At 49.1% G+C, this 142,375-nt stretch overlaps 1 protein-coding gene and 2 long non-coding RNA genes across 5 annotated transcripts; 1 reads left to right on the plus strand and 2 right to left on the minus strand.

Moving 5' to 3' along the window:
* Positions 1 to 9,879: 9,879 nt before the first annotated feature.
* On the minus strand, positions 9,880 to 44,489 carry Cdh5 (cadherin 5). 3 transcript variants are annotated; one of them, XM_020174554.2, is made up of 12 exons: positions 44,345 to 44,489; positions 35,023 to 35,245; positions 26,790 to 27,078; positions 25,521 to 25,637; positions 23,784 to 23,948; positions 22,606 to 22,793; positions 21,196 to 21,446; positions 17,621 to 17,763; positions 16,132 to 16,256; positions 15,686 to 15,794; positions 13,405 to 13,650; positions 9,880 to 12,105 (listed from the first exon to the last, which is right to left on the minus strand). In XM_020174554.2, the coding sequence occupies exons 2-12, from the start codon at positions 35,224 to 35,226 to the stop codon at positions 11,597 to 11,599; spliced, it is 2,346 nt and encodes a 781-aa protein (XP_020030143.1). In that variant the 5' UTR covers positions 35,227 to 35,245; positions 44,345 to 44,489; the 3' UTR covers positions 9,880 to 11,596. The 3 variants fall into 3 exon arrangements, with proteins under 3 accessions (XP_020030143.1, XP_073912006.1, XP_073912007.1); XM_074055905.1 differs by lacking the exon at positions 44,345 to 44,489 and adding an exon at positions 36,444 to 36,600; XM_074055906.1 differs by lacking the exon at positions 44,345 to 44,489 and adding an exon at positions 35,345 to 35,423.
* On the plus strand, positions 28,502 to 65,910 carry LOC141417395 (uncharacterized). Its single transcript, XR_012441934.1, has 4 exons — positions 28,502 to 28,669; positions 30,277 to 30,353; positions 64,822 to 64,973; positions 65,489 to 65,910. It is a non-coding gene; the product is annotated as an uncharacterized lncRNA (long non-coding RNA).
* A 1,670-nt stretch (positions 65,911 to 67,580) lies between these two features.
* Positions 67,581 to 70,624, minus strand: LOC141417202 (uncharacterized). Its single transcript, XR_012441790.1, has 3 exons — positions 70,555 to 70,624; positions 69,492 to 69,580; positions 67,581 to 67,625 (listed from the first exon to the last, which is right to left on the minus strand). It is a non-coding gene; the product is annotated as an uncharacterized lncRNA (long non-coding RNA).
* Between the last annotated feature and the right edge of the window lie 71,751 nt (positions 70,625 to 142,375).

Consider the following 142,375-nt stretch of genomic DNA (forward strand, 5'->3'; position numbering starts at 1 on the left):
TAAAGTCACATGACAAAACTGAGCACAGGGAATGAGCACGTCACAGCTACAGGCAGCACTATGGCCGACTCACAAGCAGGGTGGAGCGAAAAAAGTCATGTTTTATGACTCTGTTTATATGAAATTCTGAAGCAGGGAAGGCAGATCTAGGGGGTTGGAAGTCTGGTGTTTACGCAGGGGGCGATGTGGTGACTGGGTGGGGGCTTCAGGTGCACTCACAATGCTGTTTCCTGATATGGGTGCCTGGTACACAGCTGTATTTTCTTTGTGCAAATTCACTGAACAGCACATCCTGTGCATTTAATGCATGTGTGCTACACTTTAATAATAATAATAATAAATGAGGATGCTCCATCTATGTGCCGGTGCCTAGAGGAGTGAAGGTGAGAGAGCTGGGTTCCCAGCTTGAAGATGGAGACACGTGACTCCAGGCAGCGGGAAAGGAGATAAGGTATATTCAGTTCCGGGGAGAGCCTTCTTTATAGACTCAGTAACTCAAAGTGGCTGTTTTACAACAGTGTTCCCCTCAATGATGCTACTTAAAGTCACTGATGTCCTCCAGGGCTGGCTCAGGAGTGCTGGGTTTGGAGCCAGGAGATCTAAGTTCAAATCCCTTCTCTGCCACTCTCTGGCTGTGTGTTTTTGGACAAATCACTTTCCTTTCAGAACCATGGTTAGAAAAAGAGGTCTCATGCAGACACCACCTGGGACTTGGGTCTCTCCACAGCATCTCCATCCTGTGCCCCCCTCACCCTGCTTGAGTGGCCAGTGTGAAAGAGGCTTTTGCTTGCCTCTCCTTCCTGGCCTGGCCCTCTGTCACAGCTCCTGGTGACTCTTGGGAGCTCAGGAAAGTCTTCAGCCACCTGCAGACACAGAACGGGAATCTTAGAACCCAACATGGCAGTGGCGAATGTGGGGTGCTTTCTCCTTAATAGGTTACCAGGGGAACTATCCCAGTCTATCTGCATTAGCTTTTGGTTTTTGGTGGTCACATGAGAAATGTGCATACCTGTGGGGTACGGTGTAATATTCTAATTTCTATTCATTTTGAGCTGCTATGATGAACTTGAAATGCTACTAGAAGTCATTCCAACAATCATGTTGATGGTGTCACCTAAATACAGTATCATGCAAACAATTTACACTCCAGTAGGAGCAGCTGAGTTGCAGGTAGGGAGAGGCAGGGTGGGCAGTGGCCCTGGAGGCAAGAAACTTTCCTGTGCATCTGAGTGACCTTGTTCCTCTTCAATGTCATCCATGTGCTGCCCTAAAGCTGGCACAGACTGGCCTCAATGTAACCTTTCCATGACTCAGGCTCTTAAAGGAAGGCCACTACCCCATTCATGGTCCTGGGAGCGTCCTTCAGTCCAGCTTCGCTCTTGTGGACACCAGCTGATGGAGTCCACAGGGCCATGTGGGAGCAAGTCCAGGTCCTTTCTGATTGGAGTTCTGTCCACCTCTCTAGGTTCCCTCCCAGTCACTGTCCACCTTGACTCTGCAACCTGGCCACGTTGGACATCCAAATGCCCCCCTCCGCCCCACCCTTTTGGCCTCATTGTCCCCCAGGTTGAACGAACAGCTCTTTCCCCTGGGAGTCTGTAGCTTACTTCACTTTCTAGCTAGAAGGGACAATGATGAGTGACAGAAAGAGAGAAAGCACTAGGAGGAGGCAGTTTGAAGACATTTGAGATAAGGGCAGACAGGCCAGTTCCCTGCAGACCCTTGAGAGGCACCCCCCTCCACCCTTCATCCCAACACCATCGATGGCCTCTTGATGCTCCAACCTCAACTCCATGTGTGGAGAAGGTGTTTGTGGAGCCCTGGGCCTAACCCCAAGCTGAGGACATCAGTCCCTGCCCTTCAAAGGCAGGAGGGGGAAGTGAGCATATATACATACACATAATAAACTCTTACACGATTTCTGTCAATCTGAAAAGTCAAGTGAGTTGTGTTGTCATGACCTTGACTCCTTGGAGCATTGATCCGCTATTTAAGCTTTTTACTTATTTCTGATTCTTGATGATTGAAGTTTCTGGAAGTTTGCCCTTAGGGCGAGCTCTGACTAAGAGCTTCTTTTGCTTTCTTCCCCTTGTCTTCTTTACTTCCCTTGGGATTTTCCGGAGCAAGAGTCAGAGAAAAACACATTAGAAGGAGATGATTTGGGTTCTTTGACCTTCAGCATTGTCTCCCTGTTGTAGCCAGAACTCCTGGTCACATCTGCAGTCCAAATTAGCCATGCATACTGGTGACCTTGGATTCCTGCCCTGCCTTCTTTTTTTGCATGTCTTTCTCCCTGTTCTTCTTTCCCCTGGTTGTCACTTTTGGTACTAGATTGGGAGGTGGCACTATAGACCTGGCAGTCCAGGTACACACACTGCCCAAGTCATGCACTTTGAGATGCTTGCTGGCCCTGCTGGGGGAGTTGGGCTGTGGATCTGGGAAGTGGGCCTTGTGCTGTATCACCCCATGCACTCGCTGATGGGCCACATAGCTTGTAGGGTTAGGACAGGAGCAGTGGCTGTGAGAGGAGCCACCCATGGTGACAAAGGACCATTCCAGGCATTGTACATTACTAAACCATCACATTTAGAAAGTCATTGTTCAGCAGTACAACTGGGCTTTTCTCCTTCCTTCCTTCCTTCCTTCCTTCCTTCCTTCCTTCCTTCCTTCCTTCCTTCTGTCCTTCCTTCCCTTCTTCCTTCCCTCCTTCCCTCCCTCCCTCCCTCCCTTCCTTCCCTCCCTCCCTTCTTCCTTCTTTTCTTCCTTCCTTCCTTCTTCCTTCCTTCCTTTTGTACTGGGGTTTGAACTCAAGACCTCATGCTTGCTGGGTAGGCAAGTGCTCTACCACTTGAACCACTCCACCAGCCCACACCTGGGTTTTTCTGAGGGATGATGGAAAAACATGCCAGAACATATTCCCAGTAATTAATTAATTCACTTTTCCATTTATTTGAACAGAGTAAAACCCTTGTTGGTTTTTATTGTTGCTCTTATTAAATCACAGGGATGGGGACACAGGGATGAATTGGAAACAGGCCTTTTCCTCAAGGTGCCCATGTGACAAGGGCTCTGTTGGAGGGATGCAGGAAATTCTTGGGAACAGGAAGAGGGAGTGACTCAGTTGCAGGGTGATGTTAAAGGATTTAGAATGGAGGCCCACACTGGAGGGACTGCTGCTCCAGGCAGGGATTCCAAAGATGTCAGGAACAGAGTCAGGAGAGTTAGTTGGCACATTTCCAACAGATATTTTAGGATTGATGAGTGAATATGTGAGAGATTGTGCACTAATGAAGTGACCGATAAATTTGTCACTTGTAAAGTGAGACAGACCCTGATCAAATAAGCATTTTGTGGACGATTTTTAAAACTTTTGCTTTTAGTTTACATCTAATAATCCTCACTTTTTTAGAGTACAGTTCGGTGATTTTTGACGAATGCATAGGCCAGTGTGACCAAAACCACGTTTGAGACAGAGGACCGTTCCATCACCCCAAATGTCTCCCATGCAGCCTCTCTCTGTTAGTCAAATCCTCCCTCCTCCCCAGTCCCTGCAAATCCTCATCTGTCGTCTGTGGCACAGTTTTTGCCTTTCAGAAAAACTATGCATTTGAGATTCTCCTAAACTGTGTGTATTCATGTTTTCTTCCTTCTTCATTGCTCAATAGTATTTCATTGTGTGGCTGTACCAGGTTTGGCTCACCCATTTGTCTTTTCTGTTTGGGCTCTATAACAAAATACCATGCAGTGGGTGGCTTAGAAACAGCAAAAATTGTTCCCTACAGATGTGGGGCTGGGAAGTCTGGTTAAAGTTTCAGGTAGATTTGGGTCTGGTGTCTGGTGAGGGTCCATTTCCTCCTGGTTCATAGATGGCACCTTCTAGCTGCATCCTCACATGGTAGAAGGGAATCTTCTAAGTTCTCTTTTTACAAGGGCACAGATTTCAGTCACAAGGACTCTGCCTCCCCAAAGCTCTACATCCAAATAATCTGACATTGTTTTTGTCTTTGTGGTACTGGAGTATGAACTCGGGGACTCATTCTTGCTAGGCAGATGCTTTACGACTTCAGCCATGACCTGCCCCTTCACATTGGCTCTTACAGGTTTCAATATATGAATTTTTTGGGAAAAGAAATATTCAGACTATTGCACCCTTCCCCAGGTTTTATTTCTAGCTGATATAAACATGTGAATTCAGGCTAGCAGTGTGGCTCAAGCGGTAAGAGCACCTGCTTAGCCATGTGTGAGGCCCTGAGTTCAAACCCCAGTGCTGCCACAAAAATAAATAAATAAATAAAAATAAGCTGATGACTGGATGCTTCTATATTAAAAACAACAAAAAAAGACTTTCTTAAAAAAAAAATGTGAATTCAGGCTTATGTGTTATAGAAGCTCTTACTTATGCCGGGTGTGGTGGTGCATGCCTGTAATCCCAGGAGGCTGAAGCAGGAGGATTGTGAATTTGAAGCCAGTCTGGGCTACGTAGCAAGACCAGGGCTCACAGTTTCTCTTCTGGCTCTTGTTGCCTTCTTTCTTCAGCCTCAGCTTCCTCTCTACTTCCATCATCCCTCATTGTTCCTGCTCCTCATTTTTACCCTGGCTGCTTGTCACTGTGTAATTACAGCTGGTTTTACCACTGTTTTTGCTGTTGCCATGCTACTGTCACTGCCACCACCAGTGACAGTACTGCCCTGAGGCCCCTGTTACCACTGCTGGGGTTGCAGGAGCCTCTGCTGCCTATTGCTACCTGGGTGGTAGATGCCTCTGCTGCTACCTCTGCCTCTGTCTGTAGCACTAGCTACTGCCACCAGGCTGGTGGCAACTGCTGCTTTGCCACTGCTGCCACCTGTTCTCCTTTCTTCATGTTACCGGCTCTACTAATGATGAAGATAAGAAGTAGGAAAGAAAGAGCACTTGGAGACAAGCCATTTACTGGGCCTAATGTTGCAACACCAGGGGGCACCACAGGAGAGCATCTCCTAGCTGCTCACAAAGTGAGCCCAGCAGCCCGCTTGTGTAGCCGGAAAGGGGGTATGGCAAGGGTGTCTGCACCAATCATGATAGTCTTTCATGTAAATGAAGGACTGTATTACACCAACCATGGCACAGTCCCTCAGGTCACAAGTCATGGCACTCTCTTATGCAAATGAATGCCTGTGTTTGCACCAGTCATGGGTCTTCTGCTGGGCCACCAGGGGAAGTGCTCCCCCTCTGACCTGGGTGGAAATGGCTACAGGGTCATGTAGAGTTTACTGAGGAGTGTGATGGCAAAATGTGTGACTGAAGCTGTTGAAACAGCCATGGCTGGGACGGTGCCTTCAGGAGTTTTGGGAGCAAGCAGCTGTGGTTTTCGCTTCGCTTCTTCATGGTTCTGTGGAGTGTTCAAAACAGCCAGTGCTGGCATGGAGCAGCCTGACTGGCTGCTTGGCTGATAGTCCTTCACTCAAGGCAGCTGGGGCACCAGGGGAAGGTCTACCAGTGTCAATTAGGAAACCAAATCGCCCTGGTCACCAACATCTTAGCTTATTAAATAAACTTTAAAGGGTGCTCAGGATAAAGGACATTAACAGGAACTTCAAAACCCTTAACTCCCACCCTAGCACCCCACGGAGAGGTGAGCCTCACTCAGAGTTAGAAGAAAAGGAAAGTCCACATGAGTTGGGCAAATTAACCACAAAGAGAATTTTGACAAGGGAAGTGGCAAACAGTGGCTTTAAGGGAGAATACTTTTTTTTTTTTTGCCATCCTGGGGTTTGAACTCAGGGCTTTCTGCTTGTGAGGCAGGTGCTCTACCACTTGAGCCACTCCGCTAGCCTTAAAGGAGAATACTTGGAAAATCAGTGGGATGGTGAGGCGGCTTTGGAGAACTATTGAGCCTGGAATATTTGTACAAAATTTCTCTTTGTGTAAATCAAAGGGAAAACATAAGGAAGCTATCTTATGTTCATATGTACTTGTGCTGAGAAAATAGCAACACTTGAATCATCCCCAGAGTTCGGAAATGATTCTAGCAAAAAATATAAACTTTCTTAAATAAGATCTGAGAAATTGTACATAATTTTTGTTTTCATTTCCTTTCTCCCTTCCTTCTTTTCCTCCTTTTAATACTGAGGCATTATAATGTAACCCTGTTTTTATTTACAGATGAGGAAACCGTGGACCAGAGGGGTTAGGAAGCAGGTCTCTGCTTGACTGTCAGTGGGAAGTGCTGACTCACACCCAGGAGCTCTGACTTCTTGAGCTCACTCTCAGAACCAATAGCTCACTTGGCCTGGTAGAAAACCTCACCAAGAGGTTTTTCAGAATGTAGGCTCTTAGAGCTAAAACCAGGATGCCTTTGTCACCCTACACAGCTGTGCCCACCTGGGCCCTGACAGTGGGCTCTACTGTGTCTAGCTACCCATGACCTGTCCTAGCCCAAGTGCTTGCATTTTCCTTCCGGGTGTTGTCACTGAGTTCTAGGTGTCGTGTCTGCAAATGTGCTGTAGAATGTGGGCGTCACTATGTGACACCCCAGGCAGGGGCTTACTAATTCCTGCCCAGCGCCTGGTACCTGTATACGTTTTTCTCTTCTCAGCAATGACGTTTTCCATGAGTGCAGAGGTTGTGTTGTTTGTTTCCTTTAATGTGAAGATTCACTTCCTGCCCAGTGCCTCATCTGAAAACAACTTCCCCTTCTCAGTGCAGCTTCCTATGTAACATTATTGAGCACTCCCCAACAACCATTACTCAGGAACACCCTAAGTTAACTGCACCGCCTACAACTCTAGGCTATAAAAGGACATGGAAAAGTCCTGTGATGCCCTTGAATACTGTGGCACATACAGATTTCCCAGACATCACAGATGTCCTCTGGATGGTCCTTTGGATCAGCTATTTCTCAGATCCAAAGAGGACTGTGGAGTGTTTCTATGCGCTGAAGAGTTCCATGGGGATCACCTGCCTGGAAAACCAGCTTTCCCTCATCCCATAGATCTAGAAAGTTGCTGGAAACCCAGAACCAAGAACTCCAAAGTTTAAGATATTTAGGACCCACAGATGAGATGCAAAGAAATGTTTTCCAAAGTAGACAAACAATAAAGTTAACTAGTCCTCCAGTAACATTTTTTCTGGGGCTAAAGTAATGACTTCAAAAGCAATTTAGTAAAAAAAAAAAAAAACAACTGCCTGGAGTCATGACTTAAGTGGTGGAGTGCCTGCCTATCAAGTATACAGCCCTGACTTCAAACTCCAGTACCACCAAAACAAACAAAAAACTATTGCATCCATAGGGAATTCAGAACTTGTTTTTAAGTAAAAACTTTCATTGTTCAAAAATGATATTTAGGGACAAACTTCGCTTATCAGCTAAATTTTTCAATTATGAGAAACTGTTTACAAATGAACATTAAATAAACTTTTTCTGATTATAAAATCTTGGAAAACATGAATAAAGAATGAGCAAAAAACTTTTCATAATTCTGTAACTTGGCGGTGGCTGTCTGGTAGAAAATGTTGGGATCTCACTGCAAGTGATGTAAATAAAGTTCTTTTCGGCTTCGTCTTGAACTCAGCTTCAGATCACCAGGGCACAAAGTGAGAGTAATGGCTGCCCACAGTTGTTTTAAGGCTCTGACATAATTTACCTAACCAGTCTCTTATGGTTGAACATGTACATTATACCTAGTTTTTTACTTTATAAATAAGGCACATCTCTCCAACTACACCTTAGAAGATGGGCTGCTGGGTGGTCTGGGGTTTTGACTGTGAGGATCTCAGGCTTAAGGTGTCACCCAGAGGAAAGTAGGATTTATCAGCATTTTTTTTTGTAGTACTGGAGTTTGAACTCAGAACCACACCCCTCAGTTCTTTTTGCTTTATTTTTTGAATAGTTAGAATAGGGTCTTGTGTTTATGCCCGGACTACCTGCCACACAACCCTCATATTTAGGCTCTCCACATAGCTGAGATGACAGGCGTGTGCCTGGTTGAGATGGAATCTGGAGAACGTTTTGTCCAAGCTGGCCTGAAACCGTGATCCTCCAGATGTCTTCCTTCAGGTAAGATTACAAGCACGAGCTGGGGAGATTTATCATTAGGATTCTTGTCCAGGGAAGCTTTGGGAAGCTTCCCATAGAACGCAGGGACTGCAGTTCTGGCCAAGTCACCCCTCCAGGATTGGCCTGGGAAAGCAGGGCGGGACTGAACGCAGATCTAGGCGTGGACACTGAGGTTTGGCCCCTGGCGAGAAGGATAGTGGGTGCACTGCGACCCACACGAGCTCAAGCACCCGGCACCAGGAGCAATTGCTCTGATGAACTGCGATTTTTGGTGTCCACTGGGCTGCTGGAGACCGCAGGTACCCCAAACCTGGGAGGGACAGGGGAGCAAGTCCGTGCTTCTCTCTCTCGGATCGGAGCCTGGCGTGAAGGAGGAGCCCAGCTCAGTCCTAGGCAGGCTGTACCAAGGGACCCGGTGGCTGCTTCTTTGACACAACTTGTCAATTTCCAGGCACCCCAGAGCCAGGACGCAGAGATGCTGCAGGATGCTGGCTACCACCAATCATTTGTTGATACAGCGCGCCCTCTTGTGGGCATTTCTCTATCACCCGCGCGTGGAGCGCCATCTCCACATCTGTTCTATCTTCCTCCATGAGGATGCTGCTGATCTACATCCTCATGGGAGCCAGGAGGCAAGTTCTAGTCCCCAGCTCGGCCTCTAACTTGCTGTGTGGCTCTGGCCACATCACAGCCCACTCTGGAGGTGTGTGGGAGGAAGGGCTCAGAGGTGCTGCTCCTCTGACCATTTTGGTCAGGCTGGGAGTCCAGAGACCACTGGTACTACTGTGCCATCTGGAGGTGACTAGCAGTATGGGGGGCTGCTTGGAGAAGGAAGAAGGAAGTAGGGGACAGATCTCATGAACTCCAAGGGGTGGGGCAATGTGAATTAAGAGAATAGGCCCCCAGACAGGTGGAAAAACAGCTAGAAAACCAGTCTGATGGGGTGACATCAGTGGTAATGGCGGAGTATGGATCTCTTCCTCCATTAAAGCAATGAGGACACTTACAAGAATTGTCAGAATCAGTGTTTTCAGAATCCTGGAAATTAACTCAAAACTTAACAATAATTGGGAAGTGTCTAATAAAGAAAAAATGGCTACATTTTGGTAAGAACAGCAAGCTTCACGGCATTTTAACGTGCCCAGGTTCTAGTCCCTGCTCCCCAGGCCTGGGTGCCTCAACTTCCAAGAGCTCCACCACCACAGTGAACACTTCTCCAAAGCCCACTTCCCAGGTTACTGTCATTAATGGACTTGTCTGGTGGTTGCCTGAAAAAAACCCCGCTTTCAAGCCTGTGTTTATTTGACCTGAGTTGGACTCAATCAATGCAAACAGCACCTTCCTCCCCACCTCCAGACCATTTGTTGAAAACAATCATTGATCAAGGCTTAACATGGGTGGTTTCAGCTAGTGAGTGCAGCTGGGCAAAACTAGAAGCTGAGTAAACATTTTAAAAGGAAAAGTTGGGATGTGAACTGTTCATAGAGGGTTCTGCAAAGCTCTGTCATATTCCTAGGCATTTGGAAGCCCCCACACATGTAGGGCTGTACTTGTGCCCAGGAAAGACCCTGCTCTTTATTTGCTGATTGCAACTGGTGTGGCAACACCAAGTACCAGAGGCCTTGTCTGCTGTGTAGACTAGGAGCAGGAGGAGTGGGGAATGTACCGGGGTTGGGGGGCTCTGTGTGGAGAGGAGGCTGGAATGGGGTGTTCTTTGTTATTTTCTGTTACAATCTGTTTTCTTGGTGGTTCAAATATCCCCTTGCCCTGTAATGACAGTGGTGTTGGGCATACACGTGTGTATGCATGCATATGTGTTTTACCTGAGTGCTCAGCTCTAGAAATAGAAGAATTTCAAGATTTTTCTTTATTTAGGTATAAAAAATTACAGTACGTCTCATGCACCAGTGTGTCCAATATATAGTCATTATCTATATAGCAATTACTACAATGATAGGAAAGAGAAAGTACAGGAACTGTTTATCCAACTAAAAAACCCAAATTAAAATTGTTAACCTAAATAGAAATCTGCTTGTTATGCAAAAGCCCTTACTCTATGTTTTTGTGAGAGCCAGAAACTTGTAAGTATTATTAGTAAAAAAATCGTTATGAAAAACTAATTATTGGTTAAAACTATCAGTGTTATCTACAGTGTGAAGGGCGGCCTTGCCCAGCAGGGGAAGCATGGTCCATGATGAAGTGTGCACTGGAGAGTGTATCCCTCCCTGGCCATCCGGGTCCTCAGGAGGTGTCTCCCTCCTCTGCCTCCAGGTTGTCAAGGCCTGTTTGCAGTGGAAAGTTCCTTATGCAGCTCAGTGTAGGAGATGCACACAGGTACTTCAGGGCTGAGGCAGGGCAGTGGCTGTGCTTGATGGTTGGTTCCCTGAGAAGTGGCAACAATGAGGCGTGAAGGCAAATGGCTCTGTCGCACAGTCTTGTTTGGGTTTGGACATTGGCTCGACTTGCTGAGACCCACATTGTGGGCACCTCCAAGTCAAGAGATAAGTAGGCAGAGAGAAAATGAGACAGACAGAGAGAGAGAGACACGGTGTGTGTGTGTGTGGGGAGAGACAGAGAGAGAGAGAGAGAGAGAGAGAGAAGAGAGAGAGAATATGAGAATAAATAGCCAGGTGAGGCAGGGATGGGGAGGAGTCTTCTCCTGAAGCATCTGCCTCCCCACAGGTAAACCTGGGCAGGGGTCAATGAATGTCAAATCAGGGTCTCAACTCTTCCAGGCCCTCTCCAGAGAGGGCGGGTGTGGAGTGTGGAGGTGGTCCTTACCCTATGATCTGTCACCCTTGGTCTCCACTGTCCCTCCAGGATGAATTCACAGTTGCTTCAAGTTCAACAAGCCATTTTCCCTGAATTTGGCTGAATGGATGAATGCTCAGTATGGCACAGTCACTGCAGTGGCAGGCTAGCGGGGTCACCTGAGGACCCAAGGTCAGGAGCTCCATGTGGCCCCTTCCTCCCTCTTGACAGGCCTGGGGAGGGGCTGGAGAGTGGTTGGGCACTGGGAGTGGGGTGGGGTGTGAGGGAGTGACATCAGGGTTGGGACTCTTGTGAGCAGGTGGGATGGACAGTCTGTCTGGGGACTGGGTCGCAGAGTCTTGTCACACATCATGTGTCCAGTGCTTTGCTTCCAGGCAGACAGGCATCAGGACCTTGTAGCCTTCTCAGGAGGCTCAGCAATCTTGGGGGAGACCCTTCCAGCAGGGTGCTTTGCCTGGAAGCTTTGAGGAGCCAGGAAAGGTGTTTGGGTTAGATCCGTGGGTGGGGGACAGGTGACAAGGTAATATGACTGTCCAAGCACAGACAGAATGCTAGCTGTTAAGAAAAGTCATTTCCCAGCATTTAGGGGGTTGCCATCACTGAAATACGTCTCTGCCTACTTCAGAGATCTGGAGCTCACCATCCTGATGAGGATGGTGAGGTCTTTGGTACCCACAAGGAAGGGGTGCTGAGCTGGGGTGTCGTGCCACTCTTAGAAGCTTCGGTGCCTGGTGTCTGACTGTCCCTGGCTGTAGGGTTTCCATCCCCAGGCCCAAAGGCCTCTGACCCCTAGTACACAAGTTCCTCCCTGGGGTCGGAGCCATACAGCTCGGCCAGCATCTTGAACCTCGGTCCCCAATCGTTGAGGAAGTCATAATCCACGTCAGAGTCAGACGAATTGGTGCCCAGGGAGCTGAGTGACTCTGCGATGGACTCGGAGCCCTCATAGCCATAGATGTGCAGAGTGTCATAGGGAGGGCCACCGCCATCATGGTCTGCCTCATCCTTCTTCACTTCGATCATCGCGGCCATCTCTCCAGGCCCTCCGTGTGTCACCCGCGGTGGCTTCTGCACCTGGCTGTACACTGCGGGCCGGACGTCCAGCGTGGACCGCGGGGGCTTGGCGGCGCCCTGCCGCACGGAGTTGAGTACCGACACGTCGTAGCTGGTGGTGTCCATCTCGCCACCGCCCTCCTCGTCGTAGGTGACCAGCTGCTCGTGGATCTCGGGCACGCTCTTGCCGTGGGCGCGGGCCTGCTTCCGGAGCCGCCTCCGCAGGAAGATGAGCAGGGTGATCACTGCCAGCCAACGAGAGCCACGGTCACACGGGGCCCAGTGGCCACCCCTCCTCCCAGGCTCACCTGTCCCCGCCCCCCCCAACAGACACCACAGCGACTGGGCCAACACAGGCTTGGTTGGGTCCAGACAGCCCCTACCCCATGGGACAGTCATCCTCCCATCCCACCTCCTGGTCTTGACTGGCTGGGTAAATACTGGGGTGGGGGAAGGGAGGACCCACAGCTTCCGCAGATCCCCAGAGGCCAGGAGGCCATAGGTAGGGGCAGAGATGGGGAAAAGGGGTGGAGTTGGGACTTTGAGTGCAAAGATCTGACCATTACTTTGTGGAGTGTTGGATGATGCTAGTGGATAATAGTGGTGCTGAGATACTTGCTGCAGTAGCGGCAGCCACTCTTAAGCTCCTGCTGTATACACCTGTGGCACCATATTGGGCACAGGGTCATATTATCTTAAGGTGTGGGTGCCTCACACCTTGCCATTGTAGGGCTGGGCTGACCTCATCCTCCAAGGGCTTGCTCTGGAGGGCTGAGCCCTGTGCGTCTCTGGGCAGGTGAACTCAGGAGAATTTACACCCCTGGAAAGCCTCCCATGTCCCTGCTTCACCCCTCTGTTCCTTAGGAGGCGTCTAAAGAGCACCTCCACATAAACCACTTGCTCCCGAGTCCCTGTCCCAGGGTCTGCTTCCTGTGTGGCCTAAAATGCTCCAGAATCTCACGAGGCTCAGGCAAGGAAAAACAAATAAGTATCAAAGCTGGAGAAATTCTATAAAAGGAAAGAAAACCCTGGTGATCTAAGCTACGTTTAAAAAACTTTCCATTTAGAAATGGACCCTTTGTTTCTTTAAATTAAAAATAGATTTTTATGTAAATAAATGCCCCCAGACAGTGTCTGGCACAAGGTAAGTGCTCAAAATGAGTGAATGTCAAATAGAGTTTTGGTTTTGTCTTCTTTCTCAGTGCTGGGAGTGGAATCTGAAGCCTCATGCGTGCTAGGTGAGCGATGTTCTGCTGAGCTGCACCCCCGCCCCGGGTTATCTTGCAGTGGAGTTGGCTTGAAGAGTGGGGCAGGGGACTTGCACTCTGCCTTCTCCTCCCCTTGGGTCCCCTTACCCCGATTCTTACCCACCCAGGTTGGTGGAACTCGGCACCCCTGCAACCTGTACATGGAACCATGAAGTCCAGGGTGGTACATGGTCCAGAACGACCTTCTGGGATGGAGGCAAGGATGGGCCTGGATCCCTGGCCTCTTCTCCCATGAAACCCCCTTGGTGCTGCCTCCCCATCCCTGGAGGTACCGACCTGTGATGGTGAGGATGCAGAGGAAGATGGCTACCAGGGCTTGGATGCTGACGCCCACTTGGGCGGCTGCCTCCTCACAGAAGGTGAACTCGCCCTGCTCATTGCACTTGCATACAGCCACTGCCAGGGTGCTTGTGCCTGTCAGGCTGGGAATCCCATTGTCTGAGATGAGCACAGGCAGGTAGTGGAACTTGGCACGTTCCCGATCAAACTGCCCATACTTGACTGTGATGTTGGCTGTGTTATCTGGAGACATCAAGACCACAGAGTGAGGCTCTGCCAGGAGCATCTGACCTTTGCAGGATGGGGGAGGCTGCCACCTCCAGGGAGCCCTTCTTGATTGCACCAGCCTGTATGCTACCTGGCCTGCTTCTCTGCCCTTGCATCCCTTGTGTCATGTTTCAGCCACTTTAATATAGGTCTGTTTCTCCACAGAGGGGACAGTTTGGGCAGCTGCTTTAACCTAGCCTGGAAGAATGGCTCAGTCAGAATGTCAAATCCCTGTTCTCTGTTTCTGTGGGCAACCGATACACCTGTCTCATTTTCCCTCAATCCACGCCAATAACAGGGGCCCTTCTCTGTTGGTTCAAATAATTATTGTTTCAAGCTTCTGTAAGCAGTGGGGAAAAGTAACCTTTTGCAATGTCTTTTATCCTTAGGCTAACTTCTAGGGCTATTTTGTCTATTTCAGAAAATGCATTATTATGAAGGAGGTTTACAACAGCAAAAACTGCCTGTGTTCCTCAGGCATGGAGAGAATGACTGCATTTTGCCCGAGAAGCCTGCTGCTAGGAGCTTGCTTTTGTTTGTCCAAATACTGCCTTCCCCTTCCTGCTCCAACCAGCTGGATGGGAGGCCTAAGTAGGAGGAGTCAGATCCAAGACCAGCCTTGGGCAAAAATGTGAGACTCTATGTGAAAAACAGCTAAAGCAAAAAAGGACTTGGGGTGTGGCTCAAGTGATAGCGTACCTGCCCGGCAAGTGCAAGACCCTGGGTTCAAACTCCAGCACTGTCAAAAAAAAAAAAATCCACCTGGGAGCTTCTTAAACATCCTGGTTTTGACATGCAGGGCATTCACAGATAAGCAAATCTGGGACCAACAGGCTTGCCTCCTAATTGCACATGGGGTGTTTTTGGGGTGGCACTTAAATGCTTCACTCCATTGCAGATCCTCTGGCCCCACCAAGTTCTTTTTAGGTGGACAGTGAGAGTGGGGTGTCAGGTCTTTTTCGCCATTTTATTTGCTACTAAAAGGTAGCTGAGTGTTGAACTGTCTGTCATCGGCTGTCAGCACATCATAGGCACCTTCCTCACCCTCAGGAGCCAGGAGTGTCTGCCTCCTTGCATGATGGGTCTGTGGCTGATGCCCTGGGTTTGCTCACATTGAGACGCCCTGCTCCCTAAGTCTTCCCAAAGATGGCAATGGACTTTTTCAATGTAGGATTCTCACAGCATTCCCAATCTGGGGCCAGCAGAGACTTTCTCCCCCTGGTTGGGTGAAGGACTCTTCTATTCAGCCCAAAGGTGGGGGTGGGGGTGTGTCTGTTTTTCTGAGAAAGTTGTAGAGGCCATGGAAGCCTGCCTAGCTCTGGCTGGAATGAATCAACTCTGCATCCTCACTCTAGTAAGTGCATATTCATCAGAAGCGCTGATTGGCCCCTTCTGACCGCACAGGATTCTCTGAGCTTTGATTGGTGGAAAAGATGTATTGTGATTGACGGACCAGATCCTGTTCAGGCGCCACCTGGTGGTAAGTAGTCATCGTAGCAAAATTCATTCTACCTTTGGGGTTCACAATTTTACATTTCTAGCCTTGATTCTGTAGGTCTGACCTCAGATTCCACATCATAGAGCAATTTGCAATTTTATTGAGGCACACAGACCCCCGTGTGGCATTCTATTTTTTTTTTTTTGTGGTCCTGGGGTTTGAACTCGGCCTCATGCTCACGAGGCAGGCATGCTTCCACTTAAAGCACTCCACCAATGAGACCCCGGTGCTAGTTTGCACTGAGCAGACTGCCTGCACCCCCATATGTGTTTTGTTCTCCTCCTCCCTCCAGCATGTCCAGGGGGAGGCAGGCCATGTGGATTGGGCAGTTTGGTGAGTGACTCTGACCACTGCACAGATCAATTGTACAACATACATGGCAGGAGTTGCACACAACACCCTGTAACTTGAACATCCCTGTGGGGGCTTGCCCTCCCTCCATTTGTTGGTTTAGTTCCAGATTCGACCACACCCCGACCCTGCTAAGAGCCAGCTGACTGCTCTGATGCATACCTTGATTATCTGTCAGGGTGAAGTTGCTGTCTTCTGTTCCTAGGACAAACTTGAACTTGACATTTTGTGGTGATATGTCCTTGTCTGATGCAGAAATCTGTACAACCAGCTGGAATGTGGGAGATGGGGGATGGTTAGTGTGGTTTGGGGTGGTCTGAGGGTCAGGGTTTACACCTGACTATGGCATCTGCCCCCTCTCATCTAAATGGTCTCCACGAAGCACTTTTTGTACCACTGTCCTGTCCCCATCCCTGCCTAATCTACTCTTCGGATATTCTCTCTGAGTCTCCATTTCTCCATCTGTAAAATGGGGACAGTGTTACTTTTTCTCAGACCTGTTGTACCAGATTAAATTAAAGTCAGGGGAACTCCAGATGGGTGGGAAGGTCCGCCCTTCAGGCCTCCACCAGGGGGCGCTGCCCCCCCCCCCACTATACCAGACTCACCTTGCCCTGGCCGGCATTCTCACACACTTTGGGCTCATAGGGCTTGGCAAACTCTGGGGCGTTGTCATTCTCATCCAAAACTTCAATGTGGACCTGCACAATGGATTCTTTGCCTGTGGGGATCCCTGCAGGAGAGATGACTAGTTACCACAGCAGTTTCAAGTGATGCCAGGCCCTGAGGATGGGTGTTTGGATAGGTAGTCCTGGAGGGTTGCCCAGTTTTTGCAGGAAGAGGGCGCTATTGACCTCTGGAAGAGAGGCCAGGGATAGTGTGGATGAAAGGAGTGTGACGAAGGAGGGAGGTGACTTCATAATTTACTGAGGAGTTACTTCTAAGAATCAAAACGGCAGCCTGTGGCTCACGCCTGTAATCTTAGCTTCTTGAAGGCTGAGATTGTTTGTGGCTCAAGGCAAAAACCCAGTGACAGAGGGAAGCCTAAAATACTAGGATTGTGGTCCAGGTCTGCATGGGCAAAAAGTGAGGTCCCATCTCCAAAATAACCAGAGCCAAAAAGGCTGGCAGTGTGGCTCAAGTGGCAGAGCTCCTGCCTAGCAAGTGTGAAGCCCTGAGTTCAAACCTCAGTACTATCAAAAAAACCAAGAACGAAAAAGGCAAAGGTTTAAATTAAATTAACAAAATTAATAATTAAATCAAACAAATAAGTAGAATTGATTAAAATGATATAATTTAATAAATAATTATGTAATAATTTAAATAATTACATTACAATTAAGTAATTAATTGTAATTACAATTAAGTAATGTAATTATTTAAATGTCACCCCTTTTCCTGATCAGTGGAGGTGATTTTCTTATACAGGTCAAGGATCCAACAACCTTCTCCCCCACCCACCCCACATGTGCCCTTGCCTCTGTCAGAAGTTAGGCAATGTTTAGAGAACCTAGCAGTCTTGAGTTGAGTTGAAAGCTGCTGAACTCACACACTGAGTTCAGCCCACTAACTGGTGCTTGCCTCCCCTTTGCAGTGTCTTTGATGAGACTCATGTGGCACTCAGGACTTGCACATCCTTGGCCCGTCTCTGCTGACTGCACCAGAATCCCCAGGGAGGCATCAGAGGAGCTCTAGGCTTAGTAGGTCCTCGGGGGGTTCCCAGCACGGACACACCTGTACAGCCCTTTACCACAGTGCTCTCAAACTCTCATGTATGTGAGACTCAGATTTCATCCGGACTGTGGTCTGGGATTCTGCACTTTGTCTCAGGTGCTGTAGACACTGCTGGTCCAAGGACTGCTCTTGGGCAGGGAAGCTCAAACGGCCTCTCAGCCAGGGGTGCTGACAGGAGCTTATAATACCTCTAGTGACCCTAAATGATGTTTTATTTTGGTGGTCCTGAGGTTTGAACTCAGGTTCTCATGCTTGTCAGGCAGGCACTCCACACTTGAATCATGCATCCAGCCCTAAACCAGTTTTGAAAGAAGGCAGGAAAAGGTCCCTTGGTCCCAGGTCCCTAGCAGATGGGGTCCTTACCGTTAGAATCCAGTTCTTTGGCCTCCACGGTCAGGTTATACCAGGGGTAGGTTTCTCTGTCCAGTTCTTTCTCATTGGAAATGTCCCCTTGTTTGGTGATTCGGAAGAATTGGCCTTTGTCACTGGTCCTGCGGATGGAGTATCTGTCCAAGAGAGAGAGTTTCTTGACTTTCCTTGTTCTTTCCTGCATCTTTAGTATGACAGACAGGGCCCTTCAGAATCCTCTCCTGTATCATTCCTCATCCTCTTCTCTCACCACTCACTGTCCTCTACAACCCGTTACAGTGAACAACCAACACAGGGATTCAGAGAGATGATATGACCTGAGCCAGGTTCTATCAATTGCACTTTCACGCTGATCAGGTCACACCATAATCCACTATACCACAGCTGGGATTTTTTTTTTGTGTGTGTGTACTGAAAAGATAGGTGGCAAGAGCCAGAAAGAAATTAAAAAGAAGCTGGAAGAAATAAGAAGTAATTGAAAGAAAATCACATTTGTGAACGTTTTACAAGTTCTTCCAGAAATCAGGAAAAAAGTATAAAGAGATATCTATGTATATGTGCATATGTAACATATATATGAAAAAAGTTATTATTATGGAAGATTCCAGAACAAATAGAGCAGAAGAAATAATGTAATATACTAATATGTTGTATATTAATATATTGTAATATAATGTAATATATTACAATGTAATATAAGAAAACATTCCTGATTTGAAGAAAGACTTCAGTGTATAGATTAAAAAGTATCATTGATATAAGGCATAGTTTACCAAAGAGAGCTAGGCATATTTTGATGACCCTCTTGAATTTCAAGGCTATGTGAAGAAACTGAAAAAATGTCCAGACTTTTAGGAAAGAATTAATTCCTTATGAAGAAAGAGAAATTAGACTTGCCCTCAGATACTCCTACAAATGCTAGAACACGTGGCTAATATTTTGAAGGGAAGTGTCTATGATCTGAGGCTTAAATGAACATATCAAGGTATTTAAAATAAAAAGACCAAAAACTATAAATATAAATATGTAAGATCTTAGAAAGTATATCACTCATAAAGATGGGTCCTGAAAAAAATTAAACTTATTCTAACTAAGAAATGTCTCACTATAAAGTAAAAACCTGGTTTGAGAGGAATTGAAGCAAAGCTATTAATTTCTTTATCATATGTAGGAAAGCAATGGTGTGTGTGTGTGTGACATTAACTAGAAAATACAGGTCCAGGAAAATATTTAAAAGTTTACATATAGAAATAAATATCATTGGTAAAAGTAAAAATGGATATATGGATATGTTTGGTCCAAATATCTAAGACAGAAAAACAGCTTATAGTAAAGATAAGGGACCAACAGAAAAAGCCTGATATCACATTTGGGAACAGGAGATGACAAATAAGACATAAGAGAGGTGAGGACAAACGTGTGACATGAGATGAGGAATGTAAATAGTTGAGTACAAGTCTTCTCAGTGTAGGTTCAAAAGCGAAGCCAAGTGCATTGTTTTCAAGAGACAACTTAATGTGGAATGACCTAGAAAAGTTAAAGTAATGGCTGGAAAGTATACCAGGCAAATATGACCAACCCAGAAGGAGGGCTGATGAATTCCACACTGGGCAACATGGAACTGAAGGCCAAATGCTTTCTCAGAACAAGCCAGGCAATTTCATAGGGAATAAAAGCTGCAAGCTACAATGAAGGTAAAATAAGCACGAACCGAAGTTAACTGAATAGAAAATTAAAACACATAAAAGCTTTGACGTTTCAGGAATGAACGGCTACAAAAACATTTGAGTTACATCACAGAACAGCTAAAACAACCACCAAGTCCCCATCACTTGCAAGTGAAAAAAAAAAAAAAATCCAAGTCAATCTCTTAAATAAACCCTCGGATCACAGAAGAAAAAAAAATATATATTATAATATATACAATATATATTATAATATTTTATATTATATATGTATATATATTTTAATATGTATATTAAAATATATACATAAAATATAATATGTATATTAATATTTTAATATGTAATATTTTATATGTATATTTATATATATATATATAGGCATACCATATGGAATAGAATGGCAATGAGTCTGGTGTCCCAAAATTTATGAGATGTAACCAAAATGGAGGGACTTAGTTTGCCTTTAATAAGACGACTTGATAACATAGAAACATTGACTCTTCCAAACACAATTCTCATTAGAATTTAAATTTTTTTTTCAAAAAGTAAAAGAATTTTAAAGTTCATATGAGGAATGAGTGTTTCAGAATGGTTAAAATTATACAAAATAAATGAGGTAGAGATTTGTCTGATACATACATATGAAAATTCAGTAGAAATCTGCTACAGTAAGACAGAATGCCACAGGACATTCAGAACTAGACTCAGACATACAGGGAAAAATGTGGGATATTATAACATTTACTAGATTGTGTTGGCACCATTGGCTATCCTTGTGGAATAAAATAAGACTGGACTGAATTCACCCTTACTATCAAATGTTATGTGGCTTTAAGATGTATGAGGTAGAACTATTCCTTTCATCCCAGAGGGTGGAGGAGTGGGGTCCAGTTAAAATAGATGAGCAAGTGCTGCAGTTTGAAGGTGTCCCCCCTAAAAGTTCCTGGGTTGGAAACGGAATCTCCAAATCCATACGTTGATGGTAGTTGGCAGTGGGGCCGTTGCGAGATAATTAGAATTAGATGAAGTCATGAGGTGGGGCCCCTCTGATGGCATTAGTGGCTTTATAAGAGGAGAGAGAGACCTGAGCTGGCATGCTGGCCCTGTCTTGCTATGTGACACTGTCTGTCATGTTACGATGCAGCAAGAAGGCTCTCACTAGATGCTGACCAGGTGCAGGTGCCATGTTCTTGGATTTCACCATTGCTAAGAGCTAAATAGACTTCTGTGTTTAATAAATCACCCAGTCTGTGGTATGGATTTACAGTACCAGGAAACTGACTAAGGCAGTATTGATGAAATGGGCATGACATGATCTAACAGAGTTTACAAACAATCGAACACCACAAACAAACAACCACAAATCCAGCATAAGTATACCTATGGGTTGGTATGGTCAAGAAGAAAGTTGACAGAACTGCTTTGAGCCCCTAACACGAGCTATCTGGGAGTGGGAGTTATCAAAATTTTCCTCATAGACCTTTGTGTTGTTTCATTGCGTAAAACAAACACTTCTAACTTTTGTGGTTTTCAGAAGACAAATTTAGTAAAACGTTTTTGGTGAAGTGGACTTCAGCTATATCATCTGATTGGTTGCTTTCTTGACTATTTGGTCTCATTAGATAGTACTGGTGGGAGCCATGGTCCAAAGAATAGAAGATGGCCTGGACCACACAAGGTGTGGATGCTCAGGTTTGGACAAGATCCCAGCAGGTCAAGGGTATCAGTGGAAAGAGCTTAGGCATCTGATCTGCCTCTGCCTCTCCCCATGGAAGTGCTGTGAGAAGCCAGGGTCTCTGAGTTTTGTCCTAGACCAGCAGGCAGATGAATGTCAATGCTAGGAAAGCCACCATCATCACCATTCACACACATGCCACCCCTTACCCAATGTTGTGCCGGGTCTCGTCGGGGTCCCTGGCCTGCACCGAGCCAATCAGAGGTGGTTTCTTGTTCTCCTGGAGCCTGAAGTGGTAGAAGTCCTGCTGGAAGACAGGGGGCTCGTCCACATCTGTCACATTGATGATGACGCGGGCTTTGTTTTTCCCAGAGATGCCGCTCAGGTATCTGAGGTTGATGGTGGGGTCCGTGGCCTCGATAGTGAACATGTATTGCCGGATGAGCTCATAGTCCAGGGGCTGCAGGAAGGAAAAGTGTGGTGACAAGTGCTCTGAGCCACACATGTGCCATGCGATCTTCATAGCCACCTCACCAGGTGGCACAAGGATGACACCCTTCAACGCCATGGCCCAGACCAGTAATATTTCCAAGGTCACGAGGAGGTTATCTTTGGCTCATTTCATTTCACTAGCATCAGGGCACACCCCAACCCTGGGCTCTGTGCCTGGCAGTGACCTGGAGTGAGCCAGCACAGCCCCATTCTCAAGGGTGTCACCAACCAGTGGTTCTGTCCACAGGTCCATAAGGATGTGCCTTTTTTTTTGTCTTTGCTCAAGTTGTTTCTTCTGGGCTTTCCTGTTTAGCAAACTCCTATTCAACCCTCAAGGAGCCAGACAGAAGGTAATCCGTTGCTCTCAGAAGCCCCTGTGAGCAGAGGGGAGTGCTCCCTGTCTGGTGCAGCACTAAACACAGTGGCTGCATTTTTCATTTGTATGCCTGTCTTCCCCTCACTGAGAACTTTGTGGATTCTGGCAGATGTGTGTGTCTCCCCTTTGTGTCTCTGGTCACCTATATGAGGCTGGACCAGGGGACTCAGGCTCAGGATCCCCCATTTCCTGCATCGCCATTCTGGTGACATTTATACGGCCTGATAAGACCAGTCCTGCCTTTTCCAGATTCAGTCAGTCTGACTTCTCTGACTTCCCTGGCCACCTGAGACCACCTGAGCACTCCTTGTATCCATATATGCTAATGGCTTTCTACTGGCCAGGACACAGGGCAGGCCAGCAAGTGCCAGGGAGTCAATGCCCCAGGGTGACCTCCATCAGTACTGCAGCAACTGGTGCACAAATATGCCAGCTCCTCACCCCCAGCCACTGCAACTCTGAGACGTAGTCTACACTATCTGCCACCTGCCCCATGGGATGGGGCCCCACTTAATGAGCTCAGAACTAGCTTCCTTGTTTACATCTGTCACTGCTCCTGGGACTTTCTGGGATCACCTCTCAAATAAACAATTCATACCAATCCTTGCCTCAGACTCAGGCCCCCAGTCCCGTGCTCAGACTGAGCATTCTCCTTCAATGGCCTCTTGCTCAGGAGCAGCCTCTGGGAAGGTCCTGTGGATGCCGAGAGCCCCCACCACATGAGTGATGTTTTCAGCGCAGGCTTACACACCTTCATAGGTTTGATGATGCCTTTGTTGAGGGTGGGGTCCGTCTCAATGGTGAAGGTGTCCCTGTACTCTCCCTGCACAATGTTGTACTTGGTCATCCTGTTCTGAGGCTCATCTGGGTCCTCCACAAACAGAGCGCCCAATGGACTGCCCACACGGATGTCTTCAGGCACCGCAAATACATACTTGGCTAGTACAAACAGAACAATCCAAAGGGTGTTGAGTTAATGAGTAGACAAGGCAATTGTCCCTTTAGATTATCCTACTGTACGCATATTACAATCCCAGGGGTTGAACCCAGGGCTTTGCATATGCTAGGTAAACACTCCACCATTGAGCTGCATCCCTCGTCACTGTTTTTTTGAGACAGGATGGAGGCCCAGCCTGGCCTTGAACTCACAATCCTTTTGCTCAGCCTCCTGAGTGTTGGGAGTACTGATGTGTGTGACTACGTCCTGCTATCCATATTTAATACTGGGCATGACTAACTTGATAGCAATGGTTATGATATATCCCTGGAATTCTGGGTCCCCGGTCAAAGAGGCCTGATCTATCAGTTCATCCATCCATCCATCTGTCCATCGCTCTTTCCATCCAACAAGTGGTAACTGGGCACCTTTTTTACACAAGGCACTTTGCTTCGGCACCTATCAATTGGTAAGAGAGACACATCTTACCTTCAGGGAGGAATGAACAGAGCCACCTGACTTTCCAGCTCAGCCCCACTCAGAGCATAGGGATAGCTCCTGGCAAGCATTTTGGGGAGAATCAGTTTGTAGGTGGGGTCAGGGCCAAGCCCCAGCTGTACCCTGGCTCACAGGGAATTTCTAGCTTGGACCTGAGTCTCAGGGTCTGACTTTCCTGAGCCCATGACATTGGGGTGAAATTGTTCTTATTTCACAGTAAGGTTTGGGGTACAGTGGTGGCACCAACAGGAGCCTGACTTCCTCCTGACCTGTATGGAGACCTGTGACAGGGGCAGCTGGATGGCCTTGGGAGTGAGGTACAGAGGTGGAAGCAAGGTCCCTCCTGGACGTGAAATACTTCTTTGGACCTCAGGACCACCCTGGGGTGTGGGGAGGTATAGAGTGATTTGGTGCACCTCCCCACAAGCCTCCAAGTCACTGAGTCTGAATTATCCCAATCTCCATTTTTCCAGGGCCCTAGAGAAGGGGCTTACTCTGAGTGAAGAAGGGGAAGTTGTCATTGACGTCTTGCAGAGTGATCATCACAGTGGCTGTGCCTGATTCTCCCCGGAGGCCCTGGGCATCTCGTGCCTCCACCACAATCTCATAACTGGCCTGCTTCTCTCGGTCCAAGTTTTTGGTAGCTGTGAAAATGAATCCTGCAAAAGTGTTCCAGCAGGAACCACGTTACCTGAGGGGCTGTGAGAAAATGTGGATGTACCACCCCTACCTAGGAAGAGCTGAGGTGATTCCACTGTGCTGCCTGGGGTAAGAACCATGGGGCAACAGCCCACAACCTCCATGCCCTGCCATGCATGGGTAAAGCTGCCCTCCAGTGTGGTCCAATGTGGTCCTAGCCACTTGGAGCATCATGTAGAGGAAGATCAAGAGGCCACTCAGGCTGAGTGAAAGAGTGCTGTGATGGATTAGTGATGTCTGCCTTGGTATATCACAGAACACGGGTGGCGACTATACGAAAGACAGTGTGCCCAGCCTTCTTTCTTGCTTCCAAGACTCAGTCCTTACAGTTTTTATTCATTGCTTGTTTTGTGGTACTGGGGTTTGAACTCAGGGCTTCAAACTTTCTAGGCAGATACTTTATCACTTGAATCACTCCTTTTTGTTCTGGTTGTTTTGGAGATAGGGTCTCGCTTTTTGCCCAGCAGGCCTGGACCTTGATCCTCCTAGTTTAGGCTTCCCATCATCACTGGGAGGATAGGTGTGGACCACCACACACAGCTTTTTTTCCATTGAGATAATCTTGCAAAGTTTTTTGCCTGGGATGGCCTCAGTGATCCTCCTGAACACAGCCTCCCAAGTAGCTAGGATTACAGGTGTGAGCCACTGCCACGGTGCCTGGCTTGTTTTTTTTTTTAAATTAAAGTGTTAAATCAGACTAAATTTGGCCTGAGAAAGCCTCTGTACTTGCATACTTGAGTCCTTACATAATGAACTGCAACCTAGTATGTAAATGAGCTGAAAACTAGGCGTATGCACAGCCAATCACAGCAGCTGTGCTTCAGTCAATCGCAGGTGGCCGATTGTTCATTTCTATTCAAATAAGGCAAGTGGCTGAGCTGTAACCAATTTGTTTCTTGACCTCACTTCTATTTTTTGTTCCTGTCCATAAATGTTACCTAACCACGTGGCAGCCCCAGAGTTTCTCTGAACCTGTCACTGGTTCTGGGGCGCTCTGATTTGTGAATTGTTCTTTGCTCAATTAAATTCTGTTAAATGCAATTCGTCTAAAGTTTTTCTTTTAACGAGTCCCAAAAATGTGTGGCTATGTTCTCTTTATACATTCCAAATTCACAGCTACAGTAGAGAGGAATATGGGCAGTCCATTTTCTAGGTGAGGGAACGAAGGCTCATACAGGTTACTTGACTTGTTTAAGGTCTCTAGAGCGGTCAGTAGCCAGGCTGAGTTTGGAAACCAGATCTGTTTGAATCTTACAAAGAACACTGCCTCATGGTCACAGCTTGGGTAACAAATTCCAGGCTTTGTTATTAGACTTGAGTTCATGTCTTAGGCACCTGTCTGCTTCCAGTCCCCCAACCAGCCCCACCTTGCTTTATGTGCAGTATCCATCACTTCCATGGGACAGTGTGGGTCCATGATTGGTGACACCTGGTAGGCTGGGTTTCCCTCAGCATCTGCACCTGAAGTAATCCCTTCCCACTCCTATGACCCTTCAAGTCAGTGCCTGCCCGTGAGGGTTAGTCATACAGACCAGAATTATCGATGGCAAAATACTCATCTCCCTTTAGGACTTGGTACATGACGGAGGCGTGGTCAGCCACGGTGGGGTCATCTGCATCCACTGCAGTCACACGCAGGACTGAGGTCCCTGTGGAGAAAAATTCTGATGGCAGGTGGGGCTCTGCTGTCCCCACCTCACTGGGTTGTGTGGGGGAAGGCTGCTTTGTTTGCTGAGGTGGCTGGAGAGGGTGAAGTGGTAGCCATGGTGGGCCCAGCCAGGTCAACTGTGAAGGGCAAAGAGAGCAGGTGGTTTGTGCATTTGTGGGAGAAATGAGGAGGGGTGGATGATTGGGGCAAGGCATAGACACCTGAGAGAGCAATGGGCTGTTCCCCCTGTCTTGAATGGGTGTGGACAAGGGACTGAGAAGGGGATGGGAAGGTCCCCAAAGGGGTGGTGTCATATTCCTCATCTCCTGGGGTTCTAGAGTCCTCACAGGAAGGTCTGGCCTTAGGGCCCTGGCTGGGGTCTTTGGCAGAGGGGTGGAGAAGGATAATCTTCCTCGGTACCTTCTGGAAGCAGGATTGAAGAAGAAGTAGTAATCTCTTAAGCCTAGATCTAGGCTGGTGACTTCAGGGCTAGGCTATGACTCCACCTCCACTACATGGCCCCTAGAGATGACTCTTCTTGCCTTGCTGGCATGGCTTGTTATAATTCATAGGCAAGGGATATACTCTTGGTGTGCCAGTCCTGGGAGTTGGGGGAAGTGGATGGGGCTTGCTCCAGAGTAATGAGATATTGTTTCTGATGACCAGGTTTCAGTCCATGATTAGGATAAAAGCCCAGTTAATGATTAGGATCAGAGATCAGTACATAGTGAGGATCAGGGCTCAGTCTATAACCAAGATCAGGGCTTTGTTCATGAATAGGATAAAAGCTCAGTCAATGACTGGGATCAGGGATCAGTACATGATGAGGATCTGGGCTCAGTCTGTAAGTAGGGTCAGGGCCCAATCCACAGCCAGGATCAGGGCTCAGTTTATGACTTGGGTCAGAGTGCAGTCTGTGATCAGGATCAGGACTCAGTCTATGACTAGGGTGAGGGCTCAGTATGGGGCTAGGTCAGAGCTCAGGCTTTAAGGATCAGCTTTTTTCAAATCACATAAAGTGCCCCAGAAGCATTTCAAGCAGTGTCCTGAACTCACTGAATCCTGACCCCAGGCAGTGAGGTGGCTGACATGAGAGGTGATCCAGGCTGGAGATGAGGGAGGGAGGAAGGAGAGGGACAGATTGGGCACATACCTACTGGTGACATCTCAGGCACAGATGCATTGAACAATCGGCGAGTGAACACAGGCCAGTTGTCATTTACGTCATGCACTTTGATGGTGAAATTGGAAGGAGGCTCCAGGTTTTTTCTGGTGTCCTTGTCCACGATGAGGGCAGTGAGGTAATACTCAGAGACCTTCTCCCGGTCCAGCCTCTCAAAGGCATACACATCCCCTGTGTCTGCGTTGACCCGAAAGACCTTGCCGGCAGACTCTCCTTGGAGCACGTAGTTGGCATTCTTGCGGTTCACACTCGATTTGATCTGAGGTGGAAGAGGCAATGTGAACCGGGAATGGACAGTTGGCTTTGTGTGTGTGTGTGTGTGTGTGTGTGTGTGTGTGTGTGTGTGTATAGATGTCTGTGAGCAGGTATGTACACATGTGATGTGTGTGGTGCTGAACAGGGGTCCTAACTGTGGCAATGAGATTTTTTTTTCTGGTACTGGGTTAGAACTTGGGGCTTGCTTCTCAGGCAGGTGCTGTACCACTTGAGCAATGCCCCCAGCCCTCTTTTGCTTCAGTTATTTTTATCAAAGAGGGTTTCGCACTTTTTTGCCTGGGGCCATCTTCAGACAACAATCCTCCTACTTACTCCTGGAATTATAGGCATGAACCACCACACCCAGCTTGTTTGTTGAGATAGGGTCTTGCTAACTTTTGCCCAGCTGGCCTCGAGCCATGATCTTTCTAATCTCTGCCTCTTTAGCTGGGATGTCCAGCTAACATCCAGGTTTTTAACAAGATCCTCCAACCAAGGGTCACCAATGAGCTGTACTCCTCAGATCACTGCAGACATTTAGGGATGTGAGTTGTTTAGCCCAGTGGCTGAAATAGTGCTTGGAATACACAGCAGGTACTCAGAAGACATGTTTTTTGAGTGGAAGAATATCCTTGGTGCCAGTGGAAGCAAGAGGTATTTTCATGGCTTGGAAAGCGCTTAACCTCTCTGACTTGTCATTTCCTCTCGTGTGTCTTTTTCTTTTCTTTTCTTTTTTTTTTTTTTTTTTTGGTGGTACTGGGATTTGAACTCTCACTTGCCAGCAGGCGCTCTACTAAGCTCATTTCCTCCTCTGTAAAATGGAGCTAACACAGCTTATGAGGTTGAGTTGCTCTGATGAATGGAGCCACAAGTTTAAGAATGAGTCCTGGGTTGGTGGAGTGGCTTGAGTGGTAGAGCGCCTGCTTAGCAAGCATGAGGCCCTGAGTTCAAACCCCAACGCAGCAAAAAAAAAAAAAAAAAAAAAAAGAGTCCTAAGAAACCTTGGCCTCTTTTGCTGCTCCACACAAAAATGGGGCTCCCGCCCATGGTGTGCTGTGCACTGAACAAGGCTCTCAATAGGTGCTAATTTTTAGTAGGGATGGGTTAAGAGTGCTGAATATTCTGTTTAGAGAGTATTTAGGACCATAAGACAATAGTATTTTGTGCACAAAAATGGTATTCTTCTAGAAAGTTAGGATGTCCAAAAAATAGAATTTAATTAAAAACACTACAAGTTGGAGGCCTACAAGGTGCCAGGCTCCACGCTAGGGACACAGAGAGAGTCGAGACCCCATCTGGTTCTCAAGACTGAAATGTGAGGCCTCAGAGCTGATAACCCCAGGAGGTGGAGCCAGCGTGGTTCTGAAGAGGACTCATGAGGGAGCTGGAGGAGAACCAAGAGAGTGTGTTGTCTCGGTGGGGTGGGGTGGGGAGGAGAAGAGGGAGGCTCCAGAAGGTGTGGTCCAGTCCCATGATGTCTACAAAGTGTCCCCAGGGCTTAGCAGTAGTGCAGCCATTGGAGCCTTTGGGGAGAGCAATGATAGCTGGGTGGAGGGCTGAGGAGCCAGCTGGCAGAGTGCAGAGAAGCCTGGAAGGTGAGGGTTTGAAGACAGGGAAGGAAGGACCTTCCCCTTGGGTGGGCAGAGGGGAGGGAGGCAGGCCATAGTTGGTGATGGCAAACATCCTGAAGCAGGGCTGGGCTATGCAGGGGACAGAGGTCTACAAGGAGACCCAAGGCCCAGTGGCCAGGATGCACAATGAACAGCTGGATGGGGCAAGAAGCCATGCCCCAGCTCTGTAACCTGTGTTGTGTGGGGACAGTGGGGATTGAAGGAGATGGGACAGCCTGAGGTCTTGTGTGAGTTGCTCAGGTCAGGGGAAGATGGCTATCTTAACTGGGCTTTGGGAGTATGTGGTAAGACCACCAGGCAAGGATGGTGAGAGGGAGTGAGTCAGAGTGGATGTGTGTACTGGGGGAGTGCAGAAGGTTTCATGGGGACATAGGTTTCCTTCTCCCCAATTTTTCTTAAATAGACTTTAGTTTTTGGAACAGTTTTAGATTTACAGAAAAACTGAGAAGCTTGTACACAGCGTTCCTGTGTGCCTGCCTCTCTTTCCCCTAATGTCAACATCTTACATTGGTAAGTAGAAGTCGATCTATTATTATTAAGTCCATAGTTTATGAAGATTTCCTTGGTATTACCTAATACTTTTTTGGGGGGAGCAGTATAGTAGTTTGAGCTCAGGGTCTTGCATTTGCTAGGCAGGCACTCTACCACTTGAATTACACACCCAGCTCTTTGCTTTTTCATTATTTTTCAGATAGGGTCTCATGTCTTTGCCTGGGCTTGCCTCAGCCACGATCCTACTAATCTCTACCTCCCAAGTAGCTGGGATTATAGGCATGAGCCACTGTGCCCAACTCCTAAGGTCCGTTTTCTGTTCCAAGATCTCCCTTCAGGATACACATCACATTTAGTCATTGTGTTTGTTTGTGTGAGAGAGGATCTCACTATGTAGCTCAGGCTGGCCTCAAACTTGTGATCTCCCTGCCTCAGCCTCCTGAGTGTTGGAATTATAGGTATGTGCAACTCTGCCTGGCTCAGTTGTCATGTTTTTCAGCTTTTTTTGGCTGTGACTGTTTCTTAGAACTTCATTGTTTGACAATCTTGACAGTTTTGAGGAGTAGAACTGGTCCTTGGAGAATACCTTTCTATTGGGATTTAGCTGATGTTTTTCTTATGATTAGGGCTAGGGTTGTGGGCTTGGGGGACCCCTTCCTTTCTAACATCATTGAATTAGGACAGAACATTTCAATGTCAAAGTCACTCTGACCCGTACTTGTGGGTCTGAAGGCTGCTCAGGACTGGCTCCTGCTGTCCATCAGGTCTGTAACAAATAATCCAGGTTCTGACCTTGGTAAACAGGGACTTCCTTCCCTTGGTTTATGTCCTTGGAAGCTGGGAGCTGGGGGTAATCCTTAGAGCCCTGTGCTAGCCTTTCCCAGGCACCCTGGTTTCTTCTTAGGGTGGGGGCCACATGTGGATCCTCTGATGTGTGTGCTGTTGTCTGATGACGCAGGCCTGATGCTCTTCCTGCTGTTCCCAGCCTCTTGGATGAGTCCTTCAAAGGTGGCCCTGTCAGGGCTGGCACAACACAATTGGCTCCACTTTCCAGTCGCTCTCTCTGATTCACCCCACAGATTTTCCTTGGAACCAGCCACTCTCCTCAGAGCATGACTCATGGAACAAGAATCCATGGGGGAGAGACATAGGAAAGGTAGGTTGACGACATTTCCTTCCATGACACAGGGTCACATTTGTGTTGGGAGTCAGGAGCCCCAGGTTCTCCTAGAGCTCTTTCCTGGTCTCACAGGTGACCCTAGACACCCTTCCCTCTGATTGGCCAAGCTGGAGGATTTACATCCCCAGTCAGCTATTCTTGGGGGCCAGAATTGCCCCTGGTCACAGTCAGCTGGTTGGGGGCAGGGCAGTGAGTGGATATTTCCATCCACTTCCTTTGGCTGAGGAGGCAATTCTGGTGCCATGGCCAGAGGGGGCCTCCCATTGAGGTCATCTCTAGCCTGTTTCTCTATCACCAGATGCCTTCCATCACTGCCATTTTTGGAGTGTTTCTTTGATGTATGCTGCTCCCCTAGACCAGGGTGGACAAGCTGTTTCTGCGAAGGGCTGGAGACTAAATATTTTCAGCTTTGTGGGACATACGGTCTTTGTCATAACTATGCATCTCTGTCATCATTGCACGAATGCAGTCATGGACAATTTGCAAATGAATGGATGTGATTGTGTTCTAATAAAACTTTATTTATGAGTCTAGACAGGGAGCCAGATTTGGCCCGTAGGTGGCAGTTTGCAGATTCCTGCTCTAGACCTCTGACTCCATGAGGGTGGGGACCACATCTGTTCTTGACCACTGCTGTCTTTCTGGCACTCAGTCCAGTGCTTGGAGCTGTCCTTTCTTCTAGTGCATGTGTTCTGATCTTTCTTGTAGCTGACGTTTAGATTCTAAGAAGCTGACATGTGAGATTTTAATGTACTCAGAGACTTTCTTCCTTACAAGACTGAGTCCATTTACCTGTCATCTTGTGTGAAACTCCATCATGAGGGCTACTCTTTTGAATCAGAGTGGATGGTTTTGATGATTTGACATGGTGAGACAAAACACTCACTCAGCTCCAAGCTCTTACAGCTTGGATGCTCTTGGAAGATGGGCTTGGGATGGTCACATTTGAAAGTAGGCAAATATAGAGAGCCTGGGCATAGCTCTGGAGGGCAGGCTTGGCACGGGCATCTCAGGACAAGTGTCCTAGAATTTGGGGAACTGTGTGAGGTCACCAGGAGCCTGGAAGGGATAGTCTGAGTAAAAGTTGGTTTTTTTTTTTGCAACAGGGTCTCACTGTGTAGCCCAGGCTAGCCTTGAACTCAAGATCCTCCTGTCTTAGGCTCCTGAGTATAGGCATGAACTGCCATGCCTAGCTGAAAGTGGTTTTCCAGATCAACTAACCTATTCCACCTGATCCTGATGTGGCCCTTGTTAGTGATCTTATCCACAGAACGAGGGAAGGGATAAAATGAACCGTGGTGTTCACTCTTACCTCCACCATCATTACCTCCATCATCCCACCATCACTACCCCTTAACTCTACTTCATCACCACGGCCACCACCATCACTACACCATCACCTTAGAGGCCCTGTTAGCACCTCTCTATCACCACCACTATCATCACCATCATCGCTACCATCATCACCACCTGCTCCTATATCATCATCACTGCCATCCCTATCTCTTTAACCACAACCACTATCATCACTCTCTCTTCCCCCTCACTGTTACTGCCACGGCCACAATCATCATCACCATCTCTACCACCACTACCACTGCCATTGCAACCATTACCTCCCTGTTAGTCAGCTTTACATGGCTATAACAAAATACCTGAGATAATTAAGTTAATAGGCAGAAAGGTTTATTTTTGCTCATGGTTCCAGAGGTTTCAGTCCACTATCAATGTTTGGGCCTGCGGTGAGGCTGTAAGTGATGATGGAAGCATGCGGCAGAGGAAGTTCATTTCATGGCAGCTGGGAAGCAAAGAGAGAAAGGAGGGGCTAGAGACCCCAAATCCTCTTGAAGGGCATGTTCCCAATTACCTAACTTCTTCCAAGTAGGTCCACTTCTTAAAGGTTCCATTGCTTCCCAATAGCACCACAGACTGGTAACAAAGCCTTCAGCACATGGCTTTAGGGGACATTTAAGATCCAAATCAAACATTCTGCCTCTGGTCTCCAAAGTCTCATGCTATCTCACAATGTAAAATCATTTACTCCCTCTCCAAGAGCCCCCAGCATCTCAGTAGTTCCTGCATTGCTCAAAAGTCGATGTTCAATGTCTCTGAAACTCAAGGCAAACTCAGAGCTGTGAGTCTCCGTAAAAATAAAAATCAAGTCACATACTTCCTAGATGTAACATCCTGGAGCAGAGTTGTGGTGTGCACGGGGAAGGTGGGTTCATGAAAAGACCAGGGCACAGCAATTGTTCCTATTCCCAAAGAGAGGAATAAGGGATAGAAAGGAAAGTTTGGACCAAAGCAAGATGGAAACCCAGCAGGACAAACATTAAATCCTACAGCTCCAGGTCCAGCATCTGGGGCACAAAGTGACATGATGTGAGCTCCCTAGCATTGGGGCATCCCTGCCTTATGGCCTTGCTGCTTGCAGCCCACATGGCCTCTCTCTTGGGCTGGCTCTGTTTGCTGCCTACAGTTTTCCTTGGCAAACTTCATCACTCCTGGCATCTCTGACTTCTGGAGTCTCCTTTGCAGCTTCAGTTTCACAATCATAGCCTCACATCCCACCCAATCAGGGGCTGCCAGCAGGGACTCCAAGCCTGCCACACATGGCCTGTCCTTCCAGGTTTTCCTTTGAAATCTTGGTGGAAGCTTCCACAACCCCACAATACTTTCATTCTGCAATGCTGCAAAACCAACATCTTGTGGATGACATCAAGGTCTACCACTGGCTTGAGAATTAGCCAGGCCAGCATGGACTGTGGCTGCAGTGGTCTTTGAGTACCTGGATGACTGATCACAGGGAAATCAATCCCGAATCTTAGGGAAAAAAATTTAACTGTGGGAGCAGAGCCCCCTGGAATTTTCTTCTCGAACCAAAGTCTTTGAGCCTGTAATGGATGGGGTCTTGCTGATTCCTGAGATGCTCATTGTCCTAATGCAAAGTACTTGGCTTCTTTTTAACAGAAATAATATCTTTAGCAACTGCACTATTCTTGATCACAAGTTAATTGGCTCCTTTTCTGATCTGCCCTTTGTTCCCAATAATTACTGTAAATCTGGCTAAAGGCAGCCAAGAATATCCATGGGACAGCCTGAATACTGGTGGCCTTGACATTTCTCTGCCAGATAAACCAGTATTCCACCTTTAAATCCACCCTCTCTCAAAGTCTCAAGACAAATGTAAACAAATTCTTTGCCAGAATGTAATGACTTCTGGTTCAGTTCCCAATAGAGTCCTCATTTCCATCTGAAACCTCATTGGACAGCCTCTACTCTCCTCTTTCAGATCACATTCTGATCTTTTGAGTTCCTGCCAGAAGAAGCCCCACTTACAGCATTCTAAGCCCTCCAAGCTTTTCCACATTCTGCCTGCAAATGAATTCTGACCCACATTGTCAGATAAAGCCCAGCAATGACCCCACTTCTCCAAACCAATTTTATGTGTTAGTTTTCCAGCACAATGACAAAATATCCTTAGATAATCAACATATAAGAAAGAAGGATTTATTTTTGGCTTATTGTTTCAGAGGTTTTAGTTCATGGTTGCTTGGCTCCATGGCTTTGAACCTGTGGAAAGGCAGACATGATGGCAGGAAGTCTGTGGCAGAGCAAAGTTGTTCACCTAATGGTGGCCAAGAAGCAAAGACAGAGGAAGGGCCAAGGTCCCAATATCCCTTTCAAAGAGACACCCCCAATGATCTAACTTCCTTCCACTGGGCCTCACCTCCTAAAGGTTCTGCCACTCCCCATAGCACCACAGGTTGGCAACAAAGCCTTTAGTATATGGGAGACACTTCAGATCCAAACCATAATACTCTGTCACCTTACTCTTTACATGTCACTGCCACCATCACTATTAACCACCACCACCAAGGCCATCAGCATTACCTCCTTCAGCTTCCCCTTTCCCATCAGCACCACCCTCACCAATGGCCACCACCACCACCTCCATCTCCTTTCCTTCACTAATACCACCATGGTCACCATTACCATCACCACCACCACTCTGATCACCACTACCACCACCTCCCTCACCTTCCCCTTCATCATCACCATCACTGCCACCATCAACATCACCACCATCACCTACCTCACCTTCTCCTTTACTACCACCTCCACAACCACCACCTCCATCACCTGTCCTTCACTATTACCACCATGGTCACCATTACCATCCCCACCACCTCTTCCCTCACTCTCCCCTTCAATATAACCACCACCATTACCAACATCACCTCCGCCACCACATTCCTTCCTTCCCCTTCCCCTTCACTTCACTGCCACTCTCGCCGTTACCACCTCCATTACCATGGCCACCACCTTCTCCTGCTGTCATTAACATTGTCATCACCACCTCCTCTCTCATGGTCCCCTTTACGCTAGTCATCATTATGACTGTCACCAGTATCACCACCACTTTCTCCTTTTCTATCACCACTGCTGGCGCAGTCACCACCACCACCACCACCACCACCACCACCACCACCATGTCTGCCAAGTCCACCATCTCCACCTTTTCTGCTGTCACCATCGTGGTTCTCACCTCTCTGACCTCCCTGGTATCTACCCCATCTTTACCACCTGTGCCATCACTGTGGCCAGCTGTTGATGGTTTCCCTGACAGAAGCCTGAGCCTTACCTTGCCCACGTAGTGGGGCAGCGAGGTGTTTTTCTCTTCATCTATGTGCATTTGGTTCCAAATCCAGTCTCTCTTCTGGCGCCTGAGGGTGGGCAGTATGCTAAGGGGATCCAGCTGGGGAGGGTTTGGGTCCGCCACTGTTGTTGTCACCAGCAGGCCTAGGTAGGTGCCCAAAGCAGCGACCAGCATCATGAACCCCTGCATCCTCCCGGGAGGGACCGGTCTGGGAAAGAGGAGAGACATCAGGGCATGGAGACCACTGCTCCTGGCTTGAGCAGCTCCTGTGGAGGACTGAAATCCCTCTGTCTATCCCCTCCTTCACCTGTCACTCTGCTGATACTGGCAGAACCGGACTGTTCCTGACCTCGAGCTCCGGGTCTGGGAGGGGAAGGCAGACTGGAGATGATTGCCCGCATGAGGGCTGGGGTGGAGGCAGGCGGAGGGGGTGGGGGCCCGGGAGGCTGCAGAAAGGGCGCCTGGAGGAGAGGGCCATGCTGAAGCCAATGGCAGCTCCCAAAGCACCACAAGGTGACATTCAGGTCATTGCCACTTTCCACACAAAGAAGCCGAGGCATTGAGAGGTTCAGTCCACATGTCACAAGTGGGAGAGTGGAGCCCAGATGCCTGATCTCAGCCACTAACCTTTATCGAGAACTTCTGCCTCCCTGACTCTGTTCCAAGCAGTTTATCTATAAATATGTTATCTCATTTAATGTTCGATGAACTCTCAGGGTTGGTGTATTTGTAGCCCTCCTTTTACAAAGGAGCTGAGAAACAGAGAGGCTTAGTAACATTCCTGAGATCAACCAGACTGTAGGGAGCAGAGCCAGGACTTGAGTAAGTCTATCTGACCCAAAAGTTCTGTCCTGCTGCATTTTCTGGTTCCAGCAGCTTCTCTGAGGTGGGATTTAAAGACTCCTCTGAGAAAAGACATGGTTTTATCCCCCGTTCTCCCACCCTGGCCTGGCAGCTTTGCATCCAGGCTGCCTTCAGAAGGAAAATCCAAACATCTTCCCACAGGAGGCGGCCACCTTAGGTGCTACCACAAAAGCAGGAGTGGACAGGGTGGGGGTTGAGAGGCTGGGTTCACAGGACAGGCTTCATAATTTGTGTCCCCAGTGAAAAATGGAAATGTGGTTCTTTTATTCATTTTGAGATGGGAATTAAAGAACAGTAAGCCAAGCCTGAGGCCCTTGGAAAGCAGGCCTCGAACAGTTGCACAGGTTGCACACTTTTGAAGGCAACCTTGTAGGCTAAGAATGAAGGACACCCAGAGAGCAAGACCTGGCTTCATCCTGAATTGCAGGAATAGGGATTTCCCCACTGCCCCATGGTGGTGTAGACCATGTCTTTGGTTACTGCCATACCTTCTCAGCTCTGTCCCCATCTGTCCATCCACCCTGGCTCCCTGTGTCACTGACCTGCAACTCCTGGAATGAAGTAGGGGAAGAAAGTGGATAGATGGAGTAGGAACCAGCCTGCATGCCTGGATTCACAGGGGGGCAGAATGGTGGCCTCTTCCCCTGCTGTCCTCTGCCCCTCCCGAGGGAGGGCTGGACTCTGTACATCACAGGAAGTTTCTAAACTCCAGTAACATTTCCTCTGGTCCCCTGGCGTCAGGCTGGCCTCAGTGACGGCCCGGGGTGTCTGTGCTGTGCTGGCTGGCCTCTGGGCCTGCTGAAATTAGTATTTAGGGCTTCTTCCCTCTGGCTCTACCTCTGTCCCAGGAGGAAATGGACTCCCAGAGTCCAGAGTGGGATAGAACCTGCAATGCAGGTGCACGTGCCTGGGGGAGGTCCTGGCCACCAGGCCTCAGCTTCTTTGGCCATCAACAAGGGGGTCTGGAGGGAGGAGACCCTGGTCTCTTGGAGTGAGAGAAGGCAGACAACAAAGGCGAGGGAAGAAGGGAAAGGGGGGAGTCCTTGCCAGGAAGCTAGTCCTGACTCAGGAAGGCAGCAGGCGTGACCCCTGCCCTAGCCCTGCCACCAGTCCTGAATCATTTCCTTCTTTGCTCTGAGAGGAACTACAAGTCTTGGGCCTTTCTGTCTCCCTCAAGTGAGAATTGACTTGGAAAGGGAAAAGAAAAGCGAAATGAAGCATGGGAGAGAGTTTCTGGGAGTCTGGGCAGGACCTGGGGAGGGCCCACACTCTGAGCTGCTGAGTGCCTGCTGTATGCTGGCCTCCACAAGGTCCTGGGGCAGACAGACCTGCCCTTGTGCGGTGCACACTCTAGTGTGAAGAACAGGACCATAAGCAAATGGGAATTCCACTGGGGACACAGCTGTTAGAGGGGTGGCTGGCTGAGACTGGTAGACCAGGGAAGTCCTCTTAGAGAGATTTTTGGGTTTTTTCGATGCTGGAGACAGAACCCAAGCCTTCACTCATGCTAGGCAAGTTCTTGGCCCACGATACAGATACCCCTAGCCCGCCCGGGGAGATGGTTAAGCAAACATGTGAGTGCTAGTTCTAGGAATACCAGACAAAGAAAATTTCAGGCAGAAGGACCAGCAGGTGCAAAGGCCCAGTGGTATCTGAAGAACCAAAGAAGTCCCCTGGGTCAGATAGAAATGGGCAACAGAGACCGGGAGGCACAAGAAGAGGTGCAGGTCAGTGCGCTGCCCCCTCACCCAAATATACAGCCCTGTCTGCAACTCTTCACGATCCATACTCACTAGGTTCTGGAAATGTCCTTCTCTCTGTCCCTTCTTCCCTGGGGTACTAACAGCTTCTCACGATTGCTGGTGTCTGGGCACCTCCATAGTGGCTCCCCAGTTTCCTATGGGGACCCTTTCTGTTACAGTGAGCAGTAACATGGTTTTTTCTCTTTTGGGGCCTGTTTGGATTAGTGAAGGGATCCCAGGGCTGACAGCAGCCATCAGCTTAATAAGTAAGGACATCAGATGTCAATGAAGCAGATGCCACAGGCCACAGGCCACAGGCCATGTAGCTCAAAGGGATGTCAACCCCTTGATGAGCTTTGGTGGCTACACATACAAAGTGTTCTGGGAAGGTGCAGGAAAGCCTTGGGGTTCTATCTGGGACCCAGCAGTGGGATGCTATGAGCCCTACAAGGAAAGTCTCTGGCATCTTCAGGTTACTTTTGGGCTCCTGTTGTTGGACAGGACTGGCTCTTAGAGGGTCACCCACATCATCATGAAAGATCTGGACAGCCCACCAAGACTTTTCTTATTCTGACTCCTGGGCTTCTTCAATCTCAGAGGGGCCTGAGGGAACTTTACTTTTGAAAAGCCATGCTTATTTGTGTCTTTTGCCTTTTGTGTCAGAAACCTGGCCACCAAAAGGGTGCCTGCTTATGGAGAGGAAGTCAGGTGGCCAGGTTTGCCTTGGCCACAACCGGAAACAGAATTTCCCGAAGCTGCAGCCTGGGAGGCATGGCCAGAGCTACAGCTGGGATCAGACATCTTTCAGTTTTGCACAGGCAGAGTCACATTCATCTCATGGCTGTTTCCACCAGCTTTAGGGGTTGGTTCAGAATGTCGCTGGGTGTATTTGCGGCACCACAGCCACCCAGAGCATCTGAGGACTGGGGACATTTTTTTCCGTGCTGAGTGGTTCCTGGCTGAGCAGCTAGCTGGGAACTTGCTTAAGCACAGTGGCGAGTGAGGTGACTCGGTGGGGGGTGTAGAGCACACAGGGGTCTGCCTGGAATCCCTGTCACCCAGAATTCGTGACCATGCCCTTGTCTCTGCTTTGGGGCAGTTCCAAATGGGTGAAGAGGAGCCCTCTGTGCCCTTGGTCAGTCTCAGAAAGTCAAGAGGACCCCAAACTGAAGACAGTTGTGCAGCCCTACATCCCTGGTGAGCAGGGGTGGGGCTCTGGACAAGGAGCAGGAGAGCCTCGGCTGGGCTCAATGAGGCCTGGTAGGAGGATGGGACTCGGAGGTTCCTGGATCTGGGGAGGGTTCCTGGGGTCAGAGTCCAAACACCTGAGCCAGCATCTGGGGACTGAAGGATGGCTCTGAAGGCAGAGTCATGGCATTGAAAGAGGGCAGGTCAAAGCTCTGCAGCTCTCTGCTGCTTTCCAGTTACTGACTGGGTCACCAGGTTCTCTGGGAGCACAGCCCCAACCACGGGACCTTTGCTCTGGGAGCCCACACCTACAAGGCTGCTGTGTTCTCCCCCTTTTGTCTGCCCCTAGGTCATGTGTCACCATTTCTCTGAAGCCCTTTCTGGAGCACTGGGATTACACAGTCACTCAGCAAACATTCATGGGACTCTTACTTTGTACCAAATACTGAAGCACCTGGGTGGAGCAAACCCAGTTCCATCTACACAGGGAAACAGACACAAACCTCATGATGAAAACAACACAGTGTTACACTGGAACATGGGGATGGAGGGATTAGGACACTGAGTGAGCGTGAGGGGAGAACCTGGCGGGGGTGAGGCTGCAGTCCCAGGATGGAGTCCTGCCTTTCTCATTCACCTGCTGTAGGACATCAGTTAAAGATCCCTTTTGTCCCTTTCTCTTTGTGGACCACCTGTGTTTGGAGTTGGGCCTTGTAGGGACTGCGAGGTGGGCCCAGCCCTGCACTCTCTAGGTTACCCATCAGAAGGAGGGCTGGGCATAATTGCAAAGAGGTGGGAGGGGTGAGAGGGGCTGGAGCTTCTCTGGAAACCTGGGACCCCCTAGCTTTGTAGCTGAACAGATGTGGGAAGTCAGGGCCTAGCTGCAGCACCACAGTGAGTACCGGGCCAGTGCCCTGGCCTTCTCTAACCATGGGTATCTGACCAAAGCCCCATTCAAGCCTTATACTGCAGGGCCAGGTGTGCCCCCTGGGGGCTGTTGAACAGGTTGGAGGGCCTGGGGGAGGGGTAGAGGGAGGCTCTGGGTCACAGACACGCACACAGCACTTTCCATCCACCCAGACTTCCCCACATCCTCAAAGGAGCCCACAGAAGTCCAAGCCCCTATGTGCAGACACCTACCCACGCCAGCTCTGCAGAGGCCCCCTGAGCAGGGTGGTCCCTCTGCTCCGCCCAGCACATGGCCTTCAGCAGGGATGAGATCTGGCAGCTGAGTCCAGCCCCAGGGAGAGCCTCCGAGGGTGGACGGAATGCTCAGCCCCAGCCCAGCCCCCTGCAGGCTCTGGACTCCAGCCCGGAGGCCCTGGGTCAGGAATGAGGGGCAGGGCAGTGGGTGGAGACAGTCCAGAACGTGCAGGGGGTGAGCAGGAAGGCGCCCCGAGCTTGCTCCATGTGTGGCCCTGGGCAGTAACCCTCTACCCTACACCTTGAATCTCAGCTAGGACAGGGGTGAGATCCAAAGATCTCAAACTCCTCCAAGGACCCCCAAATTGTCTGTTTGAGCCCCAACGTTTACAGCTGGGCCTTGGCAGTTCCAGGCACTGGGAGGATAACACGCGAGACCCTGGGAGCCTCAGGGATGGGTAAGAACAGGCAGCTAGGAGTTGGCCCTTTGGAGTTTTTCTCCTGGTTTGTGGCTTAGTTCAACTCTGGACCTGCTCCTGGGGGTCCCAGACCTGCCCACTCCCTTTTGTCCACCGCCCAACAGCTGCTCCTCACTCCTGCAGGGTAAAGCTTGGCCCCGGAGGCAGCCTTCAAAGCCCAGCACAGTGTGCCCTGTCCACCTCTCTAGCTCTTCTCTCCTCACCTTCTGGAATGTACAGTGCTCTTCCTCCCAATAGCAGACTTTCTGAAAAGCAGTTCCCTGTGCCTGAAGCACCCTTTCTCGCTGTGTTCCCTGGGTGAATGTCTTAATTCTCTTCCAGCTCCAGGTCACCTGACTGCTCTCCCAGGACAGCCTCAGCCTCCTGGCCTGAGCATCTCAGCTCAGACAGGTTCTGGGTTCAAGTCTCCACTTCACTCCAGCATCCAGGTACATGGACTCTAGGCCCCAGATCTAGGCCCCACTGCTGCCTGTCAGCCTGGCTCAGTTTCCAGTTTTAGTCTTGCTCCTGGTTCCTTTCCCACGCATAGGATTTAAAAACCAATCTGTAATTTGCAGACAGCTGCTTGGGTCAGAGCAGGTATAATCATTGTTTTAACTCAAAGAAGCTCCTGCTTGTGCCCAAGTAGCTCCTTTGACAGCCATCATGTCACCAGACACACCACGATTAGGGTTTTAATCTTTTGGGGTGTGGGTGAGATTATCCTTCGTATGGGTCCCAGTGAAAACACACATACCTTTGATCAGGGGGCCTCTGCAGATAGGGTCAGCAATAAAGGACTCACAAACTGCCACTCAGCCCTCCCTGCATGCAGGGCAGACATCACTAATCAATCACAGTTCTCATTCCACTGAACTTGAATCTAGTCCCTGAATCTTTAATGCAGCCTTTGAGGTGGCGATGCCAATGGGCCAGACCTGAATACACACACACACACACACACACACACACATCTGGTGGGACTGGGGTTTGAACTCAGGGTTTTGCACTTGCAAAGCAAGTGCTCCACACCTCCAACCCCTAGTTTGCAAGTTGAAACCAGTTTGAGCTGGGTCTCTGGGCTCCAGGTCATCTAACCTACCCCCACTTCTATGGAGAAGTTCCAAGGTTTGGGCAGAGAACAAACCTTAGGAAGCCTGTCCTCTGGGCTCCCTTGCTTTGACTGGGACTGTGGGGACAGTGTGGGACACGCGATAGCCTCTCATGCCTTCCTATTTGAACCTGCCTGCTTACTCATAAACTGTGTGGCCTTGGGCCCATCCCTTGCCCTCTCTGAGCCTCAGCTTCCTCATCTGCAATAGAGACAGTAACAACTGCTTCCTTGGTCAGGAGGATTAGCTGAGTTACAAAGTCCAGCACACAGTAGGTGTATAATAAAAGTGCAGTGTCTTGACTCTCATGTACCCACTCCCTCCAGCCTAGTGGGTGTAGCTTCAGCTGTCCAACTTACATCTAACCTCATTTCCTGCTCTGCCTGGGGCCCACCTTCTATGCACACCCCTATTCCTCTCCAGAATGAAACCTCATTCACTGTCGCCCACCAATGGTCCCTCTTACTCCTGCCATTCTAGGAACCTGCCAGAATCTGCTGGTCCCTGAGTGAGTTCAGGGGCCACCCCCTCCCCTAGAGAGATGAGACTGAAGTGGAGGGTCTCCCAAGGCCTGCCAGCATCTGGGGTTCTATTCTTCCTTCAGGAAGCCATCTGTGATTTCTCCACACAATAGTAGCTTGGACCTGAGTCAGGACTGGCCTTTTGTGTCTCCCTGTCAGACGTGAGCTCCTGAGTACAGCACATGTCTCCCAGGAGATTCTTTCTCCAAGGACACTGGTCCTTGAGGTGGCTTCTGTGACTGGAACTGCCCAATTTTCTGCTTTCTGAGCCTCACTGTGGTAGAGGCTGTGTGGTCAGAAGGGCTGGCCTCTCTCATATCCTGTTTCCACCTTGCACTAGCTATGTACCCTTGGACTGGCTGCATGGTCTCTCTGGTCCTTAGTAGCTCCGTCTGTCAAATGGGGGTGCAGAGAGGTGATGGGGATAAAAGGGATGGGTCCAGGTGGACAAGGGGCCTGAGACTTTTCCTAGGACAGTGGCCACAGCATCCACTATGTGTCCCCAAGGCAGCCATGGAGCTGTGAGTCATCCAGCTTTAGGAGCAATTAAGTGTGGTCCTCTGGCTTCCTGCCCCCATGTCCGGCACTTGTTTCGAGGCACAATAGTCAGCTGAGACTGCAGAGAGGCAGCTTAACCCGTTCAAGGCCAGCAGACGCCTCTCCTTGCTCTCAGCACAGAAAGCTTGGGGCTAGGCTGCCCCTGGGCCCCTTGGGATCACTGTTGTTCTCTAGGCTGGGGCCCACAGATGGCTGGGTTAGGCCCATGACTTTCTCTGTCCACTTGAGAATGGGCAAAGGCCTTTAGGTCACTGGGCCTTCTGCCACTTGGCTTCCACTCCCTGCTCTAAGGAAATCTGCAACCCCTTCAGCCTCTCTGGTCCTCTGAGTTGCCCAGGTGACCCTCCTTCTTGGAACCCCCACATGCTGTTGGCATCCCGCCTGCCCATCACACACGTGAGTGGTGAGGAGCTAGCACAGTTCCTGGCATGGAGCAGGTGTGGGAGGGGCTCACTGTAGGAGTGGCTGGCTCTGTGGACATCCCCTCTCTGTGTTCCTCCCTCTCACCTGCTGGGTGACCTACCCCTCTCTCACAGGGTGGGATGGGGGTTGCGACTCTGCCTCATGGGTCAAAGCCCTCGTGACATTCACAGTCACTGGCTGCTCTGGGGTAGCCAGTGAACTCAGCCTCTGTTCCCCAGGGCCACATGTGCACATCACATATACTTGGATGTTATGGAGGAAGGATGGGATCCAGGTTCAAATCCCCACCCCCAACTCTTCTCCAGATCTCAGTTGTCTTTACTGAGACATGAAGAAAGAATTTATCTACATCCTGGGACTCTCAATAGTAAAATATAGAGCCTCATTGTTCCAGGACCTTCTACGTGCCTCATCAACGGCTCTCACAACAAATCACAAATAGAATCACTGTCTTCATCGTTCAGACAAACAAATGGAGCTCTGGACGCTTTGGGTGACTGCCCAAAGTCACAAGGCAGTGGGTGATAGAGCTTTGGTCTGTGCCTAGGGGCATGATCTCCAAGACAGGCTCTTGCCTTTGCAGCCTTCATTGGACTTCCCTGAACTGTGGGGACTCCAGGGCCCTGGGCTCTGGGTATCTGGGTGTTGGGAGAGAAAGGCTGTCTTGGCAACAGCTCCCATAGCACAAAGCCAACCTGGCCCCTGTGGACTTTGGGATAGGGAAGGGAGGGGATTTCATATCCTAGGCCCCAGGAGCCCCATGCCTACCCTGAAAGTGGGGGACACAGACAGAAAGGGACTGAGGCTCAGAGCTCCCCTGTCAGGGCGCCTCCCTGGATTCCAACCCTGTGCCTTGAGGAGTTGTGTGTAGGGGATGAGAGGGTGACATCAGACCTTGGCAAATTCTCCCCTAAAAGAAGAGGACACCCAGGAGAATCCAAGGCCTGGGAGTCAGCCCTCTGCCCTGGCACCCTGGCATAGGGGCTAGAATCCTGCCCTGTCTGAGCTTGGCACTGATGGAGGCCTGGGCCACCCTGAGTCGGAGAGTCCTCTTGTGGGAGAGCTGAGCCCTCCCCCACCCTCATCCCTGAGATGCCCATTTGTGCCCATGGCACTGCCACCAGGTGCATCTCTGCAGCCCTGCTCTGACTCCAGAAGACACCCAGGCTACTTGGGAATATCCTCTGTCCCCTGGGAGACTTACGACACCCATTCTCCAGATGAGGAGCCAAGACCCTCCTGACTTGGACACACAGCAAGGGGTTGGGGCAGGGAGGAGTGCGGGAGCCCTCACTCACCTTGCCCGTGGGTTGAGGTGTCTCTCTGCTCCGTCAAAGAGTCCGTCCAGGCCCGAGTGTGGTGTGGAGCAGCACTGACTGCCTCTCGGGGGGGAGCCACACCCAACCAGGGAGGGAGGCCTGGCCACCGCCCCTTCAGGTTTTCCAGCTGGCCCTGGCCCACTTCCCCCCGGGATGGTTTCCTGTTATTGTTCCTTTGTGAGGGCCAGGCTGCCTGCAGATAGGCAGGTTTCATGGTGGGCGGCCCAGAGGCCCAGCCAGGCTGTCCTCCTGGAGACCCAGCCTTGGACCTGCCTGGGACATTTAACTCAGAACCCAGTTCCAGGCCTCAGCTCTGGGGTTTTGAGCCCAGCCCCTGCTGGTGGTGGGGGCTCTGGGCCCAGGCCAGCACAATTAACTCTCCTTGGAACCCTGAAGGCAGGCGCCATCACCCCCATTTCACAGCACAGGAAGCTAAGGCTGTAGACTGGTGTCTAAGATGCTTATCCACCAGGAGTGGACCAGAGCCAGAAATCCCAGCCAGGCTGGGTCAGCCTGGCCCCAAAGCTGGATTCTCTGTGGTGACCCTGTTGTGTACATGGTGGGGCACATGACAGGGCTTCTGAGGCCTCAGGGGTGGGAGATGGAGCAGACAGCAGCTCTTGGTACTGGAGACCTAGGCCAGCTTCTCTGGGGCAGCATGGGTGTGCATTCCAGCTCCAAAGCACCCAGCCTGGTCAGTGGGGCCAATGGGTTTAAGAAGACCAGATGAGGTCAAATGTCCTGACTGCTTCTGATGTGACCATGAGCCTGTAGGTCACCCCACAGCCTCAGCTTCCTGCACTGTGAAATGGGGATAACTGTGGCTTGAGATAAACAAAAATCCAAAGGAGGCTTGGGATACAGTTAAGCAGGGTGAGTCAGAGCCATTCTAACCAAGAAACCAGGGGGAGGACAGGGCCAATGTTCGGCCATTGTGAGAGCCACAGTTTTCAAAACTACAGATGCCTAGGGCAGGCCTGGGAATCTGGCCTCTGACCAGCTGCCCTGTTTCTTCTATGGGTGAATGCTTGGGAAGTCCCAAACTTGTTCAGTGGGCAAACAGGGACTTTGGGAGGGAGGTCTTTGTAACCACCTGGGATGGGCCAGGAGGGGAAGGAAAGGTTTCTGTTTTGGGAAGGTGGACTTTGAGGTGCTTAGTAGACACTTTAACTGGAGAGGAAGGGTTGGCAAGAGGGTAGGGGCTGGATCCAAGCTGGGGATGAGGTTGGGGATCTGAAGTTTACCACCATGGGTTTGGATGAACCTCCCAGGAGGAGGGGACCTGTGAGGACTCCCTGGATCTTGGCCCCAGTAATAAAGAGGCTAAGAAAGCCAGATGGGGACCGCAGGGTGATCACTCAGGTCAGCCTGAGTAAGGGGCGGGTCAGACTCAGCTGCTAGATTTGGAAAATGAGGTCATAGGTTAAATAAGGAGAACACAGCTGGGCACCAGTGGCTCACGCCTGTAATCCTAGCTACTCAGGAGGCAGAGATCAGGAAGATCATGGTTCAAAGCCAGCCTGGGCAAAAAGTTCATAAGACTCTATCTTGAAAAAACGCATTGCAAAAGAGGTCTGGTGGAGTGGCTCACGATGTAGGCTCTGACTTCAAATCCCAGTACCACCAAAAAAAGAAGAACACAACAGGAGCTAGCAGAGGGGGAGAAGGAAGTGGGATCAGGGTGGCCATGGCACCTCTTGAGTCCTGCCTATGTGGGAGTAGAGGCATGGGAAGGCTTCCTAGGCTATGGTGTCACGTTTGTGTGCCCAGGGAGCGTCCAGTAGACTGAGGACATGCTGGAGCAAGAAGGGTGACCTGCTGATAGGAGCACTGTCCCTGGGTGGGCTCTGAGCCACATCTAGCACAATCAGTAGGGTCTGTAAAATAAACAAGCAATAGCTCAGTATTTCTTCTTGGTCAGGATCACCTCTGCCTACTGCCCACAGGGTGGGCTGGTTGCAGAGGACCCCTGCCTCTCCCTGTCCTCGTGGTGTGCGTGCTCACAGGAACATTCTGGTCCAGGCATCACTTCCTGCTGGGTCTCAGAGTTGGCACTGGCGCTAGATGGGAACAGGGTCTGCTCTGGCATTGCCTGCCAACTCTCTTTGTCCTCCTTGTCCCTGTGGAAGTTGACTCTGCCCTGAAAACAGCCCTTCCTGTCATCTATAAATAAGGGAATGACCGTCCAGCCAGGAAAGCACATGGGGATGGAGGTCACCATAGCAGAGATAGTACAGACCCTAGGAGGGGAGGCTACTGTCCCCCCACCGACCGCCTGAAGACTCTGACACTGCCCGGCCCCTGCTTCCACCTCTATGGAGGTACAGCAGGTAGTAGGAGGGCACAGAACAGGAAATGCCACTGAGAGTGAAGGAGGCAGCCCTGGGCGGGCAGGAAACTAGATGGTCTGCTAAGCCAGATTAGCAGCTGGGCAGGAGGAGGAAGCAACAGTGAGGACGTGGGGGGTGGGGTATCAGAATGAGGTAGGGGACGCCCAGATAGCCTCTGCCAGAAAGGCTGTGTGGAGAGTGGCAGGTTGGGGAGAAGGCAGACCTAGGTCCCCATCTTTCCTGGGTAACCTCTCTGAGCCTCCTCCCTCGCCTTGGAAATGGGTCTTTGGTTCAGACTTCGCAGGGCTATCCAGAGGGTCGGGGACAGTGGAAATAAATGACAGTACCAGGACTCATTGGGTGTGATTCTCAAAGTGTGGTCTTCAAGCCACCCGCCTTGGAATCACTTGTGTGATTGGAGGGATTGAAATTGCAGATTCCTGTCCCTTGCCCCAGGCCAACAGAGGCTGGTGGGGAAGCCAGGAGCTATGTGTTTGCAGTCCCTTGTTGATGTGTGTCTGCACTCAAGGTGGAGGAGCACAGCCTCCCTGTGTGCTGGCGAGGCAAGGAGCTCTCCACAGGTTCACTATTCAGCCCTCAGGACCACCCTGGGCAGCTGTTGTTAGCCCTGTTATGCAGATAGAGAAACCGAGGCAGGGAGTCCCACGTTCCCCCAGATCTCAGAGGAATGGAAGGCCTCTGTTTGCAAAGGGCAGCTCCTTATCCCTCCATTTGTCCCACTGCATACACCTGCACAGATAACAAGCACTATGTTGGATGGCCAGAAGCAGTTGTTATCAACAAAAGTTCTCTCTCCTTCCCCCAGTGTGGGGCATCCAATGGCAGGGCAGGAAAACCATTCTCTTGGCTTTTGGAAAGGTAGGGGCTGCGAAGTCACACTCTGCCTCTAGGATCTGCCACGCTGTTCCACCCCATGTCCCCATCTTTCCCTCTCCCCTGCTGGTGGAGCCCCCTTCAGTCTTCTCTCCTCCAATTGTACCTCCTCTGTGCCCCCCCTTACAGTCCTCCACCCACTCATCTCCCCATCTCTCTTCTCCCACCCAGACATGTCTCATTTGTGTGCTTGTGCTGGCATGGGGCACAGGGCGAGAGCTCCCTAAACGTGGACTTGGAACTGTGTGCTCCTTAGAACTTACAGCAGTGCACTGTGGGAAGATCTGCTGTCCTGGGGATCACAGGACATGGTATGTGTGGGGGGTCTCCTTCCTGCTGCTCCACCTCCCCACCTGTCTGCATGGCACCCACTCCATGCCCACCTGCTCTGCTCTGGGGCTACACAGTGAGGAACTGAGGACGCAGCCAGTGGCACAGGCAGCCAGGCTCTCCAAGTCCAGGAAAGGAGCAGCAAGAACAATGGCTGCCCCCAGCCTTGAGGGAGGCGGACGCCCGCCTGCTGAGCACTTTCCCAGATGTTTCTCACTTTTCCCTCAAACATCTTAGCAATACTGCCAGGGAAATAAATGGTGCTCTAAGAACTACAGAGTGGGGAAGGAAGGTCACAAGGGTTCAGCGTGGTGCCTTGTGGGGACCTGCTGGGGAGTGTGTGCCTCTTCCACTTATGCTCCAGCCGATCTTGAGATAGCCACCTAGCCTTTGCTGCCTCAGTTTTCCTTGGTGTCAAGTGGGAGTGACTTGTGCCTTCCTCATAGGTTGCTGGAAGGAGTATTTGAGAAGAGTCATGTATAATGCACAGAAAAGTCTCTGGTATTTAGTGGGTGATTAATAAATGGTTGTGCCAATGATGCAGTAGAGAAGTTAATGGTGGGGGTGCTTCCGAAGATGTGAGGACCCACGTGTATACTTGGGAGGGTTTGCGTGATGCCATGTGACTACGCAAGGACACATGTGAGTGTGTTAGGCCCCCCCCCAGGGTGTTATTGTGACAATTAACAGGTCGGGGTGCAGCAGGACCCTGGGAGGGCCAGGTCTCGGGCAGCATCCTCTTCCATGGCCTGGAGTCGTCTGTCCATGTTATGTCACTAACTAGGTCTCCAACACCCCATCTCCTGCAGAGGCCCAGAGAAAGTGAGATCTTGCCCAAAGTAGCCCAGCAAGCTGGGCAGGGTAGCTTGGGACCAAGGCCTTGCTTCCCTGTGTGGAGGACAGACCTTGCCTGCGGAAGCCAAATTTCCTGTCTGTAGGCCCTGCATTCCACACCCTCCCCCCAACAAGGTATCCTGGAGAACAATGGGTAGGAGACTTCACCATCTGTGGGGCTGGAAGAAGGGTTTGGCCACCATCTTGAGGGGGCAAACAGACAGAGAGCAGGCACCGGGTTCGGTGCTGTGGCTACAGGTACAGAACCAGACAGGCCTGGGATTGCCCAAAGGTGATCCACTGCCTCTGTGGCCCCTGCTTCAGTCATTTCCAGACCCCTCAGCACACAGGGCCCTCTGAGACCTCAGGCAGGTCTTTTGGGCAAAGTCCAACAAGGGAATGCGGCATGCGGCATGTGGGCTGTTCCCAGGAGGGAAGGAGGCTGCCAGGGAGAACCCAGGGCAGCTTGGACGGAACTGAGCTCTCCTGCTGGTGGGGGACTTGGGGGCCTCAGCCTCTGACCTTCCACGCCATTGAGACCAACAGGGAAGCAGAAGAGGCTGTGACCACCCCACAGAGATCCCCTCCCTGTTCCTGAGCTGACGCTGGGCATTCGCGGGGCATCTCTGAGCTGTGAACTCTTAGTCTATATACAGTTCTAGGGAGCGTGGTTCTCCAAGGCAAAGGGGCAGCAGGAGAGATGCAGACGGGAGCCAGAAGCCCTTGTTCTGATCTCAGCCTCAGTCTTGGCTACTACTTAGCCTCTTGGCCTCGGTTTTCTTCTTTGTGATACTACTGTGACTTGCCACACTCTGCTGGAGAGGATCTTACACAAAACCAATCTCTGTGTACTTGGTGAACTCTGAAAAAGCCCACCTCCTTGCCCCAGGTGCGCCTGGTGCACTTACTGTCAGACCCAGGGTGACCACAGGCCACACAGGAAGAGGGGCTGAACTTGATTGAAGCCCGGGGGTCCATGTGTGCACAGAGGTGAAGAGGCAGGAAAGGGGCAGGACAGGGCTGTGGCTGTCCATGGGGACTCAGTCTCTCTGGGGACAGCCAGGCCAGCTGGGGGGAAAACAGATGTGGAGGGTCTTTGGTCTTTGCAGACAAATCCTCACAGGGCTGGGCTGTTTCTATGCCCCTTCTGGCTCTGTGTCTGAGGCCCTGATCCCCATTGGGGTTCCCCTGTTTAAAGCTGAGGCACTGTCTCCAAGAATGGCCCTGGAACAGGGCGTTCCCAGCAAGCACCATGTCATATTGGGCCAAAGGGCCTTTGCACATGCCACCCCTCCCCCGCCCCGTCTGAAATATTCCATCCCCTAGTCTTCCAGTTTCCTTTAATTCAGTCCAATTATTATTCACGACAAACAGCTATAAAGAATATAGCTACTATTTTTTAATAACAGCTTTATTGAGCTGGAATTCAAATTCATAAAGTTTGACCTTTTATTACAATATGTAATTCAGCGGCTTCCTGTTATACTTACAAATCATGTATTGATCCTCGCTATCTAATTCCTGTCTATTTGCATCACCTCCAAAAGAAACCCAAGCCAGTTAGCAGTCACTTCTATTTCTCCCTCTCCTGGCCTCTGGTGACAATCTACTTTCTGTCACAATGGATTTTCCTGTTCTGGACATTTCACATAGTTGGAGTCACATCTAGGTGGCTTTATGTATCTGGCTTCTTTCACTTAGTATGTTTTTTCAAAGGTCTTCCATGTTGTAGCATAGATTAAAAAAAAAAATCCATTCTTCTTTATGGCTGAGTAATGTTCCACTGTATGGATCTACCACTTTCTGTCTTATCCATTTGTCAGTTGATGGACATTTGAGTTGTGTCTGTTTGTTCACGATTATGAATAGGGAACTGCTGTGAACATTTCTGCACAAGTTTTTTTGTGAACACATTTTTAATTCTCCTGAGAACATATACCTAGGAACGGAATTACTGATTCACATGGCAACTCTAGTTTTAATCTTTTGAGGATCTGTCAAACTGTTTGCAAAATAGCTGCAGGACTTTACACTTCTTCCGTGTCCACCTTGCTGTACATTTTTATCTTGTTTAACTGTGGTTTTGGTTTGCATTTCCCCAAAGACTAATGCTATTGGCACTTCTTGTGCTTATGGGCACATGTAGATCTTCTCTGGAAAGATGTCTATGCAAATCATTGGCCATTTTTAATTCTAATTAGATTATTTGGCTTTTTGTTGGGATTTTAAGTTTTTTTTTTTTTTTTTTGATGGTACTGGGGTTTGAACCTAGGCCTCATGCTTGCTAGGCAGGCGCTCTATCACTTGAGCCACTCTGCCAGTCCTTTTTGCTTTTAGTTTGTTTCAAATGGGGTTTCTTACTTTTGCCTGGGTTCACCTTCAGATGTCGTTCCTCCTACCTGTACTTCCCAAGTTGCTGGGATTACAGGTATGCACACCACACCCATCTCCGCTTTGAGTGTTAATGACATTCGATTTATCTATTTTTGCTTTTGGCATTATGGGGAAAAAGAAGTATTTTTCTTCCCATCTTAGGTTCATGACTGAGGCCCTTGTAAGAAAAGACAGATTAACAAAAGAAAAGTGTACCCGTTTACTTAATGTAAGTTTTACATGGTGACAGAAATGAAGACCCAAAGAAATAGGGAGACCTGAGTGTTTTTATGTTTGGGTTTGGTGGAGGACAGCTGAGGAGATGTGACCTGATGGAAATAAGCAGAGGGAATTTAGCCAGGCCTGTGCATTCAGATTCCTCTGTGTCCCCGAGTCCTTGGAGAGATGGATGGTCCTTTACTCTGCCTGGGGGCAGCAGCGGGGGGTGGGGACACTTCTTGGGCGAGGGTTTCTTGCCTTCTTCAGAGGTGACAGGGAAGAAGGTCAGAGAGTGATCTTCTGCTTCTGCTGATTTCACAAATGCCAGGATGCATGTTTTGGGGTAGTGGGTTCTGAACCCCATCAGTATTGGACCTAAGAAACCATCACCTAGTCCAAGGCCCAGGCCTGGGTCTCTTCTCTGCCTGGCAGCAGTGAGTCACAGGGGGACTCCAGGTGGCTGGAGTGTGAAGTGGGGGTGTCTTGTGGAACTGTGCCTAGGCCATGTTGGGGCATTGGAGAATTGACTGTTGGAAAAAGCCACATGGTGTCCTTGGGGGAAAAAGCCACATGGTGTCCTTTGGGCCAAGCCTGTGCTTTGTGGTGGATGCACATGAGTCACCTTCCCAGCACCAAGTGTGGCAGGACCAGCACTGCCAGCACTTTCTGGGGCACACCCAGAGCTGCTGCGTGAGAGGCTTCGGGGTCCTGGTCTGTGCTACTGAAGGGTGCCCAGACTTCTCTGCCTCTCAGGCTTGGCAAGAGTCTCACGCTGGGCTCTTGAATTGTCTGTGCCACCCCTAAGTACCCAGAGAAGAGGCGAATCTAGAGATTCTGGCTTTGTGGCCTGGGTGGGGCTGCACGTCACCATTTTTTAAAGCTCCCTGGAGGTCCAGATGTGCACCCTGGGCTCGGGTCGCTGCCCAGAAGAGGTAGGGGCCATTGTCAGCCCTGCTGTGGAGGGCTGGGAGATGAAAGGGTGTGCTCAGGTGATAGAGCAGGTGGACAGAGAGGGTGGACTCCGAGTGTTTGCCTTTACACCTCCCCTACCTCCCATCGTGCTTTTTCTTGTTTGGCCATACTGGGGTTTGAACGCAGCCTCATGCTTACCAGGCATGTGCTGTGCCTCCTGAACCACACCCCCTGTACCTTTTGCTTTTGTTATTTTTTGAATGGGGTCTCATGTTTAAGCCCAAGCCAGCCTGGACCTCGATCCTCCTATTTAGGCTTCCTGTGTACCTCGGATGTCGGGCTCATGACAGCTTTTATTGGTTGAGATGGAGTCTCGAGAACTATTTACCCCTGCTGGCCTCCAACCATGATCCTCTCGATTTCAACCTCCTGAGTAGCTGGGATTTTGGATGAGCCACCGAACCTGACCCATTCATACTTTTTGATTTGGAACTCTGTTTCCCCCCAAGCACTTTGGTGAAGAAAATGGTTCTTGATGTTACCATCTAGAGAACTGATGACAATCTTTAGAGCTGGAGTGGACATGAAAATGTTCCAGGTAGAGAGCATAGGGACAGAGCAAATGCCACCAGTCACATTGCTTAGACCTATCTGGGAGGCCATGGTCTATTTTACAAAAGGTTTCCTTTGAGAAAGAGAATGAGATGATGGCGGACTTCATGTTCAAGGGTAGGTGATGAACGCTTGCTCCTGGGTCCCAGGCAGAGGCAGCCAGGGGAGGCAGAGAGGGATTGGAAATGACTGACAATCACCCAGGCAGCACAGCTCAGCCCACCCTCAGGGGCTGCCAGACCTTTGGACTATGATTCATTTGACTAACAGCCCCAGGGAGGGCTCAGTCAGCCATGGTCCAAGCAGGCCCGATCTTGAAGAGGCTGGTGGAGGCTGGTGGGCAGGGAGGAGGCACAGCTCCCAGCAGGGGAGCAGGGGAGATGGGGAGGTAACTGTGGGAAGGGCTGCCTCTTGGAGCTGGTGCCCAGGGCCCCACAGGAGCCCACTGAGAGGGATTGCAATTGCTGTCCACCCTGCTGGCTCTGATGGGGCTTCGAAAGGGCCCGGGAAGGATCTCAGGACTGGCGTGCTCCAGGGCAGAACGTGGGAAGAAGGAAGGCCATGCAAGGAAGGAGGGAGAGGCTGAGGTGCTCCCAGGGTGGAATTCTGTTATAAGAATAACTCCGAGTGGGAAGAACAGATTGAAGGACTTGTGCCACTGGAGGGTAAGCCCTAGCCCAGAAGCTCTCTGGCTCTCTGTTAATACTGCTTTAGCCTCTGATCCTAGGTCCCTTTTATCCCAAACACATGTGGCATCTTATGGGAGACAAAAGTTGCAAGGATCACAGTGTGGAGAACATTGATCCAGAGGGAGGTCTTTAGTGGTAAGCCACCCACAGAGCTCTGTCCCATCTGGACCAGTGCTCCAGCAATGACTTAGAAAAAGACACCCATTGCTACCCATACAATAGACAACTATGCAAACCCGGACGGGGTGGGGAAGGGGGTGGGCAACAGGATCTTTAGGTTTTGACAGGGTGAAGAAATGATTCAAAATATTAATATATTGCATTACAAGTACGAGTTGAGGCCCTCAACTTGGGTTAAAATTCAAGAGCAGCTGCCCAAAGACAAGGTAGATGCATTTGGGAGAAATGGGAAATGCTGTTCAATGGTTGGTACAATGATAATGAAATAATAATGATAGCTGACATGAATGATCTTATTTGACCTTACAACCTGTATGGAGGCAGGCATTAATATTAAGCCCCATTCAACAGATGAGGAATCGAGACTCTTAAAGACTGAACAACTTGCCTAAGGACACAGAGCTAGGGGTGACAGAGCATTGGTTGGGACAAGACATCCCTCAGGGCCAGCTGGCTATGTCCTGACTGGAGCACTGTGTTAATTCCTGTCAGAGTTCAGGGTAACAGAACAATGGAGTATAATATGACCATCAAAAGGAAGTTACTAGATTGGCTCACATGATTACAGTCTGCCCAACAATGGCAGTCTATATGTTGGAGAGCCAGAAAACCCAGAAGCTGCTCAGTCCAAGAAGCTGGAAGCCTGTGACAAGAGGGCCAATGATGCAACTCCAGTTGGAGACCAAAGGCCAGGAAGCTCCTGAGGGAAGTCCATGCTGAAAGGCTTGAGAAGCTGGAGTCTGACGTCCACAGGCAATGGCGGCAGCAGTGCCCACTGGCTCAGGAAAAATGGAGCTTGAACATGTTGGCTGGCTTCCTCCTTCTTCCACCTTTGCTTCCTCCCAGCCCCAGTCTATTGGATGGTGCCATCCATAGTCAGGGTGGGTCTTTCCCCCTCAGTGGCTGTCCCATATGTCAATCATCTTTAGTAACGCCCTCACTGATAGACCCAGAAGTGTGCTTTACTAGTCACCTAGGTGTCTCTTGATTCTGTCAGATTGACAATGAAGATGACCCATCACACTTGGCAAGTGTGGGATGCAGGAGGAACTAGCTTCAGGGAAGTGTACCCTAAAGTAGAACGGGAGGCCCTGGAGGCAGTGAAGGAAGCATGTTCCCTGTCCTTGGGGGGCCATGGTGTAATGAGGATCCTGGGATCACAAACTGAGCAGAAAGATAATATTGAGGTCCGTCCTTCCCTGAAATTCCGTAATTCTGCTACAGAGGCTTATTAAAGTCAAGTTCATGACATAAGAGGACCATAATTGTTACACACGGGGAGAATGCACTGTTTCTAATTCTTTGAGCTTTCTGTTATGACAAAGATGTGCACCGTGTTTATTCCTGAGTTCTAGGACCTGGGGCACGTTGCATATGACCATTTAGGGTTTGCACTCAGCTGATTTATTAAGACGTTTACAGTTATTGTACATTTGTGTTTATGACACAGAGTGAGTCCTACTTATCCTGAGCTGGGTACTCCGTCACTGTTCAGGAAGCCAGGATCAAAGTCACATTGTTCCTGTAGGCACATGTGTCCTGATTCATGTTGAGTCATTTTGTGACGACTCAGCAAATTTACCTGGGGGGGAAAATCCTCTAGAATCACTAGATTTAGGGAAATGCTGTCAATTTACAGACAGACAAACGTGAGTGAGCTATGAGGCTTGGGTGGATCTGTAAAGTTTTCTGTGCCTCAGATTCCCCGTTAGGAAGGAGGGGGTGGGATGGAGGAGTCATACCCTTTCTGGCATTGCTGTGGCACTGGGGATGGGTCGGGTGGCTTTGTCCTGTGCCTTGTCCCACATCTGGGAGGTACTCAGTGACCATATTCCTGCTCTCTGTTCTTCCTCGGTGTGGATGGTGCTAACTTGGGGAGCCCTAGCCTTGAAGGGACTCTTGGTTGCTGAGATCAGCCTAGCAGAGCAAGGGGAGGACAGCCCCTCTGCAGTCTGTGTCAGTCCATCATCCACTTGGATGAGCATTTCAGGTCCCAAGCTGTGTGATCACGGGCAGGCGTATTAAGTTCTCTGTGCCTTGGTTTTCTCACCTGGGAAACACAAAGTACTTCCAGTAGGCATTGTGTAGGGTGCGGGACAGTGCTGTTTACAGTTAGGCCAGTTCATGGCAGCACTGGCTATCACACCAGGAGGGCTGAAGAAGTAGCTGACACCAAGTGCCTGAACTGAGCAGACAACATCCAAATGCAGATACAACTACTTTGGGAGTGCGCTAATGAGCTTTTGGGTCCCTCCTGAAGTCCTGGATCCTGCCCCTTCCTTGTCACAGTGCTGCCAGCCCTGTTGCACAGTCCCAGGAAGACTCAGTGTCATTGACCCTGGAGCCCCTCCCTGATTCCCAGGGTCCTTGACTTCTACTGGACAACCACCCCTCCCTGCCACCACTGCTGGCTCCTCTGGGCTCTCACACATGGCACATGGACTTGGTGGAGTGTCCAGCCAGCTCTGAAGCCTGGGTACCATTCTGTCTGAAGAGGGGGGGCACCACTGCATTCATGATACCATGATATCACCTTAATTGTAGTTAATAGAAACCTCGTATAAATGACACTTACTGCATCTGCTTCCTGGTAGGCAATGAGGAACACATGTAATCTGAACAGTCGTGCCTGTCTCTGACATGATTTCTGTCTGGTCATCAGTGTGAGAGAGAAAGGAATCTGCTTATTACGATCAGCACAGTGGTGTAGACACATCTGTCAGGCTCGGAGTCCTGGAGCCTCGGGCTCCCCGAAACCCCGAACCTTCAGCTCCTGCAAGTGCTGTCCTTCTACATGAGCGCTGGGGTCGACTGCTGCCCAGCACCAAATCCAGCCCATCCTAGGAGCCATGCTGATTTGCTCAAATGGCTTTGGTGCCCCCAGTGTGACCTTCCCCAAGATCCTGACCACAGCCGGCACCCCCTCCTGACTTCAGAGTCAGGCAAGGTGGAGCCAGAGCTGAGGCCAGCACCTTGACTCCCATCTGCCCTGACCATGTGGCCTGGAGGGACTTGTTTTTCTGCCCTGAGCCTCAGTTTCCTCAGCTCTGTTGTGGGAACACTCACGCCCAGAGCCGACTTGTCTACTGGACATGGCAGGCCCAGTGACTGGGGCCGGGATACTTTTAGGGACTATGATTGGCCTCCCAGGAGGTATTTCGTTTTATGGGGGAGTGGCCACAACAGTCACCAAGCAGTAGGGATGCTGTTTTTGGCACGGTTGGTCATGGGTTTCCATCTGTAGAGGTCTGCAGAGCACCTCCTAGAGGCAGGGCCCACATTGGGGGTCTGGGGTGCTCAACTGTCTTGTGGCCACCTGGGTTGTGTGTCTCCCTTCAGAGCACTGAGGTTCTGGTCTGAGGGGCTGTCCTTTCCTGGGCTTTGCACTCCACTGTGGGACGCTCTGGCCTCCTGTGTGGATCTCAATGACCCAAGAGGTCTGGGGAGACCCAGCCTGGTTTGCTGTGGACCTAGCAGAGGACTTCCTCCTGGACCCCTGATCCTGGATCCATGGCCAAGTGTCCCACAATAGCACTTTCTGAGCTTGGACTTGGGGGACGATTTGCAGCTCTCCAGTACCCCTTCCTACCTTAGAGGAGCAGCGTCTTTGAGTCCTCAAAATCACCCGGGAGGCCAGTCTCAACATCAAGTTCCATGAGGCTGCCTGAAGGTCTCCTTCCTGCTTGCCAGGACATTCTTGACTCCTGAGAGTGAGAGAAGGGTGGGTGGCAATTAGAAAAGTTGGACAGATGTGGTGGTTCACACCTGTAATCCCAGGGATGGGTAGAAGGATTGAGAATTCCAGGCCAGCTGGGCAAAAGCATGAGACCGTATCTGAAAAACAAAAGTGAAAGGACTAGGAGCGTGGCTCAAGTGGTAGAATGCTTGCTTAGCAAGTGAGAGGCCCTGGGTTCAAACCCTTGGGCTGCCAAAAAAAAAAAAAAAAGGAAATAAAATAAAGAATATGGAAACATCACAGAACCCTGGTCCTACCCAGCCCGCTGAGTCCGAGCCTCCCAGGAGGGTGGGCAGCTGCTGCCCACAGCTGCTTAACAAAGGCCCAGATGATACCCACCCTCATTCCGGGGGAGCCTGCCACATGGGTCACCTGCTTATCTCTGACCACAAGGGGAGGGAGGAAGTGGGGTGAACATGGGACCTGGGGTATGTTCTGTGTGCTGGATTCTAGGCTGGCCAGGGCCCCTCTGTGCCCACATGGTCATCATTCTAAGTCCATTTTAGAGCTGGGAAGTTAAGAGGCTCAGCAGGCAGCATGAGAACTTGAGCTATGGAACTGAGGCAGAGCTGCATAGAGTGCAAAGTCTTGGGGCCACCAGAGCCTAGGCAGAATGTGGGGCCTCAAGCAGGTGGCAGAGGCTTCATTTCTCTTCCCTGTGGCTCAGGTGCATGTGTGACTTTGAGCCCATGGTTTGGTTTCCTTTGTCTAGACCATGTCTGTGTATTATGAAGCAATTAGGCTGAGTGATGAGATTTTCTGCCTCAGAGCCTTTGCGTGTGCTGCTTGGAATCCTCTTCTGCTTCCTGCTCCAATGTGCCTTCCTTCTCTGACCATCCAGCCAGACCTTGGCCTGACCATCAGCCCCTGGTTTGGCTGCAGAGTTCTTGCTACCACTTGTAATTCCTCTGTGTCTGTTTGCTTCCCATCAGCCACCTGGACCATCTACGAGGTCAGGGGCCTGGGCATCACCTTAGAGACTGTGGGTGCCCCGTGTGCAGCCCTGTGCTCAGCCATGGAGAGTTGAATGAACAAGTCCACAGATGAAGGAATGAGTCACTGGGTGTGGCCCATGCCGATTGGCAAGATGGTTGGGCCAGCCTGGCCGGAGGGGGGACATGGGCTGGGCTTTCCAGGGGCCCATGTTCCTTCACTGGCCAAAGGCCCTGGGCCAGCACATGCTGGGGGTGGGGGTGGGGGAGGTTGATGGGTGCAGTGGTCTCCTGATCAGCCCAGAGGAAGAGCTGGAGTGGCAAAAGGGTAGGTGGGAAACTAGCCTCATTCTGAGGGTCCCCCCAGGGATAAGCTCAGGCTACCTCCAGCAGCATTTACCCCATGGCACAGGTAAGGAACCTGAACTCAAAGAGGGTGGGGGTTTGCTTGGGGCCACACAGCGAGTTATTCAGAGCTCTTCCCATCCTGGATGACTCCAAATACTGTCCCTTTGGCCTGCTTTTGGTACTTCTCTTTTCCCTAGGGGACAAAGCAAGACCTAGGACTGATAATGTATTCCCAGGGGGCATGGAAAAGCTATCTGAGTTCCCCCTGCCCCATTCCACTCCCTACTTCCTGGGGAGATGGTGGCTGGTTTGGGCCTAGGTAAAAAGTGTCCTGCAATCGGGCCACCAGGGAGTGACAATGAGGAGAGTCACCATGGGAGCTATCCTCCTTTCTCCCTGGTATGTTTGGGCTCGAGAGAGGAGAGCAGGGATGAGCTCCATGAGCCAACCTCTAGGGGGTCAAGTCAGCAGCTGAGCACCAGGCCAGATCTGTCTTACTCATCCCCAGGGCCCCTGCCACACAGGCATCCACAACCTGACATTGAGCCCTCTGTACAGAGAAGGCTGGACTTGGTGCCCTGCTCTACCCAGGACCAAGAGGTGGCAGGAAATGCTTGTCACAAAGTGATGACATGTCAGGCACTGGACCAGTCACAGTCACAGCTTCAGTCTTTTCCACCTCAGCCTCTTACTGTGCCCCTCACATAGTGGGGCCTCAACCGGCATGGATTGAATGGGTGTTGATGACAATGACTTACAAGTTCACCTTCTTGGAGCTGCTTAGGAAACTCAAGGGGTCCTAATGTCCCTGCTTCCTTCCTTTCTATATCCCTAGCGACTGGCCAGAGACTGAAATTCTATCACATGTCCTTACTGCTGTCACAGCAGAGTGTCTTCAACAACAAGGACTTACTGCCTTTTAAATCTGAGGTCCCAACACGGCTCTCAATGGGCTAACATTAAGATGTTGGCAGGGCGCACTCTTTCTGGAGGTTCTAAACTCCATGTTCTGTTTCTCTTCCTGTCTCAGCTTCTAGAGGCTGCCTGCATTCCCTCAGCTTGTGGCCCCGCTCATCTTTAAAGCCAGCAGCCAACACCACCAACAACAGGTGTTGGCGAGGATGTGGGGGAAAAAGGAACCCTCTTACACTGTTGGTGGGGATGTAAACTACTACAACCACTCTGGAAAAAAATTTGGAGGCTACTTAAAAAGCTAGACATTGATCTACCATTTGATCCAGCAATACCACTCTTGGGGATATACCCAAAAGACTGTGACACAGGTTACTCCAGAGGCACCTGCACACCCATGTTTATTGTGGCACTATTCACAATAGCCAAGTTATGGAAACAGCCAAGATGCCCCAGCACTGACGAATGGATTAAGAAAATGTGGTATCTATACACAATGGAATTTTATGCAGCCATGAAGAAGAACGAAATGTTATCATTAGCTGGTAAATGGATGGAATTGGAGAACATCATTCTGAACGAGGTTAGCCTGGCCCCAAAGACCAAAAATCGTATGTTCTCCCTCAAATGTGGACATTAGATCAAGGGCAAGCACAACAATGGGATTGGACTTTGATCACATGATAAAAGTGAGAGCACACAAGGGAGGGGTGAGGATAGGTAAGACACCTCAAAAATTAGCTAGCATTTGTTGCCCTTAATGCAGAGAAACTAAAGCAGATACCTTAAAAGCAACTGAGGCCAATAGGAAAAGGGGACCAGGAACAGAGAAAAGGTGAGATCAAAAAGAATTAACCTAGAAGGTAACACCCACGCACAGGAAATTAATGTGAGTCAACTCCCTGTATAGCTATCCTTATCTCAACCAGCAAAAACCCTTGTTCCTTCCTATTATTGCTTATACTCTCTCTACAACAAAATTAGAAATAAGGGCAAAATAGTTTCTGCTGGGTATCGAGGGAATGGGGAGGGAGAGGGAGGGAGTAGGATAGGTGGTAAGGGAGGGGTGGGGACAGGGGGGAGAAATGACCCAAGCCTTGTATGCACATATGAATAATAAAAAAAATAAATAAAAAATAAAAATACTAGAATAATAATAAAAAAAAAGCCAGCAGCCACATGCCTGCAACCTTGCTTCTACTGCCACATCTCCTTCTCTGACTGTAAGATGGAGACTTATGATTACACCGGCCCTGCCCCAATATTCTAGGATCATTTCCCCATCTTGAGGTCATCTTAGAAACCTTAATTACTTCTGCAATTTAAATTTCCCTTGCCATGTGGCAGGACATAGTCACAGGTTCTGCAGCCTAGGATATGGACATCTTTGGATCTTCTTCTCACACTCCATAAAAGCTTCATGTCTTTGATTTAAGTTTGGTCAGGGAGGTGGGCCAGCCTGAGCAGGTGGGGAGGGGGTGTTTTGAGAGACTGTGTAGGCTGAGACATCTCTGAGTGTTTCCTGTCCTCTTTTTAGTGGGCGGAGGAGGGCCGGGGGGGGGGGGGGGGAGGAGAGATGAGCTGTGGAAAGAAGGCCTCAGCTTCCCAGCACTGGTGCTGGTGGGACTGTATGCCAGGGATCATTGGAAGTCCAGGTCTGCTCCCTGGAGGAGGGGTTTAGATTCATTCATGCCTTCATGCCCCTCCCCCCAGCTAATTTTCACACTTGCATGACAGTGGCAGACTAGTCAGTCCTGATCTCTTTATCCTCATTCTCACTAAGACTTATGGCAGAGACCACAGTGGTGATCAGATAATCATGATTCAGCTTCTGCTCCCTGGGCAAACAGGAAGGCCATTTCTCCTAGCCTCCCTTGCAGATAGGTGGGGCCATGTATCGTGGCCCATGGGCTCTGAGCCACCTCTTGGACTGGCCATCAGTCCATTGTTTCCCTCTTCTGGGGTGGGAGTGGAGCCCTCGGTGGGAGTGGAAGGGGTTTCATAAGGTGAAAGGAGCTTGGATGGCTCCTGAAGGGGATTTACTTGGTGAGCCATCTGTACTGGTTTGGCAGAAATAAGCCTCTGAGATTTGGGAACTGGGTGTTATCACAGCTGACGTTACTTATCCTGACTAACACATGCTTCCAGAACCCTTCTGAAGTCTCACTGCCAGGCAGGGTTGGCATCAAAGCTGAAAAGCGTTTGTGTCCCTCCTCTCATATTTTAATCATGCTTCAATTCCAGTGGCCATCAGACTGTTCTTCTGAATTTCAGGCCTGTCTAGCTAACAGTCTATCAAATAGCTCCCCAATCAGACCTTCCGTTTCCTCCAAACTTGCTTCTTGGTTTTTGTTCTCAGATTTAAGGACATAGGGCAGCTGTGACATTCAACTTCTCCCTTTTCTTTTTATCTTAAGTATCTTTAGGAGATACCTCCTTCCTAAATAACCTACAAACCCAAGCCTCCATCTCCATTCACTGCCTCCCCTCCCCTGGCAAGGGCCTCCTTGTGACATGGGCCCCATTGAGGCCAAGCGTAGCTGCTCTCCAGTTCTACAGACTGCAGCCTGGTTGTCATGGTGATGTGTCCGCTATGCAAGTCTGGGCCCATCACTTGCAGACCTAACACCCTCCCAGCCAGGGGATGTTGTTCTTCACAGCCTTCAGGACCAAGGAGCCCCCGGGAGGCCAGCACCTGGGGATGGTGCACTAGGACTTGTGAGATGAGGGGTGCTCAGATTTCAGGGGACCATCCCTGCACAGAGTCCACCTATTCCCAGAAAGAATAAACTAAGCCAATTCTGGGTATCTGTTCCTGTTTCACTTCCTGTACCCAAGAACGAGAGGATGAAGAAGAAGAAGGAAGTCTAGGAGGAGGTTGAGACTAGAGGACTGATTTCACAGAGGGGTCAGCTGAGGCCCAGAGAAGGGAGTGACTATCCCCAGCCAGAAGCTTTGGACTGGACGTCAGGAAACCATGTTCCAATTCTGGCTGTGGCACCGACTGGCTGTGTGACCACAGGGAGCAAATCAGTGTCCAGTTGGTCTATGTCTTCACCTTTGTCAAATGGAGCAGCTGAGCTTCGTTACATCTCCCCTTGGCTCCGACAGTCTGAGGGGCTAGCCCTCACTTCTGAGCAGGCTTTTTCGGTGCTGTAGATGCCCAGGATTAAGTCACAGTCTCATCACGGGGCTGGATACTCTTCAGAGGGGTCTCATGTTCTCAGCTGTCTTCCTGGGCAGAAGGAGCGTCAGGAAGGATCAGGGGCATCCTGCCTTACCTGCCCCTCCTACTGTGTAGCCATAACCAGGCTCTTTGGTGAGGCTAGGAGAAAGTGGGGTGTAAAGTACATGTGAGACCCAGAACTCCCTCCTAGCTGGGAAGAGGTCCTGTCTGCTTTGAAATGTTTCCTACGACAACCGTTTGTGAGATGCCGGGAGGGAGGTTGTTTTGTTGCCCCTGGAAAGAGGACAGAGCAGGAGCCAGCGGGTAAGAAGAGCACTCTCTGCAGGACAAACCCTGCAGGTGCAACCCAGCCCCCACCTGCAGTAAAGCCTCCTACTCCTGGGTGTGACAAACTCACCTGATGGTCAATAGTACATTCTCTCTCTCTCTCTCTCTCTCTCTCTCTCTCTCTCTGTCTTTTGTTTGTTTGTTTTTTGTGGTACTGAGGCTTGAACTCAGGACCTAAACCTTGAGTCACTCCACCAGTCTTTACTTTTCCCAGGCTGGCCTCCAACTGGCAATCCTCCTGCCTTTGCCTCCTGAATAGCTAGGATTGCAGGCATGCACCACCATGCCTTAAAAAAGGTTACTGAAAAATAACACACACAGTAAAATTTCCTACATCCTACATACATAGCTCAATGAGCAAAACAAATTTCCACTCACCAGAAATTCCCTCATATCCCTTCCAAGTCCCACCAACTTCCTTTCCACCAGAGGCAAGCACTTGTCTGATCCTAACCACACAGGTTCCTCCTGCCACCTGCTGAACTTTATATAAGCCACACAACCACACAGGTTCCGCGTTCTCTTGTTTGCTGTCAAGTCTGTGAGATTCATTTGTCTTTGTTAGTAACTGGTTTTCAGATTGCAATATTCCCTTGTGTAGTGCAAACAGTGGCATATTTCACATTTTCTTTACCCATTTGCTCTTTCTTACTGGGGTTGTTTCCTGTTTGTGGCTAATAGAGAACTCCAGAGCATTTCCTTGGCCTGAGGTTTTCACAACCTTCTTGAAATTCTACTCTGCATCTGATGCTTCCCTCTGTGTGCCCATCCTGATGGTCTCTGCCTGTTCCTTCTCCCTGTGGGCACCTGTTTGCTGCGGTGTAGGGGGTTGGACTGGGCTTTGGACAATGCTGTGAGGTCTCGCACTTCACCTGGGAGGCCCAGAGGTGGCTCTGGCATCTGCCTTGCCTGGCCAGGATATTGGAGTGTGTCCCAATGTCTCTGTCACCCATGGGCCACCTTTTAGCACCTGGATGCCCTTGCCTGTCACATTCTCTCCACCCTGCCTTCCTTGGCTGTCAGCCAGTTGTGAGGCTGCTGAGTGCCTCTGGGCCTTCCTGGGTGCTTCTTTCTGGAGCTGGGAGATTTACCAGAGATAACACTGAAAGGCACCATCTTCAGAGACACAGTCTGCAGGAAGCCGAAGGGCCCTTCCCTGGCTGTCTTCCTGAAATGCTTTGAAATGCAAGGCACTCTTTGTCTCTGTTAACAAGCAGGTGTGTCTTTAGGGTGCTTATCCGTGCAGGTGTGTGAGTGTGTACTAGCCAGCATGGGCAGTGTGTGTGAATATGCACTGGACATGTGTGTTGCTGTCAATCACTTTCTCCTGAGCTATATTTTAGGTTTTTTAAAAACTTATTTTTTATTAGCATATAACATTTGGACAGGAGATGCATTGTGATATTTACATATGTGCTTACAATATATCTTAGTTAGATTTACCCCCTCCATCATTCTCCCTCTTCTTAGAATAATTTCAACAGGTTTCTTTCTTCTATTTTCATACATGAATACAAAATACATCCACCATATTCACCCTCATTCACCTTTCCTTACTATCATCCTCCTCCCACTGGTACCTACCCCGGGAAAAGACCTGTTTTACCCTCCTGTCCTTCTTTTTGTTTTTTTTTTTTTAAGTGTGTATTGATAGTCCAAGGGGAAAATTCAAATTCAAATCGCCCCGTGTGACTAATGGTTATCCAGCTGGATCTGCCACTAGAGGGCAGCACTGGAAGGCTTCAAGCAATGAAGAAGGAGCAGTCCAAGTTAGTGTAAAAACTGAAGTATTGGTGAGTCTTTGCTTCTCAAATGTATTTTCTTTTTCTTTGTGCCATGAATGCCAAGTCTGGGTGCTATTGGTTTCTTCACAGGGACACTGGATGGTAGCCATGGGCACTTCCTATATGCCTAAATGCACAGGGGCTTCCTAACCCCCCTGAGGATGTTTTGCTTTTGCTGGTTGGTGGGTTGATCTTCACAAAAGTTGGGCTCTCAGCTCTTTAGCCTCTTTTGTTTGGAAATCAAGCTCAGAAAATGGCACAGTTGTGTTCTGCCATCCAGGAGGGGAGCACATTGGAGCATCCTCAGGTTTGTTTTATTCACTCCTCGTTAGGGGATACTCTGAGGTCACTTAGGCACCTCCAGACTCTGTAGTGATTTGTGGGCCTTCTGTTCTTTTTCTCAGTTTCTGGGCCTCCCTCTCCTGCCTCTCAGTCTTCTGCCCCCACCCTCCCCAACTCCCACCTTCCTGAGGCCCCACTTTCTCCTGTGTTGAGCACCTGCTGCGGTTTTCTCGTTCCCTTAGGACGGCTGATTCTGAAGATGGAGGAACGGAGGTGAAGAAGCCCCCCAGCCTCCCTGGCTTCAGGACACAATGCGTCCTTCTAGCAGGTCACTGAAAGGGTGCCTGCCTGTCCCCTCTCTCCCAGAATTGCAGGAAATGATATCCCTGTCCTTGCTTAGTCATGGCGGGAATTCTGGAAGCTGATATCTCTCAAGATTGACCTCCACTATTAAAAAATTATTGTACACATATTTTTTTCCTGTTCATACACTCGTGCTGCCCATGTTCCCTTGGCACACTTCGACAAAATTGTTTAGACCAAAGCAAAACAAACTAGACAAAATGTTCTTTTGTTGCTTTGTTCACCTGGGGGCAGGGTTGGAGCTGGGCTGCAGGAAGGGGAATGAGGGCTAACTCCTTCCTCCATTTGTGTCCTCCTTTCTTTCCCCGTGGATTTGTTGAGAGCAACAGCAGACCTTGACCACTGCTGTGGGCAGCCATAGCCCTTCTAGGCCCCTAGGAGACCTCGAGCATTCAGGCAGGTTGCCCCTGCTCCTGCCCTCTCCCCCTCCTTAACTTCAGACATCAGTGTGTGCCTTGACTTTCCAGTGTCTCCTCCTTTGGACACTCTGTGGACACTGCTCCACAGAGGAGAGTTGCCATGCTCTGTCCAGCCCAGAGTTTAGAAACAATTCCCTTTATCTAGGCCTTTTGTGGGGAAACTGCAGCCCAGAGTGGCAGGGACTAGTGTGGCCCCATATCTGAGCTGCTCCCCTTGGCTTGCCCTTAGCTGTCTTTGGACCCACACCTGGCTCTTCTCATCCTGGGTCTGGGGACCTTCAGGCAGGCATTTCTGATGCAGTCCTCTGTGCTAAAGTGCCATCCTTGGGGACCAGGGCTAGCTCAGAGAGGTTGTGTGGAGTTGTCTGATGCTGCACAGCCTGGACCATATCAGTTTGGACTCCATGCTGGAGTTCCTGCCTCAGGAGGCATTTGTGTCCTCCTGCTCTCTCAGTGGCTCTGAGCACCCATTCCTTAGCTACTGGATGTTTCAGTGTGTCCACTGTCTCTTCTCTATGCACAGAAAACAGGAACAAGAATGCTGGCTTTTATTTCTTCTTGTTCTTGTTCTTCTTTTTCCTCTTCTTTCTTCTCCTCCTCCTCCTTCTTTGGTGGTGCTGGGGGTTAAACCCAGGGCCAAGTGTTTGCTAGGCAAGTGCTCTGCCATTTGAGCCCACCTCTTTTCTTTTGCTTTTAGTTTGTTTTTCAAAAGATAGGGTCTTGCATTTTTGCCTGACTAACCTTGGACTGCAATCCTCCTACCTGTGTCTCCCGAGGAGCTGGGATTACAGGCATGCACCTACAGGCCTGGTTCTGTTGTATGCTTTCTGTCTCTCTAAATAGCATAATCTAATTGAAAAATGTGAAGAGGAAAAACAGAAGTTTTTCCTTATAAGAAATGATTTTTTTTCAGTCTTATTTTTATGTGAGAAGGCAGGAGCTTGGAATTCATCAGCCCTCAGAAAAGAGAAGAAAAAGGCCCTGCTGTCTCCCAGGTCATGCTCAGACATGACCCTGGTGCAGGAACACAGTGCAGAGGTTCCATTAGCCCCTCCCCACAGACTGACGGACTGATTGACTCACTCAAATACTCATCGAATGTCCCTTGTGCCTGTACCAGGTAGCACAGGAAATGCAGTGAGGAGAAAAATAAAGTCACGGTCTCTGCTAGGACTTCATCTTTGTGAAAGTCAGACTTATCTTTGTCCATTCCATTTTGTATACTGTTGCCAGAGGGACTTCAAGCAACACAAATCCAGTGACCTCATCCTCTGCTAAAGCCCCTCAGGCCTCCTTGTCCACCTAGTGCAGGGGAGACAGAAAGGCATCCAGAGCCTGTGTGATCCTCTACTCTGCTCTCCTTACCTCTAGCCCTGCACTCCACCGCCCACCCCAAATGGCCCCCTCTCTTCATCCCTGGACTCTCCACGCTGAGGACTCTACAATAGTCTGCATTTTCCACCTGGAGTTCCCACACTGGCAAACTTACGCTGGCTGACTGTCCAACCCTGGACCATCTACCTGGAGAATCAAAGATGTCTTACCTGAGCTCAACCCAGTAGGAGTGCAATGAGTGTCGTGTGTCTAAAATTTCCTCCTAGGCACAAAAAGATAAAAGGAAGCAGGTGGAACTAATGCTGATAATGCTTGTTTAACTCAATTAATCAATTTTAATAAAAAAATATTATGCATCAACATGGCATCAATATAACAAATCTGAGGTAGTTTACCTTTTTTTACATTATGGCTGAAATTTGGTGTGTATTTTGTATTTACGGTACATCTCAATTTGGATGTTAATATTTCATTGGAAATACTTGATTACTATTTAGGTTTCATGAAATATAAATTGGATTAAAATGAGATAAAATATTTAGTTTCTTAGTTTCAGCAAACACTCTGCAAAGTTCTGCCATGTTCTACCCAGGATTGGCCATGGCAGTGAGCCCAGGATGTCCTACACATTCCAGCCCAGGACAGTCCAGCCTAGGCCTTCTCAACTGTGCACTGCTGACTTTTATGATGGATAGTTCTTTGTTGGGGTGGGGTAACTGGCCTGTGCTCTGAAGGGTATTTAACAGCATTCTTGACCTCTGTGTTAGAGGTCAATGTTAGAGGTTAATGAACCCCTAAGTTCTGACAATAAAAATTACCTCCAGACATTGACAAATATCCTCCTGGTCGGGGTGGTGGTGGAGAATAACCCCCCTTTAGAACACTTGGTCTTCAATGTCCAATTTAGGACTATCCACACTGGCTAATTCAATATGGTCTATACTGGGACTACTCAAGGTACCAAATGCAGGATAGTTTGGCTGTGTAGCTCAGGGTTGTCCATATTGGGCAATACGAGGTCTCTATGAGTCCGTATAGGACTCTTCACACTGCTAGTCTGGGTGATGTTCCCAGAAGTTATGAATTGGTTCCTCAAGAACCAAAACAGATCCACAGCATATACCCTGTTTCAGAATCTTGGAATTACTTGCCAACATTTTAAAATCCAGAGATTTCACATAAAAATGTGTTATTCTAGTTTACTTGAAAAACTCAGGTCTCTCTGAGACCCCATTCCTGTTCAACAGCTATCAGTTGGAATTGAGTACCAATTGTCCTCTCTAAGGAGAGGCCTGTGCTGTCTGCACTACCCGATCCTTTTGTACAGTAGTGATGCCCACTGAGCCATCCAGGCATTTGAGTCTGTAAAACCAGCTCTGCATTGACCCGTGCACTGGTCAGTACAAACTGGTGTGGGAGAAGGGTCTAGAGGAGGCCTATTCACTAGAATCACCCATTCAGCTTCCTTGATCCTTCAAGAGGAAACCCTGTGGCCAATGAATGATTGACGCATGTGGTATTGGGGCCTCCCTCCTTCATTCAGAGCCTCCTCGACTTCTGTAGGATTAGCTGAGTGGATGCCACATCGGGTCAGCTACTCCCTTCCACTCAACTCTGTCTTCCTCACTTCCTCAGTAAACTTTCTGCATGCCAATATTCCTTCCAGAGTCTGTTTCCAAGGAAGCCACTGTAAAATACCCATCTTCTTGGCAGCTCTTTGCTGAGATCTGGCATCTTTTCAGCATCAAGAAAAATCATCTTAGAACATCTGGGTCCCTTTAGGGCTGAAAATTCCATCCTACAATGGGCTTTCCAGCTGTGGCTCGTGGCTGAACGTCTGCTGTTTGCTGAGCAAGTCCCTGGATAGTTTGGATACTGTTGCGGCCACCTCAGATGTTGATACAAAACAAGGGAAGACAGTGAGAAGCACATTCCACTTCAATAATGAAACCAAATCCAAACGCAGAAGCCACAGCTGTCTCAGAGGAAACAGCTCCAGCTCCTTGGCTTCCTCCAAATGGGGGCCTTCTGTCTTTTCCAAACTGGTGTTTGTCTTCTGGCTTCACTTAGAAGTGTAAAACTCAGGTTGCTGTCTCCTACTTGACCAGCCCAAAATAGAAAGGCATACCTATATCAAGTGAGGCTGTCACTTTATCCCCCTTACCAATCACCCAAGTGATACTTCGTCTGCAGGAGCTCCTGCTGGCTTGCCACCATCTGCAGAAGGAAATTCAAATTCTTCAGTCTGGGATTCTGGGAAAGCCAGGGTCGTGTCTGTGATTCCCTTTGTAATCCAACTGTCTCTCACACACTCCAAGCTCCAACCCAGACCAATCCCCTAAACTTTTCTTGGACATCCCCTTGTCTGTTTGTGCCTCAGTGTCAATGCCTGTGCCATTTCCTCTGCTTGGAAATCCTCCGCCCTGGGTGTGATGGGAAAACTTCTACTGCCCTGTCAGGACCCACTTTGAACATCACTTCCTCTGGGATGTCTCCTCTCCCGACTCCAGACAATATTAATGTCTGCCTTCTCTGGGACTCCCCCACACCTGAAGCCCTTTCTTAACACGGTGCTAGTCTCCTGCCTTTGATGTCTGAAGGGAGGTGAAGGGAACAAGTCCTAGTTGACGTGTGACCAGAGTCAGTGTGTACATGGCCACTCCTTTCATCCCTTGGCTAGGGTTGCACCCATATCATGGTGGAAAGGGACACTGACTTGCTGTTAATGCTATGAGCTTGAATTTTTTTAATGGACAGCTCGCATCCTGCCCCAGCTAAAGCATCCAGCCTTCAGCTAAGAGCTGTTCCAGACATTTAGCTTCTTCTGCTCTAAATCCCACTCCTCTGCTTGTCCCAGGTGTTCTCGCTCTGGAACAACACTGAGTTCTGATGCTAGAAGACATCTGCAGATCTGCTATTAAAATAGAATTAGAAAAATTCAGGAAGAAAGAGTCACACTTCTGTCTTTCCAAGATTCACACTTCTGTCTTTCCATCAGTCTCTACCAGAGAGCTTGGGGGCTGGGAGGTGGAGAGAAGTCCCCAGATCTTTCTTCCTTCTTCCTTCTTGGGAGTTGGGTGAGGGTGCCCCTGGCCCATAGGCAAGTAGTCTGACCACATTTCCTCCATTCCATCCTAAGAGCTTCCCAGAAGCTTCTACCTCTGGTGAATTTGGAGCCAGATATCACTTACCTTCCACTACATCTTCTACCTTCATTTTGACAGGCACACACTGTTCTCAACACTTTCCATGTCACCCTGGTCACATACTGTTCCTGCTGGGGAAGCAGACTCTGAGTCAAAGATGAGAGAGCAGGATGTTTGTGAATGAGGGGAGGAGTCTTGGGACCAATGCCTCGGGAAGGATGGTGGTGGGAGAAGAAGGAAGAGGTGGGGGAAGAAAGAGGTGGGAAGCAGTGCTGGGCAGAGGGCACAGTTGAGCTGAGTGCAGGTGCACCAAAGATCCTTGGCAGCCCCAATGCTGGAGCCAGAATGGTCCCGAGAGTCACCCAAGTTGGGATAAGGTGGCCAGGACTAATGCCGATTAGTCATTGACAAGTACTTGGGTAAGGCAGTCTTCTAGGCTGAGACAATCCCCAAAGAGAGCTGACAGCTGGGGACTGTCTGCTGTCAGTGTGCCCAGCTGGGGGAGAAGGACTTTGTTTCTCAAGTGGGAGGCATGTCCCAACCTTTACTACCCACAGATCGTCTCATTTAATTCTCACAATACCCTAATGAAGCTGCTATTATTATTGTCTCTGTTGACAAATACAGAAACGGGGGGAGGGGGCTCAGACAAGTTAACATACTTTGTTCAAGGTCATGGGGCTAGTGCATGGCAGAGCTGGAATTCCAACCCAAGTGTAACAGTCCTGAAGTCTTTGCTCCAGTCACTTACTTGAGTTGTCCCAAGATATCCACAAGGCCATGACTTCCTGAAAAGAGGCCCTGATAGGGCTTCTTAATAGCTAGGTAGACTTAAATATCCTACTTCAATGGTTGGGAATGTAGCTCAGTGGTAGAATATTTGCCTAGCATAGGGGAGGCTCTGGGTTTGATCTCCAGCACCACTCTATCTGTCTGTCTATAATAAATATTATATATAGTAAGTATTATATATTTACATATGCAAGAACTTCAAACACTTTATTTATTTATTTATTTTTGATACTGGCAGTGCTGGGCTTTGAACTCAGGGCCTCACATTTGCTTGGCAGGCGCTCTACCACTTGAGTTACATCCTTAGCCCTTGTTGCTTTAGTTATTTTCCAAATAGAGTTTCATGTTTATGCCTGTATCAGCCTGGACTTCTATCCTCCCAATCTCCACCTCCCTGGCAGCTGGGATTCCAGGTGTGAGCCACTGCACCGGGCCTTCCAAATACTTTTAAATCAGACTTGATTAAAAGTAGAGAGTAGAGGCTTCAAGCGTCAGCAGCAAGTACCTTGAGAGAGTATGAACACTTTGAGAATGCAAAGCCCTGGATTAGCCATTAGCCTTTATTTAGATGGACGAGAAAAGTGCAGCAAATATTTACATACGTTACCATGAAATTCAAGTTAAATTTGTATTTATTCTGTATCTTGTCATCATAAAGTTGATTGTCTGTCCAAGTGTATTTCCTAAGGGGACAACAAACTTTCCCAAAATATTGAAAGGTTTATTTTAATAGTTCCAAGGACTGTGGACTTTTACATTTGAGACTGTGAATATTTGTTATAAGAAACTAAATTTATTAGAATGTTTGTAGAAAACTGTGTTTGCTCACTTAAAGTTGTAAACTCTGATTTTCATAAGAGGTTGACTTCACTGTGAAAATGAGCCCATAAGGACCTCGCTCTAATGAGCCCAGCCAACACAAAAGACTGTGCTGATTTTCAATTAGGGATACAAATGAAGCCATTCATCCTCGTAGGAAGATTATTTTGCAAGAGAAATAAATAAGTGACTCTAATGGAAAACTTTAAAACAACAGTGCAAAGTCTGGCTTTTTTGTGAACACCCCTGAGGTGTTCGGGGCGGTGATGAATTGACCCTTTATAACTGGGGTCTGTCTTTCTGTCCTCTGCTCAATCTTGAAGCATAAAGCCTAAGTTCAACCCCAGGGTCTTTGTTGGTTCTGTTATTGAAGCAGTTTGGTCTGTTATAAGTTGAATTGTTATCCCACCTCTTCACCTCCCAAAAAATCTACGCTGGAATCTTAACTCACAGTACTCCAAGATGTGATCCTTATTTGGAATTAGTCTTTTCCAGAAGCAACCAATTTAAGATGAGGTCATTAAGGTGAGTCTTAATCCAATATAACTCGTAGAAAGAGGGACAATTTGGACATAGACGGACAAGCACAGAGAGAAGATGGTGTGAAGAGACAAAAGAAGATGGCTATCTACGAGCCAAAGAGAGAGGCCTCCCAGTCCTCAGAAGGAGTCAGCTGGCCAACCATGGCTTCAGACTTCCTGCCTTCAGAACCAAGATGATAAGTTCCTGTTGTTAGAGATGCCTGGTTTGTGGTACTTGGTGAGTGCTGCCCTGGCAAACGAATACAGGGGACTTTCTGATTCTTTTCCTTTTAGGGCTCTGAGTTTTGACAACCACTTCCTTCTTCTTTTCCTGGCTATCCTGCCATAAAATGACAGAGGCCATTTCCTGATGAGTGTCCAAGAGGCCACGATGGCTTTCTGGAGAACCATTTAACACCCTTGCCCCATTCCTGTTCTCTTGAGTTCCAATACCATTATTACAACAAATGGTCCTGTTCCTTAATGGACACTGTTGCCATCTCACTTCCTCTTCTCCTCACTCCCTGTTGGCTTCCTGGAGTCAGCCTCCTGTAGGCCATGTGCCCTCACCTCTCACCTCGCACCTCTTTCATTTCCACTGACAATTGGCTACACCACCATCCCGATGTGCCTATTCAAATATCCCCTTCTGCTGGTGACCTTGCAGGCCAGTCACAAAGACGATTCTGTTCCAGTGATAGTCGCACTGAAGGGAGGCTCTGGCACCAGTCCACCTGTCGGGTCTGAGATTCATTTTCTTTCTAGGTTCTTGTTCTTTCTTGGGTATCATTTTTTAAATGGAAATTGGCACCAGGTTCATGATAGCAAATCTGGAAAGTGAGAAAAGAAATTTATTTTTCACTGGTGAGCCAGGAAAATGCTTTAAATATAAGCCGTGGGTGCAATTGGGAAGTTGGGCATTGTGAGTGAAAGCTCTCTGCGTGTGCATAAATCTGTGAATTCCAGTCTGTAGCTTTCAATACGGGACTTGGATTGGCGTGAGCAGGTGTACGTGCGTGTGTGGCTCCATCTCTCTATGGAAAGGTGTGCAGGATTTGTATATATGTGCATACTGCTGTGTGTGCAAGTAGGTGTGACCGAGCACATGGGTGTGCACAGGGTTTGTTAGTGTGTAAGTAGATGCAAGTGTGCATAAGCTATGTCCCAGGTCTAGAGCAGGCAAGGAAGGATTAGTTGGGATGAGAAGCTCTGAGGAGATCCACTGAGGGAGGAATAGCCAATGTGTCCTGCCCAGTGTGGCTACAGTTGGATGCTAAGTCTGTGTTGAGAGCCAGATGTGCCACCTTCCTCCATCCATGAGCCACATCTGTCCTGCTGGGCTCAAGTTAAGCACACTGTCTCTGCTGAGAACTTGGAAGCACAAATGGAGTCCCTCTGTGAGCTGCCTGGCTGAAAGACTCCTCCGCTTTGCCCCATTCTAAGTGTGTGTGCGAGGGCCCAGCTCCTGGCAGAGGACCAGGACATACCTGTCACCTGGGCCTATTCTGAACATGACTCAACAATGGCTCTGGCTACTCTGATAATTGACTTTCAGTTTGATTTAGCAAAGTCATATAGTGGGCGCCTCTCTCGGACCCCAGTTTAGAGAGAGAGCGCATGTAAGCGAGCTTCCTGGGGCTTTGCCTGCAGCAGGTTCTTGGAAAGGTGGCTGGTGCACTGATGGAGATTGGTTAGGTGACCTCTCAGTCTTCATTTGGAGCTCCTGGCTCTACTCTCTCCTAGCCTTAGTGTCGTCTTCCCCACAGCAGCTCCCAGCCAGGTTAGCCTCTGTCCTCACCCAAAAGGGAATGTGTCTTGGCCCATGCAGGCTGCTAAAACAGAATGCCACAGGCAGGGTGGTTTTCTTATAAATAATAGAGACTTATTTCTCATGGTTCTGGAGGCTGGAAGTCCAAGATTAAGGTGTCAGCAGATTTGGTGCCTGGTGAGATCTCTCTTCCTGCTTCATAAATGACTGCCTTCTTGCTGTGCCCTCACATGTCAGAGGGGTAAGGTAGCTCTCTGGAGTCTTTTTTTTTATAGGGGGACTAAACCCATTCATGGGACTCCTTCCTCATGATCTAATCACCTTCCAAAGGCCCCACCTCCAAAAACCATCCCAATAAGGCATAGGATCCAGCATGTAAACTCTGGAGAATACACTGTCTGCAGCAGGCTGGCTCAGGCAGGTTTAGTTGATTTGCCTGTGTGTTGAGTCTTGCTTCACTTAGAGGCATCAGCCCTCCAGGGTAAGGAGTCTAGCGTGTTTCTCTGATTTCCTTCTGCCCATCCTCCTCAAAGGGACCCAAAGGTGAGATCTAGGCAGTGACAACCTAATGATGTAGCTCAGTGAGTCTGAGGACCACGTAGGACTGAGGAGTTTGGAGGGTGTTTTCTAGGAGAAGGGAGGGAGGCATGGGGCTCATTACTAAGGAACAGTATTGCCCTCAGGGCAGAGGGAGCCCTTGAGAGCAGAGTTGAGGGTCCAGGTTTTCATGACTCTACAGAAGACAGAGCATCTTGCTATCTCCAACAACCAGGTTCCAGGTGGCTACAGGCTGGAGCCCCCTTCTTATTCTGCATGCTCTCGATCATTTGTGACCCATGCAGACAGTGCCCTGACTTCAAGTTCCTTCCTCCCTGTTTTTCCTGCAGGCCCAGGACAGATCTGGACACAAGCATGTGCTGAGTATGTGCCCCTCCCAGCTCTCTTCCTGCCCAGGTTGAGCATCCCTGAGGTCCCAGGGATGACTGGGGTTCAGATGTGACACATGTTCTCTTTCTCTGGGGATCCCCTGCTCAAGTCTGCAGTCCACTACAATAACTTTTCTCTTCATTGAAGATGAGATACCTAGACTTAAAACCTCTCATAGGCTTGGTGGCCTGGGGGCCAAGGTCTGATGCCAGCTTGGCCACCTGGCTGGATGGGCAGAAGCTCTTTGTCTTTGTGAACCTCAGTCTCCCTCTCCATGAGCAGCTCTGGCAGAGCCACTAGCTTCCACTCAGTTTCCTTAGCTGTAAATGGGGAGCACAGGCTGTACCCAGGGTTTCTAATAACATGCAAACCCCCACCCTTACCTGTGACCCTTGCCCAAGGGATCCTCTGTTTCAAGGGGAATACGAGTTCCCTATTTAAATCCTCATTTGCAGCAAGTTCTGGCAGAAATAGATGAACCTGCAGGTGCCACCTTGACCATCTGTGACTGGCAGGTGTCAGGCACGTTCCAGGGCCTATGCTGTTTCTGGGGCTGGCTTTATCCCTGACTCTGCACCTGCCACGGGGCCTCCTCTCTCCTTCCAGAGGGAATTCTGGGTTGGCAGAGGCAGAAGAGGCTGGTCACCTCAGTGAGGTTGCTAGTGGCCATCTGGTGGGAGAGGTGATGTGGGCAAAGTCCATTCAGAGGCTTTGGGTGATGGGATGGTGTCAAGCTCAGGTGGACACAGAGTGAGGTTTCAGCAAGGTGGGGGCTGAGTGTTACTGACTGTGGCATATGAGCGTGTGTAAACGGGGCTGGTTTCTCTTGATTGGTTTAAAAAGGGACTTTGCCTGAGTATGAACTATTCTTTGCCAACATCTTAAACACAAAATGCCTAACATAAGCACTGGCATCGCAAGGCTATGCTACGTATTTGGAAGAGATCTGAGCTGGAACCAGGTGTGGTGGTTCACTTCTGTAATCCCAGCACTTGGAAGGCAGGAGGATAGCGAATTCAAGGCCAACCTGGGCTACACAGCAAGACCCTGAAACAAACAAGAGCCCTGAGCTGGGAGACTAGAAAAGACACCTGGCTTCTAGTGCTGGGTGTGCTTCGTGCTCCTAGTGTGGCCAGCTGTAGTCCAGGTGTGCTATACATGAGTCTTGACCCCAGTGACTTCTGTCTTCCAGTTACAGTGTGTCGTCTGAAGAGATCACGGTTAAAGTGAAGCCCAGGGCCTTCTACCCGGTGGAGCAAGTGCTGGCCCGGGGACATAGGAGGGAAACTTTCCTTCCTGCCTTCTGGAACCTACGGCCTAAACAGAGAGGTGGCCAGTCTGGGCCAATGTGGTCAGGGCTGTGGGAGGAGGGAGGCTGGGGCTGGGGAGTGGAGAGATGTCAGAGGTCCTGGGCTGGGGGGAGATAGCAGGGAGAGAGGGAAGTTGTTGGTGGTGGCCTCTGACATCCATCAGTGACTTATGCCAAGCCTGCAGAGTAGGGCTGTCACAAGGAGCCTCTGGCCAGGTTTGAGTTTTTAACCAGGCAGGGATCTTGTCCTTAGGGCTTTCCTGGGGTAGACAGAGAGCAGGTGTCTCCTGTTACAGGGAGCCCACGTGGGGAGGAGAAGGGTCATCCTTCCTGGCTTTGGGGCTCTCACTGCCTGTGGAAGTCTTCAGTCCTCTCCTCCCCCATGGTCTAAGTGCTGGCTGGATAGACCCAACCAGTCCCTGTCCTCATCGGTGTCACCCCAGCTCTCCTCTGACAGCTGCTTCTGCTCCGGCCAGAGATGTATGCATATTGGATGTGAAGGGTCTGTGGTTGAACAGATTACCATGCACAGGGAGGAGCCCGTTGCTATGGGGACAGCTATGCCACAAGGTCACGGTCCGGTCCCTCAGCCGGACCCCACCCCCTGCAGTTTGTGGAATGATTGGGCTTGACGTGTTCATTTGCTGCCTGTTACAAGTCCATTTTCTGGGCCGGAGCGGGCATCGTGGGGCGGGTGGAGGGCCTTGTTGTGGACCAGCTGCTGCAGCTGCTCGACATGCAGCATAAATATTAGTCTCTCTCAGAAAGAGGCTCAAGTGCAATTGTCTTTGGCCCATGGACGTGACTGGGCTGTTTGCCCACATTCCGTCCTATCCCATCTGGCTCAGCAAATGCTTCCAGAACCCTGGAAGGCAGGGTGTTGTCTGCCTTGGGTCCATCTAGGGATTCAGCCTCCCAGGACCCTGATGGGGAAGAATTCCACCCCTAGGTGGAGGATGGAGGTGGACATTGTCAGGGGTTGGGCATCTGGAGTGTGTCCCTTTACTTTCTGCAAGACAGGCTTTGCTTCTAAACCAGTTCCCCTATCAGGCAGCGCCATGACGGTCTTCTAGTCCGGCTCAGAGTAGGGTGGGTCACTGCCTACCTGGTCTCTTCTCTGCCATGGTCTCCTCAGGAGTCACCAAACCTGGGTGCGAGCCCTGACCTTGTCATCAATGTCATTCAAACCACATTGACTCTGTGTGGGGCTCAGCACTGGAGGATAGGGTCATGGTGTGAAAAACAGGACTGTCCAGGTTATGGTGGGCAGACAGACAGAAACACAAACCTGTCACTAAACAAAATAACTTCAGTTTCAAGTGCTGTGAACAAATGCTGTGGCAGAGAGGGGCTGGGGCCCCGTTAACCCTGGTGTTCATGGCCTCTGAGAGGAAGTGACACGATTGGGTTGAGGCCTGAACCGTTGTGATTTCAGGTTCCTGGTCTGTAAAAGGGTGGTGGAGCTACCCCACATTGTATTGGGTGAGATCATGTGTGCAGAAGCTGGGACCTGGCTGCTGGAATTAGTGATGTCCTCAGATCAGGGCTTTCCAAACCAATACGTGAATAAAAACTAGCTAAAGAGCATGTTAAAAATGCAGGTTCCCTTTGCTGGGTGAAGTAGCATGCACCTGGAGTTCCAGGCAGGAGGATCAATTGAGTCCAAGAGTTCGAGACCAGCCTGGGCAATATACGGAGTCTCATAAAATTACAGCTAACCAGGCCCAGCCCAACTTTCAGAGTGATTCAGCAGGACTGTGGAGGGACTCTGGAATCAGAATTTTTGCAGGCACTAAAAGCAAAATGGGCACCACACAGAACATACTTAGAGAATCATGGCTTAGACGCCCCTGCAGGAGACCCAATGTCTCTCTTCTGACCCCCAAGACTCAACTCTCCAAGCTGGGCACACTGCTTGGAGACCTGAGCACTGTCTGCTCTCAGTCCTGGGCAGGACTGGCCTCTTGGACCATGTGAAATGCTTCTTTGAAATCACCACTGCCCCAAACTCCAGTGTCTGGCTTGATGAACACACGGAACATCCTTCTGCTAACATCCCTGTGGGAAAAATAAAATAAAATCCCCATGGCGGGATGTGAATACTGGGTCCAGCCAGCAAAGGGGAATACGGGGTGCACATCCTCTGTCAGGAGAGGAAAATCAGACCCTCTTGGGGACAGAGGTGGTGACAGGTGGGCTGTGGGTAGTGTGTGGGGACATTCTAGCAGGCTTTGGCCACTCTGAGAGATCCAGAGACTCAGCCACAGGTCCCCATCTCCCACCCCATCTTCCTTTTGCCTTCCTGGTCCTCGGCTTCTCCCATCCTGAGGCTAGGGTGTAAGTCATCCCAGTTCTTTCGAGTTAATCGTATCTAGTCAGCATGTGTTACACACGCTAATGTCAACAGCTGCTAATTATACATCCCCACGACTACCCTGCTGCCAGTTGTGGGAACTGAAGCAGGATGATCGGGGCCAGGAGAGCCACCCTCTACCCCATATGTTATTTTACTCATGGGGCTGCTGCTGCTTTTTTAAATTGCAGAATTCAGATCTGACATTTGTTCTTACTTCCTGCCTCAGCCTGGGCCAGCCCCACCCAGCCAGCAGCCCTGTCCTGATCTAGCATGGCCCGGGGAGATGAGAGAGGACCTATACAGTCCTTGCCTGGGGGGTCTTCCAGCAGGGCCACCGGGAGGTTGATTCATAGGCAGGCAGAAGGCCTTTAGGGCCTCTTCCTCCTTTAATCTGGCTGCTTTCCTGCTCCCAAAGCACCCTGACTTGCTGTGTGGTCCCAGGCTTGGTCCTGAATTCCTCAGCTCCTGTTAGTAACAGGGTGGGAGCAGAGTACCCCCACTCCCTGCAGCCAGTCTGGGTATCCCCTGGCTCTGTATCCCCTCTTACTACCTCCACCTCTTCCTAAGGCTTCTGGGCCTCAGTTTCCCCTTTTACGTAATGGAGACACAGACAACACCCATCTTAAAGGGTCCCAGTGAGGATCAAGTCAGTGGTTCTCAGACCTGGTGTTTCATTTGGAATCAGAAGGTGATTAAAACCTGGTCCATCCCTAGTCCTGCATGCTACAGAATTTCTAGGGCAAGAGGTCAAGATGCCATGTAAAAACAGTGCCAGGCCATTCTGGTGCCCAGCTGGGTATGGGAAGCTTCCAGTGCACAGTCTGGCACACAGCAGACCTTCAGCAAATGACAGTCCTTGCATCATTGCAGTTTATGTGGCATTGCCTGGTAATCCACTCATTTGTTGAAACCAGTAGACTAAGACGAGTTTCATTAATTGAAAAAACCCCAGTAAAAGAAATATAAGTACGCTCACATAAAGGGCGAGTGAGCAGGAACCAGTAGATCGGTTTTGGCGTCTCTCCCCGCTCCAAGGCCAGGAGCAGGGGCAGAAAGAAGCAAGCTCAGGAAGGGTAGAGGGAGAAGGTGGTCGTGGCCCCAGCAGAAAATGCCATGACCAGGAAGGGCACAGGGTTTTGATGTCTTCATCACATAGTTTTGGAGGTCGCAAAGCTGGATCTAAGGGAGACTACCTTCTTGGAGCCTGTAAGAAAGATAAAGGTCCTGTACCCAGGATCCTTTGGGGCCTGGCCCAGCCTCTCCCAGAGAGAGCAACGGTGCTTGAACAATGGCTATGAGGCCAAGGTAATCAGAATGGCCTGTGTACCAAGGACACTCCCACCAAGGGCACTTCCCCAGGTCCAGCTCAAAGCCTCCTCCTGGTCCAAGCCTCCTCTAGTGAAGCTGCCCCATCTGTCCTGCATTGCTCCACTCTGAGTCTGTCTTCATTGACCTGTGTTCAGTGTGGTGCCTGGCATACAGTAGGTGACGATACACAGGAGGCACTTCTAGTTTTTCAGCAGCAGAAGCCATGATGGGGAAGACATCCAGCTTTGGAGACCTTGAGGAAGAACCTGGCATTTGCCTGCAGGACAGAGGTCTCATGGCCCTAGGTGATAAAACAAGAATGTGCCCTCTCTTTTCATGGTGCCCAACCATAGCCTCTGTCCCTATGAGGTGGGCCCTTGTTGAGTGGCCACTGGGGCCTAGCCAGCCATCAGTCTGGAGATAAACTGGGCTGTTTTACTGGAAGCTGGGCTGAGGAACCAGACTTAATGTCATCTACCTGTGGGAGCACTGAAACCTCCCATGACAGGGAAAGGGCCTCTTCAGGAAGAGTACTGAACTGTAAGAACACTATAGATGGAGGAAGATATCTTTGTATTCATATCTCAGGTCTGCTACTAACTGGCTGTGTGACCTCAGACAAATTCCTTAACCTCTCTGAACCTTAGTCTCTTGGTTTGGGAAATGGTGTTCGTCATTGGAAAGGTGGAAGATAACATCTGTAAGTACACAACACCTCGGAAGCACTCAATAAATACTGGCTGGTATGATTATTGATATCATCTTTAGCTGCCCTGACTTTTTTTTTCTTTTTTGATAGTCACTATTATTTCCTCCAGCTGTTGGCGCCTGTGCTGGGATCACCCGAGGCCGTAAGCCAGCCTGGAAGAGCTATTTCATAATTAGGCTGGCAGATGCAGGATGTATTGGACCCCCTGCCAGGGATCACAAATTGATTAGTGTTGTTTGTGGAGGAGGAAGCCCTTCAGCAGGTTTGATGGGGATGAGCCATGAATCCCATAGCATCAGCTGGAGGCAGTGCTCCTAGGGTGTGTAAGGACCCTAGAGCCACAGGGGGACCCTGGCATGTTTGGCAGGTGGGGTTGGGCTTAGACACACCCAGAGTTCCAAGGAGGCCATGCAGAGAAAGCTGCAGAAAAACCACCTTCATGTTTGGCCTGTGTATGTGCCTGTTTCCCATGTAGCCGTGTCCCACATCTGTCTGTCCCCCGGCTTAGCTGGGGTGGGGGTGCGTGCTCTTCACCCCGAACACGTCCTTGTCTGCCCTTGTCTGCCTTCCCCTCGCAGCCTCCAGCAGCCCAGAAATCATGACTTGTGTGTAGTGACAATGTCACCCACTTTTATGTCTGGGGCTGGGCAGACATGCAGGGCTGTAGCCCTAGATCTGCTCCGAGGATTTGGCCTTGTCCCATCCTCTCAGGGCTGTGACTGGCTGTGCACACCTTCCCCTCTGCTTCAGTCTGTGCCAGGTCACTGGGGTCATGCTTGCTGGAACCAAATTCCAGTTCACAGTGCGGGGGGAGGGGGAGGTGGCAGGAGGGGGACTGTGAGTGAGCCCCTTTTACCCAATCTACATTCATGACCCTTCCTCAAGCCTCAGCACTGAGCGATCTCTTTATACCACTCACTAATTGTCTCGCTTAATGGTGTCAGTGAAGCCAGGTAAGAGCCATTGTTACTCCATTTTATAGATAAGGAAGTGGAGTGTCCAAGCTGGCAAGGCAAGCTGGAGCCAGAATTTCTCTCTCTCTCTTTTTTTTTTTTTTTGGCAGTACTGGGGTTTGAACTCAGGCCCTTGAACTTACTAGGCAAGACCTTTACCACTTGAGCCACACCTCCAGCCCCTGGAGCTAGGTTTTGAACCAGACTGTCTGACCACGCGATCTTTTCTCTTCTCATTGAGGGAAAGTAAAATACAACAAAATGCATAGCTCTTAGCATACAAATGTCACCCATGTAACCCTCCTCCAGGAGGATCCTGAACCCTCTATCCTTCTTCATGCTTCTTCTTAGTCTCTAGCCCCCTGGTTGAGGAACCCCTGTCTGACTGCTATCCTGTAGATGAATTTTGTTCTTGGATTTTGTAGAAACGTCATAGAGTGTTTTTTTCCACTCAGAACCATGTTTTTTGAGATTTATCCCTATTGTGGTGCAAATCAATAGTTCATTGCTTTTATTGTTGAGCTGTATTCCACGGTATAAAGGGACCACAAACCACAAGTTGTGTATCTCTTCACTCACAGTTGGGCATTTGGGTCGTGTGCAGTGTAGGCTGTAGTGAATAAAGAGCTCTGAATATTCATGTACGAAGCTCTGTGGGGGCCTGAGTCTTCCTTTTTTGTTGATTGGTACTTGGAGTGAAACCTGAGTCCTAGGCAAGTATAACTTTACAATTGTCCAACATGCTTACATAGTTAGGCCATTTTGCATTCTTGCAGGAACGTGAGGGAATTCTGGTCACTCCACATCCCCGACACACAATACGCTTTGATCTTAGCTGCTCCATCAGACAAGGGGCTCTCAGTATCTCACTTTGCATTTCTGTGGTGACTGATGATCTTGGGTCTACTCGTACATGTTTGTCAGCCACTTATAAATTTTCTTTTGTGGTGTGTCTGAACGTTCCCCCTGCCACCCCCCAGACTATAGCTCTTTTAAGTGTTTCTCTCTTTGTTTATACTGAGGTTTGAACTCAGGGCCTTGCACTTGCTAGGCAGGTGCTCTACTGCTTGAACCATGTCCCCAGCCCTCTGTGCTTTAGCTATTTTTCAAATAGACTTTCACCCTTTTTGCCCCACTAACCTCAGATGGCAATCCGCCTACCTGTGCCTCCCTCATAGCTGGGGGATTACAGGCAGTAACCACCATCTCTGGATCACTTGTTGAAATGGCTAACTTTTTCCTCTGGCTGGCCTTGAATCTCCATCCTTCTGTCTCTGTCTGTCAAGTAGCTGGGATTACAGGTGCGCACTACCATGCCTGGCCAATCTTGCTAAAGCACATCTCTTCATCACTCAAACCAAGGTGTTTTGGGGGGCCTTAAGTGCCAAACCAAATGTAAAGAAAGCCCTTGGCTGCAGCTCTACTCCATAAGCATGGGGTTCTAGAACATCTATGGGAATGGCCCCAAAGTCTCTTATGGCTGCCAAGTGCCCCATCCTTGCCCGAGAAGCAGCAGCTGTGGGGCAGCTGCAGGTGTAGTTAGTGCACCACAAAGGCTCCAGAGCTGTTTTCTGGAAAGATCTGTCCTTAGTACCTGGTCCCCCTCCTGCAACCTCCAGCAGCAACAGAGGCTGCTTGTGCCTCTTTCATCAAGGGTCTTCCTGTCACTGCTCTAGTTAAATGATCATCACTATCCAGCAGATTTTCTGGGCTGAGACTCCAAGGTGATTTTTTTTCCCGAAGGATCTGTTTTATGGGTCATTCAAGCTGATCACTACCATGGAAATATCCCTTCCCAACCCTGCACACGCCACCACACTCTGCCTCCCTGGGCCTCCCCTGTGGCTCCCTGGACCAGGGAGGATGGAGCAGTCTGGCTTGGAGGCCAAGGACAGCTCTGTGCAGGATTGTGACTTTATTTCCCTCCCTGACTGTGGGGCCATGGGAGGCTCAGGCTGGAGAATAGTGCCGAGATTGTGGGAAAATCGCTGTTATTACTGACATGCAGAAAACTTTCTCCCTTCCCTCCAGGGCAAAAGGAGGCAGAAAACTCTGATCTGTGCCTTAATAAGAGGTTGCCATCGTTCACAACAGCTATACAATAGCTATTAAAAACTATCAATTATTCAGATGTGGGAAGCTGGGGAGAAAGCTTTTAGGGGCACTTTTAAAGCCTGTATAGTGTCAATAGCAGTGTTATTAATTTCCAGCTTCAAGATCATGTTTAAACCTTGGCTACCGGAGAACTCAGGGGGTCAGAGAACCTTTATAAACATTCAGATTCTGAACTAATGAAATTTCCATGGCCGTCCCAGGCTCTGCACAGGCTCTGCTGCCAGCACTGCATGCTGTGGACTCTCAGCCTGGGGCTTGGCCCAGGAGCCAGGCCCAGGAGCAGTGCCCAGGCTGTCCTGGTTGGAGGGACTTGACCTTCCTCCTTCCTGGCCTGAGACCTGCCTTCCCGTTGGAACTGCCGCCCTGTCGGGCGCTGCTGACCTTCATGGCCACTAGGGGGAGCCAGGGTTCTCGGCAACGAGCTTCTCTCCCATTGTCTAAAGCCCAAGGATGTGATTCCGCATCTGTGGCTTTCTTTTCTCTCCTTTCCTTTCCTTTTCCTTTCTCTTCTCTTCCCTTTGACAGGGTTTAATTATGTAGCCCAGACTGGCCTCTGATTCTCCATCCTCCTGCCTCAGCCTCCTGAGTGCTGAGATTACAGTGTGCACCACCACACCCAGCCTCATGGAGAAGGGAGGACTTGAAAAGGAAGAAGAAAGCCAAGGACTGGGTTCACTTGCTTCCTCCTCTTCTTCTTCTTTCTTTGTCTCCTTCTCCTTTTTCTCCTCCTTCTTCTGTACTGGAGTTTGAACTCAGAGCCTTGTGTTTGCTAGGCAGGCACCCTACCACCTGAGCCATATTCCTTCCACCCCGCCCTGTTTGCTTTAGTTATTTTTCAGATAGAATCTCACTTTTCTGCCCAGGGCTGGCTTCAGACTGTAATCCTACACCTCTGGCATAGCTGTGGTCACCATACCCAGCTTATTTGTTGAAATGGGATCTTGTTAACTTGTGTTTTACTCAGGCTGGCCATCCTCTTGATCTCTGCCTCCCAAGTAACTGGGATTACAAGTGTGAGCCACCATGGCTGGCCCTTCCTCCTGCTTGTAATTCTCCTCCCACCTTTATTTCAATTAAACACCTGTGATTTTCAGGGAACTGTGTGCTGGGGCTGTGAAAACCAGAAGATGGTATGGGAGAGTGACAAGGACAAGAAATTACTCCTGTGTTCAATTTGGAGATTCAATTTGATTCAAGTCTTGATTATTTGCTGAGCCCCACATGACAAATGGAACACTGGGAAAAGAGAGTAGGTTTGGAAGAGGGAGCTTCAGTCTTACTCCACCTGGAAAAGCGAATATGACATCAAGTTACTGAAACCTGCCAGGTATCTATTTCCTGCTCTGTAAAATGGGCTCAGGCAGCCCTAAGTCATCCACAGCCCTGTATGGACAGCCTCACATGGTGATGGGAGAGAGTAGTATCACCTTCTTTATGAGCCGTCCTCCAAGTCCTTGTCCCCAAGTGGATTATTTCCTTGTCTGTCTTCCAAAGCCTTGTCTTTACCCAGTCAGAGCTCTCTGGGGGGCTCACCGCCATTACTGATCTGTCATTGGACTGAGGATGGTGTCAGAGCAGGATGGCTGCTACACGTGACTCATGTCTACCTGGCCCACAGCCTGATACTTTGGTGGGGTGACGAGGAGACGTGAACAGCTCCCCTCTTTCTGGTTTAGGCTCCTGCACAGGCTGTGGGGCTATTTAGGTGGGTGGGACTCAGGCATGACTTTCAGGTATGTGGGTGGGCACTGGCTGTGGTTTGGGGCCCGGGGTCACCCTGAGGGAGACTCTGATTATTGAGCAGGTGACCCCAGGGCCCTGGGATGTAGATCCAGCACTGGACCCTGGGAATGGGTGAATTCCAGGCTGGGGCACCACTGTCTACAGATGACCCAAATGGTGGTTGGGACATTACAGGGTCCAGACACAGTGTCTACAGCACCAGTCTCAGGTAAGAAAGGGGCCTGTGAGAGCTCCACTGCCAGTCTTGCTGAAAGAGGCATTGGTGGCCGTGGCCCTCCAGCTCAGGCTCTGTTGAATGCAGAGTGAGCAGGACCCAGGCCAGCACCTTCAGCAGGCAATGGTACTTGGTTCATTTTAACTCACTATTTTCTTTCCTGGTTACTGTTTGGACTATTTTTACACATTCCACAGTGCTACTCAATTTCCTTTAAATGCATTTATTTTACTTAAACATAAAGGGAGTCAGGTTAAAGAAAAATACTCTGTAAACAACAGTGTGGGTGGAATATGAATGTGGCAAAAATTCTGTCACTCATCCAAAGAGGATGGCTGCAGTAGTGTTGTGAGCACAGGCTTTGGGGATTCTGGCTGTAACACCCACAGAGGCATGACCTTGGATTTTTTTCTGAGCCTCAGTTTTCCTATCTGTAAACAGGGCTAATAATGCCTTCTCAAGAACATAACGAAGAGGAGCTAATAATGTCATGCATGTGTGGGAAGTGCTTAGCACAGGGCCAGGCACACAGAGGGAGCTTAATAATTGCACATTATTATAAGGGTTGGTTTGAGTTTGCAGCAGGGGTGGATAGAGGCTGTTGAGAAGAGGAGCGCAGATGCTACTCTCCACCTGTAGAGTAAGAGTTTGTGCCCCTCGGGGACAAAGGGTGGAAGGAGTGTTCAAGGAGGGACCAGATAACCCAGAGGGCGGAGCCCATAGACTGGGGCAGAAGAACCATGCTACCCATTGCCCTGCTCAGCCGCTCCAGTTCCTCTTCTAAGATTTAATGTAGAATTTCAAATGCTCCTAACGAGAATCTGGCAGTGTTAACCTTGGAGGTTCCCAGCCTGCAAGTCCACATTTTCTACTGAAGTTCATTCATTATTGACATGTCAGCAAGAACAGGTTCAGCTGAAGAGAATTATAACCACCCTCCAACTCACAGGGAAGAAGGCCACACTTGAAAACTAGGAACAAGCTTTCCAATTTGTTTCTTCACTCACTCACTCACTCACTCACTCATTCATTCATTCATTCGGCAGGCATTTCTGGAAGGGGTGCTGAGTGCTAGCGTTGCAGCCTTTGCTGAAGGAGTTTCTCCTGTCTCAGGCCTAATTTCGGTTCTTAAACCCAAGCAAAAGGCAGAAATTCCAGAACCTGTGTTATGTGGCTTCCCAAGAATTCTCAGGGTCATTTGCTTAAGTATTTACATAATTTTCGGGTCACACACACATTGCCCATGATTAATTTTTTTGTTCTGTTTGCTTAGTTTCCACCATTCAGGCAGGAGAGTCCAAAGACTCAGAGTTTTAGGCACAGTGGCTGGGAGCTGTGAGACTCACGTCCCGAGCCTGGGTTTTGCTGCTGGTAACTCATCCATGGACCCTCCTCTCTGTCCTCTGTGCCCACCCACTTCTCCCCCACCAAGCCTCTGCGCCTGCTGTTCCCCCTTTGTCATTCTTCCTCCTCAGTATCCTCAGTGCCCTTCCTACTCTAGGAAGCTTTCCTGAGACTTTCCAGTCCTCCCCAGCTTTGGAATCTCCAGGACCCATGGATCAGATCACACCCAGGGCTGGTGGCTCTGTGCCATGAGTTGCCCCTCATCTCAGTCCTGCTTCCCTTGGGTCCTGTTCCTGGGGCCAGGTCTGGTCTTAGGATCGATGTTTGCTGAGCATTCCATCTCATTTCAGTTGCAAGAAATTAAGAGGCATGCCTAGGCAGCAGGGAGAAATAGGAGGAAGATTTGAATACTGCAGTCTCCACAGCACAGTGCCAGGCTCAGGGGATGTTGAGGAAGGAGACAGTCCCCATGAGCCCAGGCTCCCTGGGTGATGGACTGAACCAGGAAACCTGTCTCGCATTAAGCAAGTGTAACCACATCTAGGTTGGAATTGCTGCCACCGCTGTCATGGGCGTGTACGTGTGTGTGTTCACATGTGTGTGTGCGTGCGTGTGTATGTGTGTGTGTCTTGGTACAAAGCCCCCCTCTGATTACACGCACCCTCACTTCTGTCACTGGATGCCATCTCTCCTACCCTTTAATTCCAAGCACTTACTTGTTTTGCTTTGCATTATTCCCCAAAGGATTTGAGATGACCTATAAGAAATCATTCAATAAAGTCACAATAAAAAAAAAATAAGAACAACAGGCAAAGACACATCCATATCATGATGCTGTGTTCCTGCATCCCAGACTCTTCATGGACCACACTATCTTTCCTCTTCTAATCCTGGGGTGCAGAAACGTCTTGCCTGTCACATGTTCTAAGTAAACACGTGGCGTGTGTGACCTTTGCAGTTTCAATGGAAAGATGCAAGGCTTCCCTGGGCTCCCTTGAGCACATGTGATCACAAGGATTCTTCCTTATCGACATCGCTAGTTTGCAAGGGGAGCCACCATCTTTCTTAACGCACTCATCTCCCCTTCTCAATCAGCCTCCTTATTCTGGCTGCTCCCTTAACCTGGTAGTTTTGCAGGCATGATGAGAGATGACAATGTTTTAAAAGGTTGCGGCATCGCAACTCTCACAGGCAAAGCTGTGGCCGACTCCAGGAGAACCAGCTTGGATGAAGGAGCGCCCAGGCTGGGCACTGAAGAGCCTTCTTCTCCGGGGCCCAGCAACTGGATCTGACTCCCTGGGCTGCAGGCTCAGTCCACCCCAGTTCCCATAGACCGTGCAGAGCACCGTGCTGCTCTGAGCTGATTTCTGCTGCAAGGAGACGTCCCAGGGTTGTCTGTGAGCCCTTCATCCCTGTGGAACCAGGGGAAAGGAGGACGACACCAATTGTAAGAGTGCCAAGTTGACTTGCTGGGAGGTCACTGGGTTGGTCACTGGAGCTTAGAGGATACCATGGTGGTGGCCATGGCGACACTTTCCTCTTTCTCCCCCGAGCAGCTCATATAATGATCTGTAGTCTCATTTAGGGAAGCAGTGCGCCTTGTATGTGTGACTGTGCTGGGGGCCTGAGGTCACACACCAGCAGGCTCAGTCATCAGACTTGTGAAGGTCATTTTGATGCTGTCTGCTATTCCTTGGAGGACTCGGAGGACCAGACTGGAAAATTCTAAAGGAGGAGTTTTAGAATGCCAAGCTGAATCTGGCTTTTCTCTTGACCAGCTCAGTGGCCTTGGACAGATACCTCCGAGCACGTGGAACAGGACTCACGACACTTGCCAGGCCAAGATACCTGAGGGTGACGTGCATGATAGTTGCAAAGGCCCAGCACTGGCAGTGGCTAGCACCCACACACCCCCTTCCCCGCCCCTCTTGCTTGGAAGAGGGATCTTGTCTCAGCCTATCCATGCTGCGGCATTTATGAGCAGTGGAACCTCACTTCTCACAGTTCTGGAGGCTGAGAAGACCAAGGTCAAGGCTACAAAACTTGGTGTCTGGTGATGGCTCTGTCTCTGCTTCCTCTATGGTGCCTCATTGCTGCATCCTCCAAAGTTGACAGAGGCTGTGTCCTCACAGGGTGGAGGGGTGGAAGGGAAGGCGGCTCTCCGGGGCCTCTGTAACAAGGTCACTAAACCCATTCACGAGGCTCTGCCTTGTCACATTGGCAATTAAGTTTCAATGCAGGAATTTGAAGGACATTTAGACCATGGCTGGTCTGGATAAGACAGTCTTTATAGATTCCTCTTGGGGCTGCAAGCCACAGGCAGAGCTATGCCTGCAAATTCTGGAGAATTACCGTGAATGAGGTCCCTGGCTTTCAGGAGCCTGGCTCTTACTGGGTAGACACGTGACACAGCTGATTCCCACAATTTGACCTGGAGAATCCAAGAGGATGCACCCGACCAGCCTGGAGTGGACAGTGGTGGTGATTGGTGGGTAAGGACAGATAGGAGTTGCCAGGTGCGGTCAGTGGGCAGAGAAGGGGGCCTCCCAGGCCCATGAAATGACATGAGTGAAGGCTGGGAAGAGTGAGATGGCTTGGTGTGGTGGGGAACACAGCATTTAAACAAGCTTGAAGTAGGGTCATGTTCGAATCTCAGATTGGTGGTTGGGTTTGTAGATAAGGGTGAGAGCTCACCTGGCCTGGGTTGCCAAGCCAAGGGGCATGGACCTGGTCCCCCTGGTCCAACCCTCTCTGCTCTGGGATCGGAGTTGCTGGCTAACATGTCCAGAGGCATTTTTATTATATTACATTGGGACAGGAGGACAGGGAGGGGAAGAGAGATTAATGAGTGCTACAGCAAAACAAAGGAAAACCGGAGTTGGGCATGTTACCTACAGACAGAGGAGGGTCACCTCGCCCCAGAGGTTAAAACAGTCAATGAAATAACACGTGATTATGTATGGGACAAGCTGTATCCCTGCCCATTTCTGTAACCTGCTCTAAATGGTATATAAGGAAAGCCCCCTTTGCTCTCGGTGCTCAGCCTTTAGACATGAGTCCGCTGAGCTGCTGCCGGCTTTCTTAATAAACTTGCTTCCGAAAAGCTTTGGTGCCCTCTCAGTCTCTGTCTGAGCCCTCCTTCAACAATATTATTTTATTTATTCATCTTTTTTGAGGCAGAGTATTGCTATGTGGCCTAGGTTGGCCTTGAACTCATGATCTTCCTATATCAGCTCTTCCTTGAGCACTGGGATTACAGTCTTGTATTGGCATTTTAGGTGTGAATCTTCAGCACTGGTGGGGCTGTCCTAACTCACAGATGCGATTCAGGGACACTCCCACTCAAGACCCTTCCATGGCTCCACGCTGCCTCCTGATCAAGCCCCTGCTTTCTTCCTGGTGTTCAGGCCTTGTGTGATCTGATTCTACTCCTTGCTCCAGTCCCGTCAGGCCTCTTTCCCTCACCCTCTCTTTTCTCCACTGCCCTTTACCTGTTCCACTCCTGCTTATCCTCTGGGAATCCTCTAGTTCGAGCATTGCCTTCTCCAGCAGCCCTCCCTGACTCCCTCTGCAGCCCATGGTCCTCATGCTGAACCATCTCAGCCCTTCTGGCTCATCCCCCAGACTGCTTGCAGCTCAGGCAGGTATAGGTGTCATATCCCCTCTGTATGGGGTCCCCCTCAGTGCCCAGCACTTAGTAGGTGTTCATTAATCCTTCCTGCATGAACGAATGATTGAGTGAACCAAGGCAGGCCTTTTACTTCTTCCTGGCAAGTGGTTCTCGCTCCTGACCCCAGCTGGGGTTCTGCACACCCTCATTTCCCCTCCAGAGACCCCAGGACTAAGATTTTACGCTTAGATTCAGCTCGTTTTTATTCTCTGCATTCTTATTTCTGGCTGTTCTATTCCACGGCAGGTGCACAAAGCACTCTACTTTTCCATATCCCTGAGCCCACCCACTCTGTTTCTGATACTGAGACCCTCGCATTCTTCAATAGCAGGACTTTTCATCTTCCTGGGCACATTCATCTTAGAAATACCTTTCAAAGGTGCTTGAAAGCAGGAAGCTGAGGCTTTGATGTCTCAGTTAGCTTCTCTGCAGGGGACAGGACTGTGCTCTCAGGTCACCTGGGGCCTGAAGACAGGGAGGCAGCACCCTTGTGGGATTCTGGAGAGGCATGGGACCAGAGGGCCAAGACTGAGAGTGACAAGGAGGTCCCTCCTGCCCACGCTAGGCTCTATCCTCTGTCTGATTCAGCCAGCAGGTTTTATGCCTTGGTTTCTGCTCAAACTCCATCTTCAGGACCTTACCCCAGGGCACTGGACTAGCTCTCAGCGACACCCTTCACCAGAAATTGCCGTTGGCCACAGGGATCTGCCTCATCCAAGGTCGGGCCTACTGCCATAACTAATGATTGACTAATGGGGTGAGGGGCACTTATGAAGACCTGGTCTCCCGGCCTCAGTTTAGGACCACTCTAAGGAATCACTGTGGTTCCAGAGCTCCTTGGGGTCTGCTGATGTGTCATCACCTCCTACTGTCCAGCTTCTCCCTCCTCTTGCCCACTCAGGGGATCTCTTCTGGGCCCACTCCCTCAGCAGGAAAGTTTCTGCATGGGCCTTCCAACCCAGAGTGCGTTTGCAGGAACCCGCTAACCCATCCTCTCAGGTTGGAGGTGCGGCTCAAGTGAGAGGTCCTAAGTTCAAATCTCAGTACCACAAGGGAGGGGGAAGAGACATCCTCTGAACAGGGCCTCAGGGTTCCCAGTGAGGGTGGAACAGGCAGCCCCGAAAACTCACTTCTGCTAGGATTGCCTGAGCCTCACCTGAGTCCTAGGTCCCCTTTCCTCCCTTGGGTCTGCTTCCTGCAGGGTTTGGCAGGGCCTTCATGGTGGCCTGGGGCACCAGCTGACCCCTTCTTTAGGACACCACTAGCAGGAGTCCCTTTTCAGCTGTTCTGGGAATTTGTGACATACATAAGTGCCATAGCTAAAGGGAAGCTGGATAAGCAGGTGACAGGCATCTGATAAAGTGGGACAGTGCTGCAGTTTGGCCACCTGGCCTAAAGGAAGCTCTCTATGTCCCACCACTGCACCCAGGGGGGCTATGGATGAACTGCAAAGCAGGACAGCGGTCCTGTTTTTCCCATTTACACACAGGCAGGAAGCACAGAAGAGCCAGCCTGAGTGAGCTCAGGGCTTCAGCACACAGAGAGACCTTGCTACAAAGGACATCTCAGGACTGACTCCTCTGATGGCTAACCCTTCCTTCTTTGGGGAGGGGATTGTCAGTCATCGGGGTGACTAGCTGAGCAGTTACATGAGGTGAGGCCTCTACCTACCAAATGCCCCTTCACGATGCTGCTGCCTGGAGCACCCCCTCAGTGCCCATGGGACATCTTGGCCACCTGTTGTCCTCTGACAGGCCTCCTCCCTCTGAAACCATGCCTCCTTTCCTGGCACCTGCCCGACCAGAAGTGGGGCAGAATGGGGCTGTCTGATGCTCACCTTGGGGATCCTCCTCTGGTATCATTCTTGCCCTGACCCAGTAAAGGCAAACTTGTGGCATCTGGTGGGAGGAAGGTGACAGGCATGTGCCAGCTGCCTATTGGTTAGCGCCATACTCTGCACACTCTAGAGTCCCTTTCACACCTCTCCCTCCTCTGCTGTGGTGTTCTGGGAGGGGCTGATTAGGGCTAATTAGTGGATGACAAAAGATTTAAATAACCAAGTTCACCAAGATGATGGATGGTGGAGCAAGATTAGAACCCAGACCCACCTGACTCAGAGTCCTGCTCTTTCCCCATACATCTCAGCAAGTTTGAAATCCACCAGGTGCTGAATGGGGGAGTCAGGACTCAGAGCTCAGGAGAAGGCCTCTTAGTCTCATCCCCACGATGGCTGTCACCACTGCCATTTGTAGAAATTCATCTCAGGCTGCGTTTGGGGCCATGCTCATGTCTGATTGTCACTGTGTTCACTGTGAGGTGTGTACCATGACCTTCAAGGCCCTGTCCCACACCAGCCCAGCCCCTATGGAGCTTGGAGACCTCCCCATCCCAAACCTCTTAGCCCCCAGAGCTGGGCCCCCACTTTCCATCTTAAGTTGGAGGGGTTGCTGCCTGCTGTGTGGAAGGTGTAAGTCCTAGGCTGGAATTTCTAGTGTGGTCCAGCACATAGTTTTGGAGCTTTCTGGATAGGACGAGGAGCTATCATGGATTAACATTTCAATGTAGGCTTCTCCTGCTCAGTGCTGGGCTGTATTTTGCCCTGTTCTCTCAGTGGAAATCAGGGAGTGGGCCAGAAGCTCAGTCGGTGTAGGAAGGATTTGGAACCACCCTTGACCTTCTGGGTTCATTTCTGGAGCCAGTAGTTGGAGACTCCCAGTCCCTGCCTGTGGTCCCTGTGAGTATCCTCAGAGGACTTGGGAGTGCTTCCTATCTGGGTTTCTCTGCAGAACACTGTGTGCCCTGGTTCTAACACTGGCCCTGCCACCTGCAAGCTATGTGGCTTTGGGTAAGTTGCTTAATCTCTCTGGGCCTTCATTTCATTGTCTAGGAAAAATGGAGTTACTCTTGCTTTGGCTTTGAGGCGGTGCCTAAGGGAGGATTTAGTATAGTACCAGGGATACCTCAGGCTCTCAGCCATGGTCTTCCTTTCCTATTTACACCCTGGGTAGTGAACTCCTGGGACTAGCAGACAATGGCATCTGCATCCCTGTGCCTGAGGATTTTTGTGAAAGGCTACTCTTTCACTTGGCTCTGCTGCACTTCCACTAGTGACGCAGTGTCTGAATACCCACCTCCCTCCGCCAGGCTGTGCTAATTCTGGGTGGCTTTGCACACTTCTCAGAATCTCCTGTGGTCATCTGTATCTAGTTTCTCTTGCTGCAACAATACATTCTGACAGATTTAGTGACTTCCAACAACATCAATTGCTACCTTGCAATTCCTGAAGTCAAAAGTCTGGACTAGGTCTAGCTGAGCCAAGGTTAAGGTTTTAGTAGGGCCTTTCAGGAGTCTCCTTGAGACTCCATGTCATTTCAGCCACTGCCTGCTTTCCTTGGCTTGTGTTCTCCCCTTCCATCTGCAAAGCCAGCAACAGCCTGCTAAATCTTTCTCATGTATCACTCTGACTCTGCCTCTTCTCCTTCGTGCACAGATAAGGACCCTGTGATTGCATCAGTCCTATCTGGATAATCCATCTCAAAACCAGCTGATTAGCAACTACAATCAACTCTGCCCACCCCCCCTTGCCACATCATGTACAATGACTACAGGAGATTTGGGGATTAGGACGAGATTAACTTTGGGGGAATTCTCCTGCCAAACGCATCACTCCTGTGGTGGCTAATTTAACAGCACAGCTTTTCTGGATACCTGACCCTCCCCATGTCACTTTCCCTGTTTTCTGCTGGTGGTCTTTGCATTTCCCAGGTAAACAAACTTGCACGTGCATCCTCATCTCGGGGTCTTTTTGCTGGGGTGAGTCAAGCCAAAAAACTTTTGAAATTAAAGATGCAGTGTAGAAGTGAAGTAAACCTGCGAGTTTTGGCTGAACATGGCCCCTGTTGGTCCAGGTTGGGCTATAGCAGCCTCTCCACCCTGCAGAAGGCTTTCCTGTGAAGGCAATGACTAACCTCCACCTGCTTCTTTCTCCACCCCCAGGACTTTCTACTCCTGCCAGGTAATGCATATCAATGTTAACGAATGCTTGAATTCTCCTCGCTTAGCAAATTCTAATTTTAAGTAATTGCTTGAATCAAAGTTATTAATTGGGTCCTTAATACACTTCAGATTTGAAGCTGGGTTTGATTAGGTTCCATCACTATTAAAACGGAAAATACATTTTCCATTGGGTGGTGATCTTCTTCCATGGTGGTCTGGTTGCTAATGAACAGTGTCAGTCATTTTACTGGATGGTGAGCTGGTTCTGCACCATCCTCCCTCCCTGGCATTGCTCCTTTTCTGTCCTCAAAGGAAATTTTCATGATCACAGCCCTTGCTATGGCCAGGCACCCAGTGGACACTTAATAGAGGATTGAACAATCCTCCTGGCCATTTTAAAAATAAACCTTAGAATATACAGAAGAGCGCCAAGTCAAAAATAACAATTCTCATATTTCTACTGCTAGCATTTATCATAGTTGCCCCAAATTGCATAGGCATAATATGACTCCAATGCCTACCAAAAACTTCAGATTACAGCAGATAAATCTCCGGCCTCCATCTCTCAAAATCCTAGTCCCCTCCCTCCTTCCCTGCAGTGTTCCCTACAATGAGTTTGATATATCTATTTCCCCAAAAAGAGAAGTCTTTTACATGTACTACATACCTATAGGAAATAATAATAATAATATCCTGCATGTATTTTCCTTTTCATAAATGGCCTTCTGCAATTCTCTTCATTCTGTGACTTGCTTTATTTCAGTAGACAGTGTGATTTGTAGGCCTAAGTCCAGACTGCAATTCTAGTTCCTTTGTTTCAACTGCTATGTGCATATTAAAAAAGAATCCATCCTATTAATGGACATGTAGGTGATTTTTAATTTCTCTTTGCTGTTGGAAACAGTGCTGCAGTGTGGATCTTTCTGCAAGTGTCTTTGTGCACACGTGTATGGGGTCTCCAGAGACCCCTGGAGGGACATCACCAAGATTTAGCCAAGGGATGCCATTCTCAATTGTTTTTCTTGTTTTGTTTTTGTGGTACTAGGATTTGAACTCAGGGCCTACACCTGGAGCCACTCCACCAGCCCTTTCTGGTGTTGGATATTTTTGAGATAGGGTCTTGTGAACTATTTGCCTGGGCTGGCTTTGAACCATGATCCTCCTGATCTCTGCCTCCTTAGTAGCTAGGATTACAGGTGTGAGCCACCAGTGCCTGGCTTGCTATTCTCAACTGTAGTGGAAACCGCTAAAGAGAGTGGCTGTGACAACTTCCTCTCCCCAACCCCCAGCAGCCCATGAGAGTCCTGGTTTCCCTGTATCCTCATCTGCATATGGTAGTGTCTGACTTTTGTCAGTCTGTATTGAAACTGGGTATGTCTCTGGAAGGTTCTTCACTGTTCTTCCTCTTAATCCAGAAGAATGATAGCAAAGTATCTGTTGTATACTGTGTTTCTTGCCATCCACATCTCCTCTCATCTATTTAGGGGCAGGGGATGGGCTGGCCAACTGGGCACCTGGCAAAGGTTGAACATGATGGTAAGCTGTGGTGGGTTGGGGTGCAGAGGATGGTAAGTTGTGGGGGGGAGGGCCAAAAGACTTGAAGAGGGAAGCCAGGATGAAGAGGTGGGAGACAATGCTGGGTTTTCATTTGAGGCCACAATACCAGGAATTCAGAGCTGGCAAGGCAAGGCAGTGGTAGCCAAGGTTTTGGCAGGGTGCGTGCTGGTGTTGGAAGGTGGCTTGGTGGGTCTGTGGTCAAATGGCTCTGCAGGCCAGGAGTGGAACAGATAGTGGATGCAGGTGAAGACAAGATTCCAGGTGTTCTCCACTCGCCGTGGCTGCAGAAACACTCTACACATTGACCGGAGGGTGCACGGTTGTGGCCCATCAATATGGAGGGAACCCCTTCACTGAGGGATGTGCCTACAGGGCTGGCAGAACTGTCATTTCATCTCTAGCACAGACTCCTGGGCCTGGAGGAGCCATGGAGGGACCAGAGACCAGCCCACTGTTTCCTGTGCTAGAATGCTCCAGAAATCCAGGCTCTTCCCAAGAGGCTCTGGGGACTGTTCTGGAGGAATGGTCAGGTAAAAGCTTGCTTGAGATAGTTCTGGGGTCTTCCTTGTGGCCCTGACCCCTCTGTAGTGAGTTAGGGACAGGACTAGCTGAGAGAAGGTGGGTGAAGGACACCCCACCATTTCCTTTCCTTCTCTGGTTGCCCTGGTCCAGCCCCAGGTTTACACACCAGGTTGGTGGGGGTGGATAGAGGAGGCAAGGGCCAAGCACAATGGTAGAGACGAATGTCTTTAGCTCACAGCAGGGTGAGCTCTTGGAGCTGGGCATGGGAACAGGGGAAGGGAACTGAGGGCAGAGGAAACATCACATGTCTTGCTGGTTAAGATACAATCTTGTAAACTTTTTACCGGGGCTGGCCTCAGACCACAATCCTAATCTTTCCTTCCTGAGTAGCTGGGATTACAGATGTGCACCACAGTGCCTGGCCAGAAGGGGTCTATTAACAATGGTATCAATGTTCCCTCCACCAAGGGTCCAGTCATTACCCTTAGTTTTACAGAGAAGAAGGACAACCTGCTCCAGGGTGCACAGCCAGTGTGCAGGAAGCCAGGATTTGCTTCTGGGTGTCTCTACCTCAGGAATCCTTCCTGGCTTTGGCAAATGGCCTATTCCTTAGGCATAGGCCTGTCCCCTCCAATCCCTGCCAGGGAGAAGCACTTTGTGTTCTGCAGAACAGGCTTCTTGTGCAGTTTGATGCGTGTGCAGGACAGCTTGGGGAGGGGACTCTGTTGGGATGCATCAGGAAATAAAACCACCCCAGACTGGTGTTCTGTCACCAGCTCCACTCGGTGTCTGGGACTGGAGGCTCTGCACACTGTCCTGCCTGACATATCCTGGGTGAGTGAGACCTGGCGTGGGCTCTTTGAGAGATATGGCACAGGAAGCACGTTTTTTACACGGTGCTTGGCCAGCCTGCGGTAGGGCTCTTCCAAACCACTCTGAGTCCATCAGTCAAGAGGAGATTATTTTTTTCCCCTACCCTTGGGTTGTTGGAATATTTTGAGAACAAGCCCTCATCTTTTTGACAAGCCTCACTGAGGCGGAACGGCTCATGTTATAGATGTCTGCCTCTGAGATATTATTTATCTAGTTAAAAAACAATCACAGCACATGCTGGGCACAGCTCTGGCTCTGTCACTTGCGAGTCTCAGAGGGACCAGCTTGGAGACCCTGGAGCAACCTGGGAGCAAGACCCACAGTGGTCAGTTTCAAATAAGACCCTGCCATGGCTTTGGAGATCTGATGGTGTGATCTGATGGAGGTTAGTCTGCGGTCACCAGTTGTCTTAGCTGCAGGGGTGGGTGTGAATGGGAGGGACATTATCCCACCCATTCTACAAGCCAGGCCCGGGCAGGGCTGTTTCCATCCTCTGGGGAATGTCAAAGTTCATTTTTTTGCAAGGGTGTGGGGGTGGGTTGGGGTGGGGTGGGGGTGGGGGTGGGGGTGGGGGTGGGAGGTGGGGAGGACTGCGTTTAAGACAGGGTCTTCCTAGGTAGCCCACACTGGTCTCCAACTAGTGATGCTCCTGCCTCAACCTCCTGAGTGCTGGGATTACAGGCATGTGCTACCACGCCCAGCACAGAAGCAATTTTAATTCACAGTTTTGTTTTCCAAACATACCATTGAGCCTTCTAAAGAAAGGCTTTCTGTTTAACAGGAGTCCTGGGAAATAGTTCTTTATTAAAACATACACACAGCAAAACCTACTTGACTCTGTATTGCCAGAATGAGCCTGAGGCCAGGGTGAGGCGAGGAGACTTTATTAATTCAAGCAAACAGGTTTTCCACCTGTTTCTTGGCTGTAGGGCCAGATGCTGTGCAGAATGACTGAGTCCCAGACATCAGAACACTGTTTAGGAGGGAGGTGGGGAGTGGGGGGGAAACCAAGGCTGCCCAGCCCCCTGTTTCCAACACTCCCATTGTCCCCCTGCCCCCAGCACTGGCCCACTAGGTGTAGGTCTTTTCTGGGTACTTTGCAGGTGCTCAGTAACCACTTTGCAAATAGACGGACCAAGGGTTTCATCCACGCTACAAATATCTCCTTTAAAAAAATCCTGGCTTTCTCCTGCTGCCCACCTCCTGAGTGCGTCCCTTGTGAATGTTGGCAGGCTTGTGGCTGTCCCCCTTGTTCTCTGGGTCTTTGGCCCCATCTGCTATGGGAGAATCTGCCTACTCTGAGGATCATTTCACTGGAGCCCCTCTGTCCTTCGATGGTATCCTCCATCTTCCTTCTCCTACTCCCTCTCTGGCATTCATGGGTAGTAAGGTCCTTAGGGAGCGCTCAGGAATGGAGCTCTCTCCAAATGCTCCCCTCGCTGCCCATCCTCCAGGGCCTCATTGCTACATGTACTCAGGTTAGGCAGAGCACTGGTCTCCCATATGCTTGAATTTGTTGTTCAGGCTCCCATTCAGGCCCACGCATGCCTACCTGCCCCCACCCCGAATTTAGAGTTCTTCCAATGGGACACCCTTCCACAGGAAGGAAGCAACCATACTCCTTCCCAGGTGTGTCCTAGGGCTCCGGTTCTGTCCCCCTTTCTCTTCTCCTTTCCCAGCTGGAAAACAGACTTCAGCTTGGGCGACTGGAAGCTGAGCGTCTCCCGGTGAGGCTGGAGGTGACTCAGGCCAGGGAGTCCTGAGGATGGGAGGCTGGGCTGAGGCTGCAGGAGGAGATCCTGGGGAGAAGGCAGGTGTTGCGGCTGGATGCCAGTTGTGGGCTGTGTTCCCATGGACTGTCCGGTCCATCCGGGGTCTCCAGTCTCTTTCTCTCAGGCAAAGGTGACATGACCTGAGGTCAGAGGAGCAGCCAGTGACAAAAGATGAGCCCGAAGGCAGAGATGGGAACAAGGACGCGGAAACTCACCTGAGGCTTCCACAGCTGAGCTCTTAGTTGGGGACCTGCTCCTCTGCTGTGGCTCCTGATCCTCTGATCAGGGTTTGAGTGGTGCATCTATTTCTGAGTGCTGTCATGCCCACCTCATTGGCTGTGCTGCCTTTTTTTTTTTGGTGATACTGGGATTTGAACTCAGGGCCTGTGCTTGCTAGGCAGGCATTCTACCATTCAAGCCATATCCTCAGCCCTTTTATGCCTTAGTTATTTTTCTGGTAGATTCTTGTGTTTTTTGCCTAGACTGGTCTGGACTGAGATCCTCCTACTTACACCTCCTGCGTAGCTGGGATGACAAGCATGAGCTACTGCACAGGGCCCTGCCTGACCTGTGAGCCCAGGAAAAGTGGTGCATGGTCTCAGCTGGGCCTTCACAAGGGAGGGGGCTCAAACATTCTGTTCTATCTTCCCTGTTCCCTTAGTCCAGAGGCCCCTCCTGTCCCACAGTCCCTCATCTGGATGCATGGACACAGCGGGGACTCCTTTCTCCCTCTGCCAAAGTGAGACCGAGGTTCATGACCATTTCAGAAAAACTGCATTACAGATTTTATATCATATTTGCTTCTTCAGCTTATCTGTGAACAGTTTTCCTATATTTTGACAGTGAATTTCTTCATGTATTTAAAAAATTGTCAATTTGTGTGAAAACATACATATGATAAAAGTTAAATTTCACTGGTTTCTGTCATCAGAGTAATGCCCCCAATTCTTCATTCAGTCTGGAAAGACATAAACTCTTCATATTGTTGTCAATGTCAGAACAGATTTTGGTCACCTGCAGGTCAATACAGGCTGTCAAAATTAAAAGTTGTCACACCAGCTGGGCGCTGATGGCTCACACCTGCAATCTTAGCTACTCAGGAAGCAGAGGTCAGGAGGATTGTGGTTCGAAGCCAGCCTGGGCAAATAGTTCATGAGACCCTATCTCAAAAAAACTCAATACAAAGCAGGGATGGCAGAGTGGCTCCAGTGGTAGAGCACCTGCCTCGCAAGTATGAGGGCCTGAGTTCAAACTGCAGTACCGCCAAAAAAAGAAAAAAAAGTCATCACATCAGCCCATCCCCACCTCCCTCAGAGTTTACTGTGATAATTCTAACAGCTCTTTGGATTCTCACAATGAAGGAGGTTCTGGCCCCACTTTACAGACAAGGAAACTGAGGCTTAGGGAGGGTAAGCAGCTGGCGAGAGTGAATTTGAATTTAGGCTTAGGTCTATTTAAAAAAAATAATAGCAAAGCCTTTTTCAGCCTTCTCATATTTGCAGCATACACCTGGCCTCTGCATGTTCCAGTCAGTATATTTTATTTATGAAATTATAGCAATGTAGCCAGGTGTGGTGGCTCATGCCTGTAATTCCAGCTACTTGGGATGTGGAGCTCAGGAGGATAGAGGTTTGAAGCCAGCTTGAGATCCTATTTGAAAAACAACCAAAGCAACAAGGGCTTGGGGCATGGCTCAATCAGTAGAGTGGTTGCCTGGCAAGTGTAAGGCCCAGAGTTCAAACTCCCAATACTGTCAAAAGAAAAAAAAGAAATTATAGCAACACTTAGCAGCTGCAAACAGTAACATAATTGCACTCAGAGATCTTATGAGTTGGGAATTCAAATAGCATGGTGCACAGTGGGGACCACTTGTTTCTACTACACAATGTTTGGAGCCTCAGCGAGGAAGGCTCCAAATCAAGAGACTACTTGATGGTGGAGTCTGGAATTGGTGGGAAGCTGTGCACCCATCCATCCATCCATCCATCCATCTATCTTTCCTTCCCTCTCTGCATCCATGATCCATCTATCCATGATTCATCCATCCATGAGCCATCCATCCATCACTCATCCATCCATCCATCCATCCATTCATTCATCTATATGTCTTCTCTGTGGGATGGGATGACAGGCAGGTTAGAACCACTGGACTGTTCACACATGGCTTCTCAATGTGGTCTGGCTTCCTCTTTGCTAGACAGTCCCTGGAGTAGTTGAACTTCACCCTGCATCTCAGAGCTCCAAGCTGGTGTTTCAGGGACAGGGACAGGTGAAGGAAAGCTGCATGGCCTTTAATGATTCAGCCCTGGGAGTCACATGGTATCACTTCTGGTGTCTTCTATTGTTGAAGCAGTCCTGTGCCAATTTAGATCTAAGGCCAAGCAATGTAGCCCTCCATCCCCCCTTCAATGGAAGGAGGTCAAGGCCACATAGTGGTAGAGGGTTTGGAGGGAGGGATATTGGTGTGGTTGTCAGGAAATACAATCTGCTGCTCTGTTAAGCCCCATGTAGTGAGGGTGAACCAGCTCCTTGCTCATCAGAGGGTTGCACCTTATCAATCCTCGTGAATTTTATCAGGGACAGGAAGGGTGGGACCTTTCATTATTAACTGTCCTTTCGGACAGAAGGGTTCACACACAGAGCCCAGGGCGATAGGAGTTCTGTCCTTCATGTTCAACCAATATCTTCCCATGAGTCTTCTAACCTCAGGGCCGTGTCCCCATGTATCCACAAGGTTTTTGTGGCCATGTGTTTATAAACACCTCTCCCCTTTGGACTGTATTTCTTGTCTCTCCTGCTCTGAGACCCCTTGGTCTTCTGACCATTCATCCCTCTCTTCATCAGGTGGGTCTCTGGTGTGGATGTGAACCACGTGAGTCAGGGGTCTCTCTGTAGGACACTGAATGGGGCACAAGGACTGGAGTTGGCTGGCATTCTTACCTGGCCATTGCTGGTCTTTTCTTTTCTTTTTAGTAGTACTGGGTTTTGGAATTTGAACTCAGGGCTTCAAGCTTGCTAGGCAGATACTTTGCCACTTGAGTATTACCCCCAGACCTTTGTTGCTTTGGTTATTTTTCAGATAGGGTCTTGAGCTTTTTGCCTGGACTCAGCCTTGGACCTCAGTCCTCTCGATCTTTGCCTCCCAAGTAGCTGGAATCACAGGTGTGAGCCACTGTGTCCAGCCCTGGTCTTTTCTTATCTTCCCTGTGACAGTGAAAAGGTGTCTGTTTGCTGTTTGGACCAAATGTTTCCTCTGTTACTGCTGCTTTGGGAAGGGCTATATTCTAAGAAGGCGGGAAGTTAGTGTGGAAGAGGGGAGTCTCACTGACTTCACAAGGGAAGGCTCTTTTTTTCTTTTCTTCCTTTTCCTTTTTTCTAAGATACTGTCCAAGTGTTTGGATTCATGCCCAGAAAAGGCAGGAAGACATGTGTGTATGGGGGAGGGAAGGCAGGGGGGAATTGAGAAATGGACTCATTGGATTGTTTTGTGCTGGCCACTGCCAAGTGTCTACTTGAAAACTCCTTCCACACCAGTCAGAAATCATTCTTTGCCCCCATCCTGGGTTGTGCATTCCTGTGTGCCCTGCCCAGCCTTGGCTGGTGAGGGCCTTTGTTCATTTTAATCCAATCCACTGGGGGTGAGTCTGGGGGCAGGATGAGGCCTGGGCTCCATCTTGAGGGACAATCAGTAGGCAACCTGAGGTGAGTGTGGCAAGTCCTGTGATGGAGGAGGACTTGGGGGACTCCAGGGGAATGGTACTTACATTTCCCCAAACGTGGTTCAGAGGGGAGACAGCCTGAGCTGACAGGAATAATGAGGGCTTGCAAGGTGGAGATGGTGGTAAAGTGTGGCAGAATGAAGCTGTAGAAGCTGCCTTGGTCCCTGCCAAGCAGGCCTTTTACCCTGCAGTGTCTGCCCTCCTGAGTGCTCTAAGGAGAGCTGGGCTTTTCCAGAGGAGTTTGCACCTTTAATTATGAAGAACAAGGCAGAAAAGACAGGCAGAAGTGGAGGGAGAGAGGGAAAGTGTGGGAGGGGGACAGGCTCCACAAGATCTGGTGTGGGCCTGGGGATAATGAGAACAACTGAGAGTTGGGGATTCTAGGTCCTGAGGTGCCACAGAGTTGAGGAGAAAGGGGAGAGCAGAAAGGAGATTTTTAGGATGAATTCGTGGGAGGCCAGTTATGACTTGGAACCTTTTAGGGGTCTTTGGGAGGTGCAGGTAATGATTTGAATACCTTCATTTTGCTTGAAGTATTGCAGTTCCTTGGCATTGACACAGCCCAAGGTCAAGGTCAGCTTCTTTGCAGTCCACACTGAGCTGGGGATGGAAGTGTACTTGCCCTCAGAGGAAGCTGTCAGAAGTTCAGCCTGGTTGTAGGAGAGGGTGACTGATGTGAGCTGAGGCTGGAAGTTGCCTAAACACAGGGATCCAATGGATCATGGGACACAGCTGAGCTTCAGCCAGAAGAGAGTGGGTAGCACCAAGAGGTGAGGGGACAGTGACTTGGTCAAATGTCCTCTGATTGCAGCATGCATATTAAATCAGGGGGTGGAACTGAAGGGTTCAACGATATTTCTTTCATTTTAAAAATTGTGGTTAGAAACCCCACATAGAGAAGTGTTACCATCCGAACTGCTGTTAAGTGTAGAGATCAGAGGTGGTAAGCAGATAGGTGTGGTGGTACAGCACATCTAGCAAACCCAAGCTCTTTACTTGTTACAAAAAAACTGTTCATTTGCTCTTCTCCTTGGACTTTGGCAACCACCATGTCACAGAGAACCATCACGTAAGTGGTGTCATGTAATAGTTGAAGAAATATTACTTCCCTTCCCTTTCTCTTCTTTTCTACTTCCAGGAATTCCATAATGCATTTATTGGTGTGCTTATAAATCCTGTAGACTCTCTATTGTTTTCTTTATTTTTTCTTGTTTTGTTCCTTAGCCTGAGTGATGAAATGAACTGTCTTCAATCTGAATTAGCTGAATCTTCTGCCTGATCAAATCTGCTACTAAATAACTTTAGTGAGTATTTTCCAGTTCAGTAACTGTATTTTTCAGCTCCAGAATTTCTGTTTGACTCTTTCCTTCAGTTTGTTTCTGTTGAAAAAATTTCATTTTGTTCATTTTCCTGATTGTACTGCTTTGGGGTAGGTTTCTGGTGTTTCCTTTTGTTCATGTGATTAGGTCATGTTTACCTGTTTAATAGTATTTCTTGTGAGCTTCTGTTGTGATTTGGCATTTGGAAAAGGAACCACCTCTCCTAGTCTTTATGGATTGGCTGTGTGCAGAGAAAATCTTCTACCAGTCAGCACAGCTAGAGGCTCTGGGGCCTCCCATGCTTTCCCTGGGGATATGTCTTCTCTGGGCTAGTGCACATGTTTTTAACTATCTTTTTAAAAAAAATTTTATTGTTTTATTATTCATATGTGCATACAATGCTTGGGTCATTTCTCCCCCCTGCCCCCACCCCCTCCCTTACCATCCACTCCCACCCCACCCCCTCAATACCTGGCAGAAACTATTTTGCCCTTATCTCTAATTTTGTTGAAGAGAGAGTATAGGCAATAATAGGAAGGAACAAGGGTTTTTGCTGGTTGAGATAAGGATAGCTATACAGGGAGTTGACTCGCATTAATTTCCTGTGCGTGTGTGTTACCTTCTAGGTTAATTCTTTTTGATCTAACCTTTTCTCTAGTTCCTGGTCCCCTTCTCCTATTGGCCTCAGTTGCTTTTAAGGTATCTGCTGTAGTTTCTCTGCGTTAAGGGCAACAAATGCTAGCTAATTTTTTAGGTGCCTTACCTATCCTCATATCTCCCCTGTGTGCTCTTGCTTTTATCATGTGCTGAAAGTCCAATCCCCTTGCTGTGTTTGCCCTTGATCTAATGTCCGCATATGAGGGAGAACACACGATTTTTGGTCTTTGAGGCCAGGCTAACCTCGCTCAGAATGAATCTTCCCTTTCTCAAAACACTTACTTCCACCTGTAGGAAAACTGAATTCTCAAGAAGCCCCAGCAGGACCCTGCCCCTGCTGCCCCCAGCAGCCATCACACATCTTTCCATGATCTCCTTCTTGCCTGTGTCATTTCTTTTTGCTCCCTCACTCCTGCTGCCTGGGAACCTCTCCCAGGTAGACTGCCTACACCCCAGTCCTGATCTCAGGTTGCACCTGCTGGGGACCCCTCATGAGCTGCCTGACCCCTGCTGTCTTGCAGCTTTACAATAGACTAGGGAGAATGTATCAGGATGCTTCCTTAAGAAAATGACATTTTCTTGCAGCTGGAAAGCTTCATTGTCTATGTCCTGCAAGAAGCAGGCACACAGCAGTCCAGGCAGAGGGAGGTGCACATGCAAAGTCTCTGAAGTTTAGTAGAAGGACAGTTCCATAATCTTTCTGTCCCCACCAATCCACAGAATCAAGATCCCAGCATGCTTTGCATCAAGCTCCAGCCTTTTATCACAAAGGGGAGTGCACACATGTCCCTGTTCAACTCTGGGGAATATGGTGTCATTGGTGGGTGAGGTCCCATGCGGGACAAGGGCAGAGATGCTCGGGTTGTTTTAAGAAGATACTGATTGTTCAAGGAACAGTCAGGTTGATGTGTGTGTGTGTACATGGTCCTCCTCCCTCCCAATATTTCTCTGAGATTCATGCCTTTCACGGTCTCAACTGGCAGAGTGGCTTCCCTGGTTTCCCGCACCAGTGTCCTATGAAGGGGGAACTGAGCCCCATGTTAGACTTTCTGCCTCGGAGATGGTTCCAGCGAGGTCTTGGAATGGCACTTCTCCTCACCCTGGTTCCTTCTTTCTTCCCTGCTGGCCTGTCCATTGCCCTGTGCCACTGGCTCAGCCCTGCAGCCTGCTGACAGCAGGCCAAGGGAGCAGGTGAACAGAAATCTGGTGAATTTGCAACAGCCTGACTGGAAGACTTGGAGATTTCAGACTCAGCTAAGAGGAAGGTTCTGGAAAACACAGAACCCAGACCTCTTATGTTCAAGGCCAGGTAAAAAAAAAAACCAGGCAGCCAATGAGGTGTCTGACCTTGCATCTATGGCAGGGGTTAGGGAACAGGAAAGAGAAGACCAGAGCTGCATCTGAAGCTATCATGGGCATTCTTGGGAGCTCAGAGAAATAGCCCTGACCGGCAAAAGCTCCACGCACCTTTTGTTCCTGGTCAAGCTCCATCTGAATCCTTCCTTCTCCATCTTCACGGGTCCGTCCCCAGCCCAGTGGAGGAGACGGTCAGAGAGGCCTGGGTGGGCAGGACAGAACTCCTTTCCTTCCCTGTCCTTCCATTCAGCTGCCTGAGGCCTGGCCTGGGCAGCTCTCTGTGGGTAAACCCACCCTGGGGCTCTGGCCTCATGGCCTGATTCCAGATGCCAGGTTGTGAAGGATCCAGAGTGGCCACCATAGCTTCCTGCCCTCTCACAGGAGAAGAGGCCCCAGGCACTCCAGGACTGCCTTGCCTGAGAAGTGAATTTTGGTTTTCTTTCCCTCCATCCCTTTTATCCTCTTTTCTCCTTTGCATCAGGATTGTGTAGGGTTAAAATCCTGGCTTCCCCTCTAACTGTGTGTCACCAAGCAAGTTCCTTAATCTCTCTTTGTCTCAGTTACTTCCTCCATATGGAGATGACCCCAGGACTAACCTGAGGACTACTACCTGTGAAGTGCTGAGCACTGCCCCTAGGGAGGGGGAGGTAGGTGTTGGCTGGTATCAGGACACGCAGGGCAAGGGGTAGGTTCTGCCCTTTAGAACCTAAACTCAGCACATGGGAACTTTCAGACATGATTTCCACTGCCTGGGTTTAGATAAATCACAATGGAATTCGGGATCCCAGGATTGGGGATCAAGGTTTGGGGCGAGAAATAGCATTTCAGGAGGGGGGGAGGGGGGTAGCAGCGGATGCCCTGCTGTCCCCGTTTATATGCACAGACAAGGGCACCGTGTTTGCCTAGGGCCTGAGGCCAGGTGGCAGCTCTTCTGGGGTGCTAGGGATAGGAGGGCACGGGACAAGGCAGGGGCGCCAAGACCAGAGGCCGCCAGGGGGCGCTGTGGCCACGCGGCCCCGCGAGCCGAACCTCCCCACGCCTGCCCGCGCCTGCCCGCCGCGCCCCTGCGGGCTGGGCTGCTGGTCTGTGGCCGAATGTGGGGACCCTCCCGAGCCTGACCGCCCTTCTGGCCTCAGTTTGCGCATCTTGGAAGTGGCCTCGCGACGCTGCCCGCTGCATAGCTCTCCTGGTCACCCCTTGGCCCAGGCCTTCGGGTGTCTACGCTCGGAGTCACTGGGGCTTGGAACTCGGTGCCCAACTCAGTCACATCCCTTCAGCTGGCCTGGCCTGCAAGAGATGGCCGTGTCTCCTTCCTCCTGCTGCTTCTTTTCTCCCTCGCCCTCCCTCTCCGCCCCCCCCACACTCTTTTCTCCCTCCCTCCCTAGTCTCTGCATCAGAATGGGGCTCCCGACCACCACCGATGCAAGCTCTCTGCCCAGATCTGCGTTTTAACTCCGCACCTGGACAGCCACACCCCTGAGACGTGTGAAGATGTGGCCTTGAGATGTCAGTCCCATGCACCTGGCTGTTTGAAGCCAGGTGTGAGCTGGAGCCCAGCAGGCTGAGTCTGTGCACCCTTGGGAGGGGCTGGGGCTCAGAGTAGAGGGAGGAGGAGAGCAGTGTGGTTGCAGAATTGGGGGCTGGGGGCGGGGACGGGGGTGGGTGTCGGGGAGCGAGGTTGAACTTGGATTTTTTCTCATTTTTAGAGTTCCCAGGGAAACTGAGCTGGCAAGTTCACTGGAGGGGTCTGGACCAGGGTCTGCATCCATCTCTGTCTGGGGAGGCAGTAGTGAGCTCCAGAAAGTTCTAGAGTGTTCCTAAAGATGAAAGTGTTTTCAAACAGACTTGCCTGCCTCTTTTTGTAACCTGAGTCCTGGGCAAGGAGTAGAGGTAACAGGGAAAGATCTGAAAGCTATGGGTGTCTGGAAGGAGACTGGACACAGGAGTGTGTGCTGTGCTCTCTTCTCCTGGCCTCCTTTCCTGCCTGGCCTCCACCCCGAGTGCTCTGAACTACCTAACACCATGTTTCCACAAAGCCAGAAAAATAATGAAAGTAAGTTTTTCTTTCTGAGCAGGGGTCTACACATCCATGTATTTAAAAGCACAGGTAAAAGATGTAAAAGGAACAGAAGCGTGACTCTCCCCCATTCCTGATCCAGCCTCCCAGTTCTCTTCCTCGAGGCAACAGTTAGTGCAAGCTTCCCGCCCTGCTTTCCAGATGCCACAGCTGCAAACGTGCGGTCATTTGTCTCTTCTTAAAAGTACAGTGCATTATACGGGCTCTTCCACACCTTGCTTCTGACTTAAAAATACATTTTAAAAATATACCTTAGTGGCTGCTCAGAACCACTATGTGGGGCTTCTGTCTCTGGGCGAGTCGTGGTCAAGAGCATGTGCGGGGACACTGCCTGTGCTTGAACCAGGTCCCTCACTTACTGGCTGGTGACCCAAGCCAATTACTTAACCATTCTGTGCTTGGCCCTTTAGTTTAAAAGTAATGATAATGGGGCTGACGGAGCGCCTCAAGAGGTAGTGTGCCTGTCTATTACTGAGGCCCTGAGTTCAAACCCAAGTACTGCCAAAATAATAATAATGATGATAATAATACTTATTTCATGAAGTCATCATGAGGATTCCAGGACATAAATATTCTGCATAAGACCTGGGGGTTATTCGAATCACGCCCTTTATTTACTTTAATTTTTTAAAAATCAGTTTAGTGCTGCACATGGTGGCACTCTGGAGACTGAGTCAGGAGGATCATGACTTTGAGGTCAGCTTGGGCGACATGTCAAGTTCTAGGTCAGCCTAGGCTACAAAGCGAGATCCTGTCTCAAAACAAGAATGACAACGACAAAATCACAGTTGAAATTTGCAGTGCCCTGCGGTAGTGAGGTCATAGAAGAGGTCTGGGTTCTGGAGCCTGCCTTACATCCTGGCTCTGCCCCTTGTCGACTGTGTCTTTGAACAGTGATTTCCTGGAGTCTCTGATCTCCCCTCAGTCCACTGTAAAACAGGGAGAAAGATTACAACCACTTTCAAAGTTATTGGAAAGTAGATGAGACAGGATGGCACCTGGAGCAGGACCCAGCATGTAACAGCAAGGACGGTGACGTAAGAGACAACAGCAGAAGCTATCCTTAGCTCTCTGAGAACCTGGCGTGGGACACACATGCCTTCACCCAGGCCTCCGCTAACTCTGGGCAGTGTGGCTTTCTCCAGCCCTCCCGTGTGCCCAGCACTGTGATTTATGTTCTGTGCTCTCTATGATGTAGCTTAATTATCGTGCTCATTTTACAGAAGAGGAAACTGAGGCTCAGAGCTGTGAAGTAACTTGTACAAGGTCCCACAGCTAATAAAAGTCTAATTTAGTGTATGTCTGATTCCAGACCTGGTGGTGCATAAGAAAGCCCACTCCTGAGCTCTGTCTTCCCCATCCCCCTCCTTGCTGGCCTTCCCTCCTTCCTCTTCTCTTTCTCTTCTTCTCCCTTCTTTCTCTTTTCTCCCTCTGCTTTGTTCCCTTCTAACTCTCTCTTTACATTCCCCCACCTCCCTTTGCCCAGATTCTGGACTTAGGGCTGATGTGCCTGTGCCCTCTGGGGAGTCTCCCCCCTTTCCCTTCAAGGGACCCACTGACCCTGGGCCTGCAGGGGGCTCAAGGTCTCTCTTGGTCTTTCCAGGACCGGTCAGCCCTGACCATCCAACCATCTGCCCACAGGTGGGAGGTGGAACCTTGAGTAGGTGGGGCCTATGGGGAGGTCCTTAGGGAGCTGCCCTCAGAAGGGATTAAGGTATTTCTGTGGAACCCCTGGGCTCTCACCAGAGGGAACTGTAATAACAGCCTGGCTCCTGGGTGGCTTTCTGGCTTCCTATTGTCAGACATGACTCTCTCCCTGCCACCCACTCTTGTGGTTGTGACACCATCTGCCATGCAGGTCTTAACCTGAGCCAATGTGGAGTCATTCCCTTGAACATCCAGGCTGTGAACCTAATAGACCTCTTTTCTTCATAAAGTTAGATTGCCTCTAGAATTTTGTTGTAGTCACAATAAACAGATTAACACAGGACTGTTGCAGGATTCCCAGGGAGAACACTCATAGGTGCATATGAGGCTCAAGCTTACTTGGCTAGCTGTGGAGAGCAGGATGCAGGGAATAGACCACAGTGCTGTGACCGGAGTCTTTGCCTGTTCAGAACCATAGTCCATGACATAGACGCACACACTCACCTATATGCCAGGAGAACCTGGTTTTGGAGCTAGGCAGTCTCCTGTGGGGATTAGACCTGGGCAGTGTGCCTGTGACAGCAGTGGCTGGGTGTGAGCACTCAGGGCTGGCCTGGCAGGGCCTGGAATGATACTCTGACCTCTCTCTCAGGGGCGTTTCCTAATGGAAAGTCTGGAAAGATGTCTGTGGGGAGGTGGGTGGGTGGGTCGGGAGCCTTTTGGTCTCTACTGCTAACTTCTCCAGCCCCGGCTGCTAGGGCCCTTCCCTTCCTGGCCAGCTGCTGCATGCACATCTGGATGCAATTGTCTGCAGCTGCCAGGGCGGGGTGCAGGCTGTGGTTGGGGTTGGAGGCCTGTGCTAACCAGTCCTCCAGGGGCCCTGCGAGCTCTGAAACCCAGACATCCACGTAGCGCAGGGCAGGAAGACCAGGGAGAAAGGAAAGAAAGGCCTATGGGCAGGTGGTGGTAGGGGGGGGTGGGCCACGAATGTCTTTTTGTTCTGAGACTGTTTTGGCTTTTCCCAGCAAATCAGAAACTCTGCAAGGGGGAAACTGGCGTCACTGTCACCACACGGTGTCTAAATCGAGCAGGCCGCTGCGCACACATGTTTTTGTTTCTAAACTCATCACAGGAACCTCGGGCCTGTACAGCATCCTAAAAATACATTCTGAATACTGCTTGTGTTCCACCCTCTCCTCCGTCCTTTTTTCTTTCGAAAAGAAAATTTTCTTTTTCGTGACATTATCAACAGTTTGCCCTCCAGCTCTGGCCTCAAGTAGCCACGGCTTCATTCAGAAGTTCAGAGCACTCAAATGTGCTGGGGGCTTGTGGGTGGGGTGGGTGGTGGGGAGGTCAAGGGCCGGTGGGTTCCACAGGACCATTTTCTTCTACCCCTCCTCTTTCAGCAGGAGAAAATCAGCTCAGAGAAGGGAGGCGACTGGCCTCAAGTCACACAGCTGAGATCCACCTGGAAGTGACAGACTGCAGGGGGCACGGGACTCTCTGTGCCCAGTAAGCTGTTTTTCACCCTCCCTGGGACAACCTGAATTGTGTCCTGTGTATGATGGAGCCTCGTGTATGCAGAGTGTACAGGCTTTGTGGTGCTGGCAGAGAGCAGGCCCAGCCTAGCACCTTGACCTGGGTTTCCAGACTGACTCTCAGATCCCCATCTGGAAACAAGCATTGTGATGGTAATACCAGCATGGGTCACTTCATGAGCACGGGCTCATGTACCTCTCATGGCTCCTTCCGTGCCACTTCACGTTCTTAGGCAGGCAGATGAGTTCTATTCTGCAGCAAGGAAACTGAGCTCAGGGAGGTTAAATGAATCGCATAGGATGTGGGGTCAAGGTCAAACCTAGGGAGTCTGGGTGCTGGTAACCAGCTTACTGGCTGCCATGCCCTTTGCCCCATGGCTTGCGGTGAAAGTTCCTGGAGGAGACCTTGCATAGGCAGTGGAAAGGCCTGCTGTGCTCACATGATAGCAGCCAGGTCCTGGGAGGGATGGGAGCAGAGGATCCAGGGTGGGAACCCTCCTCTCTTTGGGCCTCCTCAAGCCGGTCTCCTTTCTCCCTCTGGAGTCCCATGGCTTCTGCAGCTGGGCCCTGATGCCATGTGGACTCTGCACCTCCCAGAGTGCACGAGAGTTGACTCTGAGCACAAGCCTTGCAGTCGGGGTTCCCTGGTGCCTAATCAGGGGCCAATGAAGCCCACGGCGGTCTCAGCCCACTGGCAGCCTCAGCCCACATTCTGCCTTCCCTGCGGGCTCTGTACTTCCATACCCAGGTGGCCTGGCTGGTTGCTGCTGCTCAAATCTCTGCCAGGGCAAAGTGACAATGTGCAGTCCCTGCAGAGAAGGTAGGTTTACCCAAGTGTCCCTCTGTGGCCACACAACCCTTCCAAGTAGCTGACAGGAGTTCAGGGAGAGAGAATTCAGGGTTGGTGGCCACGACAGTCCAGCAAGGACATCCTGTTGGTCTGGCTGTGGCTTAGACACACAGGCTGCCTACACTGGGAGTTGCTGGGCGACAACAGGGACAGAGCTCTCTGCCTCTAGCCTGCTTGGGGTGGGGTTCTCCTGGCTGGCATTGAGTGAGTGAGGGGGACTTCTGGGGCACTCTTCTCTGGACTGGGGCCTGATAGTGGCAATGAGGACAACTCTGAGCCCACTAATAGGTGCTGCTTCCTGCCAGTGACAGCTGGCACTTTTCTGGTTTATTTTACTAGGTTTTAAGAATTTCCGCTCCCCAGGGCTGGACACATATCTTTTATAGATAAGATAATGAGATGGGGGTGGAGGAGGTTTTATGACAGTGGTTGAGGGGCGCTCAGCCGCTGCACTGGAGATCCCTGTGCTTTCTGTGGGACATTGTGTCTGTGGCACTGGATCAAACGGTACTTGAAGTGATTTGCAAGTTTGCTTTCTGGGTGGCCAGGCAGAGCAGCTCAAGAGGTGGGACTCAGGTGAGAATGAGTCCTACAGGGTTGGTGGAGGCAGGACCCCTTTGCTCAGTGGACCCCAGCCTCTGTCCTCTCTTTAGTAACTGCTTTGTGCCCTGGCTCCAGGGTGCTGAGCAGAGACTGGCTGGGCACGGGGCGTGGACTGGGCAGGACATATCCTGCCTCCAGGTTTCTTGCTTGCTTATAATGGGAAGCAGAGAGGTGGGTCCATCCCAGGCCAGCCCAGGACCACAGCTGTCCTGTGCCACTCCCTAGTATCACTTCTCCATCTCTTCCTCTCTGGCATGGTGGGGAAGGGTGACCATCTGGCTGTGTTCCCTGAGCTGTAAGCCAGGGGTGTGGGGACACCAGGCACTTGCACCTGGGGCTTGAGAGTTTAGCACAAGAGGCTAAGCCGGGAGCAGGTGGAAGAAGCTCCTGACTTGTGGACAGGGGGTTTTCACCTGTCTCTCCCTTAGGAAACCAAAAACTGGGGCTAGCAGATGCCTTTCCAGATCATTCTGCACTGTGCTGTGTATCTGGGAGCAGCCTGTGGTGGCCTGCTACACCCAGGCTTCCTCCCCTTTGGGCCCCTTGTTCTGCTTGGCCAGGGGGAGGCAGACGCAGGTGAGGTGGGTATTTCTCCCTCCAGCTGAGAGTCACTAGGGGCTTGTGCTGGGCTCCAGGTCCCGCCACGGTCCGGGTCTCTCTTTCCCCCACCCCTAGGTCACTTCCTGGCTGTCAGAGCTTCAGGTGCTGCACCTTATTTGTAGGTTTACCTTAAGGCTTTGGTGGATGATCCTGTAGTGGGTTGAACAGTGGCCTCCAAATACAGATGTCAATGTTCTACCCTGGAACCTGTGACTGCGACTTTTAGAGGAAATACATCTCAGATGTAATTAAGTTAAAGATCTTAACATTGTTCCAGATTATCCAGGTGGATAATCTGGTGACAAATATCCTTATAAGAGACAGAAGAGGAGGGGACTTGGGGACCTGGGAGACATTCATGTGACCACGGACAAAGGGACAGGGGAGGGTAGCCACAAACTGGGGATGGCTGAGACCTCTAGAAGCTGGAAGAGGCCAGGGAAGATTCTCCCTTTGGGTCTTCTGGGGATCTCAGACCTGCACACAACTTGATTTTGGATTTCTGACTTCTAGAACTGTGAAGTAATACTTTGTGTGTGTGTGTGTGTGTGTGCATGTGTGTTACTGGGGTTTGAACTCAAGGTCTTCTACTTGAGAGGCAGGTGCTCTACTTCTAGAGCCATGACCCCAGCTGTTTTGGCTTTTAGGTTATTATTATTATTTTTAGATAGGGTCTTGTGCTTTTCATGGACTTAAACCTCCCAAGTAGCTGGGATTATTGGCATGTGCCACAATATCTGGTGTTTCTGTTGTCTTTAAGCCTCTAAGTGTGTCGTCATTTGTTACAGCAGCCCTAGAAATCTGGTATGTATAAGTCTCTTCATTATAGTCTCCTAAACCACCACATTCAGGTGTACCAGGGCCCAGGGCTGACAATAAGGGTCAGAGGACACTGGGAGCCTGGAAAGTGCCCAGCGCCATGCATCCAACTCCCTTGGGGGGGTGCTGAGCCCTGCCCAGGGATTCTCTGTGAAAAAAGAAATGACAGCAGAGACAGATGCTGTCAGGGTTTGTGCTGATGGTCACTGCCCACCTGATGTCACTTGTGACTTTGATGGACAGTTGAAAGGCACAGATGACATCCTACCTGGACTAGCGGGTCTCCCTGTCCAAGGCTCAGTCCACGCAGGGGACTGGCGGTGCCGGGAGCTGCGTGTGGGGACGGCCCACCTCTCCAGGTGAGGAACTCCCTCTGCACAGTCCTGAGGTGTGCATGACACTGGTTCCTGGGTGGAGCATGGTGAGGCCGTTACCTAATGTGGTGTTTTGGCACTGACTCCCTCCAGTCTTTCTTCCCTCCCTGTACACCTCTCCCCCTCATCGTGTTTTGCGGCCACCTCTCAGTTTATCCCCAAAGCCTGGTGCCAGGGGCTGCTTTTGGGGAAACGGAAAGGAAGCTTGCAATGGCCATGCACTTGCTCTCTTTAACAGCCCTTGGGGCTGGAACTCTATTATCTTCATTACACCAAAGGGGGGGAGACCCAGATGTCACCAGGCCGAGTGACTTGTCGCAAGTCACAGAGCCAGGCTTGCAACCTAGATAGAGTCTGATGTCAGAGATAACCTTCACCAAGACCATGACTGACTGCTAAGTACTCAGAGGGAACAAACAGATCTCACATTTATGAGCGCCTACTGCATGCCAGGTGCTGGGCGGGCAGAGAGAGGAGTCATTATTGGTTGGCAACCGCTCCGCCCTTGAAAAGCTGACCAGATACGGGGTTAAATTCCATCATATGTGCCTCCTCTAGCCCCCCACCTTTTCCAGAATCCTCTATCCTGCTTTTTGACATCTTCTATCCTGTTCTCTGGATATCAGTAGATCTCTGCACTATCCCTCCTCTCTGTCCCTAGGGCAGGGCAGAAATCTTTGTGCCCATGTCACAGGAGAGAGCCAAGTTTTTGGGGGCATTGTGGAGGACATCCTTGCCTGCAGTTGCAGGTGGGGAGTGGGAGCTCTTCTTGCCCTCAATGCTCAGGGCCCCTGCACCTTTTGTCCCACTGTGGGACACATTAAAGAGATGCTCTGGGGGTTGGCATTAGGCCTGGAGCTCACTCTGACCAGGGCACATGTAAAGCCAGGTGACTAAGCCTGCGATTTCTCCAAGATCAAATGCACGTCCTGCGGGAATAGACATGTTCGCCAAGGCAAGGGAGAAGAATCAATGGGCGGGGAGCTGGATTAGCGGGTGTTAAGCCCAGGATTTTACATGTCTGTCTGCCACACGTCAGCAGCAGGCCGGCTGCTTGGTCTTCCTGAATCTTCAAGCAGGCGAGTGGCAGGAGTGGCAGCTGTGGCCCGGTGTCTGGATGTATGTTTGCATGCAGGGATGTGTGTGCACCTGTAGGCTTCGTGTCTGTGTGTACATCTGTGTGTGAGGCTGCGCACACACGTGCCGTGTGGTATGTGTGTGGGTGTGTGCATGCATGTGTGATTGTAGGTGTACATGTGTGTACGTGTGTGCATGTGTGTATTTCTGTGAGTGTATGGGTGTATCTGTGTGTGTGTAAATGTGCATTCAGTAGGGTGCATATATGTGTGTGTGACAGAGACACAGAGAGAGGGAGAGAGAGAGAGAGAGAGAGGGAGAGGGAGAGAGAGTGAGAACTCGAGCTGGGATTCAGTTTCTTTTCAAGACTGCTAGAAAACACTCCAGCGTCTTTAGAGACACTCTGGGAGAAGACTGGTAGAATAGCCCCAACCAGAGTGGGTGGCTCAGCTCCCAATCACCTCCCACTCTGGCTCCTACCTCATAGGACTCTTGTGACCAGTGCTAAGGCACAACTTTAAGTTATTTGGGCCCTGGATTCAAATTCCTGCTTTGCTTCCCCCAAGGGTGCTGGGTGACTTAGTGCCTCTGCTCATGCCTGTTTCTTGCCCTGTGAGCGGGGTGGTAAGGATCTCACGTGGGCTGTTGTCAGACCTACAGGAGACCTGGGAAGGACAGGGGCTTTCTGTCCTTCCTTCCTTGTTCTAGCTGGGGTGGGGTCCCACTCCTGGGCTTGGGGACCACCTGTCGGTGGCTGGGCTCCGTGGCAAGTCCCTTCTGTAGACATCTGGGTACGTCGCGCCATCTGTTCTCCTTGACTTTCTAAATAATGGGGATCCCACGGGACTCAGAGGTACCCATGAATGTTTCTCAAAATGCACTTCTGCTAGGACACGCCATTTAGACGCTGAGCCCTCCTCAAGAGGATGATCCTGGAGGTGGGTGGCTGTCAGGGCTCAGGCTGGACTGAGGCTGTGAGGCCACATGGCTTCCCAGTAACCCTTTCCCCTGGTGCTGGGACAAAGCAAAGACCCCAGAGGCAAATGAACTGGGTTTCTACCTGGGGCCCTCACTCCCCATCTGTGTGACCTGGGGCAAACTCCTTGGCCTATCAGGGTCTCCGTTTCTCTCCTGCAAATCCTTGCTGCCTGCTGCCGGGCGCACCTGCCTGGCCCAGCAGTGGCCACTCCAGGGAGTTTTAAGCAGGTATCTGTGGGTCCTCTGGCTGCTTAGCAAATGACCATGCAGAGTGGCTTAAACCAGCTTCCTTGTGTCACAGGCTCTGTAGGCCATCTGTAGACCTTGGCTTCTGGACTTCTCCTCTCTCCCAGAGTTCATCGCCCAAGCTTCTGCTTTCTTCCACATCTCCTCCAACTCCAGCCCTCCTGCCTACCTCACACAAGGACCCTTGGGATCACAGGACACAGTGGGATAGATCAGGACAACCTCTCATCTAGAGATCCTTCACTCTGTCACCTCTGCAAAGTAACATGCTTGCAGTCCCTGGATTCAGTGGTGCTTGCCTTTGTGGGGGGCTTTTTTCCCCCAAGTGAGAAGAGACCCTGTAATTGGCGGAGAGGGGAGGTGTAGCATGGGTGTCTCCAGTAGCCCAGCAACCATCAACCAGGGGTCAATCATTCCATAAACATCTATTGAGTGCCAACTGTATATCAGACTAACCTCTGCCCAGAGAGAACATAGGTGCTAGTGGGGGAGATGGACAGATAGCAAACGTGAAAAGTTGTGATATAGCAGATTGTGACAAGTTCTTCTGAGAAAAGCCAGAGTGGGGTTGGTGGGGAGGGTAAGGAGTAGTGAGGGCTACCTTAGCTCCGGTGACCCAGAGCTCTCCAGGAAGGTGACATTGGGCAGGACCTGGAACGAAGCAAGGGAACTAAGGAGCCACGCAGATGCTGGTATCTCTCCAAAGTTATATTCAAGTCCTGTGAACATCATCTTATGGGAAACAGAAGTCATTAAGAAGTAAGAGAGATGATAGAGGGCTCCTAAATGCAGTCACTAATGAGGTCTGGAGCTCATCTTCCTGCTTTAGAACAGGTGAACAGGTTACCTAGGGCTGCTGAGCTGATGGTACAGCTTCTTCTCCTTATGGATGGAAAGAACACAATAGTAGCTGCCATTTTTTGATCATTTGTCTTTAAACATGTTCCAAACATCATCTCATTTCTTTACACTCAACTTTGTGTACCCATTTCACAGGTGAGAAAACTGAGGTACAAAGACTCAAATGACAACTGCCTGCACACTCAGCTAGTGAAGGGGTTTCCGAGACTCAAACCAGATCTTTTTTTTTTTTGCATCTCAGGGTACATTATTAACCTCAACCCTTCCCTGGCAGCAACTTGAGGGCGGGGACCATTCATTATTTTTTTTTAGAAAAATAATTGCTTAATTTAGTGGTGCTGGGGATTGAACCCAGGGCCTTGCTCCTGCTAGGCAGGTGCTCTTCCGCTTGAGCCACATCCTCGGCCCCCTTTGGTTTTTTTCTCAAGTGACTCTCCATATCTGATAGAGCTCTTTGCCCAGAACAGCCAGTTAAAACATATTGACTTTTGCATTCATTAATGATTTCTTAAGTCTCGACACGAGAGTTCAGTTCAATCAGAACTTTTGACAAATCCCAAACCAATTTTCCCTCCTGTGTTGATTTATTTATTCTGTAAACATTTGTGGAGAGTCCCTGTGAGCCTGGGACATGCCGCAGGGCTAGTTTCTTGGTTCCTTCCTGACTAGACTAATTATATGTGCTGTTTTGAAAAGACAATTGTTTTCATTGGTCTTGGGATAAAATACCCAAGTACCCAGCGGGGTGGCCTCGAGGGAGCCAGGAGGCCGCAGCGGGAAACCTGCCCTCTCTGCAGGGACTCACACTTCTGTTCCTGTGCACCTGTGTCCTTGGAGCTCTTGGCTGTGCGGCTTTGGCTAGGGGGAGGGCTGCCTGACTCCCTTAGGTGAACCCAGGCAAGCGCTCTCTCACTTGAGTCATGCCCCTGTCCTATTGCTTTTATTTGTTTTCAGATTGGGTCTTAGTGCTTTTTCTCCTGCTAGCTTTGGATGGTTATCCTTCTACCTTGATTCTCCTACCTCTGCCTCCTGAGTATCAAGGATTACAGGTGTATATCACCACACAGGCTCTGGACTGGTTTTCCTAGTTACTGCCATCTACAATAGTGGCAGCCTCTGAGTGGTCAGCTTAGGAGAAATTATCTTCTACTTTTGGATTTTCCAATTTCCTTACAGTGACCATGGTAGCAGTGGTCATGGTTTGCTAGAAAAGGCTCTGGCCTTCCTAGCACACATTGCTTGGTAATTACTTAAACTAGCGGCACAAGGTTGACTTACTGCAACTCCTTAACCTCCCTTCTGCTCCTTCAAGGTGGGTGTAAATCAACAGATTACCAGCTAGCAGGCTGTATCAGTCATTTCCTCCCTAAGACAGAAGATCTTAAAACCTGAGTTTAGTTGAGACACTCTCTCAGGACCATCAGGTAGTTCACCATCTTCTCCATCTTGCTGGCTTAACTGATCAATCTTTTTTCTTGTCCTTGGTACAGCAGCCCTTTCTGAGTGTTTGCAAATGGACGTGGATTTGGTAACACCGCTGCATCCCTGATAACAAAAAGAAGAGGTAAGAAGGGGCACAGGGAGCTGTCTAGCTGGGTAACTAGGGGCTCAGCTGCCCTTCTCCTGGGTGGGGGCTGCTGGACATCCAGGGCGTGACCCAGCCTCTCACTCCTGGTTGTCCTGGAGCTGTGACTCCAGCAGGCAGAAACAAAGAACTCTGTGTCCTCTGCCCCTTGCTGCAAGGACCCAAGGGTTGTCAGGCCTGGAGTGTGAGTCTTTTCTTTAATTTTATTAACAAATTTTTATTAGGATATATTTGTTATACAGGGAGGATTCATACAGTCCCGTTACACTTGTATTGTACACTGTTTACATTACCCCATCTTCTCCCCCCTCAACCCCATCCCCACCCCACTTAAAGCAATTGCAAGAGGCTTCTTTATTTTGTTTCATAGAGGTATTTGAAGTCCATCAACCATATACTGTCTCCTTAATCTCCTTCCTTCACTCTCCCCCTCCACTAGTACCCACCCCCCTACACCGTACCTTAGAATTGCAACATCAGTGTTGGAAAGAGGCCCAAGGAATGTCAGGGGACATTGGTTTCCCCCTCATTTTCTTACTGGAAGCCTACTTCAAATGAGTCTTTTTCTTTTCTTTTTTTTTTTTTAGTATTGGGGTTTGAACTCAGTGCTTTGTACTTGCTGGGCTGGTACTCTACCACTAGAACCATATAGTCTTTTTTGCTTTAGGCTCTTTTTTAGATAGGGTCTTCTGCTTTTTGCCTGAGGCTGGCTTTGGACTGAGATCCTCCTACCTTCACCTCTGTATAGCTGGGATTACAGAATGTACTACCACGCTTGGTTTGTTCTTTGAGATAGGGTCTTAACAACTTATTTGCCCAGGCTGGTCACAAACCACAATCCTCTTTTCTCCTCCTCCTAAGCAGTTGGGATTATAAGGCATGAGCCACCTTGCTTGGTGCTATTCAACTTTGGATGACTGAACAGCCAAATGCCTAGTTCAGTGTTATTTCTGGAACCTGTGAAATTGTGTCATCAATGGTTGCATGATCATGAAGCTATTATCATCTCATTTACATAATATTAAATAGTAATGTGACAATTTATGTATTGTATTTACTGTCAACTTTAGATATCCACTTTCAGATATAGGTAAGTACTCCAAAAGTATTATATTTTGTTCATAGTTAAACATTTTTCCATTCTTTGGATGTAGGAATTATTTCAAGAATCAAATGTTGCAATAATTTTGATGACAAAAGTTAGCTTTATTTGTTGCTAAAGCATCTTAAAATATTTTCAATTGACAAATACATAGGGTAATAGAGTGAGAGTTAACACGATAGCATTGGGATATAATCAGATTAGAATTCTTTTTCTGAGCCAACCAGTGTTCATAATATTTAAATAAAAATACAGACCAGGGTAATAGAAATTAGATTATATCATAATTACAATATTTGTAGAACTTGCATTCCTAACATTGACAAGATAAACATCAATAACTTCATTTAATTTGTAGTTACTTAATTCTATTTGGGAATTCTATCTAGGTCATGAGAATTTTAAGAAAAATATTTGAGATTTTTTTTTTATTCCCAGAGAGGATGAGTTGGAAATGAATGTCACCTTTGGTACTTTGAAATAGGAGGAAAAACTCCAAAATTCTGTTGAATCTGATTCAGATGTAACAAAGAATGCAGAGTATAAAGAAATAAAGAGTTAGAGAAGATGAGGCGAAGATCTTACTTCTCCCTGACTTCAGTGTGAGGGGCGCTGCCCTGGAACACAGATTGGAGCGAAGAGGTCCAGGGACACTTGACCTCTGCTCCTGCCTTAAGACAGTGAATTTTGAAATGTGACTGCTAAAACAAAAATGATAAATTGCAATAGTAGTGAGTTTCTAAAGTAAAAGCAAGAATTATTCCTTCCCAGAGTTCCGGTCCTCCAGTCCGGGCTGTGTCTGCTGCTACAGTGATGTCCTTTCAGCAGGAAGCATCACCAAGGAGAAAGGCCTCCATCCTCTTCCCACCCGTGCTGGGTGCAGACCCTCTGTGTGGAAGCAGCTTCCTGCCTGGGTTGCTTAGCAGCTGGAGGACAAGTCAAACCCCAGCATGGACCAAGGCTTCATGTTTCCAAAGCAAACTGCGAAGTCTTTATTTATTAGATGACTTTATTTGGCGCCTACTAGGTGCCAGATATTGTACTACACGTTTGTCTGGTTTTCTAACCTAACCGCTCCAGCAACCTATGAGATCACGAGTAGCTGCACTCTTACTTTACAAAAGAGAAAATAGGGCCAAGTATTTCATCCCTTGTGTCAAGCCATAGGGCTAAAAAATGACAGAACTTGACTTTGAACTGTGGTCCTGCTGACTGCAGTATACATAAACTCACCCATTCTGGTAATGTGCCTTCTCCTGGAAAGTTCCAGGCTATCAACCCAGCTTTTGCTGCTGGAGAAAGTGGTGGGGGTGGGTGGCCTAGGTCCAAGGTCCCCAGCCAGAAGGTCAGTGGCACTGTTAGTTAATTTTAGGTCTGATCCTGGGGTGTGCAAATGGAAGCCAAATAATATCAAAACAATATCTGTTCTGTCACTGCTTCATCCCTGGAGGCATCGGGCCTGGGATCTGTTGGAAGAGACCCCACAAGCTTCATGGAGCGCTCCATGGGGAGACAGTCGCCAAAACCCAATCCATGGTGCCATCTGCAGAGGAAAATGGTTGCTTTTGAATTTACCTTGTGAAAGAGCTGTTGCTGGGCATGCCTGAGATGAGGCCAGTAGATCGCAGGCAGGGCTCAGAGCCAGGCGGTTTGGCCCGATCCCTGCCCCATGTTCCCAGCTGAAACAACTCTGCAGAACTCTTCAGCGTGGCCAGCATGCCCAGGAGCTGGCTCCTTGCTTCAAGTCATTTCAGTTATTCAGTGAACTGGCTGCGGGGGAGGCAGGGCCACCTGAGGGACATCGGCAGTTTGGCTGTGGTGAACTGGCCCAGAAGTTACTGCTGCCTTCAGTTGCTTTCGCTGGGATTCATCTGGCCAACTCGCCAGGGCAGTGAAGTCCAATAGAGGTGTAACATCAATAATTTATTTTATTTAACCTAATACTGTCATCCCTTGGGATCCGTGGGGGTGGGGGGTTGGTTCCAGGACTTCCTTGGGTACCAAAATCTGAGGATGCTCATGTAAGATTGTGTAGTCTTTGCATATAACCCGTGCACATTCTCTTGAATACTTAAATCACCACTGTATTACTTATAACAACTAATACAATATCAACGGTACATAAATTGTTACACCGTATTGTTTAGATATGATTCTTGCGGTGTTGGGGATCAAACCTAGAGCCTCACTCATACCAGGCAAATGTTCTACCTCTGAGCTACACCTGCCTAGCCTATTTAAGGACCATTGACAAGAAAGTCTCCATGGTTCTTTGAGTATAGCACAGCTCTTATCACCTTCCTCTGCTCAAAGACCTGCAGGGGCTCCCCATTGCCCAAACTGTTGAGGCCAGCCATATGTTGCCATCATTTGTATTTTGCCTGGCTCTCTCTTCAACACTAAGAAGAGTTTTTATAGAGTCTGTTAGGGGCTTTTATTATATACCTATTATGCCTAGTCTTAAATTCTCTGAGTTGTGTTAATTACGTTTTTTTGTCTGTCCTCCATACATCTTTCTGGGACACATGAATGCATCAGACATTGGATTAGGTGCTTGATGTCATTTTCTGATTTAATTATTAGTACAATTCTAAAAGGCAGGTATTTACGAATGGCAGAGAAGCTCAGAGGGAGGAATTAAACCTAGATCGGGTGACTCCAATTGCCCATTCAACTGCAGTGCGCTAAGTCCAGACTCATCGGTTTCTCAGCAAGCCTGTATTAAATGTATCAAGTTGAGACTCATTTTCTTCTTTGGAATGAACAACAGGTATGCAGAACTCGCAGAGGGGCTGAGTGTGACTCGAGTAACCTTCTTGGTCATCAGGGTGCAACAGCAGCTTGGGCCACAGGAGGGATGACAGGGCCTCCTTGGGTGGGAGCCTGGTGGAGCAGATCCAGCGCTCTCAGCAGCCAGGCAGCAAATTGGAAGGTCCTCTGCCTGTGACAAGTGTCCCCATGTTGCTGCGCTCTCTGCATCAGGCGGACAACTGGCACCCTGCCTTCCTGGCTCCCCCAGAAGCTGCTATCTGTGCGATTTGTGATTCACACTTGTTTATTGCGGAGTGTGACGTTTTGGCTCCTACCCGAGTGAAGCACAATAAAAATAAAGGTGAGCTACTAAGAAAATGTCAAAAGAAAATGTCAATTAGTATTAGAGAGAGAGAGAGAAAGAGAGAGAGAGAGACATTGTACATCTCAGTGAATTCCCTCTAATTAGTCAAATAAATATGCAAGCCTCCCACTCGGGTGTGTGTTTGTTTGCTTTAAAACATTGTAATTACATCCCCCGCTCTGGAAACTTCTGGGAACCGGAACTTCCACACATGGGCTTTGGCTAAGAGAAAGTGAGCCAGCCAGTTTCCACTGGGCTGAAACTCCCTGCCTGTGGAAGTCACTGGAGCAAACATTAGGAAGCAGGCTGCCTTGCTCTTCCTTCACTCAAGTGCCCTCAGTGGCTCCCTAGGGCTTCCTGGCATCCGCACCAACTGCTCTGTATACAGTGGAAAGGGAACCAGGCAGAGAGCCTGGCCAGCTGAGCTCTGAAGGAGTCTGAGCAACTTCCTAATGTCTTCAGCTTTCTCTTGGATGAAAGGAGTTAAGTGTAGCTGCCCCGGCCCCAAGGTCATGTTCATTTCTATGATCCATCCATCTCTCCCTTCTCTCCAGTTTGTCCGTCTCCCTCTCCCTGCAAGAAAACATCAGCACTTCAGTTTACATTTAGTTTGCATCTAATTCTTCCATTTTTGTGTATGCTAGATTTACGCATCAAGATACCTATGCTATGAATACATAGAATGTGTATGACTAATAAATATTGGCACATAGGTTAGTGATGTAGCTTGAAGAAACGTGTTACTAAAAAAAAATCTGCAAGATTAAAAGACTAGAGACAATTATTCAAAGAACGAGGACTAGTGAAAAGGTGAAATAAACTGGAGACAGAAGACTCCAGCTTTGCAGTTTTAATCTCTCTCCTTGCTAAATTCATGGCCTGAGCAAGGTTTGACCTTCCTTGTCCTGAATTGGGGCTGATCCAGTCCAATGGGCTGTTTTAAAGGGAGGTTATTTTGAAGGTTGAGTGGCACAATGCTTGTGAAATTGACGTGTACATGACATTGGCTAGTTAATGCACAGGGAAACGATGATGGATCAGGAAGCTCCAGGAAGCAGTGGTGATTATCCCAGAAATAGCTCAGGAGACAGCTTCAGAGAGGTCAGGTCATGATCAAGGTTACACAGCCAGAATGGGCTAGTATCCAGATTAGAGCCTAAAGTTCACCATCTTATTACTGCATCACCTGCAGCCTGATCTCCAGGCTCAAAACTCATCCTGTGAGTCTATTAGACAATTGTCTCCGCATCTTGTTGCTGGTCTAGGATAGATTTGCTCATTTAAGATGCCATTGACCTTATCTAATAAAAGGAATCAAGATCCAAGGAATCTATTTAATTCATTATTAAAGATCATTTCCTGTTATTATCTTCCCTGTAGCAAAATTAGCTGTTAAGTCTCCTGTTAACATAACCCAGCCAGTTTTACTAGGAAATTAGGGGAAAAAAAATTAATTCAGTGAGCTGAGCCCAGGGAATTCTCCAGCTTTGCTACATATTAACACCATACCATCATACCTCAGAAGTTGAGGAAATGTTCTGTTAAGAGGAAAAAGAGTTGCAATTTTACTTTCAAAAGTCAAGTAAAAAGTTACTTTTTTTTTTTCCCAAGTCAAATTAATTTTTGTCTCAGGGCAAGAAAAAGTAAATTAAAAATCACATGCCACCTCCTCCCAGGTCCTATTTCCTCCTGGGTCTTCATCCCTCTTGGCTGGAGTTCTGGGTTTCTCTGGCCCAGTTTGAGCCTCAGAGGGTGCCCTAGGCTCAGGATTTGTGCTCTAGGGAGCTCCCGATTATAGCAAGGTGGGGAAGCCTGTCCTTCCCTCTACTTAGCCATCCTTCATATCCCGGACATTAAATAGATGACTTGTGACACACAGCAGAGTCTTGCTGACCTTTTAGTCCCCAACAGACGATATCTCCATCGAAGGCCAAGAACTCCCCACCTGACAAGGGAGGAGTTGATGTTGCTTAACTCCGGCTCCAGAAGTTAATGACACATTACCCAGTGAGCACACAGATCCCAGTAAAAGCTTTAGGTCTTGGAACTCAGTCAGCCTGAGTCACTTCTTCTTCTTCTGAGTCACTTCTTCTTCTTCTGAGTCACTTCTTCTTCTTCTGAGTCTCTTCTTCTTCTTCTTCTTCTTCTTCTTCTTCTTCTTCTTCTTCTTCTTCTTCTTCTTCTTCTTCTTCTTTCTTCTTCTCTTTTTTTTGATGGGACTGGGATTTGAACTCAAAGTTTTGCACTTTGCAAAGCAGGCACTCTACTGCTTGAGCCACACCTCCAGTCCACTTCTGCTTTGTCTGTTTTGGAGATGGGGGGCATCTCCCCATCAAGGCAGGGCTGGCCTTGAACCTTTGGAGGCTGATTTAGGATTACAGGTGTGGGCTACCAGTGCCTGGTTCCACGGCTCCCTCTTGAGCCTGACCACCATCCTGTCTGGAGGGTGCACTTTTGCTTTTCTTTCACTTTGTTTTGCATAATAAACCTGCCAATTCTTGAGTCTCCACTGTGTCCATCCTTGAATTTTTCCTCCAATGAGACCAAGAACTTTCTGGTCTCTAAACCCACTGACCCAAATCTGGTTACACGTCCAGATCCTTCCCTTTCTCCTGGGTCTGTGTTTTGTGATGTGGGGTGGGACTAACACCTGGGTATGGGGTCTCCAGATGCTGACCTCCCCTACCTTCACAGGGTATTGAGGTGCCCAGTTGTGAGTGGGCACTTAGGAAATGGGGAGGGGTTTCATACAAAGGAGAGCACAAACTCATTAGAGATCTATACTCACTTGTCCCCATGTACCTGGGGCCACATCTGAGTGTGTGTGAGGGGACACACAGAGCCACTGGGCTTGGAGTAGATGGACATGGGGTAAAGTCTTTGCTCCATGTGGCCTGAAGAAAATTACAAAGCTGCTTCAAACTCTTTACCTGGAAGGTAAAACATTGCCAATGGGGGATGTGGAGAGGGTTCAGGCAAGAACATTTCTGGAGGGTTCATCAGCATTAAATTCAAAATCTCAGAAGAACCTGAGGTGACAAGGCTTGGGTGGGAACACAGGACTGGGGCAGCCCTTGTGGATTCCCTTCTGTGTGCTGGGAACCCAATTAGACTTGACACAGTTGCTACAGGCTCATCCTTTCTTGCAACCCAACAATTCCTAATGAAGTTAGAGTTAGAAAAATCATAGAATATCAACAGAGTTGGGAAGCCCAAGAGAGTGGCCAATTTGTCCCTGTGTGCCCAGACAGCTCCTGATTTTAGCACTAAAGTCTGGTGCTCTGGGAAATGCTTTGTTCTCAGAGGGCAAGCTGGGATAGCCAGTTACCTGCCACATTTTCCCTGTTTGAAAGATGGGAGACAGGGCCAGGATCTGTCAGATTCAAAGTCAGAGGGCCAGGGGCAACAGAACTACTTTCTTGTGAATCCAGCAGGAAATGATAGAATCAGTTTCCCTCCCACCGGAGTGGGACCCACATTCGCACAGGAGCTTCCAAAGAGATGATGTTTCTGGACTCGTGTCATCTGTTGGTATTTGACTTACAATTGTTCTCTGTTAACTCCATTAGTTTTAATTTGCAAGGACACAGCCACCAGGAAGCCTCTGGACACTTCCTCTTTAATGAAACACAATTTGATTACAAATCATCAGAGTCCCCTGGCAGCAGCCTTTTCTGGAGGGTTCATCTGCCACAGCCATGTTGTATGATTTCTGCCCTTTTGAGGAGGCCAGTGGAGGCTACTGAAGTCCCCCAGCAGGGAGAGGACCCCAGTGCCCAGAAGCACATGTATCAATGGGACATCTTCCAGCATGCCCTTGTGGATGAGGGGTATTCTGTTTTCTTTGTGCGAACACAAGTGCCAAAATGCCTCCTAGATTCACCACGGAATCTTGAATCTGTGTGTAAGACTTTTTTGTTTGTTTGTTTGTTTTGTTATGACTGCCAATAGACATTATCTTGGCCAATATTTGACAGACCAGATACAGGGCTGGCGTCATTCAGTAAGTTGAACGAGAAAGGTCAGAGTCATGACGCTAAGTTACAAGAACAAACATGTTTATACGGATTTTGGAGCTCTTGACTTGTAAGTGTATATAGAGTGGTACAGGCAGTGTCAACCCTCCTCGCAAATCCTGTTTGGGCTGAAGGTCAAAACTGAGGCACAGTGTTCTTGATGTGGCATGTAATGGACATGGTACAGCTGGCTTATGCAAGTCTGGGACAAGAGCATCCTTTGGGAACTTTAATCTTACTGTGTGTGTGTGCCAACCGAAGTTTTATCACTTAATTTGGTGGCAGCTACAAACTCTAGAAAGCTGGAAACCAGGTCCCCAAATCCTTATTTTCTGCTATCTCCTGTTCCTCGGATCCCACACTTACCTCCAGCCTCAAACCTTCACTGAGCCACATACACTCTCCACCCCACAGAGAAATAAACTATGGTCAGAAGACACTAGAGTCAGCAGATTTCTTCAAAACAAGATCCTAGGGTCCCATCCATGGACTCATGAACCTAGTTGTGGTTGATATTAGCTTCTTGTTCTTGAGTTAGTTCTGAGCTTAGTTTATTTAGCTGGTAGATGGAGTTAGCATGGGGCTCATGATGATGAACGAATGGGATGGCACAAGGAGAGAGCTGGGAATTTGCTCACAGTGGGTTGATGGGCAAAGTATGGATCTGCCCTTTACCAGTTGCAGATGTGGGAAAGCCATTTGGCTTCTCTGGTCTCAGTTTCTCTGTGAGAATAGCACCAACGTGAGTGTTGTGATAAGGATGGAAAGACATGCAGGTGCAAGCAGATGCCTGGCTCCACAGGCAGTGGATTCTGAATCTAGCGTGGATGGTGTGGCTTTGGATGGGACAACGTGACAGTTCCCACACCAAAGAAGTAGTCTTACTCTACCATTGGTCTTGTAGTTTAGCAGCAAATTCTTAGGTATTCCATGGCAAAGCCGGAGATGGAATGTGTGGTCCAGGGTTTTATGAGAGTGAAAGGCAAGGCCAGTTCCAGATGTGGGCTCTGATTCTTTCTGATGGAAGGTTGGTCTAGGCCTGCAAGAAGGGTCATGTCTGCCTGAGAAGATGGATGGATGGAACTTCCTCAGGTCCTTCTGGTTACCAAGAAGAGGCTGAGTGTAGCATGAGGCACACAGGGAGCTGGCCAGGAGGACAGGCTCATTCTAGCCCTCACCATAGCACAAACCAGCTGTGTGACTGTGGGGCAACCGGTGTCCCTGTTGGTCATATGGGAGAATTGGATTGACTTATTCCTAGGAGCTCTCTGTGTTTCCTCATTCTATGATCTTCTTGGTACCGTCTGTTTAAAAATTCTTTTCTTTTTCCTTTGCATGCTTTTCCTTTTCTATTTATTTATTTTTGATTTTTGAGATGATGTTTCGTTATGCAGCTCAAGCTGGATTGGAAATTGCTACGTAGCTCAGGCTGGCCTGGAACTCAGAATCTTCCTGCCTCAGCCTCCTGAGTGCCAGGATTACAGACATGTGCAATGCCTGACTTAGAAGTTTTTGTTTTCTTGCTGTGCTGATGATCAAACTCAGGGTCTTGTGCATGCCAGGAAAGTGCTCAACCACTGAGCTATATATAACTCCAGGTTTTTCCTTCGTCCTTCCTTCCTTCCTTCCTTCCTCCTTTTCTCTTCCTTCCTTTCCCTTCCCTTCCTTTCTTTCTTCCTTCCTTCCTTCCCTTTCCCACTTTCTTTCTTTCTTTCTTTCTTTCCTTCATTCTCTCCCTCTCTTTCTTTTTTTCTTTTTGTGATACTGGGTTTGAATTCAGGGCCTTGTTGCTAGGCAGGAGCTCTTATCACTTGAGCCATGTCCCCAGCCCTTTTTGCTTTAGCTATTTTTTTTTATTAGGGTCTTACTTTATGCCCAGGCCTGCCTGGCATTTAATTCTTTTATTTATGCTTCCCTGGGTAGCAGTTGGGATGACAGGTGTGAGCCCCACACCCAGTGCTTATTGGTTGAGATGGGGTCTCCAGAACATTTTTGCCCTATTGGCCTCGAACTGTCATCTTGCCAACCTCTGTCTCCCCACTAGGAAGTATTACAGGCTTGAGCCACCAATGCCCACCCTCTTTCTTTATTTCTTATTCAAAAACAATCTTGTTCCAAATTTCATGTCTGCCTTATAGCTAGAATGCAGGTTCCTCAGATAATAACATCTGCCTTGGAGTAGTTTATGGGCAAATTCAAGGTCTGGAGTTGTGTAGAAGTAAAATCAGAGACACCTGCAGGGAGACAGTGTGAGGGAAACAGGGTTCCATCCTATGTCTTCAGCTTCTTAAAAGAGACAGTATTTGAATTGCTGGAATCATCCCAGGTCTATACCAAAGTGTATGGAAATAGCTACTTGAATTCTGTTTGCATTTGGGAATGAAGCTTTCCATTAAGGTAGGGGGGAGGGAAGAAGCAAAGGCAGGAGAGTCTCCCACACCCCGGGTGGGTAGCCTGCTGGAGCTCCGCCCTGTTGCTCAGCAGCAGCTTTGGTTCATGGGGACTCTTGGTTCCCTCCTGGCTCCACACATGAGCCACGACTGTTTCTGTGTGACTTCAGGAGCTTTTAAACTGCATCAGAGCAAAACTCCTCACCTCCCTGTGATCCCTGCCCTTCCCCCAGGGGCTTCTGGGTTCCAAGTCTCTTGAATTCTGCCCTCCTGCCCCCTCCGCTTCTCCCCAACCAACTGTACTTGCCCTCACCGGCTCCCCTTCCTTAGGGAAGGTTGCACAGGGATGGCTTACTCCATGGGGCTAGAGTCAGTCTCGCCATAGAGGCTGAGGGCCTGAGTAGCATCAACTGTGTCAAATGGCTCCTGCTACCCCATCCTACCCACACTTCACACCGAATATTTAGGAGATTCTGCACTTGTGTGGAAAAGAAGGAAGGAGGTATTTGAGTGGAGCTCTCCTTGATGTGGGGGAAGGTCATTTCCAGAGAATCTCAAGACTTGGATTTGATTTTGCTGAGGACCACGGGTAGGTCACTCCACCATCCGGGACTCAGTCTCTCCATATGAAAAATCAAGGCACTGAAATTAGTAAAGCATAAAGTTCATTTAAAACTCTACAAAAGAGCTTCCAAGGCTCTTGTTGGGGTCAGACATTCCCAGAGTTCCTATGTCTTCTTTTTGAGGAGGTGATATTAGGCTCATTCTATAGATGGGATGACCACTGTTCAGAGATTATGATATACCTGCTTAGTGAGAAAAACGTATGAAGCCAGAGACCAGAACCAGTGTTTTTTTTGTTTTGTTTTTTGTTTTTGTTTCTTTAAAAAACTCCAGAGTCAATGTGTTTTTAAGTGATGGGAATTGAACTCAGGGCCTTGCCCATGCTAAGCACACACTTTACCCCTGGGTGATATCTCTCCTCCCCCCAGAGATGATTCTTCCTCTACATTCTCACATAAAGATGAGACTTTTTGTTATTCTCAGGAAAGCTGGTGAGAATCATTCTCTTCTCACTTTTCTCTTTTTTTTCACAGTGTGTCCCAGGTCATGGAGAACTTTTCTTTCAAAAAATTTCTAAAGGGCGAGAGATGCGTTATGTCTTCAATTTTTGGCAACTTCACACAATAACCTTAATGACCCCTTGGCTCCCTTCTCCCAGGGATGACATTTCAAGTATGTGTGGTCATGGAGGACTCATGGTTTAAAATTTTAATGGAGGACCCTTACCCCCATCTGTCTTGATTGGCTGGTGCCCTGGCTTCCGTGCTGTCACCAAGCTGGGCAGAGCTCCCTGGTCCTGTCCTGCTTTGAGATGGGCTGGCTCTCCTGCCTCTCTGCAAACCCTGATTCTATTAGCACAGCCAACAGGCCCCACTGGGGCTTTCAAGCTCTCTGGTAATTTGGATGTCAGTATCTGGGAAAAATCAAACTTAATATTTGATGACATTCCAAAGTCAACCTGTTCTCTTTTCATCCCAGATAGAATTAAAAAGCAGAGTCTTCACTAGGAGATTCCCCCAAGGAAGTAGGAGGCAGTTGGTCTGGGAGCCACAGAAGGCTGGTGGGGGCACTGGGCAGGGAATCAGAAAGTGTGGGCTCCGGTTTGGGCTTAGCAGCCAGCTAGCTGTTGACCTTGGGCAAGTCTCACTTGCTATCTCAGCTTGAACTTCCTCCTGCACAAATAGTCCATTTCTCAGCCTATATGTACTTGGATTTAGAAACTATGCTATCTTTAGCATAAGGTTCACTGTGGCAGTGTTTCTATAATCTGTACAAATGTCAGGAATGGCAGGTTTTTATTTGTATTTTTATTAGGGGAGGAGGTCATAAAAAGCAAGGAGGGGCCCTGGAGACAAGACAAAGAAGACTAGAAAAGGGACCAGGCCTGTTTGGGGGACTTACAGAAAGTTCAAGATGCCCAGTCACTGTACTTGGGGTCTGGCTTGGAGTTCAGAGGCGTTGGGGACATGCAAGGGGAGACAGGTGCCAGTGATGTGGACAAAGCCAGGCTTCAGTTCCTGTGACTCTCTGGCTCCATGCTCAAGGAAGGCTCCAGGTTCATTTACCACCACCAGACTTACAACTGTCCTGTTCCCTCTGCCTTCTCAGCACCTGCATGTGCCGCCACAAAGTGGCAGGCAATAAGACCACATGTCTCCAGACTCTGATTTCTCATCTGTGGACTCTGACATTTGCTGTGTGTCATGTTGAATGCTGCACTCAGTGCTGAACCTGCATGCCATTCCATCCTTTTTACAATACTGTAAGCTCAGAGCTGCTCTGACCCCCTCCATGCTACAATTAAGGAAACTGAGGCTGGTGAGGCTAAATAGCTTCCTTAAGACCATGTAACTGGGAGGAAGGCACTCTACTACTTGAGCTGCACCACCAGGAAGACTATGCAACTGGTAAAAGGGAGACCAATAATTTACCCAGTCTTACTCTACCTCAGACCTGCTTGCTACTGTGAAATCCCTAAGCCACTCCTTTGTAGGCCAAATCAATTGCATAGAGTTCTGTTCTAATATGGATTTCTTTCTCTCTCTCTTTCTCTTTCTCCTTGGGATTGAACCCAGGGCCTTGCACTTAGTAAGCAAGAGCTCTACCACTTGAGCCACACTTGAAGCCCTTTTGTTTGTATTTTGTTTCTGAGATTGCCTCTTATTAACTTTGCCTGGGCTGGCCTTGAATTTGTGATTCTCCTGTCTCCATCTCCTGAGTAGCTGGAATTACATTTGTAATCACAATGACCAGCTGGATGTCTGTTAATGTATCTCCAGGACTGCTTTTCTGGAGCTGGGGCTAGCTGGAGGGAGAAGACAAGTCTGGCAGGGAGGTATCAGTGGGAGCAGGTCCCCTGTTAGGCTACCAGTGGCTTGAAGGACAGTTCTCTGTGTGGCCTTGGGGAGCGACAGAGCTCTTGCTCCTTTCTTGCTTGTAGTTCTCAAGAATGATTGTAGACTATGCTGAGAGCACAACAACTTCTGATAAGGAGGAGCTGGTGCGACAGCCTGGGTTCCATCCTGGTGCTTTAGCTCAGTGAGTCCTATGGTTCCTAGGGCATAAAACCTGGGGGAGGCTGTTTTCTGGAGCTCCTCAGCTGGCATGCAAGTGGAGCACAGAGGAGACTCCATCTGCCCCGGGAAGCTTCCCAGAGCCTTGGTGGCTGGCTTATCATGAATCCTAGGCTTTTGTTGTCCCTTGTGGCCTATCTGCAATGGACGAAGCTGTGCTACATAGCTTGCTGTGTGTGAATGTTTGAGTGTTCTCTCTCATGGACCTCAGGCAAATAGTAAGGTAGTTTATGATGTAGTGGGCTGTTCAGCTTGGTGGCTTGTCTGTGATCCTAGCTACTTGGGAGGCAGAGATTGGGAGGACTGAAGTTTGAAGCCAACCCAGGCAAAAACTTGACCAGCCTCCATCTTAACTAATAAAAGCTGGGTATGATGGTATGCACCTGTCATCCCAGCTATGTAGGAATCATAAACAGGAGGGTCACCCTCTAGGCCAGCCAGGGTGTAAACATGAGACTCTATCCAAAAATAACTGAAGCAAAAATGACTGGGGGTATGGCTCAAGTGGTAGAGCACCTATCTATCAAGTACAAGGCCCTGAGTTCAAACCCCAGTACTGCCAAAAAAAAATGATGCAGAGGGCAGAGGTAACCCGTATTTAGTGAGCCCCACTGCACACTGGGGTCTGGGGAACACATCCATGTCCAGAGAACAAACAAGAAACTGAGGCAAAAGCCCCATTGTAGGGAGAGAGTCAACATGGTGAGGGTTAGTGAGGCAGGGTTTGGTGGACACAGGAGTACAATGGAATCCCTAGAGACAGATGAGGACAGCTAAATACCCATGAAGGAATTCTCATTTAATTCCCTGTAGAACCATGGCAAGCTATATCCTGACTTAGAGTCTGTGTTGTTTCATGAAGTTCTTACCAGACTGGAGTTTTCTGAGAGACTTTAGCTGATATAGGAGCTGTTGGCTTGATAGGCAGAAATGCCCCTAGTCTTAGAAGGATTTTTACAGTGGCTGGGAAATAAGTGAGACCTCAGCAAGCTGAGGAACAGAATCACATAAGAGCTCTAGTTCTGGATTATGACATCTTAGGCAAGACAGTCCCTCCTGCAGGGAGCCCCACTGTGTATCACCCTTGAAAGTGATGATTTGTTTTCTCAGCTTCCTCTAGGGTGCTATGGTCTTCACATACAGAAGGAAGGACAAGCTAGGTCATGGTTTTCTTTGAATATTTTTCTACTGAATGATTTCTAGCCTGGCTCAGTCCTTTTAAGATCTCAAAGGAAAGAAATGATGAAAGATGTTTTCCTTATAATTCTTTCTAAAGTATGAGACAAAAATCCCCAAACCACAAAAGAAACCACTAATAAATCCAATTGGATTAAAATAGACTTAACTAAACATGCCATAAACAAGATAAAATGACAAACCTTGAACTGGAAAGATGTTTGCATGTTATATTATAGAGGAAGGGCTGATTTCTTTAACATATAAAGAGTTCTTTCAAATCAATAAGAAAGTAGGCAAAGGATATAAACACAGAGTTCAGAGTCTGCTTCTTAGGGATATGAAAACATGTCTGCCTAGAAAACATGAGGCCCTGAGTTCAAACCACAATACCACCGAAAAAAAGAAAATGCTATGAAAAGTTGCTCAGCCTTACTAATAAGACGTGAGCATAAAGACTGCCTGGGGATAATCCTTCTCATTTTTTCAGATTGGCAAACACCAAAAGGTTTGAGAATACCAAGAGTGAGGTATACATGTGTAGGAGTGTAATATAGTTAGTGGTAGTGCACATGGCTACAATGTTTTTTGGGGGGTGTTGGAAATAGCTTTCTTATTTACTCATGAGTTAAAATCACTGATTGCTAAATCCACAAATGACAAGGTCTCCTCCTATTTTGAAATTTCTCAAATAGCATTTCCTGGAATAGGCTTTCCTAATACATCATTGAAGACTTTTCAGGAAAAAAGTGGCAGGTGGAAAGTAGCAAATAGTCAGAATGTGTCTGGGAGCCCTCACCCCCTCTTGGACCAGCCATGGTGATGTCTGCCACTGCCCTTCTTCGGAAAGAGACCTCTCTATCTAATCACCATCTTCACTTTCTGCTCTTGGAATTCTTTTCAGTCAGGAGTTAAGTGCCAGAGCTGGAAACAGACCCAAATCCCAGAGTTGCCTGGGGACAGACTCTGCTGTCTGGCAGGGACAAGGAGATGGCAGGCCCTGCTCTTCCCAAGAACCTCCCTGGTGTGTGTGTGGCGAGAGGCCAGAGACTTACTTCACAGCATTAATTAGGAGAGATGCAGTATTTGGAGACAATCTGTTCATGAACCCCAGCCCAGGACACATCTCCACCCTGGGCTCCAGGGCTCATCTGTGCCAGGGACCTGACTCCACGTGCCTCAACAGAATTCTCTGGCAGAATCTCTCCAAAACGTGTGGACAAATTTGTCTCTCCAGGTTCTCTTTGCTTCAAGGTGAAACAGGTGACTTCTCTCACTGCCTCTCTCTGGGAACAAGATGAGCACTAATTACCTGCTCACTGCCAAGTTGGCCCCTGATGGGGAGCCACCAATCCTTTCTTAAGCAGCGAGAGGCAACACAAATGGGGTGATCAGTGCGCTCTGATGGGGTCTGATGGTCAGCTTCACGCTGACAAATCTCCCAAAGGCAGATGGCTGCAAATGACTGTACCTTGATCTGACCCACGTGGCTCACCAGGGAGAGTTATACCTTTCATTTAGGACAATGGCCTTGAACATTGGCTGTACATTAAAATCACTGGGGAAAGTTAAAAATAAATCTACCAATGGCTGGACCTCACCTCCACAGATTGTGATTTAATCAAGATGTTTATTTACCAAACTCCCAGATGAGTCTAATTTGTAGTCATATTGTGGTTATGGGATGGCCATGTACATCGGGACACTTTTAAGAGTGAGTGGGGGGACAGTTACCCATTATTCTGTTACAGTTTGTATGGAGAGGTAGTGCACTAGGCAGTCTGGGAGGTGTGGTCACCTGGCCTTGACCTTGAGAGACCCCTGAGAAGCACAGATTGTAGTTGGTTTTCTCCTATGTGGACAAAGACACTGGCACTTTTGCCCCATTGCATGTAATCATAGGAGGTGGTACGAGTCTGATCTTGAGTTTTGTTCAATTTCCCATAGTCACCATTTTCGCTTGCATTTGTTTCTTCTGCCTTCTGAGACGTCAAGAGGGATGTGGTCTCTAGTAGTTCTGAGCCTTTGCAATTCCTCTTGCAGCTCCTGGAATTACACACTTGGAAGGCACTTTAGGGGTCACCTGGCTCCCTCTTGTCCAAAGTGCAAATGTTCCTCCTGCAGTATCTTGGGCAAGGATGGGCAGAGAGCACTGGATGTGGATTCAGGGAAATCTTCCAGAGCCTCACTTTCTCTCTCAGCCATGTGCAGATTGTCTACCAATCTTGAGATGGCATGATAGGAGACCCTCTCCAGCATGTCCTGAGAGGGACACAAAACTGGGGGTCATTGGCAGCAGAGAACAGAGTACAGACCTGTCCTCCCCCACAGGGGACATGCCTCTTTCCTGGGTGGCAGTTTCTCTGCTAATAGAATGTCTGCACGGTTGACTGTCCCTTAATCCTCTTAGAAATGAGAGACGGTAATTCTTCCATTGTTGAGGAAGATTGGAACAGCTACTTTACAAGACACTTTGGATAAACCAAGGCTGTTGTGAGTTTTATTACTTTGACATAGCCTGCTGCTTGAGCAGTGAAGTCAGTAAAGAGCATGGCTGCCTGTTCCACAGATGGAAAGATCTAGGAGCCACATGATCCAAAATTTCACAGCAGGTACTTCTGTACAGATTGTGTTTTAGCCTGTTTCAGCTTCTGTAACAACAACAACAACAACAAAAAAACCCCATAAACTAGGTGAGTTATAAACAACAGAAATTTATTTCTCAGTTTTGGAGACTGGAAAGTCCAAGAGGAAGGTGCTGGCTGATTTGGTGTCTGGTGAGGAATCCTTTCTGGTTTGAAGATGGTGCTTTCTTGCTGTGTCCTCACATGGTGGAAGAAGCAAGGCAGCTCTGGGTCCTCTTTTATAGGGACGCTAATCCCATTCCCGAAGGTTCTATCCCATGGCTGATGCCGTTTTACCTCTTAGTACCATTGCGTTGGTGTATGGCATATGGATTTGAGGTGCAGAGACAAACGCGTTCACACCATAGCAGAGGGGAATCATAGGACATTTTTGGTGAGAATCTTGGTTTCAGTTACCTCCAGTTAACTTTGTTTCATCACAACATTTCAACAGCCTTACAATGGAGTGTTCTATATCTTGGTTGAGGAAACGGAGGTTCAGAGAGGTGTGTAACTTGCCTAAGACCATGCAGTGAGGTGACCAGGTGGGTTCTGGGTTTGATTCTGCCTGGCTCCAAAGTGCAAATCCTGCTAGGAAAGGCCATGCCTCTCAGGTCATGAGTGTACTGTGTAAATCTCTGGGATTTGTTTTAATTATAATTTTTTATTAGGATATATTCGTTATATGGGGAGGGATTCATCGTGACAATTCCAATTAAGCTTATAGTGTACATTGGTTAGATCATCCCCATTGTCTTTCCCCTCAACCCCCTCCCTGTTCTCTGGGAGTTTTGAAACATGGTCCCATCTCAGGGAAGACCTTTGAGAAGATGGTGTGGCTATAGCACTTGGGGGTTAATGACTTTATGAAGCCATGTCGTCCATCTTGGCACTCACCTTTGTCCCACAAGTATTTGCTGGCCTTTGGAGGCTCTGAGTCATCTACTTTCCATGGGGGTGACAGCAGTGTTTGTGATATGGTCCCTGTCCTCAGACAGCTTCCAATCTAGCAGGAGAGATCCTTTAGGAGGCAGAAGCATGCACTGCACAGTGAGGGATGTGTTAGGCGTGGGTGGTTGGGGACAGGGTATGGAGGCGCATAATCAACAACAGGTTGCCCTCAGCCTTGTAGGCACATCAGGGAGGGGTCACCGAGGAGGTGAGTTTTAAATATGGGTGTGGACCCAGGGGCGATGCCTCAAGATTGGGAAAGACCAGTTATGTGGTGCAGGGCAGTGCAAGACTGGGTCAACTGGGGACAGCTTCTGGGCTTCCTGGACTCTGTTTTCTCTGGCGGTGACAGACTCTGCCAGCCCATCGCTCCTTCTGTTACAATTCACACTCAACATGCAAAGCTGGAGCTGGGTCCCTCAGCCTCATCTCTTCAAATTAGGCTACAAAGAGGAAGCAACTTGATCACTGTGATTTTTCCAGTTGCTTCTTTTCTCAGGACTCCTCTGGCTGCATCTGTCTTGCCAGGTTACCCAGAGAGGATGGCGTTTGCTCCCACTGCCAGGGCTCCTGAACCATTCCTCGCCACACGTCAGTGACACCCCACGCTTTATTAGCAGGAGACCCCACTACTATCTTTCAGTTTCCTTATATAGCAAAGTTCACACTCGTTAATAAGGCCAGGCTTGGAAATATATTCTGTTTGTGTTTCTTGGGGACAATAGACCACATTTAAATCACTATGCTGTTGTTGCTTGCTGAATTTTATTACCATTTCACCTGTGGTTTGGTGACAGACACAAGCTGGCTTGAAAATCATTGAAAAGGGATTCTTTGTTGATTAATTTGTTTTTCTTTCTCATGGCTCTAACACTTAGGAGATATTTAAATTGTGTTTTGCCTTTTTGTGCAAAACCAGTGTGAGTGCTAGAAAGCTGTGTGGGCAGAATTTGGATGTTTTTAGTAATGCCATGGTGGAAGTCAAGTTTAAATTTGCAGAATTAAACACACCTGGAGTTGGATGGACTTCAGTGGTCCAGAGGGCCAGTGTCTTAACTGATGGCTATTGGCCACAGGCTGCTGCCATTCGTGATATGCATCAGAATGACCTCTGTTTGGATAGCTCCAGTAACAGAGAACTCACTACCTTAACATCAGCCACGAGTCATTGCTAGTGTGCATGCTGAATGGTGCCATCCAGGAAGTGTCACAGCCTCCACCTGCTTCAGTTTGCCTCCCAGGGTTAAGATGGCAGAGCAATCCAGAATACCATTCAGGTGAGAACACAGATTCAAACACAGAGGACAGTGGCTTGTCCCAAGGTCATTTGACAGTCACTGAGAGATCCCTGGAGTCTACCCTAGGCAACAGATGAGCAAATATTCAGGATCCAGTGGCCCAGAGCAGAAGCACACATTCCAGAGAAGGGTCTGTTGCAAGAATGATAGATGTATGCAGAAATTTGGGAACTCAAACAGTTTGGAGGGAATGTCCTCAGCTGTCCTGGTGAAGGTCATTTCCAATCCTCAGAAAGGAAAAACTGGAGATCAGAAATCACCGTCTGCCCAGTATCACTCAACAAATATTTGCCTGTAAGTTCTAGGGAGTAAAGTTTAGCAAAGTGTTCCTATAGAACTTGGTCAAGGCCAAGTCTTTTTTGCTGGTATCTTAAAAGTCCAGAGTTTAAGTTGCTTTTGGAAGGTGTTACTATGTATTCACAGGCCAAGGGGCCCAGGAATTAAGTCCGGATTTTGAATCCTGGCTTCTGAACAGAGCTGTTTTTTACATCAGGGTTCCTAGGGCCACCTGGGATGATCGTTAACCTAGCAGAGATTCAGAGGGGTTGGGGAGTACACTGCACTCTGTAGATCTCACAGGCTCCCCCAGGAGACCTATGCTTGAGAAAATTTGCCTTTCAGAGCACTGTCCTAACAAGGCAAGTTGCCCTGGGCATGCTGCTTGTCACAGAGCACTGTGAAAAATGAACAACCTTGCACCAAAATGAAACAAATGTGTATGGGGGCAGGGACCCGGGAACAGTATGACAGTTCTGGGATTATTCAATCCTATAAACTGGTTGTGTTGCACCCTCTCCTTTTCCCTCTCCCCAGTTCATTTCCTGATTCACAGAGAGCTTTAGTGTCTAAAATTCTTTTCTTAAAAGGCTTGACATCCTGCCAAGAGTCACAGGAAACAAATGTGTCACCTCTGCACACCGTGGCCTCCTTCATACCTGGGGAAATCTCTTGTCTTGCTTACCACTTCTATCCCTGGGAACAGCTGGGATCATTCACTTCTCATATCTAGCCTAGTCTGGCCATTTTTTTCTTGCACTCCTGGGCACAGGTCAGACAGTTGTGACTCTAGGGTGTCGAATGCCGTCAGACAGACCCTTGATTAGCAAGGAACGAGTTGTTCTCCCCCGGAGCCCAGGAATGGTGTGAGCTCGGCTGCCTTGGAAGATGCTGTCAGTGAGATGTGGTTTTCTCACTTCAGCTTTTCACAGGTTTTGCAGAGGACAGTGCCACCGCCCCCAGCTGAGGTGGGAGCCATAGGTACCAACGTGCTAGCTGATGCTCACAGCAGTGGCAGTGACCAAAGGGTGATGTCATTGGGAATACCAAGAGGCTTTGCACCCCACATTTCCAATGTGCTATTATTCCCTTGGCCCCTGGAAATCCAAGCACAATATTCCTGTTAGACATTTGAGACTCTGCCTGCCCCTCTGACTTGAGTCTTGACTGTGACATTGGTGGATGGGCTTGATTAACCTGGGTCCACATCAACATTTGCCTAGGGTCTTCTCACTTCTTCCCTGTCTCAGGGCAATTTGTGTAGATCTTATTTCTTGCCTGTGAGGACAGGGCAAGATTTTATTTCTCTTTGGGGCTCTTTATTGTATCTCACCCAGAGCCTGGTATTGTGGAAGGAAGGAGCAATCAACAGATTTCAAATCTTGCCTGACCCAGGGAATTGACTTCCAGGTGGGGAGAAGGGTTGAGGTGAGGTTGGGGTGTGGGATCAGGGCTGTGTGGACACCTGCTTAAGTTAACTCATACTGGATCAGCCCACTTTGTGTGAAAACGATGAATGTTTTTCTTCCCAGCTCTTGGTATACTGTGAGCACCCATCCTGCTTGCCATCTTGGAATACTGAGACTGACTGGCTCCCTGCAGTTCAGAGTCTAACGGACATTTTCATCCAGAAGCCCAGTTTTGAGTAAATACAATTAAAACCAACTGGGTAATCATATGATAATGAGAGTGGCCTTCAAAGACACCTAGGAAACTGACTTGGTGTTTTCACCAATATTCTTATTTCATTGTAATGAGCTCAACTTGCTGGTTAGATTAAAATGTTATTTTCTGATGCTGCATAAATGCAGTATGTATGCAATTGAGTCCAAATAAAATTACCGTTTCTGTTTTCATCAAATGGGGAACAAGCTGCTGAGGATCGTTGAAATGCAATTTATGATTATGCAAATGAAGCTAGCTTCAGGACACTAATATGTAGATAAACAAGACTTTCATTATTGTGAATCAAAATTCCATTAACCTTGAAAATTATATACAATTGTCACAAATATTCCTTAAAAATAAAAAAGAGGGACCATGTCCTCTGGTTCCGTGATTCCTTCTTTATGGGTCATGGCCAGGTTGTCTGAAGGTTCAACCCAAGGGCAGAGGTTTAAGTTTTAACAGCTGTTGGTGTCTTTCTACTGACTGCTTAGGGCTCTGTACTGAACAGAGTGACTGGGTCCCTTTCTGGACTTATTTTC

This window comes from Castor canadensis, chromosome 15 (genome assembly GCF_047511655.1).
Source record: "Castor canadensis chromosome 15, mCasCan1.hap1v2, whole genome shotgun sequence".
Taxonomy (NCBI): domain Eukaryota; kingdom Metazoa; phylum Chordata; class Mammalia; order Rodentia; family Castoridae; genus Castor; species Castor canadensis.

What these genes read in the sequence shown, in the direction of transcription:
- Cdh5 (XM_020174554.2), bottom strand. Translation starts at nt 35,226, where the DNA reads ATGCAGGGGTTCATGATGCTGGTCGCTGCTTTGGGCACCTACCTAGGC. An exon ending in TGCCCCACTACGTGGGCAAG is followed by an intron (nt 27,079 to 35,022) that starts GTAAGGCTCAGG and finishes CTTCCACCTCAG; the next exon opens with ATCAAATCGAGTGTGAACCG. An exon ending in AGAATGCCGGCCAGGGCAAG is followed by an intron (nt 15,795 to 16,131) that starts GTGAGTCTGGTA and finishes CCCACATTCCAG; the next exon opens with CTGGTTGTACAGATTTCTGC.